The sequence below is a fragment of the Salmo salar genome, chromosome ssa13 (assembly GCF_905237065.1).
Source record: "Salmo salar chromosome ssa13, Ssal_v3.1, whole genome shotgun sequence".
NCBI classification, from domain to species: domain Eukaryota; kingdom Metazoa; phylum Chordata; class Actinopteri; order Salmoniformes; family Salmonidae; genus Salmo; species Salmo salar.
This window is the reverse complement of record NC_059454.1, coordinates 77,286,195-77,430,373: the sequence shown is the minus strand read 5'-3', so window position 1 is coordinate 77,430,373 and position 144,179 is coordinate 77,286,195. Positions and strand designations below refer to the sequence as shown.

Here is a 144,179-nt window from a genome sequence, read left to right as displayed (position 1 = left end):
CCCCGAGAGTAACGGGCAGGTGGAGGTGTCACCGGTCTTTTAGCCATCGTCGAGCCACTTCATTTTCCATTTGTTTTGTCTTGTTTTCCTACACACCTGGTTCTCATTTCCCTCATTAAGTGTTGTGTATTTAACCCTCTGTTCCCCCCATGTCTTTGTGTGGAATTGTTTGTTGTAAGTGCTTGTGCACATGTTTACTGGTGCCCGTCGGTTTTTGTACCCATGTTGGTTATTTCTTTATGCCGTTGGTTTCGAAATTAAACTGCTCTGGCTATTACCTAGTTCTGCTCTCCTGCGTCTGACTTCACTGCCACCAGTTACGCACCCCTTTACACAGTCTTTTACCGTTTTCATTTTTGGAGTGGACACTGTTTGCAGAGTGCACAACCTATGCTACGCTTGTGAGTAACACGTTTTGGTTAATTTCATATGTGAGTTTTGTCAATTTAGTCATTGTCTTTTGTTTGGAGCAGTTAGGACGTGCACCTGATTACGCATTGAAGTAGGCCTATAGGCTACCTGGCCTGCAAGCAAATGTAGGCATATAAATGTGCACATTTGGGGATCTGATTGGCTTAATGCACAACCACTATTGAGCTGTGGAGCTTCTCAAAGTAATGTTTTCTTCTCCTCAAACAGCAAGCAAACTAAGTCTGTTTTTACATCCATTGAGAATGACAATAGTTCCTTAATGTATTTGAAAAATCTTTCCAGTTCTCTCCCTTTCGATAACTACTCAGCGTGAAAGGAAAAAAATGTCATGCTCTGATCCAGTGGAAACGTCATAAAATAGGCCGACCTGATTACTTCTATTCCCTTGCGTAAATAGCCTACAGCTGCGTCTGTCCCAAGCTCACCGGTGCGGGAAACTGAGGGCCCTAGAATATTTTATAAAATGTTGCAAGTTTGCTAGCTTAAGCTTCGGGCTGGACCCATTAAAGTTAACAGTTGATAAAATGTTTCAAGTTCGTTGCTGACAGACCACAGGGGGGGCAGTGCCCCTGTGACAACAATTTTGGACCCCCTTGTGGCCCCCCTAAATGTGGAGTATGAAATAATTTTTACATAAATAATTTTAGCTTTCGTTCTTTTTTTGCATCCGTTATTAGACAGTGGCAACGATGATGATTATGAACATGGTCTTTTGCCTGCTAATGCCTGCAATGCAGTGAAGAAAACGATATGACAACAATAACGTCTAATGTAACTGGCCCCTCTAACAGTACAACTGGCCCCAGCTTGGCCCCCCACCAGTTGAAATGGTCTAGAACCGCCACTGCCTGCAGGCTGCCATGTTTATATTTGTTGGCTTTACTGGGTATTTTTACATAGTTGGCAATGGCAATAGAAGTAACTTTTTTAATTTGCATCACTTTCATTTCGACTTGGATAGAATTTTGATAAACCACATGACAAATGATTGAGATACGAACACGTTATTATAAATTAAATGAAACTTTTCCACGAAAATGTGCATATGAAAACCACTAACTGGCACACAGATTGGTAGAATTGTTAAGATAAATTTGCATTCCAACTGAGAAAGGTTGCAGACTCCTCATGTAGCCTATTACCGGTAAGTTCGGGAGAGTAAAGGCAGAATCTTAAAAAGTGAGTAGGAGCAGGTGGAGGATGGTTGGGTCAGGCTAAGTTTTTTTTCTTCTGGTCATCTTGATCTTTGGCTCCCTCGAGTCATTTGTGTCATATTTCATCAAGCAGAGTGCTTAAAGCATCAGAGAACCTCAATGCATATATAGTTGATTTTATTCAAACACATAAGGTGTGTTTATATATGGAAAAATACACATTCAAATCAATCAAATAGTCGAAAGAATAGACGACTTTCGGTGGACCAAGATTTTCTTTTGTCGGGGACAGCCCTAAGTGTTACAAACATGTCAAACAAGAAATTATGAAACCAATAAGTGGGCATATAAATTCAAGCTAGTGTGCGTGGTTGCCACCTATTGCTTTCAAATTCAATTGGTGTCAGAAGACATTAAAATGACACCAAATTGAGGAATGTGATGCAGTTTAACATACTGTACATGCATAGAGTAAAAGAGCTTGGCAATGGGGTAAACAATCAAAGTATTATTGGCCATGGTCAGTTTGGGTCATCTCTATGAGAGCACAGCATGTCAGTCAGTCTGTCCATGAGGCTGTGTGTGTGTGTGTGTGTGTGTGTGCGCATGTGTATGAGTCTCTGTATTTTGGTCAAAGCATCCAGCACATGCCTTGAAGTTTCCTTCCCTTGCAGCCCTCAACAGCTGGGAGAGAGACTTACCCTTTGTTTACGAGCATGGTTCCTTCTCTTGAAAAACAGAATCAGCCTCTTCCTCATCACTTGATTACTGGGAGAGAGAGAAAAACGGTTTGTTCAGTGAGGTGTGCGCCGATCTAGGTCCTATAGGGACTAGAGGTCAACCGATTAAATCGGAATGGCCGATTAATTAGGGCAGATTTCAAGTCTTCATAACAATCGGTAATCGGCATTTTTGGACGCCGATTGCATTGCACTCCACGAGAATACTGCGTGGCAGGCTGACCATCTGTTACGCAAGTGCAGCAAGGAGCCAAGCTAAGTTGCTAGCTAGCATTAAAAACTTATCTTATAAAAAAACAATCCATCTTAACATAATCACTAGTTAACTACACATGGTTGATGATATTACTAGGTTAACTAGCTTGTCCTGCGTTGCATATAATTGATGCGGTGCCTGTTAATTTCTCATCAAATCACAGCCTACTTCGCCAAACGGGAGATGACGTAACAAGCGCATTCGTGAAAAATAGCACTGTCGTTGCACCAATGTGTACCTAACCATAAACATCAATGCCTTTCTTAAAATCAATACACAAGTATATATTTTTAAACCTGCATATTTAGATAAAAGAAATTCATGTTAGCAGGCAATATTAACTAGGGAAATTGTGTCACTTTTCTTGCATTCTGTGCAAGCAGAGTCAGGGTATATGCAGCAGTTTGGGCCGCCTGGCTCGTTGCGAACTGTGTGAAGACCATTTCTTCCTAATTTGCCAGAATTGTACATAATTATGACATAACATTGAAGGTTGTGCAATGTAAAAGCAATATTTAGACTTATGGATGCCACCATTTAGATAAAATACAGAACGGTTCCGTATTTCACTGAAAGAATAAACGTTTTGTTTTTGAAATGATCGTTTCAGGATTTGACCATATTAATGACCGAAGGCTCGTATTTCTGTGTTTATTACATTATAATTAAGTCTATGATTTGATATTTGATAGAGCAGTCTGACTAAGCGGTGGTAGGCAGCAGCAGGCTCATAAGCATTCATTTAAACAGCACTTTCCAGCGTTTACCAGCAGCTCTTTGCAATGTTTGAAGCACAGCGCTGTTTATGACTTCAAGCCTATCAACTCCCAAGATTAGGCTGGCAATACTGAAATGCTTATAAGAACATCCAAAAGTCAAAGGTATATGAAATACAAATGGTATAGAGAGAAATAACTACAACCTAAAACTTCTTAACTGGGAATATTGAAGACTCACTCATGTTGAAAGGAACGACCAGCTTTCATATGTTCTCATGTTCTGAGCAAGGAACTTAAACGTTAGCTTTTTTACATGGCACATATTGCACTTTTACTTTCTTCTCCAACACTTTGTTTTTGCATTATTTAAACCAAATTGAACACGTTTCATTATTTACTTGAGACTAAATAGATTTTTATTGATGTATTATATTAAGTTCAAATAAGTGTTCATTCAGTATTGTTGTAATTGTTATTATTACAAATATATAAAAAGCGTCTGGTTAATCGGTATCGGCTTTTTTTGGTCCTCCAGTAATCGGCATTGGCGTTAAAAATCATAATTGGCCAACCTCTAATAGGGACACTACTATTGCTGTTTACACTACAACAACAAAATTATCCTGTAGGAAATACCATGGAAGCACTAAACAGTTAGACAAGATAATATGTGCACAACACATGCCTATTTAACTCTACATAAAGAAAACGCATAACAATCTGCCTTCCACCTCTCCATTAATATGAGGAATTAGAGAAGGGTCCTGTATCAACAACAACCCCTAGGGCCTCCCGAGTGGCACAGCGGTCTAAGGAACTGCATCACAGTGCTAGAGGCGTCATTACAGATCCGGGTTTGATCCCGGGCTGTGACGTAGCCGGCCGCGACCGGGAGGCCCATGAGGCAGCGCACAATTGGCCCATTGTCGTCCGGGTTAGGGGAGGGTTTGGACAGCTGGTATGTCCTTGTCCCATCGCGCTCTAGCGACTTCTTGTGCTTTACGGTGTTTCCTCCGACACATTGGTGTGGCTGGCTTCCAGGTTAAGCGAGCAGTGTGTCAAGAAGCAGTGCGGCTTGGTGGGGTCATGTTTCGGAGGACGCATGACTCTCGACAAAATTAACTACCAATTGGATATCACAAAATTGGGTAGAAAAAGGGGTAAAAAGTTCCAAAAAAAGAAATCAAATAAACAACAACCCCTATCTATCATTGGTCAACACGATAATCTACCGAGTTTGCAGAGTGGTTATTTTGATATTTTATTTAATTGCTATCTGAGAAAAATAAAAGCAGTGTGATAGGTGACTAACTTGGGCAATATGTGTACAACAAGCACATTACACACACACCTGGACTCTCAATGCCTTGACCCTGAGAGTCAGTACAGTACATTTTATATTTACACTTTAGTCATTCAGCAGACGCTCTTATCCAAAGCAACTTACAGGAGCAATTAGATTTAAGTGCCTTGCTCAAGGGCACGTCTACAGATTTTTTACATAGTTGGCCGGGGATTTGAACCAGCAACCTTTCAGTTACTGGCCCAACGCTCTTAACTGCTAGACTACTTGCCGCCGCCAGTCAGTGGTGTAAAGTATTTAAGTAAAAATTATTTAAATTACTACTCAAGTAGTTTTGGGGGGGTTTTGACTACTTTTACTTCACTACATTCCTTAAAATACTGTACTTTTTTTACACCATACATTTTCCTTGACACCTAAAAGTACTCGTTACATTTTGAATGCTTAGTAGGACAGGAAAATAGTCAAATTCACACACTTATCAACCAAACATCCCTGGTCATCCCTACTGCCTCTGATCTGGCGGACTCACTAAACACAATTCATTTGTAAATGATATCTGAATGTTGGAGTGTGCCCCTGGCGGTCCGTAAATTTTAAAAACAAGAAAATGTTGTCATCTGGTTTGCTTAATACAAGGAATTAGAAATGATTTATATACTTTTAGTTTTGATACATAAGCATATTTTAGCAATTACATTTACGTTTAAGTACATTTCAAACCAAATACTTTTACTCAAGTAGAATTGTACTGGGTGACTTTTACCTTAATAGAAAATTACTCAAGTAAAACTATTTCAAGTATGATAGCTGGGTATTATCTCCACCATAAAAGACCACAACCCGAGGCCAGTTTCTCACGTTACAGGGTGATAAGAACTTTAGACCCAGACAGCCTGGCCTTCAACCCTACCAGCCAAGCCCCAACGTTGGGCCAGTAACCGAAAGGTTGCGAGATCAAATCTCTGAGCTGACAAGGTATAAATCTGTTGTTCTGCCCCTGAACAAGGCAGTTAACCCACTGTTCTTAGGCCGCCATTGTAAATAAGAATTTGTTCTTAACGGACTTGCCTAGTTAAATAAAAGGTTACTTTTTTTTTTTTTTAACTAGATATATGTTCCCTTCAGACTGGCGGATCCTCTTTCTCACTGGTGTCAATAGAGCAAACACAGAATTGAGACAGCTAACATTGCAGCTAACATTGCAGACAACACTAAAGCATTAGGTCAGGTTAGAGGTCAAAGGTTCACACACAAACATGGGTTTCCATTAGGAAAATGTGGCGCCAGACATTTGAACAACAGCATTTAAAATTTACCGTATATTTAATACATTTGCGTAACCTGATTAGGGCGTGCACCCACGGTGCTCAGAATGACAGAAATCACATTTAGATTATGGTAATTCATCTCACCAGAACATGCAACTCGAGGATGCAACGGTTTGAGTCCTTCTTACCTAATTCTGACGTGCAATTTGAAGATGTTAGAATAACTGTCCACATTTACTTTTCCTCAGCCAACAAGACAAGTAACGAACAGTAAAATCACTAGCCTATGTCAATTTACTATCCTCCATAGTAGACAAGTTTACCTATTCTATTGGTCTTGTTCTGTGCGAGAAAGAAATAGCCTATTGTGGGACGATAGATCACAAATTCGTACAACTGTTCCAAAAACCATAAACGTTAAAATAGCAAATCAGGCTGATGCAACATATCAGAATGTTTAGCTTAAAATGTTGATAAACTATTATTTCTTCACATTATAAGTGCAGCAATGCGCACAAGGCAGTAGGCGGAAAACACTTGTCAAAAGCGCATGGCACGTGCGTGGGGTTTCATGAGCCAATTTTAAATGGATATTTTCATCTCTAAGAAAGAGGGGAGACAAAGATACAACAACTAGCATGGGTTGCTAATATGACTAGGATTGTGCCTTTCGCTACTGGACAATGAAAGAAAGTTGAAAAACAATAGAACATGATAGAAATAGGCTAATTAAGTAGCCTATATGTTTTAAAAATGCATAGTGTCTCCAGCTCAATGCAAAGTGGTGTGTGACGCACAGCAACCTGCCTAGTTGCCTATGCACTTGAATAGCGAATGGAAGCCAGCATCAATTACCAGTTGAGAAACAGTAGCACTTTTTAAAACGCGATTGCATTTAGAATTGTTGTGCAACAATTAGGCTTCTGAAAGCACATATTTCACTCCAGCAGCAACGAACGAGCCATTTGATGAGCTGTAGCAGCAGCTCTCACGCTACATCGACTGGTATTCGCAATGGGATTTTTTTCCTTATCCCGGACAATTGGCCGGCGCCAATTTTATTTATCGACTTTCCATAATTATTTTTTGGGGGGGTAAAAGCCGGCTATCTGAAACCCTGACACACATGCTTCTATATATACTGTACACACAAGAAACAAAAGTGCATACTCACGTCTTTATGTTGTCATGGTATACTTTAGTATCAGACGGCTGGTTATAAAGGGGCTAAGAAAAAAAGGGGGGGAAAGAAATCAGTCTATAAGTATAAGTAATTAGCTACAAGCATTGTAATAGCTCAATTCATTGCTACTATATGCAGTTTTCGAAGCACCTTAACACCGCATTTGGAAAGTATTCAGACCCCTTCACTTCTACCACTGTCAAGTTACAGCCTTATTCTAAAACGGATTAAATTGTTTATCCCCTTTAATCTACACACAATGGCCCTTAATCACAAAGTAAAAATAAAAACTGAAATAAAATATTTATATAAGAATTCAGACCCTTTACTCAGTACTTTGTTGAAGCACCTTCGCCAGCGATTACAGCCTCGAGTATTCCTGGGTATGACGCTACAAGCTTGGCACACCTGTATTTGGGGAGTTTCTCCCATTCTTCTCTGCAGATCCTGTTGGATTGGGAGCGTCACTGCACAGCTATTTTCAGGTGTCTCCAGAGATGTTAGATCGGGTTCAAGTACAGGCTCTGGCTGGGCCACTCAAGGACATTCAGAGACTTGTCCCAAAGCCACTCCTGCGTTGTCCTGACTGTGTGCATAGGGTAGTTGTCCTGTTGGAAAGTGAACCTTTGCCCCAATTTAAAGTCCTGAGCTCTCTGGAGCAGGTTTTCATCTGTACTGCTTAGTTCATCTTTCTCTCAATCCTGACTGGTCTCCCAGTCTCTGCCGCCTAAAAACATCCCCACAGCATGATCCTGCCACCACTTGTTTCTCATGGTCTAAGTGTCCTTTCGGCAAACTCCAAGAGGGCTTCACGTGCCTTGTACTGGAGGAGTGGCAGCCGTCTGGCCACTCTACCAAAAAGTCCTTATTGGTGGAGTGCTGTAGAAATGGGAGAACATTCCAGAAGGACAGCCATCTCCACAGGGGAACTCTGTAGATCTGTCAAAGTGACCATCGGGTTCTTGGTCACTTCCATGACCAAGGTGCAATCTTGTCTGGGAGCGCTAAGGACAATTCCTTCGAACTCATGGATTGGTTTTTGCTCGGTCAACTGTGGGACCTTATATAGACAGGTGTGTGCCTTTCCAAATCATGTCCAATCAATTGAATTTACATCATGTGGACTACAATCAAGTTGTAGAAACATCACAAGGATGATCAATGGAAACAGGATGCACCTGAGCTCAATTTCGAGTCTCATAGCAAAGGGTCTGAATACTTACGTAAATAAGGTATTTGTTTTATATATTTTTATAAATTAGCAAACATTTCTAAAAAACTATTTTCACCTTGTCATTATGAGGTATTGTGTGTAGATTGATGAGGGGAAAAATTGTTTCATCTATTTTAAAAATGAGGCTGTAACGTAACAAAATGTGGAAAAAGTGAAGGGGTCTGAATACTTTCCGAATGCACTGCATCTAGGAAACAATCATTCAGAATACCCTCAACCACCTACCAGTTCAACCTTGGGACCAAGACCTTCAAATATCTTATGGGCCTCTTCAGCTTTTTTCTGCAAAAAAAAAAATAAATAAAAAAAAAGACAATATAATCATAGTTAGTATAGAACAAAATAAAATAAACCTTTTACTCAAAGTAGTAGTCCTTAGTGACTGAACACACAATGTGGGCTGCAAGCTCTGTGGTTCCATTTGTTCAATCACAGCTGCAAAACCTATTGACAGCGTAGGACAATAACTATTTGGACACACTAATTTTCTAAATATATATTTTTCCCCTCAACCATGCACAATTGTATGAAAAAAAATTACAATAATTTTTTCCTCAGCACACACACAAACATGAAAAAGCGGCATGTATGCATGCATGCATGTACAGTTGAAGTCGGAAGTTTACATACACCTTAGCCAAATACATTTAAAATCAGTTTCACAATTCCTGAAATTTAATCCTAGTAAAAATTCCCTGTCTTAGGTCAGTTAGGATCACCACTTTATTTTAAGAATGTGAAATGTCAGAATAATAGTATAGAGAATGATTTATTTCAGCTTTGATTTCTTTCATCACATTCCCAGTGGGTCAGAAGTTTACATACACTCAATTAGTATTTGATAGCATTGCCTTTAAATTGTTTGACTTGGGTCAAAAGTTTTGGGTAGCCTTCCACAAGCTTCCCACAATAAGTTGGGTGAAATTTGGCCAATTCCTCCTGACAGAGCTGGTGTAACCGAGTCAGGTTTGTTGGCTTCTTTGCTCGCACACGTTTTTTTCAGTTCTGCCCATAAATTTTCTATAGGATTGAGGTCAGGGCTTTGTGATGGCCACTCCAATACCTTGACTTTGTTGTCCTTAAGCCATTTTGCCACAACTTTGGAAGTATACTTGGGGTCATTGTCCATTTGGAAGACCCATTTGTGACCAAGCTTTAACTTCCTGACTGATGTCTTGAGATGTTGCTTCAATATATCCACATAATTTTCCTGCCTCATGATGCCATCTATTTGTGAAGTACACCAGTCCCTACTGCAGCAAAGCACCCCCACAACATGAAACGGCAACCCCTGTGCTTCACAGTTGGATGGTGTTCTTCAGCTTGCAAGCCTCCCCCTTTTTCCTCCAAACATATTGGTCATTATGGCCAAACAGTTCTATTTTTGTTTCATCAGACCAAAGAACATTTCTCCAAAAAGTACAATCTTTGTCCCCATGTGCAATTGCAAACCATAGTCTGGCTTTTTTATGGCGGTTTTGGAGAAGTGGCTTCTTCCTTGCTGAGCGGCCTTTCAGGTTATGTCGATTATAGGACTCGTTTTACTGTGGCTATAGATACTTTTGTACCCGTTTCCTCCAGCATCTTCACAAGGTCCTTTGCTGTTGTTCTGGGATTGATTTGCACTTTTCGCACCAAAGTATGTTCATCTCTAGGAGACAGAACGCCTCCTTCCTGAGCGGTATGACAGCTGCGTGGTCCCATGGTGTTTATGCTTGCGTACTATTGTTTGTACAGATGAACGTGGTACCTTCAGGCATTTGGAAATTGCTCCCAAGGATGAACTAGACTTGTGGAGGTCTACAATTGTTTTTCTGAGATCTTGGCTGATTTCTTTTTTGATTTTCCCATGATGTCAAGCAAAGAGGCACTGAGTTTGAAGGTAGGCCTTGAAATACATCCACAGGTACACCTCCAATTGACTCAAATGATGTCAATTAGCCTATCAGAAGCTTCTAAAGCCATGACATCATTTTCTGGAATTTTCCAAGCTGTTCAAAGGCACAGTCAACTTAGTGTATGTAAACTTCTGACCCACTGGAATTGTGATACAGTGAATTATAAGTTAAATAATCTGTCTGTAAACAATTGTTGGAAAAATGACTTGCGTCATGCACAAAGTAGATGTACTAACAGACTTGCCAAAACTATAGTTTGTTAACAAGAATTTTGTGGAGTGATTGTAAAATAAGTTAATGACTCCAACCTAAGTGTACGTAAACGTCCGACTTCAACTGTATGCATGTATGCATGTATACAAAGTAGGGATCTGTGGGAAAAAAGAAATCCAGTTCTGTCTCCCTAAGTATCTGAAGTCTGAAAATACAGCGTCTCTTTTCCAGGCAGCACTGTGTGGTGAATCTGCCTGCCCAAAAGAGGAAAGCCAACGGAGATCATTGCCAGGCAAGGTTATTACATTGACACTTTAGTCATTCAGCAAACGCTCTTATCCAAAGCGACATACAGGAGCAATTAGGGTGAAGTGCCCTGCTCAAGGGCACATCAACATATATTCCACCTAATCGGCTCTGGGATTCAAACCAGCAACCTTTCGGTTACTGGCCCAAAGATCTTAACCGCTAGGCTACCTGGCGCCCAACAAGAGTTTCAATAAGAAGCTCAAACAGATGAAGGAGAGCGACCAAATAAAAGGCTCTGGTGCACGTTATCGTCCATGTATTTCTAAACTATTTTACACAACTAATAGTAATGTGTCCGTCTGGATTCTTTTGTGTTTAAGCTTTTGTCCAAATTATGCATGAAAAATGTATAAACTGCAGTTGTTTGAATAGGAGACAAAGACAAAATTATCTTCTGGTATAGAATAATTAATAGACCTTGGCACTAGCGACAGATCTCTTGTATCTACTCCGTAAAAAAAATTCATAAAAAATAAATTATACAAAAAAAATATATAAAATATACTGCTCAAAAAAATAAAGGGACCACTTAAACAACACAATGTAACTCCAAGTCAATCACACTTCTGTGAAATCAAACTGTCCACTTAGGAAGCAACACTGATTGACAATACATTTCACATGCTGTTGTGCAGCATGTGAAATGTAGCAAGGGACAACAGGTGGAAATTATAGGCAATTAGCAAGACATCCCCAATAAAGGAGTGGTTCTGCAGGTGGACCACAGACCACTTCTCAGTTCCTATGCTTCCTGGCTGATGTTTTGGTCACTTTTGAATGCTGCCGGTGCTTTCACTCTAGTGGTAGCATGAGACGGAGTCTACAACCCACACAAGTGGCTCAGGTAGTGCAGCTCATCCAGGATGGCACATCAATGCGAGCTGTGGCAAGAAGGTTTGCTGTGTCTGTCAGCGTAGTGTCCAGAGCATGGAGGCGCTACCAGGAGACAGGCCAGTACATCAGGAGACGTGGAGGAGGCCGTAGGAGGGCAACAACCCAGCAGCAGGACCGCTACCTCCGCCTTTGTGCAAGGAGGAGCAGGAGGAGCACTGCCAGAGCCCTGCAAAATGACCTCCAGCAGGCCACAAATGTGCATGTGTCTGCTCAAACGGTCAGAAACAGACTCCATGAGGGTGGTATGAGGGCCCGACGTCCACAGGTGGGGGTTGTGCTTACAGCCCAACACCGTGCAGGACGTTTGGCATTTACCAGAGAACACCAAGATTGGCAAATTCGCCACTGGCACCCTGTGCTTTTCACAGATGAAAGCAGGTTCACACCGAGCACATGTGACAGACGTGACAGAGTCTGGAGACGCCGTGGAGAACGTTCTGCTGCCTGCAACATCCTCCAGCATGACCGGTTTGGCGGTGGGTCAGTCATGGTGTGGGGTGGCATTTCTTTGGGGGGCCGCACAGCCCTCCATGTGCTCGCCAGAGGTAGCCTGACTGCCATTAGGTACCGAGATGAGATCCTCAGACCCCTTGTGAGACCATATGATAGTGCGGTTGGCCCTGGGTTCCTCCTAATGCAAGACAATGCTAGACCTCATGTGGCTGGAGTGTGTCAGCAGTTCCTGCAAGAGGAAGGCATTGATGCTATGGACTGGCCCGCCCGTTCCCCAGACCTGAATCCAATTGAGCACATCTGGGACATCATGTCTCACTCCATCTACCAACGCCACGTTGCACCACAGACTGTCCAGGAGTTGGCAGATGCTTTAGTCCAGGTCTGGGAGGAGATCCCTCAGGAGACCATCCGCCACCTCATCAGGAGCATGCCCAGGCGTTGTAGGGAGGTCATACAGGCACGTGGAGGCCACACACACTACTGAGCCTCATTTTGACTTGTTTTAAGGACATTACATCAAAGTTGGATCAGCCTGTAGTGTGGTTTTCCACTTTAATTTTGAGTGTGACTCCTCCATGGGTTGATAAATTGGATTTCCAATGATTATTTTTGTGTGATTTTGTTGTCAGCACATTCAACTACGTAAAGAAAAAAGTATTTAATAAGATTATTTCATTCATTCAGATCTAGGATGTGTTATTTTAGTGTTCCCTTTATTTTTTTGAGCAGTATATATATATATATATCTTTTCATAAAAACTCTGCCCAGAGACTGCTGTGGCATATAACCAAGGCCACAGGGGGAATGTTCTACGTGGCTCTGCTCTCAGTCTGGGCTGAGGAGAGGCTTTCCCGCTAAAAGGGTTAATGGCTAGCTGAAAAGGATGCAGGCGGTCTTGTGAGAATGCAGACATGAACTAGTTACCCACACACACACAGTCCCACCTTCCCCTTTCCCTCTGCTAAAACACACATACACTACTGTTCAAAAGTTTGGGGTCACTTAGAAATGTCCTCGTCTTTGAAAGAAAAGCAAATGTTTTGTCCCTTAAAATAACATAAACTATATATATATATATACACACACACACATACATACACATATTCCATTCCTTATCTTAGACTTGTGTGTATTAGTTAGTTGTTGTGTGATTGTTAGATTACATTTTAGATATTGCTGCACTGTCAGAAGTAGAAGCACAAGCATTTCGCTACACTCGCAATAACGTCTGCTAACAATGTGTATGTGATCAAAACAATTTGATTAGATAAAAGTACAGTGTGGTTAGCACCAGGCAATATAGAGTTAATTCTAATTGATCTTTTAGGGCAAAATTCCAAATGCCTGTATAGCAAGGGAGTTAATGACCGCTTGTTCTCATGTTATGTTTTTGGCCTGGTCTCCTTCACTCCTTCTGTGCCCCACCCAACAACAAAATATGAAAGATAGCTTCCTCTGAAAATAATCAGTTTCATCTCACTATTTTATGATGGACCAAACCTCAAATGCATCGGTCATATGGACACCAAAACACATTGTCATTATTTTCCTATAATAGAGAACTTAACCTTTATAACGATACCCTTATGTCTCAATTCAAAAAATTGAGCGCAGAGCAGACCCTACTAAAATAAGAGTATCAGAAAACATTGATATGGAAAATGTATGCTCAGTTTGTTGCGCACGGCATTGCGGTACCACGTACCCCTAGCAGCATTTTATCCACAGAGTTGAGTGCTAGCTGTCCCGTCTGTGTTTTATAAATTGCAATGAGCATAAAAACAAAATACACTTTTGTATCAGTAATTGGCAACTCGTTCTCATTATGAGAAATAAGCTTCTTCTTATCCAGGTAGGCCACTTGATTTGAACATCTAAAAACAAAGTGGACCGGCTAGCTTGCTGTTCAAACAGGTGGAGACAGACAGGAAGGTCTGTTCTAACAGTTAAAACTGTTCTACCTTGTTAGCTAGCAAATAGATTCAAGTTGGCTAGACTTGAAATATAAAGATTAGTTGGCTACTCACTAGCACGTGGGCTTGTGCTTGAGAGATTAACTTTTTGAGACCCAGGTCTCATAAACAGTCATTATTAGTGGATATGCATTGTGCATGGTTCTGGTTAAATTTGTAACAAAAAGGGCCATTTCAGAGTGAATATTGTAAAAAGGCAGACTAAACTATTTTGAGAAAATAATTTAATTATTAGTGTGTCTTACGGTTGTGAAACACTTATATTTATCCTAGGTATAATTTTAAAAGCCCTGAAATCATTAGATTTTTGCTGACTGTTCGAAATGCAGTATTGACCTTTAATTGAGAAGCAAAACTTAGAGAAAACAATCAAAGAAATTGTGAATCGCTCATAAATTTGAAAACATCAGGATTGGATCACCCAGCCCTAAGCATGGTAAGACCACCAGACACATTGAAAGAGCTGTCTTGTGTAGTAGTGGCAGGTGTAGAAGAGGTGAGTGAGTACAGTAGGAGTACAGTAGGTGTACAGGATTCCCGGTAACCCCACCCTGTTCTCGTCATATATGATCTGGACGATGCTGCGGTGTTTGTTGTGTTCCTGTGGTATGGGGGGAGGGGTCACCGGCTTTTCTGGCTCCACTGGCTTCGCCGCTTCCTCCTCCAGTTGTTGCTATAAGACAACACATAACAGTTAACAAATGAGTGTGCGCACGCACACACACACAACAATTATATGGGAAACTTCCTCTCCTCCATAAATCATACAGTTAAAGAATAAGACATGGGTTTCATGCTGCGAGTTTTCAAACAAAAATGTTCATGTTTTCTAATTCCACCTCTATACAGCTCATGGTGGTGGCTGGGCAGGAGAACAAGGCTCCATTTTAACTCAACGGTGCTAATCTGATTCCAGTCTCTGATATGCGAGGCTCATGCTTGTTTTATTTTTTATTTTAAGAGCTCTGTAATTTAACTGATATGCTGGTCTCTACACTTTCTGAGACTCACCCTGCTGACTGATAGTTGAACTTGTATGTGTGTGTGTGTGTGTGTGTGTGTGTTAGTTGAACTGGTGTCCATGTGTTTACATGCTAAAGGTTATGTAAACAACTAGGTTACAAAAGGCCACCCGAGATTAGGAGCTCCTGGAATACCTTGAATAAATAAATAATTCCCAGGAAATCCTGGGAAAAGCCTTAGGAAAACACAAAAATTGACTTTCTCCCAAAGCCAGGCGCAGTTCACATTCCTGTCTAACGAGTAGGGATTCCAAAAAGATAGCAACTGTTTTTTGCTCTCCAACTCAAATCCCCACAAAAAAGCGAGTTAATTATCCCTTCACCAGGTCAGGAAGAGAGCTTGATATTGTGAATAATCCCATAGCCCCAGATATTCACCGTCTTCTGGGAGCAAGTAATTCAAAGCAGACATAGGTGTGCAACAAGCTAGCTGACCTGTACTCCCGTGGAAAGCAACTTAAGAGACCCAGAGATTTGCCTTCAAACGCAGCAGTGAAGGCAGGGGGGCAACCTGTAGCGCTGCCTGGAGGAGAGTGGTCCTTGCTGGGACGACTACCTAACCTGTAGGCTTAGCTGGAGGCCCTTTCACCCTACCTGGCTCACTTACACAATGGACTGGCTCAGTTCCACCTCCTTGTCACGGAGACAAGAGGCTTTTAACTTGTTTATAACATATTAGAGGGTATGAATGAGTGACAAAAATAGATTTGTTTGGTTCAATCAACATTCAATTAGATGTAATGTTGCTGCAATTGGTTGAAGGGTAGTGTTAAGATCTACTCCAATATTATGTTAATTGCTAGAAAATATTTCCTATCGACACAAATCACAGAATATTAATCTTTCCAACAGGTCTGGGGCAGCCATGTAGTGGGTCACGTCACAAGTGGCCTAACCCACCTGCTTCTTCTTCAGCTTGAAGATCTGCTGCTCCACTTTAGCGATTTCTCTGTCCACACGGTCCATGCTCTGGATCAGTTCCTCCTTGGACAGTTTGGAGGGCGAGCCGTCCTGCTCCTCCCCCACACGGTGCAGCCCTCCTGGGGACTGGGACTCGGCTTTCATGCCACTGAACTGGGTCTCCTGGAACATAGACAGCGAAAGTGAGTCCACTGCAGTCAATGAAGGTTCAATAGATTGTACATGTTTGAGACTGCAGTCTGACTGCAATGTGGTCACAGAATCACTCAGTCGGACTGTACAGAATCAACTTGTATCCCATATAAATATTCATTGTGTGATCAAGATTAGCCCTTCTGTACCTCGCCTTGCACAAAGTGATGCCCTCAAACATACTGAAAGTCACTGGGGGTTTTAATACATTGCTTTAGCAATAGTTCTCCATGTCTTTATTAGAACTAGGTAGATAGGCGACGCCCACCTTCTTGACCTCCCCTCCAGAGGCTCTGAGGCTGTCCTGGACCTGGTGGGACTGCAGGGGCAGAACGATGCCTCCGGACAGGGCATTATGGGAAAAGTGGGCCTCAGAGACGGTCTCCATGCGAGGCCGCTTGGCTTCCAGGGCCTCGTGTCCATCGGTCTGCTGCTGGGAGGTGACACTGTGGAACTGTTGCTCATAGCCATGACGTCTCTCTGGAGGCCTGGGGTGGTGGGGACGATACCAGTATTGCAATTCTCGATAGTAACGTGGCAAGGAAACAAACCACAGATTTACACAACTGTTCAAAAGTTTGGGGTCACTAAGAAATGTCCTTCTTTTTGCAAATTTGGTAATTTTTTATGTGGAAATTTTTTGTCCATTAAAATAACATCAAATTGATTAGAAATACAGTGTAGACATTGTTAATGTTCTAAATGACTATTGTAGCTGTAAATGGCAGATTTTTTATGGAATATCTACATAGGCGTTCAGAGGCCCATTATCAGCAACCATCACTCCTGTGTTCCAATGGCACGTTGTGTTAGCTAATCCAAGTACAAGCTAATCATTTTAAAAAGGCTAATTGATCATTTGAAAACCCTTTTGAAATTATGTTAGCACAGCTGAAAACTGTTGTCCTGATTAAAGAAGCAATACAACTGGCCTTCTTTAGACTAGTTGAGTATCTGGAGCATCGGCATTTGTGGGTTCGATTACAGGCTCAAAATGGCCAGAAACAAAAAACTTTCTTCTGAAACTCATCAGTCTAATCTTGTTCTGAGAAATGAAGGCTATTCCATGTGAGAAATTGCCAGGACACTGAAGATCTGGTACAACGCTGTGTACTACTCCCTTCACAGAACAGCGCAAACTGGCTCTAACCAGAATAGAAAGAGGAATGGGAGGCCCCGGTGCACAACTGAGTAAGAGGACAAGTACATTAGATTGTCTAGTTTGAGAAACAGACGCCTCACAAGTCCTCAACTGGCAGCTTCATTAAATAGTACCCGCAAAACACCAGTCTCAAGGTCAACAGTGACGAGGCGACTCCGGGATGCTGGCCTAGGCAGAGTTGCAAAGAAAAATCATATCTCAGACTGGCCAATAAAAATAAAAGATTAAGATGGGCAAAAGAACACTGGACAGAGGAACTCTGCTTATGGTAAAGAAAAGAAAATGTTCTGACAACAGCTCTGGTGGACATTCCAGCAGTCAGCATGCCAATTGCACACCCCCTCAACTTGAGACATCTGTGGGATTGTGTTGCGTGACAAAACTGCACAATGATCATGCTGTTTGCTCAGCTTCTTGATATGCCACACCTGTCAGGTGGATGGATTATATTGGCAAAGGAGAAATGCTCACTAACAGGGATGTAAACAAATTTGTGCACAAAATTTGCAAGAAATAAGCTTTTTGTGTATATGGAACATTTCTGGAATCTTTTATTTCAGCTCATGAAACACTTTACATGTGGCGTTATATTTTTGTTCATGGTAAATGCATGGCTCTGGAGTGTACTAGGGCTATGACGATACCAATATTGCGATATTTTTTTCCATGGCAAAAATGAAAATACAAAGCAGAGCAAACTCTTTGGTCCTTTAAAAACCTGCTGATGTGAAATATTGTGTGCTATAGCTTGGAAAATAAATACATACATAATTATATGTGACTCTGGATGACAACATAATGCTGCTAAAATGATTATTTATTAGATGTATTACTACCAGTACGCTACTGGTCATTGATTATTGCAACATCGTTTTAGAGAATTTGAGACCAACCACCCGGACAGCTGATGAAATTGAGGAGTATTTCTATCTGTAATAAAGGCCTTTTGTGGGGGAAAACTCATTTTGATTGGCTGGGGCTGGCTCCCCAGTGGGTGGGCCATGCTCCCAAGTGAGCGAGCCTATGCCCAGTTGTGCGAAATCCAGAGATTAGGGGCAAATGAATTTACTGAAATTGACTTGATTTCCTTATATGAACTGTAAGTCAGTCAAATCGTTTAAATTTATAATTTTGTCAAGTGTAGATTGGAGGTGGCTGTTGGTATGGTTACGTACCTCTCAGTTCCAGGGTGGAATTCAGAAAGCAAGGAAGGCCTTCGCCGACCCTGCTGGTCCTGCAGGTGACCTCGGTAGTCCGGGACGGTGAACTCCTACACACACACACACACACACACACACACGGTCATGACATGGGAAGCTATCCATAATAACATGGTGGGTGACAGCCAGTCTGGGCACAGTCAACAGGGCAGGTCTGCACAGCCTGATGATAACACATGGCAAGTCAAAGCAAGAACACATCTCACCAAAACAAAGCTTTTGCCAAAACATTTTTTTCCCTTTTATGTTTAAGATAAAAACGACTTGTAGGTCCCTATACTTTCCATAATGCAAAAACAAAACAGGCAGCATTGCAGAATACAGCATGTTAGAATGCAAGGTAATGCATTTGCTGTATGTTAGGGATAAGGCATTTTTTCTCTTTGATCTGTTGTGAAGAGAACAGTAAAGCTATCGGTGTCCTTGCACCAGAGGCATATTCAGGCAGAGACATATGTCTATGATACATCGACACTATCAAAGGGGAAACCACTCTACTTGATTATTAACGATGTAAATAAAAAAACTATTTGTACAGTCGCCTCATTGGCTGCATTTACACAGGCAGCCCAATTCTGATCTTATTTCCACTAATTGCTTTTTGACCAATCAGATCAGCTCTGAAAAAGATCTGATGTGGTTGGTCAAAAGACCAATTAGTGGGGAAAAAGTATCAGCATTGGGCTGCCAGTATAAATGCTGCCAATGAGGCGACTGTATTGTACAAATAGCTAGAGAAGCACCAAGACACTTCAGAGGTTATGGTGGAGCTTCACTGCAGTTATTGGCACAACTACTTCATCAAGCACCTTAGTACCTTGGTCAAACGTGACACTAACATCTATTTAATCTATCACACTAGAAAACAAAAATCGTCTTCTATCAGGGCATGAAATGCTATCAGCACACTGTGACCTACAAACAAAACTAGACATGTCAATGCACTTAACAGAAAGTTGAGGCTTACCTAGAGGAAAACAACAACCCTCATTTTGTCCATAGACGGTTTGTAAATAACCAGAAATGTGCCATTGACTGCATTCGGTGTAAGTCAGGGTCTGAGAATTTTGTAATCAAATCCTAACAAACATGAAATGACCTTCGTGGATTGTGTGTTTTGGGATAACTTTTGTGTTGCCTCAACTGCAATGAAAACCTTGGGTCCGTCTCTCTCAAACTTTATCAGACCAACTGCTAATTAATCTCAAAACCGTTATCACTGGCAAATTAAATTCAAAACATAGTTTTACTGTACTCTCCAATTTCCCAACCCCAACACTTAGGCCTACACGCATACGGCGAGTTAATTTCCAGGTAAAACTATCAAGCATTGATGATTATGTTATAATGATTATGCGCAGGCCAGCTGGCTGGAGTGTTTATTGACATATTCAAGCTCTCCCTATCCCAGTCTGCCGTCTCCACTTACTTCAAAACGTCCACCATTGTTCCTGTACCCAAGAAAGCAAAGGTAACTGAACTAAATTGACTATCGCAGCGTAGCACTCACTTCAGTCATCATGAAGTCCTTTGAGGGACTAGTTTAGGATCATATCACCTCCACCTTACCTGACACCCTAGACCCACTTCAATGTGCATACCGCCCCTATAGATCCACAGACGATGCAATCGCCATCGCACTGCACACTGCCCTATCCCATCTGGACAAGAGAAATACATATGTAAGAATGCTGTTCATTGACTACAGCTCAGCCTTCAACACCATAGTACCGTACAAGCTCATGATTAAGCTCGGAGCCCTGGGTCTGAAGCACACCCTGTGCAACTGGGTCCTGGTCTTCCTGACGAGCCGCCCCCCCAGGTGGTGAAAGTAGGAAATAACACCTCCACTTCGCTGATCCTCAACACAGGGGCCCCACAAGGGTGCGTGCTCAGCCCCCTCATGTACTCCCTGTTCACCCATGACTGCGTGGACAAGAACGCCTCCACCTTAAATCAAGTTTGCAGACCATACAACAGTAATAGGCCTGATTATCAACAATGACGAGACAGCCTATAGGGAGGTGAGTGGTGCCAGGAAAATAACCTCTCCCTCAACAATTCAGCTTGTCCCATAAGACCCTCACAAACTCTTACAGAAGCACCATTGAGAGCATCCTGTCGGGCTGCATCACCGCCTGGTACGGCAACTGCACCGCCAGCAACCACTGGGCTCTCCAGGACACCTACAGCACCCGATGTCACAGCACGGCCAAAAAGATAATTGAGAATATCAAACACCCAAACCACGGCCTGTTCACTCCGCTATCATCCAGAAGGCGAGGTCAGTAAAGGTGCATCAAAGCTGGGACCGAGAGACTGAAAAACAGCTTCTATCTCAAGGCAATCATAATGACAAAGCAAAAACAGTTTAGAAATGTTTGCAAATGTATTAAAAATAAAAATCTTAAATATGACATTTACATAAGTATTTAGACCCTTTACTCTGTACTTTGTTGTAGCACCTCTGGCAGTGATTACAGCCTCGAGTCTTCTTGGGTGTGACGCTACAAGCTTGGAACACCTGTATTTGGGGAGTTTCTCCCATTCTTCTCTGCAGATCCTCTCAAGCTCTGTCAGGTTGGATGGGGAGCATCGCTGCACAACTATTTTCAGCTCTCTCCAGAGATGTTAGATTGGGTTGAAGTCTGGCCTCTGGCTAGGCCACTCAAGGTCATTCAGAGACTTGTTCCAAAGCCACTCCAGTGTTTTTCTTGGCTGTGTGCTTAGGGTCGTTGTCCTGTTGGAAGGTGAACCTTGGCCCAAGTCTGAGGTCCTGAACACTCTGGAGCAGGTTTTCATCAAAGATCTCTCTGTACTTTACTCCATTCCATTCATCTTGCCCTCGATCCTGACTAGTCTCCCAGTCCCAGCCACTGAAAACATCACCACAGCACGATGATGCCACCCCCATCCTTCACCAAAGGAATGGTGCCAGGTTTCCTCCAGACGTGACGCTTGGCATTCAGGCCAAAGAGTTCAATCTTGGTTTCATCAGACCAGAGAATCTTTTTTCTCATGGTCTGAGAGTCCTTTAGGTGCCTTTTGGCAAACTCCAAGCGGGCGGTCATGTGCTTTTTATTGAGGAGTGCCTTCCGCCTGACCACTCTACCATAAAGGCCTGATTGGTGGAGTGCTGCAGAGATGGTTGTCCTTCTGGGTGGTTCTCCCATCTCCACAGAGGAACTCCAGGGCTCTGTCAGGGTGACCGTCGGGTTCTTGGTCACCTCCCTGACCAAGGCCCTTCTCCCCCGATTGCTCAGTTTGGCTGGGCGGACAGCTCTAGGAAGAGTCTTGGTGGTTCCAAACTTCTTCCATTTAAGAATGAAGGAGGCCTCTGTGTTCTTGGTGACCTTCAATGCTGCAGACATTTTTTGGTACCCTTCCCCAGATTAGTGCCTCGACCTCATGGCTTGGTTTTTGCTCTGACATGCACTGTCAATGCACTGTCAACTGTGGGACCTTATATAGACAGGTGTGTGCCTTTCCAAATCATGTCCAATCAATTGAATTTACCACAGGTAGACTTCAAACAAGTTATAGAAACATCAAGAATGATCAATGGAAACAGGATGCACCTAAACTAAAATGTCAAGTCTCATAGCAAAGGGTCTGAATACTTATTTAAATAAAAAGGCATGTTTTTTGTTCAATACATTTGCAAAAAAATATCTAAACGTTTTTTGCTTTGTCATTATGGGGTATTGTGTTTAGATTGATGAGGGGGATTTTTTTTAATCCATTTTAGAACAAGGCTGTAATGTAACAAAATGTGGAAAAAGTCAAGGGGTCTGAATACTTTCTGAATGAGGATTTATAAAGTCAGGCACATTTAACAGTTAGGCTATTGATTATAGACCTAATTAAGTTAGTGTTTCCTCTCTCCTCACTTTTCTTAGATAATAAGGCAAGGGCTGTTTTCTCATCTCCTCATTCTGTCTCCATGCATTGTTCTCAACACCAATATGCTGGTTAACTTTGCTATTATGCACATAGCAACATGGTCTAGGAAAAGGCGCCAATTCAACAGCACAGTGATGTGTTTCTGAACCGTAGACAGCGACCACTATCCAACATGGGAGAAAGCACATTTGTTATAAAATGTTTTTTTTAAATGATTCTTAAATAATATAACCAGATACAATTTCAGTAGCACATGTCTGAGAATGATGGACGGTGCCCTCACAACTGCCTCCACAATCCACTCAGAGAGGCACGAATCAGACAGGTGTCTTGTACCCCATGATGTTTTTTTTTTGCTACTGCCTATCGACCAAACAATCGACTAAAATGGGCTCAGCCCTAATCTATATTTGTTAGGCTTGGGTGATATACTATTTCTACGTATACCGGGGGCTGCGTGCTACGCCACTGCTTACAACTATAAGAAATCTAAGATGTGTCACAAATTATATCCAGCTCAGGGCTTCAGCAATGTATTTGGTTTGCTAACTTGCTAGCTAAGTGACTAGATGTCAATATCAAGTTTCTTGGTTACTAGCCCGACTACCAGTCTCTTTAGCGAACATTCCACTCCTTGTCGTTGCCAAAAAGACAGGCCCTCATTAATGAGTTGGAGGAGAACAGAGGAGTTGATCCTGATTCAATAACCATCACAGCTATCCTCCAATCACAACTATTATCCAAATATTGGAACGGTATGACTTTTCTGTTCTCTATACAGAACACGTCGGTATCTGGTTGCTAAGAAAAAAATGTTTGTCCAGACGAAACCAGTCTGTTAAAAGTTGCTAGTTTACGTGTAAATTCTCAAACTAAATACATACTGCAATTCCAAAGCCTCAAAACACAACTTGCCTAGCAAACAACTAAATGTTTGTTTTTGACTAATCCATGCTGTCGTGGAAAATGTTAATGTCATTCCCAACAACCAATACGCAACTCCACCGTAAATCCAGCTGCATAATAAACATTGAGATTACAGAAAGGCCAGTCTCTTTGGCAATGACATGGAGTGGAAAGTTAGCTAAAAGACAGGTACCCAGACTAGAGAATTAATTTATTAATTGCCATTTTAAAAATTAAAAAATTGCACTCCAAAAAACAAAAACCTACAGACGCACATAAACAATTACTACATCTCATCTGCCCGGACCCACATGCTCACATCCCCATCCCTAGTGCCTACATTATTTTTGGCCACATGGTATTAAAATTGTACCAAATTTGATATCCTCGGTCAATAATGCTATTTCAATAACAAATCATTACCGATTTTTCCCATTGTGTCAATTTATGGCGGATTGATTGACTTCCAAGTTTCTTGTATATGTTTTTTCATGACTAAAAGAGAATCATCCAGCCCATTTGGTATGGTCAGTACACCCCCATATGCCATGTCTTGAAATATGTAGACAGACATATTTCTAGCTCCACTCACAACTTCTGGACTTTATAGCATTCCCAGAAAGCATGGACTGCTGAGTCATTAGTTTTACACTTGAAACATAACTCTGCCGTTGTGTACACTAATTCCAGTAGAAACTAATGTATAGAATTTATTATACAAAATTCACAAATTCTACAGCACTTTCGTTAACTGTAATTTCATTAGTTATGCTCCAACTTTTCCTCCATCTTGTGCCAACATCAGTTATTTTTTAAGTCTTAGTTCCAATAGTTTATATTTTTTTTCTAAGAGATGTTCAGTTGAATATGCTCTCTGCAACATTTTGTATATCTTCCTATCATATGAAAATAATTTGACTCAAATAAGATTCCCTCAAGGTTACCCTCAATGTCCAAAATATTTAAAAATGAAATTGTGATATGTAACTTAAGTTGCACGTATTTGAAACTATCTACAATGGCCAGTTCAAAATTACTTTTTAATTCTGTCATGGAAATAAATGTATTTCCTGTTAAAAAAGTAATTTACGGTTTCAATGCCTTTAGTTTTCCATGTGGACCAATTTCAAAATTTAAAAAAAAATCTGAATGTGAATTCTGAAAACCTATCCAGGGATTGTTCCATAAGGTTGTGTTTTTAGGGAGTGATGTTGGTTCTTCTAGAATACATTAGTTAACATTCTCTCAATTGTAAATATTTCCAGAAATGTCCCGTGTCTCCCACATCATATTTTTGTACAAAATCTGAGTATGACATTAAAACATCATTGTACAGATCACCTACAGTATGAATTCCTTTCATTAGCCACTGTTTCCAGTACACAGACTTCTTACCTATCCATAGCCTTGGATTCTGCCACAATGATGAGTATCCTTGTTTCAGATGTGAAATTCCACACAATTTGTGTACTGTTCTCCACACCTCTTTTGAGTGTAAAACAATTGGGTTCAAAGTTAACAGACCATGTGACCGAGTATCAACAGGAGTAAAAGGATAATTTAGTTCCTGTTCTATTGTTATCCAATCCAAGCCAGCATCCCCTTTGCCCCAATGTTTCGCCAATTTAGCCATTTCAAATGATAAATTGTACAATTTGACATCTGGTAAAGCCAAGCCTCCTACATCCCTTGGTGAGCACATAGGATTAATATCTAAACTGAGTATACTTACAGTGCCTTGCAAAAGTATTCATCCCCCTTGACGTTTTTTCCTCATGAGATTTAAGAGCCTGCTCATATTATCAGTTGAGGTCCTGTTCTTAATAAATCCAACTTGGTCACTATGTATAATATTAGGTAGTGCCTTCTCTAAGTGTATCGCAAGGGTCTTAGTAAGAATCTTACAGTCCACATTAAGGAGGCTGATGGCTCTAAAATTCCCCAGGTTCTGTAGTATCTCTATCCTTTTTAGGAATCAGCAATATCAAAGTCTCATTAAAAAGGTGTCCGGAAAAGAGCATTTTTAAATGCCTCCTGGTAAACCACTGTCAATACAGGTACAGTAATGTCAATATACTTGTTGTAGAATATTCTATAGGAAGGCCATCCAGACAAGGTGATTTCCCTGCTTTCATAGATAAAATGGCAGCTCTAACCTCCTCTTCTGTTATAGTAGTCCAGTTCCTCTACCTGGCTATCTTTAGGCTGAACAGGAGGATGTATATAAATTGTCATAAAAAAAAAAAAAACATTCAAAACACACTGTTTATCTCTTTGGATGAGGACACCATCTTATTCCCTTCTTAATTGCTGGAATTACATAAGATGTGTTCTGCATTTTTTTGTTGTCTTGTTAGTAGCTATTATTTTCCCTCTAATATATGCTTTTGAAACCTCTATCTTTTCAGTTGAGACTATGTTGATCTAAAAACAAAAAGGATCTAAGATCATCTACTAGTGATTGGCTAAATATCCAATCTTGTAATAGCAGGGTGTGGAGTCTAAATCTACCCTTCACATTGTCAGAGTTTATAGAAACATGAAACTCTACTATAGCATGATCTGTGAGGGCAATGGGCCCAATCTTGGAATCAATCACATTATTAATCTTGAAATTAGATATCAAGAATAAATATATTCTGGAGTCTGTCTTATGACAGTGGGAGAAAAAAGTATATTATCTATCATTAGGATGACTAATCTCCATATGTCTGTAAGGCCCATATCTTCTGCAAGCATATGTATTGGAAGTCTATCCTTTGGTGTGGAGTTACCTGTAAATTTACTTCTATCAATAATATTGTCCATCACTTGGTTAAAAAGTCTCCAGCAAGGACGATCTGCCCCTCCATATTTCCCAGTATAACCTTAACCTCGTGAATTTTTTAATATTTTTTAAATAATAATACAAATCAAATCTGGGTCCTCCTTATTGGGAGATGAGAGTTGAAGTCGGAAGTTTACATCAACGTAAGTTTGAGTCATTAAAACTCGTTTTTCAACCAGTCCACAAATTTCTTGTTAACAAACTATAGTTTTGGCAAGTCAGTTAGGACATCTACTTTGTGCATTGTTTACAGACAGATTATTTCACTTAATCACAATTCCAGTGGGTCAGAAGTTTACATACACCAACTTGACTGTGCCTTTAAACAGCTTGGAAAACTCCAGAAAATTATGTCATGGATTTAGAAGCTTCTGATTGACTCATGATATCAATTAGCCTACTGGAGGTGTACCTGTGGATGCATTTCAAGTCCTACCATCAAACTCAGTGCCTCTTTGCTTGACTTCATGGGAAATAAATCAAAATTAATCAGCAAAGACCTCAGAAAAAAAATGTAGACCTCCACAAGCCTTGGGAGCAATTTCCAAACGCCTGAAGGTACCACGTTCATCTGTACCAACAATAGTACGCAAGTATGAACACCATGGGACCATGCACCCATCATACCGCTCAGGAAGGAGACGCGTTCTGTCTCCTAGAGATGAACGTACTTTGGTGCGAAAAAATGCAAATCATTCCCAGAACAAAGGACCTTGTGAAGATGCTGGAGGATACAGGTACAAAAGTATCTATATCCACAGTAGAGTTAGTCCTATATCGACATAACCTGAAAGGCCACTCAGCAAGGAAGAAGCCACTGCTCCAAAACCGCCATAAAAAAAGCCAGACAACGGTTTGCAACTGCACATGGGGACAAAGATCATACTTTTTGGAGAAATGTCCTCTGGTCTGATGAAACAAAAATAGAACTGTTTGGCCATAATGACCATCGTTATGTTTGGAGGAAAAAGGGGGAGGCTTGCAAGCCGAAGAACACCATCCCAACCATGAAGCACGGGGGTGGCAGCATCATGTTGTGGGGGTGCTTGCTGCAGGAGGGACTGGTGCACTTTACAAATAGATGGCATCATGAGGGAGGAAAATGATGTGGATATATTGAAGCAACATCTCAAGACATCAGTCAGGAAGTTAAAGCTTGGTCGCAAATGGGTCTTCCAAATTAACAATGACCCCAAGCATACTTCCAAACTTGTGGCAAAATGGCTTAAGGACAACAAAGTCAAGGTATTGGAGTGGCCATCACAAAGCTCCGACCTCAATCCCATAGAAAATTTGTCGGCAGAACTGAAAAACCGTGTGCGAGCAAGGGGGCCTACAAACCTGACTCAGTTACACCAGCTCTGTCAGGAGGAATGGGCCAAAATTCACCCAACTTATTATGGGAAGCTTGTGGAAGGCTACCCAAAACATTTGACCCAAGTTAAACAATTTAAAGGCAATGCTACCAAATACTAACTGAGTGTATGTACACTTCTGACCCACTGGGAATGTGATGAAAGAAATAAAAGCTGAAATAAATCACACTCTACTATTATTCTGACATTTCACATTCTTAAAATAAAGTGGTGATCCTAACTGACCTAAGACAAGAAATTTTTACTAGGATTAAATGTCAGCAATTGTGAAAAACTGAGTTCAAATGTATTTGGCTATGGTGTATGTAAACTTCCGACTACAACTGTATATGTTGCATAATACTACCATAATCCTATTTATAAAAGAGCCTCAATGCAGATAAACCTGCCAAACTTTATGTTGCTTCAACATTACAAAATGTATTTTTCTTATCAGAATAAATCACCCCATTTTGTTTGGAATTAAATGAGCTATGATAAACTTTTGCAACCAGGCCTCCTCTTTCAGTGCCTCTATCTGTAATTCCTGTATTAACACAAAATCCGCCTGTTTTGATTTTAAATATCAAAATCTCTTTTCTCTTCACTTGGTTACCACAAACATTTCTGTTCCAAGAGATTATGTTTCCATAACCATATTTGCTCTGAGTAGTTACAGCCTGTGAGCGTGAAGTGTCCCATATAACACCCATGACAACTCTAATGAACATCATTACATAAAACATTTCACAATATATGCTCCAGCGGTACAATAAAAGTGTAAATAAACATAGAAAACCAATCCCAAATAAAACAAAGCAACTTGGAACGTAACGTTGCTTCTAAATGAGTCAATCATTGAAGAAATGTTTTCGATGCTGCAGAAGATAACTTGCGGTCTCAACTCAAAATTCTTTATCGTCCGTGAGGTGCTTGAAATGCTAAATTAGCAACACCCCACAGAGTCCCGCAAACACATAAGCTACCTTCACTTATACTGTAAACGGCATACAATTCAACTTGTATTTGACCTTTTCTCGTCTTCTTTATCTAGGCTAAACACCTTGCTCTAGCAAGAATCTCTCTGCCTCCACGTTGTCCTTGAAAATTATTTGCATTCCCTTCCAAGTAAACAGCAGTGTCGCTGGGAATGCCAGTGTGTGCCTGACGTTCTTCTTGAGGAGTTGTTTCTTCGCAGTTGCAAACTGCTTCCTCTTCATGGCCAGTTCCTTGGACAGGCTCGGGAAGAAAAAAAACAAATGCCGGCTGCCTTCCCAATGAACGCCACCCTTATCTTTCGCCACTTTAAGTACCTTGTCTCGGGCTGTATAGTAGGAAGCGGATGAAAACTGTTCTTGGGGGCCCATTCTCATCAGGCATGGTTAAGCTGCGATGGGTTCGGTTCAATTTCGAATTTGTGCCTGTCGACAAATCCAAATCCTTCTGCAATGATTTTCTGCACACACGAGATTAGTCTACCGCCGGCCTCATGCCCCTCTTTCAAATGAACCAATCTCACTGTTAATGAGTTCTTCGACACGATTCCACAATATGACCAACTTTTTCTTGTGATTCTCATTACCCTTCTCCAGATGGGAGATGGCCTCCACTGTCGAAATCCGTCCCTCTGCCCAATCCATCCTCTCTTGTATCACATCAACTTTTTTCCTTGAGCTCGGTAGTTGTTTTTATCATGGAGACGTCGGATGCAACATCAACAAAATCATGTTCATCTTTCCCATTTGCTCAAATAGATCCTTCAGATTTATCGATTTCTCTGGGTTTACGTGTTGATCCATGTCTTGGTGGGGGATTCGGGAGGATTTACTGTTTGTTTGCTAGTCGATGTGGCCTTCTGAATACTGCGTGTTAGGCTTGAATACGTTTTTAGTATGTGTCGACATTCCAATAACACCACTTTAGCGGGATGTTTCAAAATGTAAATTCTTTATATTAAACTGTCAACATATTAAGACATATGAAACTGTATGCCATTGAATTTCAGTATTTACATGCGGGTATTAGGAGCGCTCTAAAGTGCTGTCATCAAATTTGATCTGATCTTCATCTAGGTCACAACAATAGACAAACATAGTGTGCTTAAACTAATAATAGAAATGATTGTATTTTTCTTGTCTATAATGAATACATCATTTAAACATTCACAGTGTAGGTTGGAAAAAGTATGTGAACCCCTAGGCTAATGACTTCTCCAAAAGCTAATTGGAGTCAGGAGTCTGCTAACCTAGAGTCCAATCGATGAGACAAGATTGGAGATGTTGGTTAGAGCTGCCTTGCCTGATAAAAACACTCACAAAATTTGAGTTTGCTATTTACAAGAAGCATTGCCTGATGTGAACCATGTCTCGAACAAAAGAGAACTCAGAATACCTAAGATTAAGAATTGTTGAATTGCATAAAGCTGGAAAGGGTTACAAAAGGATTTCTAAAAGCCTTGATGTTCATCAGTCCACAGTAAGACAAATTGTCTATAAAATTTGTAAAGTTCAGTACTTTTGCTACTTTCCTTAGAAGTGGCCATCCTGCAAAGATGACTGCAAGAACACAGCGCAGAATACTCAATGAGGTTAAGAAGAATCCTATAGTGTCAGCTAAAGACTTACAGAAATCGCTGGAACACACTAACATCTCTGTTGACGAGTCTACGATACGTAAAAGGACTGACTTTGTGTTAGCTAGCCAACGTTTAATTACTTCTGCGTTATGAAAGGAACTAGACACGGACACGAATGATCCATTGGTAGTTTGTTGTAACCAAGTATTGGTGCTAAGCGTGTGTTAACCTCTATGGGCAACAGCCACCTGAATTCAGTGGCGCGATTTTTGAATCGTTTGAAATACTATTACTTCAATTTCTCAAACATATGACTATTTTACAGCTATTTAAAGACAAGACTCTCCTTAATCTAACCACACTGTCCGATTTAAAAAAATCTTTACAACGAAAGCAAAACATTAGATTATGTCAGGAGAGTGCCCAGCCAGAAATAATCAGACACCCATTTTTCAAGCTAGCATATAATGTCACAAAAACCCAAACCACAGCTAAATGCAGCACTAACCTTTTATGATCTTCATCAGATGACACACCTAGGACATTATGTTATACAATACATGCATGTCTGTTCAATGAAGTTCATATTTATATCAAAAAACAGCTTTTTACATTAGCATGTGACGTTCAGAAAAAGCATACCCCCCGCAAACTTCCGGGGAATTTACTAACAGTTTGCTAAATTACTCACGATAAACGTTCACAAAAAGCATAACAATTATTTTAAGAATTATAGATACATTACTCCTCTATGCACTCGATATGTCCGATTTTAAAATAGCTTTTCGGATGAAACACATTTTGCAATATTCTAAGTACATAGCCCAGCCATCACGGCTAGCTATTTAGACACCCGGCAAGATTAGTCTTCACCAAAATCCTATTTCCTATAAGAAAAATGTTCTTACCTTTCCTGTTCTTCGTCAGAATGCACTCCCAGGACTTCTACTTCAATAACAAATGTAGGTTTGGTCCCAAATAATCCATCGTTATATCCAAATATCCTCTGTTTTGTTCGTGCGTTCTAGACACTATACGAATGGTAAATAACGGTCGCACGGTCGCACGCATGGCGTGACAAAAAATGTCTAAATATTCCATTACCGTACTTCGAAGCATGTCAACCGCTGTTTAAAACCAATTTTTATGCCATTTATCTCGTAGAAAAGCGATAATATTCCGACCGGGAATCTGCAATAAGCTAAACAGCCGAATGAAATTTCTCCACGGGGGCGAATCGTGCACGCGCCTCATTCAATGGTCCTCTGATCGGCCACTTGGATAAGGCGATAATCTATTTCAGCCAGAGGCTGCCTCGTCATCGTTCAGGTTTTTCCCGGGTTCTGAGAGCCTATTGGAGCCCTGGGAATTGTCACGTCACAGCTAAGATCCTTACTCTTCAATAAACAGATGCAAGACGCACGACTCCTTGTCAGACAGGCCACTTCCTGCATGAAACCTTGTCAGGTTTCTGCCTGCCATAGGAGTTCTGTTATACTCACAGACACCATTCAAACAGTTTTAGAAACTTTAGGGTGTTTTCTATCCAAACCTGAACAATAATATGCATATTCTAGCTTCTGAGTTGGTGTAGGAGGCAGTTAAAAATGGGCACATATTTTTTCCAAAATTCTCAATACTGCCCCCTAGCCCAAACAGGTTAATGGATGCTAGAATGCTAGTTAGCTACGGCGTCATAGGATACGGTGCACTGGGTGGGTTTCACAGAAGAATACTGTACCTAGTTATCTAGCTGAATAAACTAAGTTTGAGCCTATTCCTGGAAACATTGAACCACTGTAGTTTACATCAATTATAATTTCTAAGTGGAAGTTGGAATAGTTATATTTGAGTGTTTCAGTGAATGGTTAGTGAGGGAGGCCCTGCTCTCTCGCTTCCCCAGTTGTTTAGTTAATTTTCTTTACAATCTCCTTTGCATTAGCGTAGCCTCTCCTGTAGCCTGTCAACTATGTGTCTGTCTATCCCTGTTCTCTCCTCTCTGCACAGGCCACACAAACGCTTCACACCGCATGACCGCTGCCACTCTAACCTGGTGGTCCCAGCACGCACGACTCACGTGGAGTTCCAGGTCTCCGGCAGCCTCTGGAACTGCCGGTCTGTGGCCAACAAGGCAGAGTTCATCTCAGCCTATGCTACCCTCCAGTCCCTCGACTTCTTGGCGCTGACGGAAACATGGATTACCACAGAAAACACTGCTACTCCTACTGCTCTCTCCTCGTCTGACCACATGTTCTCGCATACCCCGAGAGCATCTGGTCAGCGGGATGGCGGGAATGGAATCCTCATCTCTCCCAAGTGGACATTCTCTCTTTCTCCCCTGACCGATCTGTCTATCTCCTCCTTTGAATTCCATGCTGTCACAATCACTAGCCCATTCAAGCTTAACATCCTTATCATTTATCGCCCTCCAGGTTCCCTTGGAGAGTTCATCAATGAGCTTGACGCCTTGATAAGTTCCTTTCCTGAGGATGGCTCACCCCTCAATTCTGGGTGACTTTAACCTCCCTACGTCTACCTTTGATTCATTTCTCTCTGCCTCCTTCTTTCCACTCCTCTTTTGGCCTCACCCTCTCACCGTCCCCCCTACTCACAAAGCAGGCAATACGCTTGACCTCATCTTCACTAGATGCTGTTCTTCTACCAATCTCACTGCAACTCCCCTCCAAGTCTCCGACCACTACCTTGTATCCTTTTCCCTCTCCTCCAACACTACTCACTCTGCCCCTACTCAGATGGTATTGCGCCGTCGCAACCGTCGCTCTCTCTCTCCTGCTACTCTCTCCTCTTCCATCCTATCATCTCTTCCCTCTGCTCAATCCTTCTCCAACCAATCTCCTGATTCTGCCTCCTGCAACCCTCCTCTCCTCCCTTTCTGCATCCTTTGACTCTCTATGTCCCCTATCCTCCCGGCCGGCTCAGTCCTCCCCTCCTGCTCCGTGGCTTGACGACTCATTGCGAGCTCACAGAACAGGGCTCCGGGCAGCCGAGCGGAAATGGAGGAAAACTAGCCTCCCTGCGGACCTGGCATCTTTTCACTCCCTCCTCTCCACATTTTCTTCCACCGTTTCTGCTGCTAAAGCCACTTTCTACCACTGTAAATTCCAAGCATCTGCCTCTAACCCTAGGAAGCTCTTTACCACCTTCTCCTCCCTCCTGAATCCTCCTCCCCCTCCCTCCTGAATCCTCCTCCCCCTCCCCCCTTCTCCCTCTCTGCGGACAACTTTGTCAACCATTTTGAAAAGAAGGTTGACGACATCCGATCATCGTTTGTTAACCTGTTAGGGCTAGGGGGCAGTATTGACACAGCCTTTGTCTGTTTACCTAAACGCAGATTCCCGGTCGGAATATTATCGCTTTTTTTATGAGAAAAATGGCATAAAAATTGATTTTAAACAGCGGTTGACATGCTTCGAAGTACGGTAATGGAATATTTAGAATTTTTTTGTCACGAATTGCGCCATGCTCGCCACCCTTATTTACCCTTTAGGATAGTGTCTTGAACGCACAAACAAAACGCCGCTTTTTGGATATAACGATGGATTATTTTGGACCAAACCAACATTTGTTATTGAAGTAGAAGTCCTGGGAGTGCATTCTGACGAAGACAACAAAGGTAATAACATTTTTCTTATAGTAAATCTGACTTTGATGAGTGCTAAACTTGCTGGGTGTCTAAATAGCTAGCCCTGTGATGCCGGGCCATCTACTGAGAATATTGCAAAATGTGCTTTCACCGAAAAGCTATTTTAAAATCGGACATATCGAGTGCATAGAGGAGTTCTGTATCTATAATTCTTAAAATAATTGTTATGCTTTTTGTGAACGTTTATCGTGAGTAATTTAGTAAATTCACCGGCAGTGTTCGGTGGGAATGCTAGTCACATGCTAATGTAAAAAGCTGGTTTTTGATATAAATATGAACTTGATTGAACAAAACATGCATGTATTGTATAACATAATGTCCTAGGATTGTCATCTGATGAAGATCATCAAAGGTTAGTGCTACATTTAGCTGTGGTTTGGGTTTATGTGACATTATATGCTAGCTTGAAAAATGGGTGTCTGATTATTTCTGGCTGGGTACTCTGCTGACATAATCTAATGTTTTGCTTTCGTTGTAAAGCCTTTTTGAAATCGGACAGTGTGGTTAGATTAACGAGAGTCTTGTCTTTAAAATGGTGTAAAATAGTTATATTTTTGAAAAATTGAAGTAATAGCATTTCTAAGGTATTTGAATAACGCGCCACAGGATTCCACTGGCTGTTGAGTAGGTGGGACGATTTCGTCCCACATACCCTAGAGAGGTTTTAAGCATACTTAAGATTGAAAATCACTAAAAAAATATATCTATGCCTTCATTTCCTAAAAATATAGACTCGTAACTTTCCCACCTAGCCCATAGAGGTTAAGTCAAACGATACCGCTGGTCCTGCTCACATTGCCCTAGCCTATGCTTTGACCTCTTTCTCCCCTCTCTCTCCAGATGAAATCTTGCGACTTGTGACGGCCAGCCGCCCAACAACCTGCCCGCTTGACCATATCCCCTACTCTCTTCTCCAGACCATTTCCGGAGACCTTCTCCCTTACCTCACCTCGCTCATCAACTCATCCTTGACCGCTGGCTACGTCCCTTCCGTCTTCAAGAGAGCGAGAGTTGCACCCCTTCTCAAAAAACCTACACTCGATCCCTCCGATGTCAACAACTACAGACCAGTATCCCTTCTTTCTTTCCTCTCCAAAACTCGAGCGTGCCGTCCTTGGCCAGCTCTCTTGCTATCTCTCTCAGAATGACCTTCTTGATCCAAATCAGTCAGGTTTCAAGACTGGTCATTCAAATGAGACTGCTCTTCTCTGTGTCACGGAGGCTCTCCGCACTGCTAAAGCTAACTCTCTCTCCTCTGCTCTCATCCTTCTAGACCTATCTGCTGCCTTTGATACTGTGAACCATCAGATCCTCCTCCGAGTTGGGCATCTCCGGCGCGGCTCACTCTTGGATTGCGTCCTACCTGACAGGTCGCTCCTACCAGGTGGCATGGCGAGAATCCGTCTCCGCACCACGTGTTCTCACCACTGGTGTCCCCCAGGGCTCAGTTCTAGGCCCTCTCCTATTCTCGCAATACACCAAGTCACTTGATTCTGTCATATCCTCACATGGTCTCTCCTATCATTGCTACGCAGACGACACACAATTAATCTTCTCCTTTCCCCCTTCTGATAACCAGGTGGCGAATCGCATCTCTGCATGTCTGGCAGACATATCAGTGTGGATGACGGATCACCACCTCAAGCTGAACCTCGGCAAGACGGAGCTGCTCTTCCTCCCGACGAAGGACTGCCCGTTCCATGATCTCGCCATCACGGTTGACAACTCCATTGTGTCCTCCTCCCAGAGTGCTAAGAGCCTTGGCGTGACCCTGGACAACACCCTGTCGTTCTCCACTAACATCATGGCGGTGACCCGATCCTGTAGGTTCATGCTCTACAACATTCGCAGAGTACGACCCTGCTTCACACAGGAAGCGGCGCTGTTGGCGGGGCTCCCTGCCTGTACCATCAAACCCCTACAACTCATCCAGAACGCCGCAGCCCGTCTGGTGTTCAACCTTCCCAAGTTCTCTCACGTCACCCCGCTCCTCCGCACACTCCACTGGCTTCCAGTTGAAGCTCGCATCTGCTACAAGACCATGGTGCTTGCCTACGGAGCTGTGAGGGGAACGGCACCTCCGTACCTTCAGGCTCTGATCAGTCCCTACACCCAAAGGAGGGCACTGCGTTCATCCACCTCTGGCCTGCTCGCCTCCCTACCTCTGCGGAAGCACAGTTCCCGCTCAGCCCAGTCAAAACTGTTCGCTGCTCTGGCACCCCAATGGTGGAACAAGCTCCCTCACGACGCCAGGACAGCGGAGTCAATCACCACCTTCCGGAGACACCTGAAACCCCACCTCTTTAAGGAATACCTGGGATAGGATTAAGTAATCGTTCTAACCCCCCCCCACCCTCCCCCCAAATAAGATATAGATGTACTATTGTAAAGTGGTTGTCCCACTGGATATCATAAGGTGAATGCACCAATTCGTAAGTCGCTCTGGATAAGAGCGTCTGCTAAATGACGTAAATGTAAACAAGAATGGTGTTCATGGGAGGACACCACGGAAGAAGCCACTGCTGTCCAAAAAACAACAACATTGCACCTGGATTTTCCACAGCACTACTGGCAAAATATCCTGTGGACAGATGAAACTACAGTTGAGTCGTTTGGAAGGAACACACAACACTATGTGTGGAGGAAAAAAGGGCACAGCACACCAACATCAAAACCTCATCCCAACTGTAAAGTATAGTGGAGGGAGCATCATGGTTTGGGGCTGCTTTGCTGCCTCAGGGCCTGGACAGCTTGCAATTGTCGACGGAAAAATGAATTCCCAAATTTATCAAGACATTTTGCAGGAGAATGTTAGGCTATATGTCCGCCAATTGAAGCTCAACTGAAGTTGGGTGATGCAATAGGACAACGACCCAAAACACAAAAGTAAATCAACAAATGGCTTCAACACAAGAAAATACACCTTCTGGAATGGCCCAGTCCGAGTCCTGACCTCAACCCGATTGAGATGCTGTGGCATGACCTCAAGAGAGCAATTCACACCAGACACCCCAAGAAATATATATATAAAATAAAAATTGCCCGCGTGTCAAATTCAGCCCACGGGTCGCCAGTTGGGGAACCTTGTAATAGTTAATAATTTGCATGAAGAGAGAGAAAGTAATTCTTGCTGGTAGTAGGTGTTAAGAAAAACATAGCAAAAGATACAGTGCGAGAGAGTTATGATGTTACTTCATGCACGGTTTCTTACCTGTTGGTGACGTGTGGTGCTGAAGGTGTACTGGACAGAGTGTGGTGGGTAGCGGCTCTGCTCGCTGCTGAAGCTCCCCTGGGTAGGGGGGTAGCCCGAGCTACTGGACATCCTGGCTCAGGGTTGAGCCGGGCGGGCTTTTGCTGCACTGATCAGGGGCTCAGGTTGAGCATGGCTGGAGACCCAAACCACCTGAGGAAGGACAGATGATGATTTCATATGTGTCCATCTTTTCTCACACAAGGAAAGGAAGGACACCCCAGGTGAGTCAGTGCTTGAGGCATTGTGGCAGCTGCAATATTTCTGTCTGAAGGGTAAGCTGAGCTGCATCTCAACTCCAAATGGGGGAGGATGGATTATTGTGCACCATATTAGTAGTTTTGTCAGTGTCAGTCAGTAGATTGGTAATGGATTAGGTGAAGTATTATCGTTGACCAATATTAGTCTCCTCAGTCATACTCGGTTTCCCTCTGTTAAATCGTTGAAGCCACTCCCCCCAAAAATAAACATTTTATAAAAATAAACAGAAATGCCTTGTTTACATAAGTATTCAGGCCCCTTGCTATGAGACTCAAAATTGAGCTCAGGTGCATCCTATTTCATTGATTATCCTTGAGATGTTTCTACAACTTGGAATCCACCTTTTACAAGTTTAATTGGACATGATTTGGAAAGGCACACACACACACCTTTCTATTTTAAAGGTCCCACATCATGGCAAAAACCATGCCATGATGTTAAAGGAATTGTCCGTAGAGCACTGAGACAGGATTGTGTCGAAGGCACAGATCTGGGGAAGGGTAACAACAAAGTCTGGAACCTCCAAGTCTCTTCCTAGAGCTGGCCGCCCGGCCAAACTGAGCAATCGGAGAAGGGCCTTGGTCAGGGCCATGACCAAGAACCCGATGGCCCAAGCAGCGATTACAGCCACGAATCTTCTTGGGTATGACACTACAAGCTCGACACACCTGTATTTGGGGAGTTTCTCCCTTTCTTCTCTGCGGATCCTCTCAAGCTATGTCAGCTTGGATGGGGAGTGTTGCTGCACAGCTATTTTCAGGTCTCAAGAGATGTTTGATCAGGTTTAAGTCCAGGCTCTGGCTGGGCCACTCAAGGACATTCAGAGACATGTCCCGAAGCCAATCCTGTGTGGTCTTGACTGTGTGCTTAAGGTGGTTCTCCTGTTGGAAGGTGAACCATCGCCCCAGTGAGGCCCCGAGAGCCCTGGTGCAGGTTTTCATCAATGATCCCTGTTCCTTGCTCTATTCATCTTTGCCTCGATCGTGACTAGTCTCCCAGTCCCTGCTGCTGAAAAACATCCCCACAACATGATTCTGCCACCACCATGCTTCACCGTAGGGAAAGTGCCAGGTTTCCTCCAGAAGTGATGCTTGGCATTCAGGCCAAAGAGTTCAATCTTGTTTTCATCAGACCAGAGAATCTTGTTTCTCATGGTCAGAGAGTCTTTAGGTGCCTTTTGGCAAACTCCAAGAGGGCTGTCATGTGCCTTTTACCGATGAGGGGCTTCCGTCTGGCCACTCTACCATAAAAGGCCTCTGTCAGAGTGACCGTCGTGTTCTAGGTTACGTCCCTGACCAAGGCCCTTCTCCCCCGACTGCTCAGTTTGGCCGGGCGGCCAGCTCTAGGAAGAGTCTTGGTGGTACCAAACTTCTTCCATTTAAGAATGACGGAAGCCACTGAGTTCTTGGGTACATTCAATGCTACATAAATGTTTTGTTACCCATCCACACATACTTTTGCCTCAGCACAATCCAGTCTCGGAGCTCTACGGATAATTCCTTCAACCTCATGGCTTGGTTTTTGATCTGATATCTACGGTCAACTGTGGGACCTTATATAGACAGGTGTGTGCCTTTCCAAATCATGTCCAATCAATTGAATTTACTACATGGACTCCAAGTTGTAGAAACATCTCAAAGACGATCAATGGAAACAGGATGCACCGGAGCTCAATTTCGAGTCCCATAGCAAAGGGTCTCAACTTATATCAATAAGGTATTTCTGTTATAAAACGTTGTCAGTGTAAAAACTTAAAACAACTAAAACCATAAAGTATGTAGAATAGATAATGGACCGATGTAGAGTACCAGTCAAAGGTTTGGACACACCTACTCATTCTAGGGTTTCTTTACTTTTACTATTTTCTACATTGATATCAAGGATCTGGATAGATTCTGTATGGAAGGATGGTCTAACACCCTCCCAATGTGTTCTACAATCTCATAAAACATTTAAGAAAAAAGGCTCACTAGCAAGGTGAGGTCTTGAAAACAGGGGTGCCAATCATTTTGACCCCCCATCTTTGAGACAAACAAAAAACGTGTTAAACGAAATCTATTCCTCTGAGAAATTGTATTAGCCTAGTATAAAATACACACATTTTAAATTGGCATACAATATAGCTCAGTTTAAAATAAAGTCTATTTTGCTCATCTTTATCAAGGGTGCAAATTATTTTGGACCTGACTGTATATACTGTCTGCCAGAAATGTATGTATTCAATACTGTAAGTCGCTCTGGATAAGAGCGTCTGCTAAATGACTCAAATGTAAATGTAGTATGCAGCATAGATCAGCGGTTCCAACCTTTTCCATTCCGAGGACCACCAAATCATTGTCAAAAGCGTGAGGACCACCAGAGTCGCAGATTTTTTGAACATAAAATATCTTGACAGTCAAATTGAGAGTAAATTTTTATCAGGGAATGTTACAGATTAAGACACCAACACCAGTAGAAATCCACTTTTCAAGCAGAAAGACGATGGCCAGATGTTACCCAATGCAACATCACAAATAGAGGTCGACCGATTAATCGGAATAGCCGATTTCAAGTTTTCATAACAATCGGTCATCTGTATTTTTGGACACCGATTGTGGACGATTTTTTTTTATTTTTTTTTTTTAACACCTTTATTTAACTAGGCAGATCAGTTAAGAACACATTCTTATTTTCAATGATGGCCTAGGAACGGTGGGTTAACTGCCTTGTTCAGGGGCAGAACGACAGATTTTTACCTTGTCAGCTCGGGGATTCGTTTTTGCAACCTTCCGGTTACTAGTCCAACGCTCTAACCACCTGCCTTACATTGCACTCCACAAGGAGCCTGCGTGGCAGGCTGACTACCTGTTACGCGAGGGCAGCAAGAAGCCAAGGTAAGTTGCTAGCTAGCATTAAACTTATCTTATAAAAAAACAATCCATCTTAACATAATCACTAGTTAACTACACATGGTTGATGATATTACTAGTTTATCTAGCTTGTCCTGCGTTGCATATAATTGATGCGGTGCCTGTTAATTTCTCATCGAATCACTGCCTACTTCGCCAAACGGGTGATGATTTAGCAAGCGCATTCGCGAAAAAAGCACTGTCGTTGCACCAATGTGTACCTAACCATAAACATCAATGCCTTTCTTTAAAATCAATACACAAGTATATATTTTGAAACCTGCATATTTAGTTAATATTGCCTGCTAATGTGAATTTCTTTTAACTAGGGAAATTGTGTCACTTCTCTTGCGTTCCGTGCAAGCAGTCAGGGTATATGCAGCAGTTTGGGCTGCCTGGCTCGTTGCGAACTGTGTGAAGTCCATTTATTCCTAACAAAGACCGTAATTAATTTGCCAGAATTGTACATAATTATGACATAACATTGAAGGTTGTACAATGTAACAGCAATATTTAGACTTAGGTATGCCACCCGTTAGATAAAATACGGAACGGTTCTGTATTTCACTGAAAGAAAAAAACGTTTTGTTTTCGAAATGATAGTTTCCGGATTCGACCATATTAATGACCAAAGGTTCGTATTTCTGTGTGTTTTTATGTTATAATTAAGTCTCTGATTTGATATTTAATAGAGCATTCTGACTGAGCGATGATAAGCAGCAGCACGTTCGTAAGCATTCATTCAAACAGCACTTTCGTGTGTTTGCCAGCAGCTCTTCGCTGTGCTTCAAGCATTGAGCTGTTTATGACTTCAAGTCTATCAACTCCCGAGATTAGGCTGGTGTAACCGATGTGAAATGGCTAGCTAGTTAGCGGGGTGCGCGCTAATAGTGTTTCAAACGTCACTCGCTCTGAGACTTGGAGTAGTTGTTCCCCTTGCTCTGCAAGGGCCGCGGCTTTTGTGGAGCGATGAGTAACGATGCTTCGAGGGTGGCTGTTGTCGATGTGTTCCTGGTTCGTGCCCAGGTAGGGGTGAGGAGAGGGACGGAAGCTATACTGTTACACTGACAATAGTAAAGTTAAAAATATATAGTTCTGTGTATTGATTTTAAGAAAGGCATTGCTGTTTATGGTTTGGTACAGTCGTGCAACGATTGTGATTTTTTCGCAAATGCACTTTTGTTAAATCATCCCCCGTTTGGCGAAGTTGGCTGTTGCTTATACCCTGACTCTGTTGCAGAGGTGACACATTTTCCCTAGTTATAAGAAATTCATGTTAGCAGGCAATATTAACTAAATATGCAGGTTTAAAAATATATACTTGTGTATTAATTTTAAGAAAGACATTGATGTTTATGGTTAGGTACACGTTGGAGCAACGACAGTCCTTTTTCGCGAATGCGCACCGCATCGATTATATGCAACGCATGACAGGCTAGATAAACTAGTAATATCATCAACCATGTGTAGTTAACTAGTGATTATGATGGATTGATTGTTTTTTATAAAAAAGTTTTATGCTAGCTAGCAACTTACCTTGGCTTCTTACTGCATTCGCGTAACAGGCAGGCTCCTCGTGGAGTGCAATGTAAAGCAGGTGGTTAGAGCGTTGGACTAGTTAACCGGAAGGTTGCGAGATTGAATCCCCAAGCTGACAAGGTAAAAATCTGTCGTTCTGCCCCTGAACAAGGCAGTTAACCCACTGTTCCTAGGCCGTCATTGAAAATAAGAATGAGTTCTTAACTGACTTGCCTAGTTAAAAAATATTATGTATAAAAAAATACTAATATTCGGCAAATCGGTGGCCAAAAATACCGATTGTTATGAAAACTTGAAATCGGCCCTAATTAAAATCGGCCATTCCGATTAATCGGTCGCCCTCTAATAAGAACATCCAATTGTCAAAGGTATATGAAATACAAATAGAATAGAGAGAAATAGTCCTATAATTCCTACAACCTAAAACTTCTTACCTGGGAATATTGAAGACTCATGTTAAAAAGAACCACCAGCTTTCATATGTTCTGAGCAAGGAACTTAAACGTTAGCTTTTTTACATGGCACATATTGCACTTTTACTTTCTTCTCCAACACCTTTGTTTTTGCATTATTTAAACCAAATTAAACATGTTTCATTATTTATTTGAGGCTAAATTGATTTTATTGATGTATTATATTAACTTAAAATAAGTTAATTCAGTATTGTTGTAATTGTCATTATGACAAATAAAATTTGGCCGATTTAATCTGTATCGGCCTTTTTTGGTCCTCCAATAATCGGTACCGGCGTTGAAAAATCATAAAAATCGGTCGACCTCTAATCACAACCACCATAAAAAAATACTGAATGAGTCTCTTCCACTTCCCTCATTCATATCAATAAGTCATCATTTTAGTAAAAGTATGATATATTTGGGGTTGAAATAACAAAACAAAACTTTGTCTCATGCAAATTTGTGCCAATGCCAGCCTTTACCTATGCAATGGCATGTAAATTACTTTTAGCCTATGTTTTTTTGTTTCAGGACTAGGTTTTATTTGAATGGTACCGTACCACCCACCAGCATGGCATTGTTTATTATTCATAAACACCTGCAGAGTTTGCTAGTTGTGACTGTGCTGAGCAAAATAATAGATCATCTTTGGATACAGCAAAGATGGTGTATAAATTACGATAGTTCACTCAGACCATTTACCGTTGAAAATAATTTGTTGGTTCCGGTCTACTTAACGGGGTGGCTCTCCCATAGACACTAATGCAATAGCAGCTGGGGCTGGTCTACTTAGTTCATTGACCTTCTTCTGTCTCTGGCTCAATGGCTGGCTTAGCCATGGTGAAAATTAAAAGTGGTGCAAACTTATGTTTTTGCGCCTCCACTTTTTTTTCCCAGCAAAATGTCATCGTCCATTGGATAATTTCTCAAGTTTCACTTATTTTTGTGCTAGTCTAAAAATAAAAAACGGTAGAATTGCGTGATACGATTGCATTTTAGATGTCGATTAAGGCATGTGGAATGCAATTTATCTTACCATTTCTACCAATCTGAGTGTAAGTTATGGTTTTCATACGCACATTTTCATTTCATTTATAACGTCTTTGTGACACAAAATCATTGTCATGTTGTTAATCAAAATTCTACAAACCTAAAAAGTAACTTCTATTGACAACTATGTAAAAATTACATACATAAAGCCAACAAATCTAAACATTGCATCCTGCAGGTAGAAAATATCCTGATAAAAATAGATATCCTATAAATCACATTGGCTATGCATGGCCTGTCTGCAACAAACTTGTAACAAATATTAACTTGGGTCCAGCCTGAAGCTGGTGTTAGCAAACTTCCAACAACTTACAAAATATTCTGGGCCATCAGAGTTTCCTGCGCCAGTGAGCTCGGAACAGACACAGCTGTAGGCTATTTGCACAAGGGATAACAAGTAATCAGGTAGGCCTATTTTATGAAGTTTCCACTGGATCAAAGCATGACGTTTTTCCCTTTCACGCTGAGTGGTTATCAAAATTGGGAGAGCTGGAAAGATTTTTCAAATACATTAAGGAACTATTGTCATTCTCAATGGATGTAAAAACAGACTTAGTTTGCTTGCTGTTTGAGGAGAAGAAAACATTACTTTGAGAAGCTCCACAGCTCAATAGTGGTTGTGCATTAAGCCAATCAGATCCCCAAATGTGCACATTTATATGCCTACATTTGCGCTCAGGCCAGGTAGCCTACAGGCCTACTTCTATGAGTAAATCAGGTGTGTCCTTACTCAACATTGACAGGAGCATTCCAAACAAAAAGACAAGGACTAAATTGAAAAAACACAAAAAGGCAATGAAATAAACAAAAACTTGTTTCACACAAGTGAAGCATAGGTTGTGCACTCTGCAAGTAGTGTCCAGTCTGACAATGAGAATGGTAAACGACTAATAATAATAAATAATATTGAATATATTAACAGAAATTACAAACAAACATTGTAGATTAGAAATTATAGGAATTAACAGCAAATGTACTTCAGTTGAAGTCGGAAGGTTACATACACTTAGGTTGGAATCATTAAAACTCGTTTTTCAACCACTCCACAGACTTCTTGTTAACGAACTATAGTTTTGGCAAGTCGGTTAGGACATCTACTTTGTACATGACAAGTCATTTTTCCATCAATTGTTTAAAGACAGATTATTTCACTTAATCACAATTCCAGTGGGTCAGAAGTTAACATACACTAAGTTGACTGTGCCTTTAAAGAGCTTGGAAAATTCCAGAAAATGATGTCATGGCTTTAGAAGCTTCTGATAGGCTAATTGACATCATTTGAGTCAATTGGAGGTGTACCTGTGGATGTATTTCAAGGCCTACCTTCAAACTCAGTGCCTCTTTGCTTGACATCATGGGAAAATCAAAAGAAATCAGCCAAGACCTCAAAGAAAGAAAATTGTAGACCTCCACAAGTCTGGATCATCCTTGAGAGCAATTTCCAAATGCCTGAAGGTACCACATTCATCTGTACAAACAATAGTACGCAAGCATAAACACCGTGGGACCACGCAGCCGTCATACCGCTCAGGAAGGAGGCGTTCTGTCTCACAGAGATGAACGTACTTTGGTGCGAAAAGTGCAAATCAATCCCAGAACAACAGCAAAGGACCTTGTGAAGATGCTGGAGGAAACAGGTACAAAAGTATCTATATCCACAGTAAAACGAGTCCTATAATCGACATAACCTGAAAGGCCGCTCAGCAAGGAAGAAGCCACTGCTCCAAAACCACCATAAAAAAAGCCAGACTACGGTTTGCAACTGCACATGGGGACAAAGATCATACTTTTTGGAGAAATGTCCTCTGGTCTGATGAAACTAAAATAGAACTGTTTGGCCATAATGACCATCGTTATGTTTGGAGTAAAAAGGGGGAGGCTTGCAAGCCGAAGAACACCATCCCAACCGTGAAGCACGGGGGTGGCAGCATCATGTTGTGGGGGTGCTTTGCTGCAGGAGGGACTGGTGCACTTCACAAAATAGATGGCATCATGAGAGAGGGAAATGATGTGGATATATTGAAGCAACATCAAGACATCAATCAGGAAGTTATAGCTTGGTCACAAATGGGTCTTCCAAATGGACAATGACCCCAAGCATACTTCCAAAGTTGCTGCAAAATGGCTTAAGGTCAACAAAGTCAAGGTATTGGAGTGGCCATCACAAAGCCCTGACCACAATCCTATAGAAAATGTGTGGGCAGAACTGAAAAAGCGTGTGCAAGAAAGGAGGCCTACAAACTTGACTCAGTTACACCAGCTCAATGGGCCAAAATTCACCCAACTTATTGTGGGAAGCTTGTGGAAGGCTACCCGAAACATTTGACCCAACAATTTAAAGGCAATGCTACCAGAAGGATTACTTAATCCTATCCCAGGTATTCCTTAAAGAGGTAGGGTTTCAGGTGTCTCCGGAAGGTGGTGATTGACTCCGCTGTCCTGGCGTCGTGAGGGAGCTTGTTCCACCATTGGGGTGCCAGAGCAGCGAACAGTTTTGACTGGGCTGAGCGGGAACTGTGCTTCCGCAGAGGTAGGGAGGCGAGCAGGCCAGAGGTGGATGAACACAGTGCCCTTCTTTGGGTGTAGGGACTGATCAGAGCCTGAAGGTACGGAGGTGCCGTTCCCCTCACAGCTCCGTAGGCAAGCACCATGGTCTTGTAGCAGATGCGAGCTTAACCACACTCCCTTTTCTTGGACTGTGCCATCCCCGCCGCATCCGCAATGGATTAGTTCACTGAGATAGGAGCGAATAAAATAGGTGTCTTGTGTGCCATTAAAAAGATTTGCTACTGCTCTACAAAAACAAGTAAAACTTGGTCAACCAATAGCCTGTCGGACAAACAATCGATTAATTGGGGTCAGCACTTTCATTAGCTAGCTAAGGTTAGCATGCTAGCTAGTTACACTGGCAGCTGGCAGTCAGTGCCCTATGTGTTTCTCTGCTACATGTGGAAATCACAACGTTCCCACACCCAATTTCTGAATAGGTTTTAGCAGCCTGCGTCAATCTTCAATTTGTAACCTAAACAATAATTTCCACTTCAGGACAGGAATTACTTGGAATAGGTGTGGCAACTTCTGAGGTGGGCCTTTAAAGGCTTATTATTAATATTATAAACAATATGCACTTATGTCAAATGTATTACAATACCAGTAATACTGCCAACTTACATTATTGTGAGAAGAAAGAAAATGCGAACAAAAATTTCACTGACCACCTGCAGTACCCCTGTGGACCACAGGTTGACAATCACTGGCATAGACAAGCATCCATCAATGGCCTATATCTGTCTGGAAGGGCGGGTAGCAGTTTTGTAGGAGGCTGCTGCAAGGGTCGAGCCCAACGTAAGTATTAACAGAGGGGCTCTCTGGAGCAAACCTCATTGTGGAGGGCAAACTTCCTCGTCCAATAAAAAGAGCACACTACAAACAAAACATTTTGAACTGCAATGTTTTAATGTACACTACCGTTCAAAAGTTTGGGGTCAGTTAGAAATGTCCTTGGTTTTAAAAGAAAAGCTAATGTCCTTGTCCATTAAAATAACATAAAATTTATCTGAAATACAGTGTAGACATTGTTAAAACCTGTTAGGGCTAGGGGGCAGTATTGACACGGCTGGATAAAAAACGTACCCGATTTAATCTGGTTAGTACTCCTGCCCAGTAACTAGAATATGCATATAATTATTGGCTTTGGATAGAAAACACCCTAAAGTTTCTAAAACTGTTTGAATGGTGTCTGTGAGTATAACAGAACTCCTATGGCAGGCCAAAACCTGAGAAGATTTCAAGCAGGAAGTGGCCTGTCTGAGAAGTAGTGTTTCATCTTGGCTCTTTTTATTGAAGACTCAGGATCTGTGCAATAACGTGACACTTCCTACGGCTTCCATAGGGTCTCAGAGCCCGGAAAAAAGTTGAACGATATCGAGGCAGGCTCTGGCTGAAACACATTATCGCTTTTGGCAAGTGGCCACTCAGAGTACTATGGGCTTAGGCGCGTGCCCGCTTCGACCGAATGCTTTCTTTTCCTTTGTCTGTTTACCTAAAAGAAGATTCCCGGTCGGAATATTATGGCTTTTTTATGAGAAAAACGGCATAAAAATTGATTTTAAACAGCGGTTGACATGCGTCGAAGTACGGTAATGGAATATTTAGAATTCTTTTGTCATGAATTGCGCCATGCTCGCCACCCTTATTTACCCTTTAGGATAGTGTCTAGAACGCACTAACAAAACGCCGCTGTTTGGATATAACGATGGATTATTTTGGACCAAACCAACATTTGTTATTGAAGTAGAAGTCCTGGGAGTGCATTCTGACGAAGACAACAAAGGTAATAACATTTTTCTTATAGTAAATCTGACTTTGATGAGTGCTAAACTTGCTGGGTGTCTAAATAGCCCGGCATCACAGGGCTAGCTGTCTACTGAGAATATTGCAAAATGTGCTTTCACCGAAAAGCTATTTTAAAATCGGACATATCGAGTGCATAGACGAGTTCTGTATCTATAATTCTTAAAATAATTGTTATGCTTTTTGTGAACGTTTATCGTGAGTAATTTAGTAAATTCACCGGCAGTGTTCGGTGGGAATGCTAGTCACATGCTAATGTAAAAAGCTGGTTTTTGGTATAAATATGAACTTGATTGAACAAAACATGCATGTATTGTATAACATAATGTCCTAGGGTTGTCATCTGATGAAGATCATCAAAGGTTAGTGCTACATTTAGCTGTGGTTTGGGTTTATGTGACATTATATGCTAGCTTGAAAAATGGGTGTCTGATTATTTCTGGCTGGGTACTCTGCTGACATAATCTAATGTTTTGCTTTCGTTCTAAAGCCTTTTTGAAATCGGACAGTGTGGTTAGATTAACGAGAGTCTTATCTTTAAAATGGTGTAAAATAGTCATATTTTTGAAAAATTGAAGTAATATCATATCTAAGGTATTTGAATAACGCGCCACAGGATTCAACTGGCTGTTGAGTAGGTGGGACGCAAGCGTCCCACCTAGCCCATAGAGGTTAATGGGCAAAAGAACAGACACTGGACAGGCCAGCATCCCGGAGTCGCCCCTTTACTGTTGAGACTGGTGTTTTGCGGGTACTATTTAATGAAGCTGCCAGTTGAGGCCATGCGAGGTGTCTGTTTCTCAAACTAGACACTAATGTACTTGCTCAGTTGTGCACCGGGGCCTCCCACTCCTCTTTCTATTCTGGTTAGAGGCAGTTTGCACTGTTCTGTGAAGGGAGTAGTACACAGCATTGTACGAGAGCTTCAGTTTCTGGAATAGCCTTCATTTCTCAGAACAAGAATAGGTTGACGAGTTTCAGAATAAAGTTATTTGTTTCTGGACATTTTGTGCCTGTTATCGAACCCACAAATACTGATGCTCCAAATACTCAATTTGTCTAAAGAAGGCCAGTTTTATTGCTTCTTTAATCAGCACAACAGTTTTCAGCTGTGCTAACATAATTGCAAAGGGGTTGTCTAATGATCAATTAGCCTTTTAAAATGAGAAACTTGGATTAGCTAACACAACGTGCCATTGGAACACAGGAGTGATGGTTGCTGATAATGGGCCTCTGAACGCCTATGTAGATATTCCATTAAAAAAATCTGCCATTTACAGCTACAATAGTCATTTAGAACATTAACAATGTCTACACTGTATTTCTGATCAATTTGATGTTATTTAAATCGACAAAAGTGCTTTTCTTTAAAAAACAAGGACATTTCTAAGTGACCCCAAACTTTTGAACGGTAGTGTAATTTAGAAAAACTGCTTACACCGAAGGTCCCCATCTTCCTTTTCAGAGTTACACTAATGCAGATGGCAGCCTGTACAGATTCAGTTTGAGAGGGAAAGTCTGAATGTTTATCTGATGCACACCCTGTCCTCTGAAATCTAGGATTTGTCAAAAACATCTGTTACACAGGTGTCATCCAGACAGACATGGCGAAGACAAGAATGACAAGGCACATTTTGTTGTCAGGATTAATCTGTCAGACAAATCCTGAACTGCTGTGCATCTCTAATGTCATGCTACTTCCTCCCCCCCAAAAAAGGTGATTCTTGAAGGGAACCAAATCGCCACAGTTGCTCTCCAAAGCTGCAGTTGCCTTTGAGCTTTTCCTTCAAATGCATAAACAATAAATTGGCATAAAATATCCTGCTTAAACACTGAATTCATACTTGAAATGACACACTACGTAGATTATGATGAAACAGGGAGCCTCAAATCCACCCCTCTCATGATTGTGAACCATCTCTGATACAACTTGGATATAGGCTACAGAAAACAAAATGCACTAGCGGCATGCACAAGGTGGCAGCTTCCTCAGTGAGTTTTTGATGCTTGTTCTACATGCCCACAAGGATGGCACAATAATTATCTTCCATCAGGCTATGCCATCTTCCTGCCAAGAATTTAGCAACAGATAAAACCTAAGGCAATGTAACATCACAACCACCAATAAGAATATTGAATGAGTCTCTTCCACTTCCCTCATTGCTATCATTTTTTACATAAAATGTAACGATCGATAAAATAGTAAAACTGACAACCAATGAGGACATATTATAGGAGACGAAACAGGTCACGTGTGCACTTCATAAATAAACTGGATGATCTGAGTCTGCATCTTTAGGCCAGCTGACTTTAGAGGACTTGGTTCACATTCTATTCAATACTGAGTCGCTCATCAATACAGAACATAATATCTAATACGACTCTTATTATCGTTTAGTACCAGTTTGTTGACAGACAGGACCAGATGTTGAATTGTAGTTGCAAGGAAAAAAACGTATTGTTCAGGCTGAATAAATAACAAGTACTGATTGCAACAAACCACTCTGAATATGATATTAGAGCAATGTATTGACTAAACATGGTGTCTCCGTGAAAGATTCAAATAGTTACTTTTGGGTTTGTTGGTGATGCTGGTTATACAGATGTTTACAATAACTAGCTAGTTTGTAATCATGTTAGCGAGCTAACTTACATGGCATGACTGCCTAGCTAGCTAGTTTGCGCATAACGTTTACGTTACTAGCTAGAAGTATAACCTTTACATCATCTCTGAAAATCAATTATTAACTAAGATTGTCTAAAACGAATGATCTAGTTAATATTCAACACAAGATTACAGCTGCAAACATTAGTAGCAACTTGGCATAGGAAATGCTCGCTGCAGTCTAATGCTTCGTCTCTGCCTGGTGCTTTTTGCCTTGTTAGCTTACATGCTAGCTAGCTTGCAATATCGATAGCTTGTTGCTGAATTTAAGGATATGTGCGTTTCATTTTAGTTGAAATGAACGAATTAACGGTAGCCTTCATTTGGCATAAATATGTAAATGCAGCATACTTGAACCCGTTATGAAGTACATAAAAACATCACATACCGTAAAACGACATTATGTTGTTGGCTACAATATTTCACCTATGAATTCTCAACCAAGCCGCCATCTTGCAAAGGGTAATTCGCACCCTCTAGTACAGTACGCTAAAGTGGCAGCTAAGCGTAACCCAAAGTTCTGCTATATTTTCAAAACATGTAACTTCTGTGCACATATAAAGAGATAGGTACTCACCTCACATTCGGAAAAATACCCTGTAAGAAGTGAAATGGGGTCTTATAGGGCAGATGCTTGTAAATCCGCTGTTGACAGACTGTGGAAGAGTGTTGTAGACAGAAGGCTGCACCACAGAGTTTGGCTGCACCACATTTGATTTGTCTAGTATCGATGTCCTGGCAGGATTGTGTAAATTCTTACATTTAAAAAAAATACAGGACTTTCATGAAGCATATTTTTTGTGTGTGTTAAAGATATTTTAAAATAGGGATTAGCATTCAAATCATCGTTTTCCAAACTACGTGATTTTTTTCAAAGTATTTATTTTTATTATACCAAGGAGGATAATGTTGTGTAACGTTCAAACCATCCCCACAGGCGAACCAAAGTTCCATCGTGGCTCCCTCCTGAGACAAAAACTGCTTGTTGAACCCCCAAAATACAAGTAATAATGTGTCCACAGTTTAGATAAAACAAAAAACATGATTTGAATAAGATACATTATCGGTTGGTTGTTTCACGTTACCTTACATGCACCTTTAACGGAGTTGTCAACAAACGGATGCATCCAACAGAAATGCTTACAACAGAAAAGGGGAAACTTTCAGATGCCTATTTAACGTTATCATTAGAACATTTCTGAATTTCATATCAAATGGATATTCGTTTATTTACGGCAATTTTCTGTGAGTTTTTTGTAGATAGATATGATATATGGTCAGGGTATTAAAATGTGACGTTCCAGAAACAGGAAATACAGCAAAATATGTTACTTTTGTAGCGGAACCTTTGATACAGGAAACTTTGTGAAAATACGGAATGTTTATAACAACGGTAAAATAAATTTAAAAAAATGTATATTTTACTTACACTTTTTGGAGCAATTGTGTCCTACTTCTTTTGGATACAATGCATTTACTATCGGCAGAATTCAGCAAAGTCACGTAAACATTTGTTGCGATTTATGTTATGTAGAGACAAACAAATCAAATCGTCTCAAACAAGCGATTTAACTGGCGATGTTCGAGCACTCTTTTTAACGGCTCATCCAGATGATGAATGCATGTTCTTTGCACCAGCAATTTTGAGACTCGTGGAACTAAATGCCTCTGTTCATTTATTGTGTTTATCTCAAGGTGGGTTTACAATGAATAACAGATTTTGCTTTTCATTGGTCATTTGCGTAGCCTATGTATTCCGTCCTACAACCAGGGCTAGTTTTACATAATTTTCCATGGAAAATAGTAGCCGATTAAACTAACATATTTACGATGGAGGAGCTGCGACTGTTGTGGGCGGACTGGAACTCCGACGTCACATAAGTTATATTTATTAAAACAATACTGATTTCATCACCCAAAGAATAGCCCGCAATTACACACGACATTGTGGAGTTGAGTTTAGTCGTCTAGGAAAATAGCAATACGCTGCAGCACCAACATGTCTGTATAGCTAGGTCTCCCAATTTCTATTCTGATCATTTGTTCAAAAACAATGGTTTGTTCAGCACTATTATTTAATTCATGCTTGACACAAGAAAAGAGACACGGCTTACTAGAGCCAAGTATTGTAATAGTTATAAAACGAAGTGTTAATTACTTCTTTATGTTTTATAGCCATGTGGCAATTCCTTTACATGACAACATATAAAGTAATTACTTTTCGCCAAATAATCATTTAGGCAATTACTACAATCAAGGGTTCCAGCGTCGCGAAGAGCTTCTAGACAGCTGTGCCGTTTTGGGAATACCAGCCTCCCAAGTCACTATACACGACTGCAAGTAAGTAGTCTCTGTCAGCAAGGCCAGCAAGTAAGCAATCTTCAGCACAATTATCATTCTGCAGCAGAACATACAGGCCAACCAATCCCACACATTCCTTTTAAAAACAGCCAGATGTGGCTTACTACTACACCTGTTAGGTGCTGTTAGGTTGTTCCAGTAGCAATGATGCCCTTAAAATGTATTTTCTTTAACTATTGATGGCATGGATATACATTACCCATGTTGTGTTTGGGATGTTGGTTTAGAAAGGAATCTGCTGTTTTAAATAAGAAGTGCCTGCTTAGCATAAAATCGTATACTAAACAGAAATATAAACGCAACATGTAAGGTGTTGGTTTCATGAGCAGGAAATAAAAGATACCAGACATTTTCCATACACACAAAAGCGTATTTCTCTAACATTGTGCACAAACATTGTTTACATCTCTGTTAGTGAGCACTTCTCCTTTGCCAAGATAATCCATCCACCTAACAGGTGTGGCATATAAAGAAGCTGATTAAACAGCATGATCATTACACAGGTTCACCTGGGGACAATAAAATGGCACTCTAAAATGTGCAGTTTTGTCACACAACACAATGCCACAGATGTCTCAAGTTTTGAGGGAGCGTGCAATTGGCATGCTGACTGCAGAAATGTCCACCAGAGCTTTGTCCAGAGAATTTAATGTTAATTTCTCTACCATAAGCCGCCTCCAAAGTCATATTACAACGTTTGGCAGTACGTCCAGCGGGCCTCACAATCGCAGACCACGTGAAACCACAACAGCTCAGGATCTCCAAATCCAGCTTCTTCACCTGCGGGATCGTCTGAGACCAGCCACGCAGACAGCTGATAAAACTGGGTTTGCACAACTGAAGAATTTATGCACAAACTGTCAAAAACCGTCTCAGGGAAACTCATATGTGCTTGTCATCCTCACCAGGGACTTGACTGTATTTCTGAGTCGTAACCAACTTCAGTGAGCAATTGCTCACCTTCGATGGCCACTGGCACGCTGGAGAAGTGTGCTCTTTACGGATGAATCCCAGTTATGCAGATGGCAGCGTGTATGGCAGTATGTGGGCGAGCAGGTTTGCTGACTTCAGCGTTGTGAACAGAGTGCCCCATGGTTGCGGTGGGTTTAGGGTATGGGAAGGAAAAAGCTTAGGACAAAGAACACAATTGCATTTTATCGATGGCAATTTCAATGCACAGAGATACCGTGACGAGATCCTGAGGCCCATTGTCGTGCTATTCATCTGCCGCCGTCACCACCTCATGTTTCAGCATGATAATACTCAGCCCACGTTGCAAGGATCTGTACACAATTCCAGGAAGCTGAAAATGTCCCAGTTCTTCCATGGCCTGCATACTCACCAGACGTATCACCCATTGAGCATGTTTGGGATGCTCTGGATCAACAGTGTTCCAGTTTCTGCCAATATCCAGAAATTTCGCACAGCCATTAAAGGAGGAGTGGGACAACATTCTACAAGCCACAATCAACTCTATGCGAAGGAGATGTGTCGCTGTATGAGGCAAATGTTGGTCACACCAGATACTGTGATTTTCTGATCCACGCCCTACCTTTTTTTTTTTTTTTTAAAGGTGTCTGTGACCAACAGATGCATATCTATATTCCCTGTCGTGAAATCCATAGATTAGGGCCTAATTAATTAATTTAAATTAACTGATTTCCTTATATGAACTCTAACTCAGTAAAATCTTTGAAATTGTTTCATGTTGTGTTTTATATTTTTGTTCAGTGTAGTTAGACCGGTTAGCTGACAACACCACTAAAACAATGTACACGCTTCAATGGGGCAAAAGGCTGTGTGTTGTGATTCGGGGCGGCAGGTAGCCTAGAATGTTAGAGCGTTGGACTAGTAACCGAAAGGTTGCAAGATCGAATCCCCGAGCTGACAAGGTTAAAATCTGTCATTCTGCCCCTGAACAAGGCAGTTAACCCACTGTTCCTAGGCCGTCATTGAAAATAAGAATTTGTTCTTAACTGACTTGCCCAGTTAAATAAAGGTAAGCAACAATGACAAGAAGCTGCTAGTTTTATCTTGTTTTTCATACCATGTCTTGTAGAGGTGTATCGGTACAGTTATGGGACCTCGGTTCTGTCCAACTATTGCCTATGCGCACGTTGTAATGAAAATTTGAATCTTAATTGGCACATTTCAAACTGTTATTTTTGTGATGCGCAGCTAGGAACTGCTTCTGTACGATGGGAAGTGGTGGGGTCGACAAACGAAGAGGATCCTCCATCGTTTAAATTTCCAGTTTGGGAACATTTTGGCTTCCCAGTAGATTACAACAGTGATTGACAGAGAGTTAACAGTACTATGTAGCCACTGCTCAACGAGAATAGTCTATGCAGCTGCCAACACCTCAAACGTGTTGACACATTTACGGCGGAATCAACCCAGTATTCCTAGCACCGGAGCAAGACGGAAACGCAAAAAAGTGCGCGATCCACATTACGAACTTTGCCCTCTCAGCACCCATTTCGGCAAACGGGTAGTACCCTCTCTATATAGGCAAACTAAATCTGAAGTTGTCAATGCACCCTGTGTTGCGTTTAGGCTACTACAGATGGATGGACCTTCAGGGTTTACAGAGAGGTACTTAGTGGCAGCCCATCACATTATTCCTGAGTGGGAGATGAGAAGTAATGTGCTACAGACACGCCCCCTTTATGAGCGTCACACAATTGCGCATCTTCTCTTTGTAAAAAAGCATAGCAATGTCTGAGCCATGTTTCTATATTGATTTCACATGCGTATTGCACTTTTATTTTAGTGTTGTTCAGTAATCATGCATCTTCATTTAAGAAAATACAAAAGGTTGTTATTCCTGATTTGTGCTCTCATCAGGCATTATATGATCATGGAATACCATCAGGAATACCAACACTTTGTATTTTCTTAAATAAACAAAAATGACTACATTAACTTTTGCCATTTAATTTTCCCGCTGTACCGAAACCGAACCCAACCGTGACCCCAAAACCACAATACGTACCCAACCGTGGGGTTGGTGAACTGTTACACCCCTAATGTTTTGAGGTGTTTTGACTGATGTCACGTCTATGCTAATGTGGCAAGAATTCGCTAGCCAACTAACCAACAACTGTAATGATGTATTTGAGAGACAAGTACTCATTGTGCAAATGTATTTATGTTTTCAATAAACATTGGAGACTAAATATAGTTTATATCTTGTCAACAATCTAAGCCAACCCTGTGTTTTTTGCCCCATTGTTGCGCACACGCCAATTTTGTTGCTAAACAACCAACCCGTCTATAAGAAACCTTGTCAGAACAGTCAACCGATGGTCAATTTATTAAGCCTAACCCATAATGTGATTTTTGAAATGATGGGCTGATGGTGAAAACAAACATGAAGAAGCAGTGTGTGGTGCGGTGCACTACCTCCAGCCAGCCCAGGACCCTGAACCCAGCATGCCTGCCCATTAGCAGCACATCAAGCTGAAGCAGTGTCTGTCAGAACAAACAGTGAACCAGCCACAAATCAAATTCCTCCTTTCTTACCACGACAGAGCCTAGTCAGCCTGGCCTGATGTATTGGCCTACTCTGTCATTAGGGGCCATAAACTATTAGGCCCCAGAGGCATTGAGAGGTCGGCCCCTGTTGGACATGCTCTCTCTCTGCCCTCTGAAATCTTACCAGGCCTGCAATGTGATATGAGAATATTAGGACTTATGTTGTGAATGACTTAGACCTAAGTGACAAACAAAGTTTACTGTTTAGTGCTCATTAAAAGTCAGTGCTTCTTGATATGAAAATGTCATGAGGATTTGAGATGTAGTCGCTGCTATATTCTTATCAATTATGTCATATACAGTGCATTTGGAGAATTTTCAGATCCCTTGATTTTTTTCCACATTGTGTTACGTTACAGCCTTATTCTAAAATTGATTAAATAGTTTTATCCCTCTCATCAACCTACATACAATACCCCATAATGACAAAGCAAAAACAGCTTTTTAGACATTTTTGCAAATTTCTAAAAACTGAAATATCACATTTACATAAGCATTCAGACCCTTTACTCAGTATATTGTTGAAGCACATTTGGCAGCTATTACAGCCTAGAGTCTTCTTGGGTATGACGCTGCAAGCTTGGCACACCTGTATTTGGGGAGTTTCTCCCATTCTTCTCTGTGGATCCTCTCAAGCTCTGTCAGGTTGGATGGGGAGCGTCACTGCACAGCTATTTCCAGGTCACTCCAGAGATGTTTGATCGGGTTCAAGTCCAGGCTCTGGCTGGGCCAGTCAAGGACATTCAGAGACCTATCCCACTCCTGCATTGTTTTGGCTGTGTGGTTAAGGTCGTTGTCCTGTTGGATGGTGAACCTTCGCCCCACTCTGAGGTCCTGAGTGCTCTGGAGCAGGTTTTCATCAAGGATCTCTCTGTACTTTGCTCTGTTCATCTTTCCCTCAATCCTGACTAGTCTCCCAGTCCCAGTCTGGCCACTCTACCATAAAGGTCTGATTGGAAGAGTGCTGCAGCGATGGTTGTCCTTCTGGAAGAGATTCCCATCTCCACAGAGGAACTTTGGAGCCCTGTCAGAGTGACCATCGGGTTATTGGTCACCTCCCTGACCAGAACCCTGATTGCTCAGTTTGGCCAGGCGGCCAGCTCTAGGCAGAATATTGGTGGTTCCAAACTTCTTCCATTTAAGAATGAGGGAGGCCACTGTGTTCTTGGGGACCTTCGATGCTGCAGAAATTTTTTGGTACCCTTCCCCAGATCTGTGCATCGACACAATCCTGTCTCTGAGCTCTACGGACAATTCCTTCGACCTCATAACTTGTTTTTTCTTCTGACATACACTGTTAACTGTGTGACCTTACAGTATATAGACAGATGTGTGCCTTTCCAAATCATGTCCAATCAATTGAATTTACCACCGGTGGACTCCAAGTTTTAGAAACATCTCAAAGACGGTCAATGGAAACAGGATGAACCTGTTATAAATGTGCAAAAAATTGATAAAAACCTGTTTCGTTTGACATTATGGGGTAATGTATGTAGATTGATGAGGATAACGTAACAATGTCGAAAAAGTCAAGGGATCTGAATACTTTCCGAATCCTTTCCGAATGCACTGTATATTAAAGCTCATATTAACTCATGAATTAGCTTTATAACTTTGAAGTACTAATTACTCTGTGCTAATCAATGTACGCCTCCCATTGTATATCAGAAGGAATCCCCTTTCTCTTACTAGAATAGAAAATTGCTATTGTCTGTAGACCTTTAACCAGAATACTTTTTTAGCTAGTAGACTGACTAGCTGCGCATATCCAGACATGCATCCAAAGGTGGCGTAGCTGATAAGTTTTTTACCTCAGATAAATAGTGTTTACTGGTCATTTTGTCCAGTAATTGGTAGACGAGGAGTTCATTGGACAAATCCTCTGGTGGTTCAGAGAAAATGAGAACATCAATGGCGTCATGGCTGGGGTTCAGCGGGATGGATAAGAAGGCTGTGTATTTTTACTTAAAATAAAAAAAAGCCTCCATCATCCTCCTAGTAAAGGAGGCCATGGCTGTATCCCTAATGGCACCATATTCCCTATTTAGTGCACTACTTTTGACCAGAGCCCATACAGCTCTGGTCAAACCTCAAAGTAGTTCACAGTATAGGGAATAGGGTGCCATTTGGGACGTAACCCATGGCTGGTATTGGTCCAGAGTCCAGACCACCCCTGGGCTCAGCACATACCACTGGACACCCCCTTTCAGACACAAACAAGAGGGCCTGGCCAGGTCTTAGCTTCATTGGTTTGAGTCTGCATAGATTATTCACTGTGATGGAAATACTTCCTGGAAACTTGGAAAGGGAAAAATCCCATTGTAGATAATGTTGCGTATAGCTGTGAGAGGGATTTTAATTCTGATTGCTAGATAATTTTAAACTAGGAGTATTTGTGTTGAAATGAAATTTGACCCCTATCCCTCATGACTTTGAACTGTCTTTTTCAGATATGTACTGTACTGCTCTGTAAAATCTTCTGTGTTTTTTGCTATTTCATGTTTTTATGAGTATTGTTGATGTGTCTGCAAGGTTTACAATCCTCTGGAACAGACCGCTGGCTATAATCACTGAATTCTCAGCCCAGACAGAGTCAGCGGGTAGGGGTTGTGTTCAAATGTGCTCACATTACAGGAAAAAAGTGGAGGGTGGAAATAAATAGTAGGAGACCTTTCTGTGGACAAACCCCAGTGGCTGTACCAGGAAATTGTGGAGGTTCTCAGAACAGAACAGGTCTGTCTGCCGCTTGAGATTATGCACCGCAGTTCACCAGGACAGGAGTGGCATGCGAGCTCGACCTGGAACTGGCAGTATTAAGATGGCAGCATGCCCAGATTGTCTGCCCCGCAGTACATTGTTGACATTTCATAACCTCACTACCTCCCTTCCCATTTTATCATTTTGACGGGTAGGCCGTCATTGTAAGTAATGATTTGTTCTTAACTTACTTGCCTAGTTAAATAAAGGTTAAATAAAAAAAGGTTGTGCACACAGATGGATGGATCAACTTTGATCTGAATCAGGATGTAAGTGCATGTGTGGTGGTGTGCGCTACACCCCTTATGCTATGACCCTCACCTTGTACTAGTGGCTGACAGCCCACTCTCCTTCCTGTGTTTTTGGTGTTTGCCTAAAAGACACCCCCTAAACTACTCTGTAAGACCCCTACCCCACCTTCTCTTGCTCTCTCTCACACATTTTTCACTTGCCCTCTTCCCCCTCTCTCTATCACACACTATTTTTTTCTCTCTCTCTCCCCCCTCCCTTGTCTGCTGAAGCCAACTGCTAAGGACCATGGAGTGGATTTTGGAACGGCTCTGAGCCCTTCACATTTCAGCCTCCCAATCTAGGTCACTGATCTGTTTTCCTTTTTTCTGTCTGTAAATGTTTGGCCACAGCTTGGCTACAGTGCATTATCAGTATCTTGAGACAAGTGTGTGCAAATGTACATGTACTTCCTCTGGGTCGTCTCAGTTGTCATGTTGATGTGAACTAATAAAGTGAGATGTCATTCCCGAGGAGCTGGTCTGTTAGCTGACTAACACAGAGAGGTGGAACACTGGTGTCATGGAGGGAGTCTACACACTGCAGTGCCCTGCCCTAAATTAACCCTACTACGTGCGTGTGTGCATTTGTGCACCTCAGATTCAGTATGAGGTGACTGTTGGATTAGTAACTACCGTCCAACCAGTGATGCCATCACTAATGCTTTAGGCCCAGTGCCACACCTCCAACCCCCATCCTTCCCATAACACTGAGTTCACACATTCACCATAAACTAGAGTTTCATCATTGTCTTTATACTCTACCTCTTACTTGTTTAGTCTGATTATTGTAACATTTTGCTCTGTTGTAGGCTTTATTCAATGGAGTAGCTCCTCCTTTTAGTGTTCTTGTTGTTGTTTTATTGCCTCAGTGCGAACAGTGGTTAACACTGGATATTAGGGTACATGCCATAAAGGCCAATTCTCCTTTTGCAGGCAGCCATGAAATGGGAAGCCTTTTGCCAAGGTGAAAAATAGCTCATGCATCTGAATCAGAATTGTTCATCTTTATCAACCAAGAGTGTCCTGTTTGTTTGACATGTGTGGACATTGATAACATATCTACAAAGTTTAGGAAAAATTCATAAATGCATTATCCCCAAAAAATCTTATAATTTTCCCCTGTTCTCTCTCTCTTGCTTTCTCCTCCCTCCCCCCAGTCAGACATTGTTCTCCCTCTCTTCTAGTCAGTCGTTCAGTGGTACTGTGATATGATCAGATGATGTCTGGCTGACTGACTGGCTGGCCCTCATCCTCGTCAGACCTTAATGAATAGGACAGCTGTGTTGACAGTCTCTGGACTGGGCCCCAGTGCATTCATGGGGCATGGCTTTTGTTGATCTGAGCCCGATCCGCTGCGCTGCCTCTCCACTTGCACTGGCGCGACCTCCATTCACTCTGCCCGCTCCCTGCACAACGTGTGAGAGAGAGAGCTTGTTGGTCCCAGCAGAAGTTCATCCACTCCCACACAACCCATTATTCATTGGCCTGGAGCACACTGTACTGTAGTCTTCCCTCTGACTGACTACAGCAGTGACTCTATACATGCATCCCAAATTGTACCCTATTCCCAATAAAGTGCACTACTTTTGACAAGATACCTATGGGCCTTGGTCAAAAGTAGTGCACTTTTGAGACACAGCCCAACTCAGTCTTCTAACTTCTGCAGAGGTGACTAACTTCAGTGGCCTGCCTCATCACAGCCTCATTTGCCCTTGAGGCGTCCCTCCACCAAGTAGATACCGTATTTCCTAAGGAGGATGAACCTGACCTTTATAGTTCAGTAGGATATAAACTTTCAAGTGTCCTAGCCAACTTGTTGTTTTGGTATCCAGTAAGAGTTAAGAGAGTGCAGGAGTCATGTCAGAGTAGAGTCGGAGCATCATCCTCCCCCACTGTGTTTAATTATACATCGATCTGGTGGTAAAAATAGCTCTGGCTGATTTACTGGCTGCTGGCAGGGCAGAGCTGAGGACTAAGAGAAACGCACACACACACACATACACGCACTGAGGACTGACAGAGAATCTTGTGTTGAGTGGTGCCAACCTCTCACTGTGTTCCCATGTCAGCCACTCAACACACTGTCCTGGACAACTGTTAATGCAATCACAGTCACCACGTATGGGGGAGAATATTAGTCCAAAATAGTCTGTTGATGGTTGAAACACTCCATCGTCTTAAGGGCACACTCTATTTTGGACGGGGGAGATAAAGTGATATGATAGAGCTTATACTAAATAATGTGTGTGTATATTGAGAGAATGTTTTTGCATAGCAGCCCTTATCTGACCGAACACTGTTGCTAGAGCTATTTTAAGCTTAAATACATGTAGGCCTATAAGAGTACAAATAAACATTGTAGACATATTGAAAGTAAAATCACAGCCTATCAACCCCTCTGTAAAAAGATCAAATGTAACAAAACACATGGGCCTATTGTGTAACAGTCAATTTAGAATATGCTAGACTTCCCACAGTTCCGAAGTCAATTAAATATTGCAGTGTTTTCTTTTACATTAAACACAAAATGTCTTATGTAAGTGTGCCGTGAAGGAGTTAACCAACCAGCGGTGTGTCTCAGCGTTTTCCCAGCATGCCCTATAAACCTGACAGTGGGGACAGGAGCCTGAGCTTGCCTGGCAGTATCCTAGGCCTCTGGCAGGCCCATGTGACCAGACTAAACAAGGAAAGTGCTGTCTGTCTGTCAGTCTGTCCTACAGCATAGCACTGCCCCTCTTGTCTACTGGGCCAAAGTTCAACCACTGCATCCAGATGCCTGCAAGCAATTAGACATCCACATGCAAAGCTGCAGGAGGGGGGCTAGGAACAGGGAGGTTACTCTAGGGCGTTTGGCACTGTTGCCATAGCGAAGCTCACTGCTGCCTGCATCCCGCTTTGAGGAAAGGTCAGGTAGATCATCTGTCTTTTGTACATTTTTCTTCAATTTTTTTCCTCTCCTTGTCCTCTTTTGCTTAGCTACGGTTGCCAGGGTAAAAACTGAATCTTCTTTTCTTTTCAACCAGGCTTGTGGAAGAAGAACAGTAAGTTACAGTTGCACTTCAAAGCTAAATTTGACAACAAATGAACAATAGCTGTTTGCTGTGAAGGGTATGTGAGGTTTAAAGTTGATGTGTTTTGGTGTTGTTTACATGTCTTGTTAACGGAGATGAAGTTGGGAAGCCGAATATTCTTGTTTAACGTCTCACGCCTTTGCAACCAGAGAAAATGTCTCATTTTGTGTCACGCTTTACTTTTTCTACATTGTGGAGGGCAGACTACTTCAACCCTAATACCGCCCCCGTAATACAGCACCCTTCATGCCTGACCCCCATAGCCCTGGCAGGCGTTTGATTTGTGACCTGATCCATCAGTCCCTCCACAGGCACAACTGTCCTGACCCATTGTTATAAACCAAGGGGGAGGTGGGACGACCTCTATTCACCCTCTACCCCATCACCTCCGCCACCCACCCCATCTCAAAATGTACAAGACATCAGGTCATTGCTCTCTGTCCAGTGTCTACCCTTTTCTTTCTCCCCCGTTTCTCTCATTCATCTGCTTCCCTGACGTTGAGCTGAGGTGTTGTTTTTTTAACCAAGTACGTCAAATGTCATCATGCGTTCTATTAGCCCTATGCATCCATTTTGCAACAGTCAAACCTCCTATTCTTATTGTTGGTCAGATCAACATGTAACTAGCAGAGAAATGGTTAATCTCTGTGTGAGAGCGAGAGCACTGTACTGCTTTAGCCAGCCTTCCTAATGAAGCCCTCAGGACTTTGTTTTCATCTGAACTGCCCCGACCCGAGTGTGTCTGAATCACTCTCAACATGCTCCACTGCCTCGCTCTCTCTCTCTCTCTCTCTCTCTCTCTCTCTCTCTCTCTCTCTCTCTCTCTCTCTCTCTCTTGAATGTTTGATGTCTCTAGAGGGAAAGAGAGGCAGGAGAGAGGGAATGAAAGAGGAAATGAGAGCAAGCAAGAGAGAATGAAAGAGGGAGTGAGAGAGGAGAAGAGTGTGAGAGAGAGAGAGAGAGGCGAAGAAAACTGTGAAAGTGATCAGCATGAGTGACCCCCCCATAGATAGTTGGTGTGTTGAGTGATCAGGTTGTCTGATGGACAGACTAGAGTAGCTCAGGAAGGTGTGGAATGCACACCTGGATCCAAATAGTATTTGAAATCATTTAAATACTATGACTGTTTGATTAAGTCTGCCTCCAGTATGAGATGGGTGGGGTTTGCACTTTTTTGGGCTATTCCATTGGTTTCATTGTGCCAGGAAAACTAAATCACAGATAACGTATTTGAAAGATGTTGAATACTTTCTGAACCCAAGGGTGTGTGTGATATATGGTCTTTGTTCTCCCTAGGCTGTAGATTCAGTTGAACAGGATACTAAGGCCCCACTGACCCCTAACGGCTAGCTACAGTGTACCCTGCCTGGCATACATTCTAAAAGAAAGAGAACCTTTTCAATGGTTGGGTCCAGTGTTCTCAGTGTGTGAACCTTGTGCATTGTAAGAAGTAGGCTACATATCCTAAATGCAGCAGTGTGGTTTTTCAATCTAAAACTGGCCCACCATTTTGTTGAGTTGAAGTCAGGCTACTGTTTTGGTTGGTTGGTGTGCTACAGTAGTCTAGCCAGTTAGAGAAGGATGACGTACCTGCATAGGCCTCAGCCAGTTTTATCAATGTCCCAAATGGCACCCTATTCCCTATATCGTTTACTACTTTCAACCAGAGCCCCACTGTAACTCGTTGGGGCGGCAGGTAGCCTAGTGGTTAGAGCATTAGGCCAGTAACCAGAAGGTTGCTAGATCGAATCCCCGAGCTGACAAGGTAAAAAGCTGTCGTTCTGCCCCTGAACAAGGCAGTTAACTCACTGTTCCTAGGCTGCCATTGTAAATAAAAATTTGTTCTTAACTGACTTGCCTAGTTAAATAAACTCTAACGTATGCCGCTCTTCATCTTTCAGAGAACTGCCAGACGATCCCAACGTAGAATGGAGCATCTCAATGGCCTCCTCTCTAATCCTGAAGCACATCAGAGCCCACTCCATCAACCTGGTATGATGACCAACTCATCACTGAATCTCACTATCATTTATCAAGTAGCCAATTCTATACAGTACTGTATCTGGTTGATTTAATGACTTTTTTCTCCTGTGAGTGTTTTTCTAACAAAGCCATCCTGAAAATGCAAGATTATTTGTATAGGCAGTTTTGGCACCACAGTCTTCTGGCCATTGTCAATAGTCTTTTGTATCTGCATATGTCTCTCACAGGCTTCCCTAGCTCGACTGATAATGAACTGAAAGAGGGTCATGTCTTCCTTCCTTTGTATTTAGGAGAATATGGTTGTGGTGGTTGGAGCTCAGGTCACTGTCGGCATGTTTACTCCCAGATTTCAATCAACGTTCCAGGAAATTTACCAAAAGGAATTTGGAAATTGAGATCTTAACTCATTTTTTTTTTTTCTTGTCCGTCCGCAACATTAGTATTCTGACAAAAGCTGAACCCAGTCTGTCTGCTTTCTCAGATAAATAATTAAGCAGGAGAGTGCACAGCAGGATGCTAGCAATTTCCCTCAAATCCAAACGGTTCAGTGTAGGTTATTCTACTGATCTGTTTTTTATTTTGATCAGACTACCAAACAGTTGGATGGATATTTCTTCCACATGCGCTGAGTACAACAGGTGTAGACCTTACTGTGAAATGCTTACTTACAAGCCCTTAACCAACAATGCAGTTTTCAAAAGTAAGTAAGAACATTTTGCTAAATAAACAAAAGGAAAAATAGTAACACAATAAAATAACAATAGCGAGGCTAAGTATTCAGACCCCTTGACTTTTTCCGCATTTTGTTACGTTAAATAGTTTTTTCCCTAATCAATCTACACACAATAACTCCATAATGACAAAGCAAAAACAGTTTTTTTTACATTTTTGCAAATGTATAAAAAATAAACTGAAATATTACATTTACATAAGTATTCAGACCCTTTACTCAGTACTTTGTTGAAGCACTTTTGGCAGCGATTACAGCCACGAGTCTTCTTGGGTATGACGCTATAAGCTTGGCACACCTGTATTTGGAGAGTTTCTCCCATTCTTCTCTGCAGATCCTCTCAAGCATTGTCAGGTTGGATGGGGAGCGTTGCTGCACAGCTATTTTCTGGTCTCTCCAGAGAGATGCCGCTGAAAAACATCCCCACAGCATGTTGCTGCCACCATGCTTCACCGTAGGGATGGTGCCAGGTTTCCTCCAGACGTGACGCTTGGGCTTCAGGCCAAAGAGTTCAATCTTGGTTTCATCAGACCAGAGAATCTTGTTTCTCATAGTCTGAGCGTCCTTAGGTGCCTTTTTGGCAAACTCAAAGCAGCCTGTCATCTGCCTTTTACTGAGGAGTGGCTTCCATCTGGTCACTCTACCATAAAGGCCTGATTGGTAGAGTGCTGCAGAGATGTTTGTCCTTCTGGATGGTTCTCCCATCTCCACAGAGGAATTTTAGAGCTCTGTCAGAGTGACCTTCAGGTTCTTGGTCACTTCCCTGACCAAGGCCCTTCTCCTCCGATTGCTCAGTTTGGCCGGGCGGCCAGCTCTAGGAAGAGTTTTTGTGGTTCCAAACTTCTTCCATTTAAGAATGATGGAGGCCACTGTGTTCTTGGGGACCTTCAAAGCTGCAGACATTTTTTTGTTCCCTGTCTCGGAACTCTGCGGACAATTCCTTCGACCTCATGACTTGGTTTTTGCTCTGACATGCACTGTCAACTGTGAGACCTTATATAGACAGGTGTGTGCCTTTCCAAATCATGTCAAATCAATTGAATTTACCACAGGTAGACTCCAATCAAGTTGTAGAAACATCTCAGTGATGATCAATGTAAACAGGATGCACCCAAGCTCAATTCCGAGTCTCATAGTAGGAAGCAACACTGATTGACAATACATTTCACATGCTGTTGTGCAAATGGAATAGACAACAGGTGGAAATTATAGGCAATAAGCAAGACACCCCCAATAAAGGAGTGGTTCTGCAGGTGGAGACCACAGACCACTTCTCAGTTCAAATGCTTCCTGGCTGATGTTTTGGTCACTTTTGAATGCTGCCGGTGCTTTCACTCTAGTGGTAGCATGAGACGGAGTCTACAACCCACACAAGTGGCTCAGGTAGTGCAGCTCATCCAGGATGGCACATCAATGCGAGCTGTGGCAAGAAGGTTTGCTGTGTCTGTCAGCGTAGTGTCCAGAGCATGGAGGCGCTACCAGGAGACAGGCCAGTACATCAGGAGACGTGGAGGAGGCCGTAGGAGGGCAACAACCCAGCAGCAGGACCGCTACCTCCATCTTTGTGCAAGGAGGAGCAGGAGGAGCAGTGCCAGAGCCCTGCAAAATGACCTCCAGCTGGCCACAAATGTGCATGTGTCTGCTCAAACGGTCAGAAACAGACTCCATGAGGGTGTTATGAGGGCCCGACGTCCACAGGTGGGGGTTGTGCTTACAGCCCAACACCGTGCAGGACGTTTGGCATTTGCCAGAGAACACCAAGATTGGCAAATTCGCCACTGGCGCCCTGTGCTCTTCACAGATGAAAGCAGGTTCACACTGAGCACATGTGACAGACGTGACAGAGTCTGGAGACGCCGTGGAGAACGTTCTGCTGCCTGCAACATCCTCCAGCATGACCGGTTTGGCGGTGGGTCAGTCATGGTGTGGGGTGGCATTTATTTGGGGGGCCACACAGCCCTCCATGTGCTAGCCAGAGGTAGCCTGACTGCCATTAGGTACCGAGATGAGATCCTCAGACCCCTTGTGAGACCATATGCTGGTGCGGTTGGCCCTGGGTTCCTCCTAATGCAAGACAATGCTAGACCTCATGTGGCTGGAGTGTGTCAGCAGTTCCTGCAAGAGGAAGGCATTGATGCTATGGACTGGCCCGCCCATTCCCCAGACCTGAATCCAATTGAGCACATCTGGGACATCATGTCTTGCTCCATCCACCTACGTCACGTTGCACCACAGACTGTCCAGGAGTTGGCGGATGCTTTAGTCCAGGTCTGGGAGGAGATCCCTCAGGAGACCATCCGCCACCTCATCAGGAGCATGCCCAGGCGTTGTAGGGAGGTCATACAGGAACGTGGAGGCCCCACACACTACTGAGCCTCATTATGACTTGTTTTAAGGACATTACATCAACGTTGGATCAGCCTGTAGTGTGGTTTTCCACTTTAATTTTGAGTGTGACTCCAAATCCAGACCTCCATGGGTTGATAAATTGGATTTCCATTGATTATTTTTGTGTGATTTTGTTGTCAGCACATTCAACTATGTAAAGAAAAAAGTATTTAATAATATTATTTATTTCATTCAGATCTAGGATGTGTTGTTTAAGTGTTCCCTTTATTTTTTTGAGCAGTGTATATTTTTTGTTGTTGTTGTTATGGGGTATTGTGTGTAGATTGATTAGAAATAAACATGTTCTAATATTTTTTAGAGTAAGTCTGTAACGTAACAAATTGTGGAAAACATCAAGGGGTCTGAATACTTTCTGAAGGCACTGTACAAGGGTTACCAGTACAGAGTAAATGTGCAGGGGTACAGGTTAGTTGAGGTAATATGTACGTGTGTGTGTGTTGGAGTGTCAGTGTAGTGTAGTATGTGTGAGTGTATGGTTTGAGTCCAGTAAGTGTACATTGAGCATGTGCAAGAGAGTCAGTGCAAAATAATAAGAATGAAATAAGGGGATCAATGTAAATAGTCCGGGAACTGTTCGGCAGTCATATGGCTTGGGGGTAGAAGCTGTTAAGGAACCTTTTGGTCCCAGACTTGGAGCTCCGGTACCGCTTGCCGTGGGGTAGCAGAGAGAACAGTCTATGACTTGGGTGGCTGGAGTCTTTGACAATTATTTGGGCTTTCCTCTGACACCACCTGGTGCACACTCTTAGAAAAAAAGATGCTATCTAGAACCAGAAAGGGTTCCTGTCCCCATAGCAGAAACCTTTGAAGAACTTATTTTGGTTCCATGTAGAACCCTTTTGGTTCCAGGTAGAACCCTTTCCACAGGGAGTTCTACATGCAATCCAAAAGGGTTCTACCAGGAACCAAAACGGGTTCTACCTGGTACCAAAAATGGTTCTCGTATGGGGACAGTCGCAGAACTTTTGGAGGATCTGAGGACCCAAGCCAAATCTTTTCAGCTTCCTGAAGGGAAGGTCTCATCGTCGTCGGTGATCCGGCCTATCACCACTGTGTCGTTGGCAAACTTAATGATGGTGTTGGAGTCGCGCGTGGCCACACAGTCGTGGGTGAACAAAGAGTACAGGAGGGGCTAAGCACGCACCACTGAGGGGCCCCTGTGTTGAAGGTCAGCGTGGCGGATGTGTTGTTGCCTACCCTCACCACCTGGGGTGCGGCCCATCAGGAAGTCCAAGGTTCTAGTTAAAGAGGGAGTCCCAGGGTCTTTAGCTTAGTGATGAGCTTGGAGGGCACTATGGCGTTGAACACTGAGCTGTGGTCAATGAACAACATTCTCACGTAGGTGTTCCCTTTGTCCAGGTGGGAAAGGGCAGTGTGGAGTGCAGTAGAGATTGCGTCATCTGTGCATCTGTTGGGGCGGTATGTTAGTTGGAGTGGATCCAGGGTGTCTGGGATGATGGTGTTGATGTGAGCCATGATCAGCCTTTCAAAGCATTTCATGGCTACAGATGTGAGTGCTACGGGGCGGTAGTCATTTAGGCAGGTTACTTTGGCGTTCTTGGGCACGGGCACTATGGTGGTCTGCTTGAAACATGTAGGTATTACAGACTGGGTCAGGGAGAGGTTGAACATGTCAGTTAAGACACTTGCCAGCTGTTAAGGATTATGCACAAAGATAAACTAAATCATAAAAGAGACTACAGAAATATAAAGTATTCCACCTTTCCCATAATATAACCTATTCCTATTGGTTTACTGTTGCTACAGTTTTTAGCATTTAAGTCTAAGCCTAGAACAAGCAAAAAAAGAGTTTAAAGCAGATATCCTTGGAACCCATTTTTATTATCTGTTTGGTTTGGCAACAACTAATATTTCCAGAAACTGGTGTTTGTACGTGTAATCATTTTTTGCCTCCTCCAAGTCAACTCTGGCAGATGTAAAATGTTCCTCAGGCCAGTAAATTGCAAGAGCTGACCGTGCTCTGGGTTAGAAGGTGTGTGGTGTCCACCTTTATGTTAGGTTTCAGGGGCACAATCATGGTACATTTATCCTCTGCCTCACTCAAAAACTGCTGTGTCTTTAGTCAAGTTGTTTTTCTTTCCCTTTGACCTGCTTGCTCCCCCTTTTCTCTTTCCCCATCTTCCCTTGGTTCTCTGGTGAACAGACATGCAGGCAGAAAAAGGCTCTTAAATATCAGTTGTCTCCTGCCAAGCTGCATTCTGCTGTCAGTGTGAGTCCCAGATTGCACCCTATTCTAGCGCACGTCTTTTGACCAGGGCCCTGAACTATATAGGGAATAGAGTGCCATTTGGGAAGCAGGCAGAGACACCCACATTCAAGACACGCCTCCATTAACCAGACAGAGAGAACGTGCATCTCTTTATTTTACATGTAGCCAACATTTCACAGTGATATTTGATACTTTATGCCATAACATAAAATAACTATCTTCAAATGAATATTGTTGTTGTTTCAGGTGCTGACCTTCGATGGAAGGGGAGTGAGTGGCCATAGCAATCACACTGCCATCTACAAGGCTGTCAGGTACGAACGAGACTATGTCCTTTAAACACTGTCCATCATTGTAAGGCTGACGTGTGTGTGTGTGTGTGTGTGTGTGTGTGTGTGTGTGTGTGTGTGTGTGTGTGTGTGTGTGTGTGTGTGTGTGTGTGTCATTTTAGATTGTATTGTATTTTAATATGCCGTTTTTGATTTGTTTGTGGAAAGCACATGTCGTCCCAAGGAATGTACTCTAGGAAACCCATATTGTCCACAGATCCAGGACCTGGACAAGAAACCAGCCTTGTAGGCTACATTCCTATACTCCATTTTTATAAAACATACATACACCACATGCTAAAGATCCCAACCTCCCCACTCCCCTACAAACAAACAAGCAAACAAACACACACAAGCATTCAAAAACACACACACACTGTTTTGCATGATTCCTCTGTTGCATAGTTGAGAGGTCGTCCAAACCCACACTCCACCAATGGATCTGCAGATGGCCCTGCTCTCAGAAACCCACAGGAAATCACGTCCTGAAGAAAGGAGGGTGGAGAACTAGATGAGAAGAGTAGGGAGGAGAGGAGGATCGCTCTGGTCTGGAGAACTGAATAGGACACCAGTCCAACAGTTGCATCAGACTGTTGTGAAATAAAATAAAATTAATGTTTTTGTATTTGGTCATATCACAGTCTCTCATGATAGACTGGAATAAATGTTACAAATCGAGGAGCTGGCCTGTGCGCACAAGATATTTGGTTCTGAGTTCCTTCCGAGATGATTGTGATATGTATCTACACTACAGTGTAGTACAGTGAGTGAACAGAACAGGTGTGTTCATTGACTAGTGCGCCTGCTTGGTCTCTTCCTCTCTGTGCTAAGCCTCCCTGGCCCAGACCTCATCTCTAGTAGGGGAGGAGGAGTGTGTTGTGTTGTCCAGATCATATCATCTGGGTTCAATTCTTGGGCCAACTCTTTTCTCTGTATACATAAATGATGTCGCTCTTGCTGCTGGTGAATCTCTGATCCACCTCTACGCAGACGACACCATTCTGTACACTTCTGGCCCTTCTTTGGACACTGTGTTAACAACCCTCCAGACGAGCTTCAATGCCATTCAACTCTCCTTCCGTGGTCTCCAACTGCTCCTAAACACAAGTAAAACTAAATGCATGCTCTTCAACCGATCGCTGCCTGCACCTGCCCGCCTGTCCAGCATCACTTCTCTGGACGGTTCTAACTTAGAATTTGTGGACAACTACAAATACCTAGGTGTCTGGTTAGACTGTAAACTCTCCTTCCAGACTCACATCAATCATCTCCAATCCAAAGTGAAATCTCGAATTGGCTTCCTATTTCGCAACAAAGCATCCTTCACTCATGCTGCCAAACATACCCTCGTAAAACTGACCATCCTACCAATCCTCGACTTCGGCGATGTCATTTACAAAATAGCTTCCAATACCCTACTCAACAAGCTGGATGCAGTCTATCACAGTGCCATCCGTTTTGTCACCAAAGCCCCATATACTACCCACCACTGCGACCTGTACGCTCTCGTTGGCTGGCCTTCGCTTCATAATCGTCGCCAAACACATTGGCTCCAGGTCATCTACAAGACCCTGCTAGGTAAAGTCCCCCTTATCTCCGCTCACTGGTCACCATAGCAGCACCCACCTGTAGCACGCGCTCCAGCAGGTATATCTCTCTGGTCACCCCTAAAGCCAACTCCTCCTTTGGTCGTCTCTCCTTCCAGTTCTCTGCTGCCAATGACTGGAACGAACTACAAAAATCTCTGAAACTGGAAACACTTATCTCCCTCACTAGCTTTAAGCACCAGCTGTCAGAGCAGCTCACAGATCACTGCACCTGTACATAGCCCATCTATAATTTAGCCCAAACTACTACCTCTTCCCCTACTGTATTTATTTATTTTATTTATTTTGCTCCTTTGCACCATATTATTTATATTTTATCTCTGAATTTTCTTCAAACTACAAATCTACCATTCCAGTGTTTTTCTTGCTATACTTTATTTACTTTGCCACCATGGCATTTTTTTGCCTTTACCTCCCTTATCTCACATCATTTGCTCACATTGTATATAATCTTATTTTTTTTCCTTTTTTTTTCTACTGCATCATTGATTGTATGTTGTTTTACTCCATGTGTAACTCTGTGTTTTTGTATGTTGTCGAACTGCTTTGCTTTATCTTGGCCAGGTCGCAATTGTAAATGAGAACTTGTTCTCAACTTGCCTACCTGGTTAAATAAAGGTGAAATAAATAAAAAAATATCTCATGATTCCCATTAGACTTAAATTCACAAGTGATGCGCACCATTTTATATAAAAAAAAATTGTGCAAGTGAATGTATAAAGCCATCAGTGTTTTGTTACCTTGGTTTAAGTCTCCAGTGAGAGCTTGTACTGAACACTATCGAGGAGAAGTGAAATGTCCTCTAGCTTTCAGAACGTGATGAGAGGAGAGGGAGAGTTACTGTAGCGAGTGTGGAATGTGACATGGAAGATCCAGAGACCATAATCCACTCATAAGTTATCATGAACCACATGACAATTCATTAGAACACATCAACAAATTTTTGCTGCTACTATTACTGTCTCAACATCATCAACAACTATTCCCTATTGCATATTATCCTATTCCTAACATTTGACAGGCTACTTTGCTGCCTTGCCGCTTCCCCTTGTGAACGCTTAAGATGTTGACCTTTTAGCCAGAGAAACTGAACCGTTGGGTCTAAAATGGTTGGAAGGACCATACTTTGTCCTGATAATGTTGTGTATGGTTCACACCCACAAACCTTTTCACTGTCCTGAACGTTGGCAGTGTAATTAGTTCACTTTCCAAATTGTACGTAACTATTTGTCTCAGAGGAAAACCTTGGGAAAAAGCAAGACGGTCTATCTGTAGGATTTTCTTGCAAGTTAAAGTTTGTGTGTGCTTAGGCCTCCAATAACTACTGTGTTGATGTTGTTTTTTTGCTTGTCTCTACCAACAGCTACCTGGCTTCCATTGGCAACATACCAGATGGCGAGTATTTAACCTTTACATTTTTATTTGACCAAGCACTTCTCAAATACCTATATTCGGATAATCATTATCAGCATGGTAAGGTATTTAGCCTATTATAAACTATACACCTAAAAACATTTGCATCAATTACCTGACATGATGGTAAATGGAGTACAAACTGGTACACTTATAAACTCAGGACAAGAGAGAAGTTATCCTAAAGCAGTGTAGTTGGAACTGGAGTCTTGGCAAAGACCGCCATCTAGTGTTGAAATTTGTGTGTCACTTGCACTTCTCAGTCAGCTCGAGGCATTAGGAACACAACAAACTATCACCCAGTGCTTTAACTGAAAGTCACTCCTATTTATCACGGTCACCATTTGTTCCTTTCTCCCGGCTGGATGTGAATCTATTCCCATTAACAACACCCTTCCTCCTCTGTTAGACTTATTTCCTCCAACTCATCATGGCTTTGGCCTTTGTAAGATAGTGGAGCCACATCCTCACAGCTCTTCCTAAAGTGTTGCACCCCTCAGGCCAGGCCAGGGTCAAACTTTTAAACCCCTCTTAATGTAGCAGCTTGGCAGATCTCTCTCACTCTCCATCATCTGTCATGTTTTTCTCCCTAGTTAACTCCCTCTGCCTCCCTCCCTCCCTAAACTCTGCTCTAAACCTTCCTCTTACATAATATTCAAACCCTTGACCCCTGCTGTCTATATTGGTATTTTATCAGGATCCCCATTAGCTGTTGCAAAAGCAGCAGTTACTCTTCCTGGGGTCCACACAAAACATGAAACATAATACAGAATGACATAATACAGAACATCAATAGGCAAGAACAGCTCAAAGACAGAACTACATCATTTTTTTTTAAAGGCACACGTAGCCTACATATCAATGCATACACACAAACTATCTAGGTCAAATAAGGGAGAGGCGTTGTACCGCGAGGTGTTGCTTTATCTGTTTTTTGAAACCAGGTTTGCTGTTTATTTTAGCAATATGAGATGGAAGGACGTTTCATGCAATTAGGGCTCTATATAATACTGTATGCTTTCTTGAATTTGTTCTGGATTTGGGGACTGTGAAAAGACCCCTGGTGGCATGTCTGGTGGGATAACTGTGTGTGTCAGAGCTGTGTGTAATTTGACTATGCAAAAATGTGGGATTTTCAATACAATGTTTCTTATAAAAAGAAGAAGGGATGCAGTCAGTCTCTCCTCAACTCTTAGCCAAGAGAGAATGGCATGTATAGTATTTATATCAACCCTCTGTTTACAATTAAGAGCAAAATCTTGATATTGTAAATGAAGAAGGTACTGTTATACTAGATAATGATATTACTGTGCCACATCATGGCTCACACTAGAAAATATTGCATGTTTTAAGTGACGTTATGAGACCTTTTGAGTGGCACTGTCTTGATCAAAAGGAGGAAACAAACAAGACCATTTAACACTGTACCCTGTCCTCCTTTCCCATGATCTAGAGCAGACGAGAGAGAACACCTTTCTATTACAGTAGGATGTGAGATCAACCTGTTGGTTAGATTTCAGCCAGGACCATTTTATCCAGTGATGAGCATTGTTGAGAGAGGGATGGTTACTATCGCAATAGTTGATTAGCTGTAAACATGCCACACCAAGACCTTACTGTACATGAGTGTGCTATCACATTGGTACTCTGCATTCAGTGGCTCAGTTGGTAGAGCATGGTGTTTGCAACGCCAGCATGGTGTTTGCAACGCCAGCATGGTGTGTGCAACACCAGGGTTGTGGGTTCGATTCCCACGGGGGGCCAGTACAAAAAAAAAATGTTTGAAATGTATGTATTCACTACTGTAAGTTGCTCTGGATAAGAGCATCTGCTAAATGACTAAAATGGAAAATGTAAAGATAAACCTCAATGTGATTCTAAAGCCTGTTCACACAGTTTCATACTATAATCCCCTCTCATTTTCACCAGCTTACCCAAAGCCTCTTTTGCCCAATGAACCATTTACTGTAGATATCCAAGTCTCCCAAAAACATGGGGGCAATATGACTGTACAAACCCACAGTAACTCTTTGCTAGTAGCTCAATTTGCTGTCTGGTCATATTTTCCTCCACTCGAAATATGGCTTGTCTTTCCATATCTTTGTCTCCAAGACATCAACACACTAATTATACTACATTTATGTCATGTAACCCTGTAAATTATCTCTGTTTTTCATTGACATTCTGGGTGAGATGTAAATTGCACAAAAGGTACACTAACTAGGCTAGGATTCTCCATTCTCCCACAGACTGCAGTCTCCTCTCTCTGTCGACCATTGGTGTTCTCAGGAAGTACCTCTCCTTCCTGGAGCTGCCTATCAGCTGGCTCCTCCCATCAGATCTCTGCTGCGTCATAGGCTCAAAGGGCTACGTTCAAGCTAAGGTGAGCCTGTCATCAGCCTATACTATCAGGCTTGAAATAGACAAATGTTATGGCAGTTCCACTAACATCTCTTCCCCTATTATTATGGGACAAACGTCATTAATACATGTAATAGCCTAGTAGATGTATAGTTAGGGTAAGGCATGTATAAAAACAGCATTGGGATTTACATCCGCAAGTGTATAAGACAATCCCTAAGCTTTGTGTACACACAGTGAAAGTCCTCGCACTCTCTTTCTCTATGAAAGTGAAATTAAGTCTCAACACCTGAATTGACTGGTACTGGCACTGTGTACATAGATCAATATTTATAGTTAAATATGGTATATCAGCGTTAGAGAAAATTGTCATACATCAGACATACAGATTGATTTGAACTTCTGGGGAAATTCATGTTTTTACCATGCATCAATATTTATAGGGAAATACATTACAGTACCAGTCAATTCACTTTTATTGAGAAAAAGCGAGGACTTAGGGATCACCTTATACACTTGCGGATGTAAATCCCAATGCTATTTTTACACATGCCTCACTCTGTCTGTAATGACTGACGTCCAGCGAGGAGTGTCTGACAATTTTCTCTAACGTTGATAGATCTTTCTCTAGTCTAATAGACTCCTCCTCTCTTTATTCACCAGAGGGCCATGCTCTGTCACCGTACTCAGCTCCTGTGGTTTCGTTACCTCTACATTTGGTTTTCACGCTACATGATTATCAACACATTCCAAGTTATTGATCAAGGACCGAAGAATCTGAAGATCTATTAGTCAAAAATGAGGTTCCTGATTAATCTTCTGAGAACACTGTTACTTGGGTTTGTTAATCTTACTGTAATCAGTTTGCGCATCTTTTTATATGTTTTGCCTCATCTGACATATTGATCTCATAGCACTGATATATTCAGACATACCTATTGCTACCTATTGATTGAATGTAGATATTATATTTTTCTAACTTTTTGTTGTTGAAGGAAATACATTATTAAAGTTTCTCTTCCACTCATTGCCAACATTGTTAGTTGGGAACAGTTTACTTATGATCGTTAATACACTATTCTCAGTTTACTGTAAAAATGTTGACATATACTGACACTGTAAATGAATAGTGAATTTGCCAAATTTAAGCAAAATATGAATACATAGACATTGATTGTAACCAAACAGGGTAGGTTTGGTCCTTTTTATTTTTGGAAATGATGTACAAAAGTTAGAAGAAATGTTCAAATTGTTAATGAACCAATAAAGTTAATTTGATTTAGAAGAAAAATGTGTCTCAGTTATAATACAATAAAGGACTGTGTTTGATCTCAGCTACAGTTGAAGTCAGAAGTTTACATATACTTAGGTTGATGTCATTAAAACTCATTTTTCAACCACTCCACAAATTTCTTGTTAACAAACTATTGTTTTTGCAAGTCGATTAGGACATCTACTTTGTGCATGACACAAGTAATTTTTCCAACAATTGTTTACAGACAATTATTTCACTTATAATTCACTGTATCACAATTCCAGTGGGTCAGAAGTTTACATACACAAAGTTGACTGTGCCTTTAAACAGCTTGGAAAATTCCAGAAAATGTCATCATGTCTTTAGAAGCTTCTGATAGGCTAATTGACATAATTTGAGTCAATTGGAGGTGTACCTGGGGATGTATTTCAAGGCCTACCTTCAAACTCAGTGTCTCTGCTTGACATGGGAACATCAAAAGAAATCAGCCAAGAGCTCAGAAAAAAATGTGTAGACCTCCACAAGTCTGGTTCATCCTTGGGAGCAATTTCCAAATGCCTGAAGGTACCACGTTCATCTGTACAAACAATAGTACGCAAGTATAAACACCATGGGACCACGTAGCTGTCATACCGCTCAGGAAGGAGATGCGTTCTGTCTCCTAGAGATGAATGTACTTTTGTGCGAAAAGTGCAAATCATTCCCAGAACAACAGCAAAGGACCTTGTGAAGATGCTGGTGGGAACAGGTACAAAAGTATCTATATCCACAGTAAAACGAGTCCTATATCGACCATCGTTATGTTTGGAGGAAAAAGGGGAGGCTTGCAAGCCAAAGAACACCATCCCAACCGTGAAGCACGGGGGTGGCAGCATCATGTTGTGGGGGTACTTTGCTGCAGGAGGGACTGGTGCACATCACAAAGTAGATGGCATCATGAGGCAGGAAAATTATGTGGATTTTTTTAAGCAACATCTCAAGACATCAGTCAGGAAGTTAAAGCTTGGTCGCAAATGGGTCTTCCAAAAAAACAATGATCCCAAAGGTACTTCCAACGTTGCTGCAAAATGGCTTAAGGACAACAAAGTCAAGGTATTGGAGTGGCCATCACAAAGCCCTGACCTCAATCCTATAGAAAATGTGTTGGCAGAACTGAAAAAGGGTGTGGGAGCAAGTTGGACTACGAACCTGACTCAGTTACACCAGCTCTGTCAGGAGGAATGGGCCAAAATTCACCCAACTTATTGTGGGAAGCTTGTGGAAGGCTACCTGAAAAGTTTGACCCAAGTTAAACAATTTAAAGGCAATGCTACCAAATACTAATTGAGTGTATGTAAACTTCTGACCCACGGAATGTGATGAAAGAAATAAAAGCTGAAATAAATCATTCTCTCTACTATTATTCTGACATTTCACATTCTTAAAATAAAGTGGTGATCCTAACTGACTTAAAACAGGGAATTTTTACTAGGATTAAATGTCAGGAATTGTGAAAAACTGAGTTTAAATGTATTTGGCTAAGGTGTATGTAAACTTCCGACTTCAACTGTATGTGTTTCTGCTACAGGCTTGGACAAGTCTCTGATATTCGGGTGGTTCTTCATGGTCTCCTCATACTTCTGTCCACAGAACTTCTCTACTGTCACACTGCGTACAGTACCTGGGTCCAAACAGTGAGGAGCTATGCCTGGGGTGGGAACAACACACAAACAAACCTTTTGGTTCAGTTTCATGCATGCGAGACACTCTAACCCATTGCTATCGTCACCGTTTTACCACAAACAACAATACAAGGCATGTTTCAGGTTTACATAATAAGCAAAGGTAAACATGACTGCTACTGTGTTTCTTACTGGTTGTCCTTACCATATCCATCTGGATTGGAACGTGGGGTGAAGAAACTCTGGACTCCACAGGTACTACAAAATGTGTGCTTGCCAATGTGTGTATTAAATGTATATGTGTTAATATTCTCCAAACCCTGAAACAAGAAATTAACCAAATTAACATTCAAACTGACCAATCTGGTAGAGCTATTACCAAACTTCCCCCTGTAAAAATGTTGTATTACCTGTAAAAGCGTAAACTGATTTTCTGGCACAATGAAATGATGGTTTTGCTTCTTGGTGCAGATGCTACAGCTAGATAAAGAAACCAGAATTAGTCATATTGTGATGAACATAGTAAGTTATAATTCCGTAATAGAAATATGATTGTAAAAGAATCAAGACAGTTCATCTACAGAGATTTTGTCATTTGGGCAGGAAGTAAGTAAACATTGTCTGAGCCAAAACAGCCCATAGTTTCTTTTATTTTTGCTCATTCTCAAACCTGTATCTCCAATTCTCCATCACTATAAATTGGGGCCCCAGATTTGCATTGTTTTCCTTTCTGTTATCCTCCTAAAACCCAGCAATTCATTTTTTCCTCTCTAGTGGACATCAGTTCTTGGTCCGTAAGCCACTGTATTAAGAACTGTTGTCCCTTTGAGAGGACATTCTGGGCTTTTCAATGATATCACGTGTGGGGGTGTGACCTTGACAACCCTATCTTCCTAGTTTTTAAAAACAATTGCACATTTTATGGACATTTCAAAATAAGTGTAATTATGAATTGTAATTTTTGTTGAGTTGGAAATTCACATTGTTTCTAGAAAATGAATATCTCAGGAATAGTGAAGTGAGTCGTCAGGACTGTGTAATCATTTTTCACATTAAATAAGAGCTTAATAAGAAATATCCTGTAGTGGACACCCGGATGACACAACTATGTATTTCACCTACTGTACCATGTACATTTTTTCATATTTATGTCCTAATGACCACTACAGAGGGTAATTTTGCACTTACAATAAAATATTTATATTTTTAGACATTTTTTTATTTCTTTTTTCAACCCAAGCCCTAATGTAAAAATTAAAATAATCCCAAACATTTTTTTTCCAGGTCTCAGGATTATATCCTGCCGTTTCTATTGCTGTAGCAGTGAACTGTATCTGTAATGGATCACTGTTGAAATGTTGCAGATCATACTCGCAGTCAAAAACCAGAAGGTCTGGGGAACTCCAGACTTCGAATCTGACAGCCCCACAATGGCATCCGCCTGTGTGCTTCACTCGTCCCACCCTGTGTGAAGCAACACAACAAATTTAGACTGTTCATGGCATAACTTCAATAAGAGGTTAATTCTGTTCATAGATAGACAAGACATTTTGCTACACACCGTTTTTCCATTGCAACGTTTAATCAAATTGAAAACGAATTCCAGTGTATTCCATTAAATATTTTTGAAATCGATGATCAGGAATGTCAGCAAGTTAAAATCCCTCAAGCACTACTGTAGTTTGTCGGTTGATATTGCGAGAGAAAGTCCCTTATTGCCTGTGAGCAATATGAGATGGCTCTAAATATGGCTCTGCATTACATTGCCAACTTCTGCTGGAACCATGTCCGACTCCACTCTCACCATGCTGAATCATGCTTTCCCAAAATATTGAAACTCTTCTCTTCATTCTTGTCACCAGAGGGCCATGCTCTTGTCACCGTAGGCCCATTCAACTACTGTGGTTTCACTGCCTCTATCAAAGAGTACCAATAATACAAATATTTTGCATAATGAACACTTGAAATGAATTGTGAACTTGCAGAAAGAAATACACAGACGCTTAGAGATTGGTTGTGACCAAACAGAGTACTAGGTTTGGTCTTTTTATTTCAGATTTTTTGGGGAAAGTTGATTTGTTTTAAGAAACAGTTGGCTCAGTAATACAATAGGGGCCTGTTTGTTTCTATCTCAGCTGTGTGTGTCTGCTACAGGCTTGGACCTATGGCTTGGACATGCCTTTGATAGTCTGGTGGTTCTGCATGCTCTCCTCCCACTTCTTTCCACAGAACTTCTCCACTGTCACACTGCGTACAGTACCTGGGTCCAGACAGTGAGGAGCTATGCCTGGGGAAAACAAACACACACATACACAAACCAGTCTGTTGTCTTTCATGCATGGGACACATTCCAACAGCCCATCCTCCTTGTTTAACCACAAATAATACATGGCACGTCAGCATAAAGAAAAAACCAACATGCATGATTGATACTGGTCGTCCTTACCATATCCATCAGGATTGGAGCGTGGGGTGTAGAAACTCTGGACTCCACAGATCCTACAGAATGTGTGCTTGGCAGCGTGTGTATTGAATGTATATGTGGTCAGATGATCCCAACCCTGTAAAACAAGAAAATCAACTAAGTTAAACATTCATTAATTGCAGCATTCACTAGCAATTAACCTGAACCATATATAAATACATTTTGAGTGAATCTGTTAGAAACCTCTATACATTGTCCTACCTGTAAAAGGGTAAACTGATTTTTTGGCACAATGAAATGATGGTTCTGCTTCTTGGTGCAAATACTACAACTAGATAATGAAACATGAGTGAGTCATTTTGTCATACTCCATTTTCTCCCATTCATTACAAAGTGTGATGATATTATGTCCAGTTAATAACAATATAACAAACTAGTCATGTCAGTTCCCCATCTTTGTGATTTGAGCCGTTTTTTCTCATTATCAGTCAGACCTGTACCACTGGGCACAGACGTCAGTTCAACTTCTAGTTGTTATTTACATTTGGTTGAGTTGTCAACTACCGTGAATGCAACGTGAAATCAACCAAAAAGGTCACCCTTTCATTGGATTTAGGTTTAAAGCTTGGGTGACGAAATTCTCTTAGTTTTATGACATTTTGCAAATCCACTTGCCGCGTTCACATGCTAGTCGGAACTAGGACATGTCCAACTTGCTATTAGTTGAACATGGCATGTGTTAACTACAACCAGTTAGCAAGTCGGACATTTCAGTTTCCTAGTTCCGAATAGCACGTAAACAAGGCAACTCAGTTTTCAACATTGATTCAACGTCAACACATTGAATTATGTGGTTGCAATGACCTGGAAACAATGTTGATTTAAACCGTTTTTGCTCAGTGGGGTATCTATTCCATATATAATAAAAGGAAGGCCTATATGTCCAGTGTTTATTAAACCATTCTGTAGTGGATCAATATGAAAAGATTACATTATTTTTGTGTTAGGTATGTCAAGTATTAGGCTACTGGAATGTGATAAGGAACCGGCATACTCGCAATCGAAAACAAGAAGGTCTGGGGAATTCCAGATTTCGAATCTGATAGCCCCACAATGGCATGAGCCTGTGTGCTTCACGTGATCCATTCCCAGTCCCACCCTGTGTAAAGACAACACAACCTATTTAGACTGTTCGTGAGGCATTACTTCATGATTCTTTTCAAAACTGACAGAGGCTTTTTTTCGGGGTATACGCACCGTTTTCTCGTGCAACGTTTCAATGGAATGGAAAGCGAATTCCAGTGTATTGTATTCCGTAAAATATTCCACCAACCATGATAGTGACGCGTCGTTTAACAAGGTTATGCCGCGTTCAAAACAACTGGGAACTCAGAGAAATACTAGATCAAATCATGACCTCGGTGATCTTCAGGTCGGAAAGTCAGAGCTCTAGAAAGAGGCCGGAGTTCCCGAGTTGGAATTCTGCGTTGGATGACCGGTCAAATCGTTTTTCCCAGTAGGAGCTCGTTTTTACCGAGTTCCCAGTTGTTTTAAACGCACTGAAGTTGGAGGTCAAAGATTTCCGAGTTACCAGTTCCGAGCTTCCAGTTTTGAACGCGGCATTATTGCGAAACAACTTCACTTGCTTACGTGGAATCACGTCGAGTCTGCCAGTGTTGCCACCTTCTGTAACCATGTCCCTCCCACATTACATGCTGAATCATGCTGTCCCAAAACACTGATACTGTATCCAAAGCTCATTAGTAGCTTGGTAACAGTTGACAGACAAACACTCAAACAAACAAGTTTAATTTAATTATATTTTATGCTATTCACCACAACATTTGATTGGATTATCTCATGAATAAAGAACAATACATTTCTAATTAATAGGGATGATTACATAATTGAGAAGAGGGTTATAATAATTTTATCCAAAAAGGGCTGTGGTTACTATAGTACACAATAAACGTATATCCACGTCTGTCTGTTGTGAGATCCCTAGTCAATCGCTTCTCATATTTTGTAAAACAATCATTTACATGAAGCAGTTCTTTACATACAGTACTCAACATAGACTTATGGAACATGTTTTGCATGAAAAGTTGTCCTCCCTCCCATAATTACAAACAGCCAGACTGGGTTGCAAAGTACAGCAGGCTTGCACAAACACATTCCAGTTAAGCTCAACGAGTCTTGAGGAAAGAGTGACGTGGCGATCACGCGTTGGGATTGAGTCACATGAAGAACCAACAGTCCACAGTGCTGCTGTGTATCCGTATGAGAATACTGTGACTGACCTAAATGACAGACCAGACAAACCAAACCACTTCTTACCCTCAATATACAGTTGTCCAGTTATTGATTCCCTGGAAGGCAGAAGAATATCAAACTTGGCCCTCAGCCGCTCAAAACACTGACTGTTCACATTAAATGAAAATGCTTTAATTTGATAATGTCACAAATATTATAACTTAACATGTACTGTATATTCTAGCTCAAGTGTCTGGACGGTGCTCTGTATGGACATGTCACAGACATGTCACCTTCATACTGCCAAATCAGTGTGCCTAAAAAGAACTGATGATAACTGCTTGGTCATTATGACACCAGTCTGTGCCTCTTCTTGAAATAAAACAGAAGGACTATAGCGTTTAACCTTTAGTTAACTTGGCAAGTCAGTTAAGAACAAATTCTTTACAATGACGGCCTACCAAAAGGCAAAAGGCCTCCTGCGGGGACGGGGACTGGGACAAAAATTTTTAATTATAGGACAAAACACACATCACGACAAGAGAGACACCACAACACTACATAAAGAGAGACCTAAGACAACAACACAGCATGGCAGCAACACATGACAACACAGCATGGTAGCAACACAAGATGACAAGAACATGGTAGCAACACAACATGGCAGCAGCACAACATGGTAGCAGCACAAAACATGATACAAACATTATTGGGTACAGACAACAACACAAAGGCAAGAAGGTAGAGACAACAATACATCATGTCAGTAAGAGTGTCCATGATTGAGTCTTTGAATTAGGAGATAAAACTGTCCAGTTTTAGTGTTTTTTGCAGCTCGTTCCAGTCGCTATTTGTAGCGAACTGAAAAGAGGAGTGACCCAGGGATGTGTGTGCTTTGGGGACCATTAACAGAATGTGACTGGCAGAATGGATGTTCTATGTGGAGGATGAGGGCTGCAGTAGATATCTCAGATAGGGGGGAGTGAGGCCTAAGAGGATTTTATAATAAGCATCAACCAGTGGGTCTTGCGACGGGTATACAGGGATTACCCATTTACAGAGGAGTATAGAGTGCAGGGATGTGTCCTATAAGGAGCATTGGTGGCAAATCTGATGGCCGAATGGTAAAGAACATCTAGCCGCTACAGGAACAACATCTGTTAAATAATGTATTAAAAGAAAAGTCTGTGATGGTTATGGAAAATAATTCACAAACTCCATCAAGAGTGTAATTTCAATCCAAACCAGATTGCTATTGGGTCAGGATGGTAAAGGTTACAACTGGATTGATATGTATCTCACCCTGAATCAGGAGTCAAAGGAGTTGTTCAAAGATGAAACAATGTAATTCATTTTGATGAGTGACACAGTATATTGTTTTTTTGTACATTTATTTGACAGCACTTACTTGTGTTGTCTTACCAAGAAACCTGTATTTACCATGAGGGTTGTTCAGCCAGTTTGTACAATGATATGACTAGCCTATCCATTACAATCCTGAAGTTGGTTACTCTGAAAATACTTATTCCCTTCAAACCTGAACTTTTCTTTTTTACTCATTCTGCTTTGTCTCTAAATATCTCATTCATTTCTCTAGGTAGCGCTCTGCAGAGCTGGAAAGGTAGAGAGCCGTACTGGCAGTTAGTCCATGAGCCAGGGCCCAGGAGGGTTGGTTGGGCTCACTTGGGCTGACAATGTCTCATAGTGATTTTCTTGAAGGTCTACAGTATGTCCCTAAGAGTTGGAAAATGTGTTATACCAGTGCAGCAATGTGTTATCAGTCTTTCTTCCATCCCTCTATCCCATACATTTTTCCCATAGGGATTTTACCCTATGACAAACAATGTCAGTATACCCTTTAATCAAAAAAGGAAACCCTGATACATTTTAATCTTTGTTTGCAAGTGGTTCTGAAAGGTCATGAGATTACCTTTCAAATTATATATAATATCACCAATTTTGAAAGTACCAGCTACAACTATTGTTAGAAAATAGCCCATATTGTGCCATTGACATTAGAATGTTGGAAGCTTAGCCATAGAATCCCATGTAGTGGGGAAGCTATGTTTTTGGATTGTAACTTTAGTGATAGAGGCACCGCATTTCACACACATAGCTAGAACAGGGTTTGCCTCTTGGTGCCCATCACAAGATTCATGTATTAATCCCACAGAAGCCTTTTTCCAATATGGCCGCTAAACAACTCAATGGTTGGATCGATTTCGCATGACCATACCTGTATGAAATATAATTGAATAATTTCTGAATATGTTTCAATCCTTAATTGCAATACTTAATCTTCAAACATGTAAAATGGATTTATACATGTTAATAGTCATGGATGTGGGCTGATTAAAATGATAAACAATGTTATCCTTTAACTCCTTTCATTATAAGGGCTATAAACCTGTCCCGTACATTCAATTACAATGTAGTAAAATTAAATGTTGAACCTGTTGAGGCCAATTATATAACTTTTAGTATTCTAGTAACAGACCAATCTGCTATGGGCCCATAGTAAGAATACATCTTAATTAAGACTAGCTATGTGTAATAGTTTGCTGCTCTCATCATCAAGATATTTGTTTAAAACCTATTGGCATCCTTATGGAGTTTCTAGTCCTCTGTTTTATGAAATCCGTTAACAGGATCAAATCAAATCAAATTGTATTAGTCACATGCGCCGAATACAACAGGTGTAGTGAAATGCTTACCGAATACAACCTTACAGTGAAATGCTTACTTACGACCCCCTAACCAACAACGCAGTTTCAAAAAAATACAGATAAGAATAAGAGATAAAAGTAAAAAGTAATTAAAGAGCAGCAGTAAAAATAACAAAAGCGAGACTATATACAGGGGGGTACCGATACCGGTTAGTTGAGGTAATATGTACATGTAGGTAGAGTTATTAAAGTGACTATGCATTGCAAATAGTCTGGGTAGCCATTTGACTAGATGTTCAGGAGTCTTATGGCTTGGGGGTAGAAGCTGTTTAGAAGCCTCTTGGACCTAGACTTGGCACTCCGGTACCGCTTGCCGTGCGGTAGCAGAGAGAACAGTCTATGACTAGGGTGGCTGGAGTCTTTGACAATTTTTAGGGCCTTCCTCTGACACCGCCTGGTATAGAGGTCCTGGATGGCAGGAAGCTGGCCCCAGTGATGTACTGGGCCGTTTGCACTACCCTCTGTAGTGCCTTGCGGTCGGAGGCCGAGCAGTTGCCATGACAGGCAGTGATGCAACCAGTCAGGATGCTCTAGATGGTGCAGCTGTAGAACCTTTTGAGGATCTGAGGACCCATGCCAAATCTTTTCAGTCTCCTGAGGGGGAATAGGTTTTGTCGTGCCCTCTTCACGACTGTCTTGGTGTGCTTGGACCATGTTAGTTTGTTGGTGATGTGGACACCAAGGAACTTGAAGCTATTGTATTGTAATTATTGCTATTGTAATTAATATTGCAATTATTGACCATGACATTTTCAGAAATCAGCAATTCAGACAACTTTTTGGGCACATTACCACAATTCTGTGAATCATTTAACATCTTTATATCCGTCACACATTCATACTACAATTATATTTCATACAGGTATGGTCATGCAAAATTGATCCAATGAGACCCCATTGAGTTCTTAAAAGGCTTCTGTGGGGTTAATACGTGAATCCTGTGATGGCCCTGTATCTACAAATCATTTTCAAACCTTGTTCTAGCTGTCTGTGTGAAATATGGTGCCTCTATCACTAAAGTTACAATCCAAAAACATAGCTGCCCCACTATATGGAATTCTATGGCTAAGCTTCCAATATTCTCTTGTCAATGGCACAATATGGGCTATTTTGAAACAATAGTTGTAGCTGGTGTTTTCTTAGTTGGCTTTATTATATATAATTTGAAAGGTAATTTCACGACCTTTCAGAACCACTTGTCAAACAAATATAAAAATGTATCAGTTTCCTTTTTTAAGCGATTTATACAGGTCATTCTGACATGTACCCTCAAGGGTTTGTTGACCTGAACATTCCAAAAAAGGTGTCTGATGGATAGCTGTGAATCTAAGCTTTTCAATGATATATGATTAAAGGGTATATGTGAGCAATAACTTTGTATACTGACATTGTTTGTCATAGGGTAAAATCCCTATAGGAAAAATGAATGGGATGGAGGGATGAAAACAAAGCACACACATCCCTGGGTCGCTCCTCTTTTCAGTTCGCTGCAGCTAGCGACTGGAACGAGCTGCAAAAAACACTCAAACCGGACAGGTTTATCTCCATTTCTTCATTCAAAGACTCATTCATGGACACTCTTACTGACAGTTGTGGCTGCTTCGCGTGATGTATTGTTGTCTCTACCTTCTTGCCTTTGTGTTGTTGTCTGTGTCCAATAATGTTTGTACCATGTTTTGTGCTGCTACCATGTTGTGCGCTGCCATGTTGTGTTGCTACCATGTTGTTGTCATGTTGTGTTGCTACCGTGCTGTGTTGTCATGAGTTGCTGCCATGTTGTTGTCTTAGGTCTCTCTTTATGTAGTGTTGTGGTGTCTCTCTTGTCGTGATGTGTGTTTTGTCCTATATATATATATTTTTGTCCCAGTCCCCATCACCGCAGGAGGCTTTTTGCCTTTTGGTAGGAGTCATTGTAAATAAGAATTTGTTCTTAACTGACTTGCCAAGTTAACTAAAGGTTAAATAAAAAAATGTATGAAAGAAAAAGCTACCATTGCTGCACTGCTATCACACATTTTCCAACTCTAGGGACATAGACCTTCAAGAAAATCACTATGAAACATTGTAGGCCCAAGTGAGCCCGACTGCCCAAATTTGGGGGTCTGGCTCATGGACTAAGTAGTGTCAGTTTTTTCAGTTTTTTTCTGGCCTACTTTACATGTGCAGACAAAGCAGCTGGTAGCATATGTTGGGAAACACGTGGAGGCTGGACCTCATGCTGCACGTTTCTGCTCTATATTAAGAAGTATGTTGGATGAAAAGGTCTGCTACTGGTGGCTTTTTTACGATTGGGAAATGTCATGACATTTGCTCTTTATGTATTATGTTTACAGAAACAAATGTGAACAACTGACAAATAATTGTATTTGACAGGTTGTGCCATATAGCTTTAATGAAGGGATTGTCTTGGTATTGATACAGTATGAGTAGGCCTATATCAATAGGAGGATATGAGACAGACAGTACATATTGTCTAAAAAGTTTCCATTGTTTCATTAATAATCCCCCAACACTGAACAAGCCAAATAATAATTTGAGTCTCAAACTGTTTTTACAGTTGATCGGAAATGACACAAAACATTTTTTAACATCATATCAGTGTTGTTGGGAAAGTTCATGGTACAGTCAGACAAGTTTGAAAACGTTCACATTCCAACGCAGCGATACATTAGCATCCACCAATCGTTATTCAGACAAACAAGCGTCCAATCACAGATTCGGAGGATGGGTTCTTCACGAAGATCGTTCCAGCAATTTCTAGAGACATCTCAGCACACAGCAGATAAATGTGACTCCGCCGCGAGTAATGTTTTTAAATCACCTTGTCCTAATCGAGAAATGGTATATGTGTTATAATATGTATATTTATTGCAATCGAAATTGATTAATGCAATGTAAATCGTAAATGTACAGGTTACAGAACGGACTATGTTTTCAATAGCGGATGGATATTGTCACATGACGCTTTTCTACGTCACAACGTTTTCTTTGTATAAATACAGCGCTCCCTCAATGAAATATATTTAACCCAGAAGCAAGAAGAAATTACAAACTATTTCTTGAAATCTTCTTTGCGGTCAATCGTAAGTACACTGATTTGATATGTCTAAGTTTAACGTTTTAAAAAAATTACATATAGTATTTTGTTAGCTAACTACTGGGCTGGATTTACTTGCTTTAAAAAATATATATTTTGTGAGGGAAGAGCGAAACACCTTTGTTCAACACCATTCCAGTAACGTTAGACTGTCAGGTCGAATTGTAACGTTACTGGAATGGTGTTGAACAACTTTGTTTCGCTCTTTCCTCACAATATTTAATTTGTGCCTTACTCATTTAAAAAAAGCCTCAATTGTACAAGTGAAATATTTCTCAAACTCCCTGGAAGTTTGTTAGCCGTAGCGACGATTATTTTTCTCCCCCATTTTTATGCTGCTTCGCTAGCCAGCTGAACAAAGGGCACACTAGTTAGAGGGGGGAAAATGGCGCCGGTACGGAATCCAAACGATAACGTTACGCCACAGAGAACAGACAGATTTCACCGGATGTATAAATGTGAAGCATTCAAGCCCAGTTGGAGAAGATGTATTTTGGCCGACATTTTACACTTCCTCATCGACGAAACATTTTATCTTTAAGTTCTGTTCCAAAAAATAAATTCTGTTATGAACAGAGTTGACTACGTTTTTTTCAATAGACTTTACCGTTTTAAAGTAAAAAAAATCAGGTTTAGGAGTGCAAAGGAGAATTGAGTTACTAAACGGATATATGCTAGAACACCTAATAGGGTCTAGCTAGCGCATGCTTGGCTCTGCCCACTTGACTAATTTGTCCCACTTGGAAACTACAGGCTGTGGTATATCTTGGTTTAATTATAATAAAATATTTGGTTACACAGTCCAACAAATTTGAGCTATGTATGCTTTTGGGCCGATTTGAGCTTGCATAATTGCAAATGCATTAAATTAAAAGTGATTGGCATCAGACTAACAGGTTTGATGTGTTACTTCACTGCAGTAATATTTTCACTTTGCGTTAACAATGGACATTAGTATTGAGTGGTACACTAATTCAGTAGGGACATAATTTGGATTATTGTTATGATTAATTGATTTCACTATTTTCAGGTGCAAAGATGCAGATCTTCGTGAAGACCCTGACAGGCAAGACCATCACCCTCGAGGTTGAGCCAAGCGACACCATTGAGAATGTGAAGGCCAAGATCCAGGACAAGGAGGGCATCCCGCCAGACCAGCAGAGGCTGATCTTCGCCGGCAAGCAGCTGGAAGATGGCCGCACCCTCTCAGACTACAACATCCAGAAAGAATCCACCCTCCATCTTGTGCTGCGTCTCAGGGGAGGTATGCAGATCTTCGTCAAGACCCTGACAGGCAAGACCATCACCCTCGAGGTTGAGCCAAGCGACACCATTGAGAATGTGAAGGCCAAGATCCAGGACAAGGAGGGCATCCCGCCAGACCAGCAGAGGCTGATCTTCGCCGGCAAGCAGCTGGAAGATGGCCGCACCCTCTCAGACTACAACATCCAGAAAGAATCCACCCTCCATCTTGTGCTGCGTCTCAGGGGAGGTATGCAGATCTTTGTCAAGACCCTGACAGGCAAGACCATCACCCTCGAGGTTGAGCCAAGCGACACCATTGAGAATGTGAAGGCCAAGATCCAGGACAAGGAGGGCATCCCGCCAGACCAGCAGAGGCTGATCTTCGCCGGCAAGCAGCTGGAAGATGGCCGCACCCTCTCAGACTACAACATCCAGAAAGAATCCACCCTCCATCTTGTGCTGCGTCTCAGGGGAGGTATGCAGATCTTCGTCAAGACCCTGACAGGCAAGACCATCACCCTCGAGGTTGAGCCAAGCGACACCATTGAGAATGTGAAGGCCAAGATCCAGGACAAGGAGGGCATCCCGCCAGACCAGCAGAGGCTGATCTTCGCCGGCAAGCAGCTGGAAGATGGCCGCACCCTCTCAGACTACAACATCCAGAAAGAATCCACCCTCCATCTTGTGCTGCGTCTCAGGGGAGGTATGCAGATCTTCGTCAAGACCCTGACAGGCAAGACCATCACCCTCGAGGTTGAGCCAAGCGACACCATTGAGAATGTGAAGGCCAAGATTCAGGACAAGGAGGGCATCCCGCCAGACCAGCAGAGGCTGATCTTCGCCGGCAAGCAGCTGGAAGATGGCCGCACCCTCTCAGATTACAACATCCAGAAAGAATCCACCCTCCATCTTGTGCTGCGTCTCAGGGGAGGTATGCAGATCTTCGTCAAGACCCTGACAGGCAAGACCATCACCCTCGAGGTTGAGCCAAGTGACACCATTGAGAATGTGAAGGCCAAGATCCAGGACAAGGAGGGCATCCCGCCAGACCAGCAGAGGCTGATCTTCGCCGGCAAGCAGCTGGAAGATGGCCGCACCCTCTCAGACTACAACATCCAGAAAGAATCCACCCTCCATCTTGTGCTGCGACTCAGGGGAGGTATGCAGATCTTCGTCAAGACCCTGACAGGCAAGACCATCACCCTCGAGGTTGAGCCAAGTGACACCATTGAGAATGTGAAGGCCAAGATCCAGGACAAGGAGGGCATCCCGCCAGACCAGCAGAGGCTGATCTTCGCCGGCAAGCAGCTGGAAGATGGCCGCACCCTCTCAGACTACAACATCCAGAAAGAATCCACCCTCCATCTTGTGCTGCGTCTCAGGGGAGGTATGCAGATCTTCGTCAAGACCCTGACAGGCAAGACCATCACCCTCGAGGTTGAGCCAAGTGACACCATTGAGAATGTGAAGGCCAAGATCCAGGACAAGGAGGGCATCCCGCCAGACCAGCAGAGGCTGATCTTCGCCGGCAAGCAGCTGGAAGATGGCCGCACCCTCTCAGACTACAACATCCAGAAAGAATCCACCCTCCATCTTGTGCTGCGACTCAGGGGAGGACCTTAAGTTTCCCTTGCTTTTTAAAAAAGTTACTGATTATAGTTTTTTATTCTTGAAGCCATAAAGGCACAATAAAGGTATTTCATTTATTTTGTCTTCAGTTTCCTTTCATAGCTTTGAATGTTCTTATACAACAATGCAACATGTATATCTTAAATTGATTGCATCAGGTGTCTTTCATGATGTATTAGAAACATTGTATTGTCACACTTGTAATGAAACAATTTTATTGAACCTTTTTATATGACTTGTACCCACGCATGTTGGGTACAGGAGCACATCACTGTTAATACTTGCCAATGCCTTTTGTAGCAGATCACAGTGAGGACAAGTTAACTTAGTGGAGAAAAACATTTTTATGACTCTGCTGAGGTATTACTTTCACATGGTTTAAAGCTGGAGATTCAAGTGCTTCGATGGGTTTCATTGTTTAAAAAAAAAAAAGACAATTGATAGCTTACTCGGCCCACCAAAGGCAATATGTGGCTAATTACTACAAGATTCTGAAGAGGCAGCTGGTCTACACGATGTGGCTGGGAATGTAACTGCCATTCCTAGCCTCCCATTTCCAAAATTGTCCTCTACAATGGCAAGACGGGTCACTTTGGGGTAGTATGCATCAGTAATTTTGACTAACGCTGTTTCAAGTGAGAATTGGGCAAAAAGGATTTTGTGGGTCCAGTTAGCTGCATAGCTAAAAAAGAACAGCTGCTGAAAACTACTTAGATTTTAATTAAGTTCAACTACCACCAAGCTACTGCAAAATGTAGTTCAATTACCAGTTACACAATGTAAAAAGGAAGCATCGGCAGTTTTGTACCTGAATTCCTATTAATGAGCTTTTGCCGCCCCCTGTTGACAAAAGCTAAAAACAAAATAGCAGCAAAACCAAAGCTGTACGGAAAAAGTTTTCAGCCCACTGATCGTTGAACAAGTAAAGTTAATAAATTACTCAAGCGAAAGTCACCCAGTAAAATACTAGAGTAAAAGTATCAATTTAAATGTACTCAAGTAGCCTAACAATGGTGGGAAAAGGACTCAATTGCCATACTTGAGTAAAAGTAAATGCTATACATATAATGCAGCACGATTGCATTTTTATTTTATTTTCTGACAGCGAGGGGCACACTCAGCCTACTTGCCGTCTCTGTTCAGCTATTACTGTACATTTCACTCCTTGCAACTTATGTCACTTTACCAGCAATCACATTCTAACAGGCATTCTGACATATTTCATTGTAAACAAGCGTTGGGCGTGGGCTAGGAACATAGGGTGTGGGGAGAACAAAGCATTCCCGTTTATTGTATTTTTACCACCAGCCTATGTGATCACATCACACCAAAGAATCTTACGACATTCAAACTTCCCGCCAGTTCATTGTGAACACTAGCCTATTTTTTATCCAGCAAGCAAGAGCAAGGTGCTTCTTTCCTCGAAAATATATATTTTTTTTTTACTGAAAGGCCAGTGGAGAAGCTAGCGGAAGGGAACAGTGAAGACTGTAAATTCAAATTTTGTTCATAGGCTGGGGCTATTAATCCACCATTCGTATGCTAGCCTATATATTAGGCCTAGCCAATTTGTGAATTTAGGCGACCAACACCTGTGCTGGAAGTAGTTCGTCCCATGAGGGTGCTGGATTTTTTTTTCTTCTGCGCTGCAGACATCTACAGTGCCTCTGGAAAGTATTCAGTCCCCTTGACTTTTTTTCACATTTTGTTACGTTACAGCCTTCTAAAATTGATTAAATAAAAACAATCCTCAGCAATCTACACACAATACCCCATAATGACAAAGTGAAAACAGTAAAGACAAAACAGAACATAATGACAAAACAAAAAAACAGAAATACTTTATTTATATAGGTATTCAGACCCTTTGCTATGGGACTCGAAATTGAGCTCAGATGCATCCTGTTTCCATTGATCATCCTTGAGATGTTTCTACAACTTAATTGGAGTCCACCTGTGGTAAATTCAATTGATTGGACATGATTTGGAAAGGCACACACCTGTCTATATAAGGTCTCACAGTTGACAGTGCATGTCAGAGCAAAAACCAAGGCATGAGATCGAAGGAATTGTCCATAGAACACCGAGACAGGATTGTGTCGAGGAAGGGTACCAAAAAATGTCTGCAAGCATTGTAGGTCCCCAAGAGCACAGTGGCCTCCATCATCCTTAAATGGAAGAATATTGGAACCACCGAGTCTCTTCCAAGAGCTGGCACTCGGCCAAACTGAGCAATCGGGAGAGGAGGGCCTTGGTCAGGGAAGTGACCAAGAACCCGATGGTCACTGACAGAGCTCCAGAGTTCCTCTGTGGAGATGGGAGAACCTTCCAGCAGGACAAACATCTCTGCAACACTCCATCAATCAGGCCTTTATGGTAGTGTGGCCAGACAGAAGCTACTCCTCAGTAAAAGACACATGACAGCCAGCTTGGAGTTTGCCAAAAGGCATCTAAAGACTCTCAGACCATGAGAAACAAGGTTCTCTGGTCTGATGAAACCAAGATTCAACTATTGGCCTGAATACCAAGCGTCACATCTGGAGGAAACCTGGCACCATCCATACGGTGAAACTATATGACATAGAATACTGTGTAAAATAGCTAAAAGGCTATAAAGTAACATTAACTGTAAAGCTATCAGTCCCTAGTGGAAACATTTACAACTGCAACTAAGTTATCTTTTTAATATATTTTACCTCAGACAATCAGCTAATGAAGTTGCTAGCTAGCAAGTTAACATAAACTAGCGCTAACTGGGATAGTCATTGTTTAAATGACAGGTAGAAACGCATAACATTACAAAAATAAAATATATATCAGTGTTTCTAAACAAGTGGATTATTTATCTTAAGGTTTTCCTACTTGTATATTTAAAAAATTAAATAAAATTATAGATCTAACTTCATTGGAATATATCTACAACTTTTTCACGTTTTAATTTTTTAAAATCAATTTACCACAAAATCGATATGTTCAAATATCTCCAAAAGTTGTGATGACACATCTGTTTTGTCACCAAAGCCCCATATACCACCCACCACTGCGACCTGTATGCTCTTGTCGGCTGGCCCTCACTACATATTCGTCGCCAGACCCACTGGCTCCAGGTCATCTATAAGTCTTTGCTAGGTAAAGCTCTGCCTTGTCTCAGCTCACTGGTCACCATAACAACACTGACCCTTAGCACGCACTCCAGCAGGTATATCTCACTGGTCATCCCCAAAGCCAACACCTCATTTGCCGCCTTTCCTTCCAGTTCTCTGCTGCCAATGGCTGGAACGAATTGCCAAAATCGCTGAAGTTGGACTTATATCTCCCTCACCAACTTTAAGCATCAGCTATCTGAGCAGCTTACCGATCGCTGTACACAGCCCATCTGTAAATAGCCCATCCAACTACCTACCTCATCCCCATATTGTTTTTATTTACTTTTTTTCTCTTTTGCACACCAGTATTTCTACTTGCACATCATCTGCACATCTATCACTCCAGTGTTAATTTGCTAAATTGTAATTACTTCGCTACTATGGCCTAGTTATTGCCGTATGTCCTTACTCAATTTGCACACATTGTATATAGATTTTTCTATTGTATTATTGACTGTACTTTTGTTTATCCCACATGTAACTCTGTGTTGTTGCTTATTGTCGCACTGCTTTGCTTTATCTTGGCCAGATCGCAGTTGTAAATGAGAATTTGTTCTCAACTGGCCTACCTGGTTAAATAAAGGTGAAATAAAACATTTAAAAACACAGAGGACATTTTTTGTTGAGCAAGAGCAGTGGCAGCCAGGGAAAGTGTTGGGAAAATAATTTGGTGACATCTTGTGGTCTTAATGTGCATTACAAGTCATTGAAATTACTTGGAAACAACGTTGATTCAACCAGTGTGTTCCCAGTGGGTTCTCACAAGGGAATGGCCATAGCAGGTTGTAAAGGTATTGTTTAATATTGTTCTTCAAATTATATATGGAAAATATTAATATTGTTTCCAACTCCCAATCAGCAACTGCATACTGAACGTTGAGACTGCTGGAAGGCCAGTCTCTTTGGCAAATGACAGAAGTGGAAAGGAATGGAATGTTAGCTAAAAAGACTTGTCCAAAACTAGCACACTCCAACACTCAGACACAATTTACAAATGCAGTATTTGTGTTTAGTGAGTCAGCCACATTAGAGGTAATGCGTTATATTAATAGGTTTGGAATTGGAACATATTCAAATCAAGTCAAATCAAACTTCATTTGTCACATGCGCTGAATACAAGTGTAGACCTTACCATGAAATGCTTACTTACAAGCCCTTAACCAACAGTGCAGTTCAAGAGTTAAGAAAATATTTACCAAATAAACTAAAGTAAAAAATAAAAAGTAACACAATAACATAACGAGGCTATATACAGGGGGTACCGGTACCGAGTCAGTGTGCAGGGGTACAGGTTAGTAGAGGTAATTTGTACATGTAGGTAGGGGTGAAGTGACCATGCATAGATAATAAACAGCGAGTAGCAGCAGTGTACAAAACAAATGGGGGTGTCAATGTAAATAGTCCGGTGGCATTTTGGTTAATTGTTCAGCAGTCTTATGGCTTGGGGGTAGAAGCTGTTAAGGAGCCTTTTGGTCCTAGACTTGGTGCTCCGGTACCGCTTGCCGTGCGGTAGCAGAGCAAACAGTCTATGACTGGGGTGACTGGAGTCTCTGACAATTTTATGGGCTTTCCTCTGACACCTTCTATTATATAGGTCCTGGATGGCAGGAAACTTGGCCCCAGTGATGTACTGGGCCGTACGCACTACCCTCTGTAGTGACTTACGGTCAGATACCGAGCAGTTGCCATACCAGGCGGTGATGCAACCGGTCAGGATTGCTGTCCTGCCTGAGCATTCTAAATGTAATGAGTAGCCTACTTTTGGATGTCAGGAAAACTGTATGGTAAAAAGTATATATTTTCTTTAGGAATGTACACTCTTAGAAAAAGGGTTCCAAAAGTGTTCTTCGGATGAAGAACCCTTTTAGGTTCTAGATAGCACCCTTTTTCTAAGAGTGTAGTGGAGTAAAAGTAAAGATACCCCCAAAAACTACTTTAGTAGTACTTAAAAGTATTTTTACTTTGTCACTTTACACCAGACTAGGCTATGTGGTGTTTTTTGAAATACACTACATGACCTAGAGTATGTGGATACCTGTTCGTCGAACATCTCATTCCAAAATCATGGGCATTAATATGGAGTTGGTCCCCCTTTTGCTACTTTAACAGACTCCACTGTTCTGGGAAGGCTTTCCACTAGATGTTGGAGCATTGCTGCGGGGACTTGCATCCATTCAGTCACAAAAGCATTAGTGAAGTCGAGCACTGATGTTGGGTGATTAGGCCTGTCTCGCAGTCGGTGTTCCAATTCATCCCAAAAGTGTTCCATGCGGTTGAGGTCAGGGCTCTGTGCAGGCCAGTCAAGTTCTTCCACACCTATCTCGACAAACCATGTCTGTATGGACCTTGCTTTGTGCACGGGGGCATTGTCATGTGGAAACAGGTAAGGGCCTGCCATGAAAAACAGCCCCAGCGTCACACCCTGATCTGTTTCACCTGTCCTTGTGATTGTCTCCACCCCCCTTCAGGTGTCGCCTATCTTCCCCATTATCCCCTGTGTATATATTCCTGAATTCTCTGCTTGTCCATTGCCATTTTGTCTTGTTTGTCAAGTCAACCAGCTTTAGTTTCTCAGCGCCTGGTTTTTCCCCAGTCTCTCTTTTCTCGTCCTCCTGGTTTTGACCCTTGCCTGTCCTGACTCCAAGCCCGCCTGTCTGACCACTCTGCCTGTCCCTGAGCCTGCCTACAGTACCTTTGCCCCCTGCTGGATTTTTGACCTCTGCTTAACCTGAGCCTGCCTGCCGTCCGGTACCGTTGCCTCACCTCTGGTTACTGACCCCTGCCTGCCTTGACCTGTATATTGCCTGACCCTATTGGATCATGAAATTATTGTTTATTCAACACGGTCTGCATCTGGGTCTTACCTTAAACCTGATACCCAGACCATTACTCTGCAAGCTTTATACCACTCCAGCTGACGTTTGGCATTGTGCATGGTGATCTTAGGCTTGTGTGCGGCTGCTCGGAAATGGAAACCCACTTCATGAAGCTCCCTACAGACAGTTCTTGTAGCTGATGTTGCTTCCAGAGGCAGTTTGGAACTCGGTAGTGAGTGTTGCAACCGATGACATACGATTTTATGCATTACGTGCTTTAGCACTCGGTGGTTCTGTTCTGTGAGCTTGTGTGGCCTACCACTTCGCGGCTGAGCCGTTGTTGCTCTTAGACGTTTCCACTTCACAATAACAGCACTTACAGTTGACTGGGAAGAAATTTGATGAACTGACTTGTCGGAAAGGTGGCATCCCATGACGGTGCCACATTTAAAGTCACTGAGCTCTTCAGTACGGGCCATACTACTGCTAATGTTTGTCTATGGAGATTGCATGGCTGTGTGCTCAATTTTTTTACACCTGTCAGCCATGGGTGTGGCTGAAATAGCCAAATCCAGTAATTTGAAGAGGTGTCCACATAATTTTGGCCATGTAGTGTAGGACTGTATTATCTTACACTTGAATCTGAAATGGGATTGCCTAAACTTCCATTCCCCTCATAAAACAGGATTACTACCACACAGAAATTAGCTGACACAAGCAGCCTGTATAAAAGCTTTTCAACATATGCAGTGACCTTTCCAGCTAAAGTAATCAATACAGTGTTGGCAACCTGAGGAGGAGCCCACATAGTACATACATACTACAGAATGAGAATTGAACTCCCTAAATGTCTGTAGTACACTCATGAACTGAACATGACCTTAGAATTGTTGCCCACAGAGAGTGAGAAGAGCAGCCTGTGACCCCTAACATCTCCAATGGTCTACAGTATCTTTCAAACCCAGTCTGTGGAAGTAGTTGATTCTGAATTTAGTCTGGGACTGTCTGGGAGATTTACCATAGTATTTTGTGTGAGAAATATTGTTGTGAAAAGGATTATAGCCTATAAATAAAATGTGACTGATTGAGATGGGATGGTACTGCAATTCAGGTGACCAAGTCCAGCAGTCTGCAATATCATATTACACACACACACACACACACACACACACACACACACACACACACACACGGGCTAGGCCTAATGAGCACAATGTTTTTGTATTAATTAGACCTAACACCATATTGCTTGTTAGAATGTACATAATTTAGGTTATTACCCAGACTGAGCCCACCCTGTCCTGGCCCACATTTCAATCCAAGGTGTGAGGAAATAACTCTCACAACCCCACTCCACTCTAACCAGTGTCGGGTAACCTACCCAGGATCTATTTTTACTTTTGCTCTTATTAGCTACTCCATTTAACAATTGTATTTTACCAGCCCAGACCAGCAGAGTGCTGCTCTTGCTAATATTTGATAGCTTGTACGAATTAATGTTGTTTTATTCTATACCTAGAGATATTCTACATGCTCATTGACAGAAATAAAGTGCATTAAAACAGCACGGTTTTAGTGATGAAGTCTAGAGATAGTAGAGGGTGAGGGTCATGTTTGAGATAGGCAGTCATGAAATATATTCATTCCTAGAATAACCTGTTAATGATTAGCTGATCTGAGATCAGACCTAGGAATTATAATTATAAATTATTATTGCAGAAAAAGCAGAAACTTAAACAGCTTTCATGGTAGGTTATCCTAGGGCTAGGTCATTGGAATGGCAGTAGCCTCTTATAAATGGACTAATGATAGCCCATGCAATTGCCACTGACTTCAGTGCTGTCAGTCTCACACGCGCAGTCACCCGGCTGTCGAAGTCTGGTGACAGGAACATGGGCGAATTGACTTGGAGAATCTTTTTCCTCGGTTTCCTTAATTTTAAAACAGAAAAATATGTAATCGCCGAAAACAGAAAATTGGGAATCTCATTTAGAGTTTTTCAGATCTGTGTGCTGCTATACGTGATCGGGTGAGGTGCATGTTTTATTGTATTTTATTGCATGCTCGCGACGTAAAAATAATGTATTAAATCATGTACTAAAAGTGTCAATCATTATTTAGATACAAAGTCGCAACTACAGTTGATTTAATTGTACATTTTGGGTGTCTTTGAGGTCGTTCAAACTGTCATCATGGAACAGGAGTAAAAATGTTTTTATTTAAATACAAGTCAGTTAAGAAAAAATTATAATTTACAATTATAGCCTACACCGGCCAAACCCCGAACGACGCTGGGCCAATTTTGCGCCGCCCTATGAGACTCCCAATCACGGCCGGTTGTAATACAGCCTGGATTCGAACCAGGGTGTCTGTAGTGAAGACTCTAGCACTGAGACACAGTGTCTTAGACCGCTGAGCCACTGACAGACGATTTTTAAGTTATCTTTTTCAGAGTCATGGCACGAGTTCTGTAAGAGCTATTGAAGATTGATGTACAAAAAAAAAAGAAGGAAAACAACTTTCAACAAAAAAAGCAGTGGGTTTTTGTCGATCCTCCCCAATTAAGAATATATCATTTTCATAGTCATGGTAAGAGCTATTGAAAATTTAAAGCAAAAAAATAAAAAAGGGCATGGATTTTTGTCCATCCTCCCCATTCAGAATATCTCATTTTCAGTCTTACACAAAGTGTGTAAGAGCTATTGAAGATTGAATGCTACAAGCTCATGTCACACCTGTATTTGGGGAGTTTCTCCTATTCCTCTCTGCAGACGCTCCTCAAGCTCTCTCAAGTTGGATGGGGAGTGTTGCTACACAGTTATTTTCAGGTCTCTCTAGAGATGTTTGATTAAGTTCAAGTCTGGGCTCTGGCTGGGCCACTCAAGGACATTCAGAGACTTGTCTCAAAGCCGCTCCTGTGTTAACTTGGCTGTGTGCTTAGGGTCGTTGTCCTGTTGGAAGGTAAACCATCGCCCCAGTCTGAGGTCCTGAGCGCTCTGGAGCAGGTTTTCATCAAAGATCTCTCTGTACTTTGCTCCATTCATCTTTCCCTTGATCCTGACTAGTCTCCCAGTGTCTGCCGCTGAAAAACATCCCCACAGCATGATGCTGCCACCACCATGCTTCACCGTAGGAATGGTGCCAGGTCATCTCCAGACGTGATGCTTGGCATTCAGGCCAAATAGTTAAATCTTGGTTTCATTAGACCAGAAAATCTTGTTTCTCATGGTCGGAGAGTCTTTTACGTGACTTTTGGCAAACTCCAAGAGGGCTGTCATGTACTTGTTACTGAGGAGTGGCTTCCGTCTGGCCACACTGCCATAAAGGCCTGATTGGTGCAGAGATGATTGTTCTTCTGGAAGGTTCTCCCATCTCCAAAGAGGAACTCTGGAGCTCTGACAGATTGACCATCGGGTTCTTGGTCACCTCCCTGACCAAGGCCCTTCTCCCCCCATTGCTCAGATTGGCCGGGCGGCCAGCTCTAGGAAGAGTCTTGGTGGTTCCAAACTTCTTGAGTTCTTGGAGACCTTCAATGCTGCAGAAATTTTTTGGTACCCTTCCCAAAATCTGTGCCTCAACACAATCCTGTCTTGGAGCTTTATGGGCAATTCCTTTGACCTCGTGGCTTGGTTTTTGCTCTGACATGCACTGTCAACGGTGGGACCTTATATAGACAGGTGTGTGCCTTTCCAAATCATGTCCAATCAGTTTTTTATTTGTAATAAATGTAACCTTTATTTAACTTTTTATTTCATCCATTTTATAATAAGGCTGTAACATAACAAAATGTGGAAAAAGTGAAAGGGTCTGAGTACATTCCGGATGCACTATGTTCATCGATACAATTTTATACAAATATCAAAATAATTGCAATTTGGGTAAATGGAAATTGTTCATAGTAAAGATGAGGTATTGTCTGCATATCCATTGTTCTTTCGAAGGCCAACCCTACCATTGGCGTGCTTGGCCGAAAAGCATTTGTTTTTTCATGTCATCTGACCATAGCACCGCCTGGAGTTTGCAAAATGACATTGGCACAGTGCCGATTTTAGCATGTCAGCAAAGCCATTTCACAACACAACACTAAACATTACAGGAATTGTACTATAACGGTGACAAACGGTGCCCACAAACTGTTAGGGCCTACATAAAGCTGTCCCAACAGCAGAGCTTTCTTTTCAGCACCATGGAGTAAAATAAATCCTTACCACTGCCACACCTGGCTGTCAGCGGAGCCTTATCTGGCAGTGAAACAGTTAATTCAGCCTCATTTCAGCCTCTAAAAGCATCCAAGATGGCGTAGCAGTCAGACGTCTTTTGTCTTCGTCTTGTCAGGTCCCGTGTATATATCTTTTTATATATTTTTTCTTCGCTTATATTTTTTATCTTTTTCTTAACCTCAACTTCAACATACTCTCCTGCAATCCGCCCTCACCCAATGTGGTATGGATCTGCTATTTTCTTTACTTCAGAACCGGAACCCCCAACAGAAGCTGGCCAACTAACTAGCTACTAGCTACTAGTCAGCTAACCACTGCTAGCGGACATCAGCTAACCTTTAGCCCAGGCAACTCTTGCCAGTCTACACAGCGCGATTCAAACCAGACTATATCGGACTTATTTTTTTCCATATCTCCGGATTCCTACCGCAAGCTCTGAACCTTTTCACCTGGATCATCGCAGCTAGCTAGCTGCTATCCGAGTGGCCACTCCTGGCTAACGTCTCTGTCCCGAAGCAAGCACCAATTAGCCTGGAGCTAGCCAATGCTAGGCCCATATCCCGGCTAGCTGAAGAGGTCCATCAGCCACTCCTTGGGCTACAATACCTATTTTGCCAATTGGCCTAGACCCCTTTAACCTCTTACATCTAGATGTTCCGCTAGCGGAACACCTCCAATATCCAATGATAGGGCGTGGCGCGAATGACAAATTCCTCAAAAATCCCCAAACTTCCATTTTTCAAACATATGACTATTTTACACCATTTTAAAGACAAGACTCTCCTTTATCTAACCAAATTGTCCGATTTCAAAAAGGCTTTACAACGATAGCAAAACATTAGATTATGTTAGGAGAGTACCCAGACAGAAATAATCACACACCCATTTTTCAAGCTAACATATAATGTCACAAAAACCAAAACCACAGCTAAATGCAGCACTAACCTTTGATGATCTTCCTCAGATGACGCAGATGATGATCTTCCTCAGATGACGCTCCAATATTCTGAGTAGATAGCCCGGCCTTCATGGCTAGCTATTTTGACACCCACCAAGTTTGGCACTCACCAAACTCAGATTTACTATAAGAAAAATGTTTTGTTCAATCAAGTTCATATTTATGTCAAAAACCAGCTTTTTACATTAGCATGTGACGTTCAGAACTAGCATACCCACCGAAACTTCCGGTGAATTTACTAAATTACTCACGATAAACGTTTACAAAAAACACAACAATTATTTTAAGAATTATAGATACAGACCTCCTTTATGCAATCGCGGTGTCAGATTTTAAAATAGCTTTTCGGTGAAAGCACATTTTGCAATATTCTGAGTAGATAGCCCGGCCATCATGGCTAGCTATTTTGACACCCACCAAGTTTGGCACTCACCAAACTCAGATTTACTATAAGAAAAATTGGATTACCTTTGCTGTTCTTCGTCAGAATGCACTCCCAGGACTTCTAGTTTACACCCAATGTTGTTTTGGTTCCAAATAATCCATAGTTATATCCAAATAGCGGCATTTTGTTCTTGCGTTCAAGACACTATCTGAAGGGTGACGCGCCGGCGCATATCGTGACAAAAAATGTCAAAATATTCCATTACCGTACTTCGAAGCATGTCAAACGCTGTTTAAAATAAATTTGTATGCGATTTTTCTCGTAAAATAGCAATAATATTCCGACCGGGAGACGTCGTTTTCGTTCAAAGACTGAAAATGTAAAATGGACTCTTCACGTGCAGGCGCGCACCCGTTTCATTGTTCTCAGATCGACCACTATCCAAATGCGCTACTGTTTTTCGCCAAGAGGACTGCAGAGTCATCATTCCCCGTTCTGGTGCCTTCTGAGAGCCTATGGGAGCCTTAGAAAATGTCACGTTACAGCAGAGATCCTCTATTTTCCATAAAGAGGCCAAGAAGGCCAAGAAGGCCAAGAAATGGTCAGAGAGGGCACTTCCTGTATGCAATCTTCTCAGGTTTTGGCCTGCCATATGAGTTCTGTTATACTCACAGACACCATTCAAACAGTTTTAGACACTTTAGGGTGTTTTCTATCCAAATCAAACAATTATATGCATATTCTAGTTTCTGGGCAGGAGTAATAACCAGATTAAATTGGGTACGTTTTTTTATCCGGTCGTGAAAATACTGCCCCCTATCCTAAACAGGTTAACTGCGGAGCCCCGCCGACCCATCATGACTGGACTACCAACGTAATCTGCCCGAGGGGTTTTTTCAACAGGCACCCCCATCGCGACGTCCCCTGAATAGCCCATCTGCTAGCCGCAGCCCGCCAGCTGTCTAGAGCATATCGGACTGTTAGCTCAAGAGGCCCATCTGACAATTTCTTGGGCCACTATAACTATTTTGCCAATTGGCCTGGACCCTTTTACTACACGGAGCCCTGCTGATCCATCACGGCTGGTCGGCCGACGTAACTGCACGAGGGGGCTACAACAGACTTCTTCCGTCGCGACGTCCCTCTAAGGCCCTTCTGCTAGCTTGCTAACCCTGACCCGCTAGCTGTCTGAATCACCGTGTCTCCAGCCTGCTTAGCTACTCACTGGACCACAATGATCACTCGGCTACGCATGCCTCTCCCTAATGTCAATATGCCTTGTCCATTGCTGTTTTGGTTTGTGATTATTGTCTTATTTCACTGTAGAGCCTCTAGCAGTGCTCAATATGCCTTAGCTAACCCTTTAGTTCCACCCCCCACACATGCGGTGACCTCACCTGGTTTAAATTATGTTTCTAGAGACAATATCTCTCTCATCGTCACTCAATGCCTAGGTTTACCTCCACTGTATTCACATCCTACCATACCTTTATCTGTACATTATGCCTTGAAACTATTCTACCGTGCCCAGAAACCTGCTCCTTTTACTCTCTGACGACTAGTTCTTATAGCCTTTAGCCGTACCCTTATACTACTCCTCCTCTGTTCCTCTGGTGATGTAGAGGTTAATCCAGGCCCTGCAGTGCCTAGCTCCACTCCCATTCCCCAGGCGCTCTCATTTGTTGACTTCTGTAACCATAAAAGCCTTGGTTTCATGCATGTTAACATCAGAAGCCTCCTGCCTAAGTTTGTTTTATTCACTGCTTTAGCACACTCTGCCAACCCAGATGTCCTAGCCGTGTCTGAATCTTGGCTTAGGAAGACCACCAAAACCCCTGAAATTTCCATCCCTAACTACAACATTTTCCAACAAGATAGAACTGCCAAAGGGGGCGGAGTTGCAATCTACTGCAGAGATAGCCTGCAGAGTTCTGTCTTGCTATCCAGGTCTGTGCCCAAACAATTTAAAAAATCCACCTTTCCAGAAACAAGTCTCTCACCGTTGCCGCTTGCTATAGATGACCTTCTGCCCCCAGCTGTGCCCTGGACACCATATGTGAATTGATTGCCCCCCATCTATCTTCAGAGCTCGTGCTGTTAGGTGACCTAAACTGGGACATGCTTAACACCCCGGCCATCCTACTAGCTAAGCTTGATTCCCTCAATCTCACACAAATGATCAACGAACCGATCAGATACAACCCCAAATCCGTAAACACGGGCACCCTCATAGATATCATCCTAACCAACCTGCCCTCCAAATACACCTCTGCTGTCTTCAACCAGGATCTCAGCGATCACTGTCTCATTGCCTGCGTCCGTAATGGGTCTGCGGTCAAACAACCACCCCTCATCACTGTCAAACGCTCCTTAAAACACTTCAGCGAGCAGGCCTTTCTAATCGACCTGGCCCGGATATCCTGGAAGGATATTGACCTCATTCCGTCAGTAGAGGATGCCTGGTTATTCTTTAAAAGTGCTTTCGTCAACATCTTAAATAAGCATGCCCCATTCAAAAATGTAGAACCAAGAACAGATATAGCCCTTGGTTCACTCCAGACCTGACTGCCCTTGACCAGCACAAAAACATCCTGTGGTGTACTGCATTAGCATCGAATAGCCCTTGCGATATGCAACTTTTCAGGGAAGTTAGGAACCAATATACACAGGCAGTTAGGAAAGCAAAGGCTAGCTTTTTCATACAGAAATTTGCATCCTGTAGCACAAACTCCAAAAAGTTCTGGGACACTGTAAAGTCCATGGAGAATAAGAGCACCTCCTCCCAGCTGTCCACTGCAGAGGCTAGGAAACACTGTCACCACCGATAAATCCATGATAACTGAGAATTTCAATAAGCATTTCTCTACGGCTGGCCATGATTTTCACCTGGCTACCCCTACCCTGGTCAACAGCCCTGCACCCCCCACAGCAACAAGCCTCCCCCATTTCTCCTTCACCCAAATCCAGATAGCTGATGTTCTGAAAGAGCTGCAAATTCTGGACCCCTACAAATCAGAAGGGCTAGACAATCTGGACCCTCTCTTTCTAAAATTATCAGATGAAATTGTTGCAACCCCTATTACTAGCCTGTTCAACCTCTTTCGTATCGTCTGAGATTCCCAAAGATTGGAAAGCTGCTGCGGTCATCCCCTCTTCAAAGGGGGAGACATTCTTGACCCAAACTGCTACAGACCTATATCTATCCTACCCTGCCTTTCTAAGGCCCTCGAAAGCCAAGTTAACAAACAGATCACCGACCATTTCGAATCCCACCGTACCTTCTCCGCTATGCAATCTGGTTTCCGAGCTGGTCATGGGTGCACCTCAGCCACGCGCAAGGCCCTAAACGATATCATAACCGCCATCGATAAGAGACAATACTGTGCAGCTGTATTCATCGACCTGGCCAAGGCTTTCGACTCTGTCAATTCCCACATTCTTATCGGCAGACTCAACAGCCTTGGTTTCTCAAATTACTGCCTCGCCTGGTTCACCAACTACTTCTCAGACAGAGTTCAGTGTGTCAAATCGGAGGGCCTGTTGTCTGGACCTCTGGCAGTCTCAATGGGTTTGCCACAGGGTTCAATTCTCGGGCCGACTCTCTTCTATGTATACGTCAATGATGTTGCTCTTGCTGCTGGTGATTCTCTGATCCACCTCTACGCAGACGACACCGTTCTGTATACTTCTGGCCCTTCTTTGGACACTGTGTTAACTAACCTCCAGACGAGCTTCAATGCCATACAGCTCTCCTTCCGTGGCCTCCAACTGCTCTTAAATGCAAGTAAAACTAAATGCATGCTCTTCAACCGATCGCTGCCCGCACCTGCCCGCCCGTCTAGCATCACTACTCTGGACGGTTCTGACTTAGAATATGTGGACAATTACAAATACCTAGGTGTCTGGTTAGACTGTAAACTCTCCTTCCAGTCTCACATTAAGCATCTCCAATCCAAAATTAAATCTAGAATTGGCTTCCTATTTCGCAACAATGCATCCTTCACTCATGCTGCCAAACATACCCTCGTAAAACTGACTATCCTACCGATCCTTGACTTCGGCGATGTCATTTATAAAATAACACTCTACTCAGCAAATTGGATGCAGTCTATCACAGTGCCATCCGTTTTGTCACCAAAGCCCCATATACCACCCACCACTGCGACCTGTATGCTCTCGTTGGCTGGCCCTCGCATCATATTCGTCGCCAAACCCACTGACCCCAGGTCATCTATAAGTCTTTGCTCGGTAAAGCCCCGCCTTATCTCAGCTCACTGGTCACCATAGCAGCACCCACCCGTAGCACGTGCTCCAGCAGGTATTTTTCACTGGTCACCCCCAAAGCCAATTCCTCCTTTGGCCGCCTTTCCTTCCAGTTCTCTGCTGCCAATGACTGGAACGAACTGCAAAAATCACTGAAGCTGGAGACTCATATCTCCCTCACTAACTTTAAGCACCAGCTGTCAGAGCAGCTCACAGATCACTGCTCCTGTACATAGCCCATCTGTAAATAGCCCTTCCAACTACCTCATCCCCATACTGTTATTAATTTATTTTGCTCCTTTGCACCCCAGTATCTCTACTTGCACATTCATCTTCTGCACATCTATGACTCCAGTGTTTTATTGCCTATTTATTGCCTTACCTCCCTTATCCTACCTCATTTTCACACACTGTATATAGACTTTTTTTACATTTATTTTATTTATTATTACTATTATTATGATTTTTATAGATTTTTCTATTGTATTATTGACTGTATGTTTGTTTATTCCATGTGTAACTCTGTGTTGCTCTTTGTGTCGCACTGCTTTGCTTTATCTTGGCCAGGTCGCAGTTGTAAATGAGAATTTGTTCTCAACTAGCCTACTTGGTTAAATAAAGGTGAAATAAAAACTTTTTTTTTTTTTACTGCCTTTTTAAAAAACATAGCTGATATGGGTGACTTGCTTTAAGTAACCAATGTGGTTTCTACTGACAATTTAGATGTACAAACTATGGCATAAGGGAATGAGGAGCAGGTAAGAGGCAATCCGTAATTTCGATTAAGACATTAATGAGCAAGCTAAGATGGATGCAGTCAATATAACTATTGGTTTCAAATGTACAGCGACAGAATTCAGAACTTTGGGCTGTTCTTACAGTACTCTCCCTGTACACCAAGTAGGAACCGTAGGATAAATAAAGGGGGCATATAAGCAGACAATGAAAGCTCTTACAATATTCGATGATGTCATTTCTCTAAAACAGGCTATAGGCTACATGTGCACTACCAAGTCAGAACAGTAGGCTAAGTTATGAGGGGGAAAGGGACCAAGTTATTAGGGTGAGGCACATGGGCAACTTACTATACAACATACACTTAGTATTACTTTCTTAGCTACAGTATACATATCTCCCTGGCATATTACATAATTTATGCAGCAACATACAAGATGTTTTTGAAATCACCTTGTTGTGCTGTGCTCACTTGAACAGAAAGGTGGGGCGGCGGTCTTTCTTGTGGGCAAATTTTGTTATCAAACTTTGTCATCAAAGTCTGGCATTCTTTGGATTTCTGGTGCTTTCAAGACAACTGGGAACTCGGGAAAAAAAAAAAAAAAAAAGGTTGAATCATGATGTCAGTGATCTCTAGAAAGAGGCCAGAGTTCCCGACTTCGAACTCCGAGTTGGATTACTGGATTATTTTCCCTTTCGGAGCTCGTTTTCTTTCAAGTTCCCGGTTGTCTTGAACTCACTGAAGTCTGAGATTTTCAATTTCCGAGTTTCCAGTTGTTTTGAGCACGGCAGAAGTCATGCTGGATTGACAGCATAGCCAATGTATTCAACATTTTCTGGCCCGTGGTGTTGCATGTGAATGTTTATCCTTTAAAGCTTGGAATAGAGACCCCAGACTTGGGCCACACACCCTCTCCACTGAATAGCAGGCTAGTGATTGCTTTGCAACACTTGCAGTTAGCCACTGATTCCTTCCTAACCACTCATTGTTGAATTAGCAATTTCAAACTTGTTGTGTAATGTTTATGTCCAATGGCTGATGAGTACCGATATGTTTTATCTATAATTTCTCTTCATATGACAAGGTTTGAAAAGGATTTGCCAGTAGATTATCGACTTGATTCATGACGATGACTGCTTGTCTAGCTTGCTAGCTAAGATTTTGAAAGTATGATGTTGACATGTCCAATCAAAGCTACGGTAGATATAACGTGATTTGACATAATTTTATCCGTGGCCAATGACCATGAGCCTTTTTGGATGGGCACTTCTAATGTAAATCTATGGCAGCACCCAAGGGGCTTGAATTTTCAAGCTCTACCCGTAGATTTTGCCATGACGAAGTGTCCCCATGAGTGACAGAACACTGAGCCAATCACGGCGCAACTAGAGAACATTATCAACCCCTATGCTCTGTATTTTCTGCTGGCTGCCCCACCACTACAGAAAGCACTGAGCTAGGCTGAAACACCTGCATTTTGGAGCTGCCTTACTTAAGAAAGCAAAAAGAGACCATGTTTGTATGCGGCTTTATTGCCTCAAATTATTTTTTTATTACATTGTTTGCAAACAGATTTGTTTTCTTTTGCTAAACAGGTGGGGCTCAAAACTCCCTAAATGACGGGCCGCCACTGCATTGGCACTTTGGTTGGAAGCAGTGCTATGGTCATATGACACGAAAATAGAGGTCTTTGGCCACGCTTACCAGTGGTGGGTTTTTGCACACAACATTTTGCAATGGCCATCTCAGTCTCCCCAGCTAGCTTATTTGGTTCCTTGGAAGTTGTCAGAAGGTCCGTTTTCGGTTTCCCATTGGTTCTGGTAAAACCAGTAAAAGTCAACGTTTTCCTGGGAGGCTTAGGTTAACTGTTTTGAACAGATAGGACACATAAATTCATTTGCTTAGGCACTAATTATGCAAATATGTTTTATTATTTATATGTTTTATTCTTTTTTATTGTGGCACAGCATCAGTGAGATTTGAACCTATGATCTTCTGTTTTCTATCCATGGCCACTGCACCACCAGGATGGAGCAAGCATGCCATCTTTTGTTTAACTCATACAAAGCTGTTCATTTCAGTCTATTCAAAGGAAACAATCACTCATTAAGATCAAGTGTGGCCAATTAGTGTTTTTCTTTTGTTAATGTATTTTTAAGGAACTCATTCCGGCTTTCAACTGGCTCTTGAAAGTTGTAATAGTAGATTGCACTTGGTGCAATTTCGAAATTGGGTAGTGCATCATCAGTTTTCCTCATGTAATGTCAGTCATTGCATACCGGATCAGCTAGTCCATGTCAGCTAATGTTTTTTAAAGTGGGTTTTTTAGCCCATAGATTTTGTTGTAGTGTTTAAGTCACTCAAATATCCCATGAATACACGTTAGACATGGCAAAATGTATAGAATTGCAAATGCAAGAAAATTAGCTTTGAAACTGCAAAATTGTCTCTGCCCCCAAAACAAAATGTGTAGAATTGCAGGAAATAAACTTTAAATGTGATGATTCACCATTCTGAATGGGGGGGCTGAGTGAAAAAGTTTTGGAACCCCTGAGATAGAGTTTTGTTGACGCTGTTAGCAGGTGATGTTATTCTTTAATAACACAGACCCCAAAGCAAATCAGGGGGAGGAAAATAGGTTTATTCAAATAGGACAAATCATGATTGGAAGTAGATGGTCGTTCTCCCCTATCCTCAGTTCTCCCCTCTCCAGTGATCCTTTAAAACATTTTTATTAAACCTTTATTTAACCAGGAAAAGCCCATTGAGACCCAGAGTCTCTTTTTCAAGGGAGACCTGGCCAAGAAGGCAGCCGCAATCAATACATTACAGAATTAAAACATACAACAATACAATACAACAACATGATCCAGCCTTAAAAAAAGCATTTACACTCTGTAACAGTCTCCCATCAAAATGTTAAATTCATTCAGTGGCACTAACATATCTAGATGAAGCATGGATTGTAGATTATTCCATGCGTCTGGTGCACAAGAAGAGAAGGCAGTCTTGCCTAATACTGTAAATGTCCTGTGGACTTCAAGTAGCAACAACCTAGCAGACCGGGTATGGTAATTGCTGGTGGTGAAGGAGACCAGACTACAGAGGTAAAGAGTGAGTTTACCCAAAAGGGCTTTGTAGATGAACACATACAAATGTATCTTTCTGCGCATATATATTGAGGTCCAACCTACTATTTGGTACAATGTGCAATGATGGGTGAGTGACTTGGTATTTGTAATAAAGCGCAAGGATGCATGATAAACAGAATCCAGTCTCTGGAAGACGGAGGAGGCTGCATGCATATACAACAAGTCACCATAATCAATTACAGAGAGAAAGGTAGCCTGAACAAGCTTCTTTCTAGCCATTCTCTCCTGTGGTTGTTTCCTGTGATTATCTCCACAGAACAAAGGGACAGGATCTAGTTTTATAACCCAGCCCTAGCCTGTGGTTGACCAATTAGAAGTCCTTGCTCTATGACTGGGCCAATGGCCAAATAACAAGTATCCTATTTCAGGCTCAATGTGTAGACAAATTCCTCCCATGTCTCTGACCCATTAATACATAATTCTCTATTGCAGAAAAACCACTATTTCCATTGATCGTTAATTCTATTGACTTCTCATCCTCTTGACCTCTCGTACTCTGTCTCTGCATTGTGTATTTATCTTTAAAATATTCTTATAATGCTGAGAAAGGGGGATACCTAGTCAGTTGTCCAACTGAATGTATTCAACTGAACTGTGTTTTCCACATTTAACCTAACCCCTCTGAATCAGAGAGGTGCGGGGGGCTGCCTTAATCAACATCCACATCTTCGGTGCCTGGGGAACAGTAGGTTAACTGCCTTGCCCAGGGGCAGAATGACCGATTTTTACCTTGTCAGCTCGGGGATTCAATCCAGCATCCTTCCGGTTACTGGCCCAATGCTCTAGCCACTAGGCTAGAACAGAATGTTTATGTTTTTAAATAACATTCTTAGGATGTTCTTTGAACGTTACTAATGTTTTATTGTGGTTTTTATGGAACATTTTCATAATGTTCTGAGAACATGACTTTAAATAGAACCATGAGGAAACCTGCAGAAAAGGTTATGCGGAAGTACTGAAGTTCCCACAGAAGAACGTTGTTTCTTAATGTTCTCTGAATGTTCTGGGAACGTGACTTTAAATAGAACCATGAGGAAAACTGCGGAAAACATTACCTACTGGGCACAGATGTCAATTCATCGTCTATTTCACGTTGGTACAATGTAATTTCATTGAAATTACGTGGATGTAACGTTGATTGAATGAGTCTGTTCCCAGCAGGTATGCCGAAGTGCTGAAATTCCCACATTGTTTCTTAACGTTCTCTGAATATTCAGAGAAAATTACTTTAATAGAACCATGAGGAAACCTACAGAAAACGGTATGCTGAAGTACTGAAATTCCCAAAGAAGAACGTTGTTTCTTAACGTTCTTGGAACATTCTGAGAACTTGACTTTAAATCGAACCATGAGGTAACCTGTAGGAAACACTATTCTGTAGTACTGAAATTCCCACAGAAGAACGTTGTTTCTTAACATTCTCTGAATGTTCTGAGAACATGACTTTAAATAGAAACATGAGGAAACCAACAGAAAACCTTATGCTAAAGTAATGAAATTGTGGAAAGGTTGTATGCAAAATAACCCTGGGACAACCACGATCTCGCCATGCTCTAAGAAACATATGGTTTCAGAATGTTATGGACTAGTTGGGTCTGGACTTGAACCCCATTGTGTTTGAATTGAAGAGGACAGTCCATAAGGCTTAAGCGCAGACAAAGAATTTCAAGGATCTGGACATATTCTGTATGGAGGAATGGTCTAAGACCCCTCCCAATGTGTTCTCCAATCTCATAAAACATTTTAGAAAAAGGCTCAGTGTCGTTATCCTCGCAAGGGCCCTGCTGGAGTATTTAAACAAATTCCCTTTCTCTGAGCAATTGTATTAGTATAAAATAATATATTTATATATATATATATTTTATCATACAATATAGACAGTGTTATAGAGTGCACTTGACATTTCTATGTCTTTTGACTCAGCACATGAATGAACGCTTTAATATATCCAGGGCACAAGTCCCATACTGTAATTTGTTCAAAGTTTGTTCAAATACCATCAATGTAATTTCTATATGTGACTGACAACGGCTCAACATTTTCAAATGTGACCGAGAGTTAGAACGATTTAAAAATATATTTTTTTAAAGTTGAGGCTTAGACTAAATGTAAGAAATCAACCAATCAATCAATCAATCAATAACCGGTGCATTTAAATTCTCAGGTGGGTCTTAGTGTATAAGAAGGGGTACCAATCGAGGGAAGAGACCGTCCAAAGCTCTGTCATCACCAAGCTGAAAGGAGTGGTCATGACCAACAACACAGAATCTGGACTTTACCTATGGGGGGCTGAGGATTATGTCATACCTCCAACGGTGAGATCCGGGAACATTTGGGGAGGTTTTATGTACACAGGTAAAGCTGGCGCAGTACACAGCTTTACTGCTAGATGATTCATTCAAGTCTAATTGAGTTGAAGCTGAAGCTCAACAGTGATACAGGAAGTCATTGATTGTATATTTCAAGTACAACGAGTCACATTTTTATGGGGTCTCACCATTAACTCACTTTCATCAGTTTTCAATCAGACCCAAATAGTTTTTTAAATAACAGGACACCACATGCAGATTTATATCACATCAACAGAGACAGTATATCTGGCCATGGCATGAGAATAGTGCGCTTTTAGAAACACTAGCATAAGCATGTTTGTCAGCTATTTTGAACATCTATTTGGTACAGTTTTAGAATATGATAAGTTGACATGTATTTAGAGTGCTCTTCAATTATTTTTAAGAACATGTCTGATGTCTTTAAATAATGTTTATTTTGTAAGGTCATGGAAAAGGCAATGATTGGGGTCATTGGACATTATACTTTACAGGCTATAGAGCAATAGGACAATCACACCTTTCGCTATATACATTTTAGCTATAAACTACTGAGTCTTTTTTCCTCAAGAGACAAACCATTTCATCTGCCCTGTTAAATAAAAGAGAGAGGGTTGTTCCCCAAGTCTAATTGCTATAATTCTCTTAACCTTTAGCGACTCAATGATAAACAGATTAAATAGAAAGGTCTGCTCTTGTCCACATGGTGAGCCCAGTCAGCCACCACTGGATCTCCTTCATTTTGTAAGGCTATATTAATATGGAGTGTGAAGCTGTGCTATTTACATTTAAGCTTACGGCATTAAAAGCTTTGATAAATGAATATGTATTTAGGGCTTTGATTTTGTACAGTTAATACACAGTCCCCTAACTAACCTGACCGAGGAAAGTATAGTGTCCAACATTTTAGCTTGTTGTTGATTTTCAGGGTGAACAAGTCTTCTTCATTGTTACAAACTACCTTGAGACCCCAAATCAGAGGCTTGGGTTCTGTGCTGAGGTGAGTGAAAAGCAATATTGTACTACCATAATCGAGATAAAAATCTTGTTAATTGACTTTATTTTGAAAGATCCCCCAATTCTGAGATAGAGATTGGATGACTGTGCAGCTGAGATAGAAATACTTTAATGATCCAATCAAGCAAAGAAATTAAACTCCGCATTGATGATGCAAGTATTCTCACCATATATGGCAAAGTAAACAGAAAATCGACTGGTAATTTGGGGCGGATGTCAGAATCCAAACAGCCTATAGCAACAGTTTTTCCCCCAGAGAGAGATTGCTTGACCTTGACATTGTCTTCCAATACTTGCTTATTTGATATTATAGTAGGTTTTCGGTGCCATTATGATGATTTTCAGAAAAGTTATGAAAAATATATTAATTATATTTAATAATGATAAAAATGTTCATAGTATGAAGGGGGCAATGTGTCACTGTTCACTGGTCCAATAACATTGTGTATTCCTAAATTGCTTTAGCATTCAAATGATACTCCCTATTGTGTTCACCATGCTATTGTATGTTGCCGTCGTCTCTAGGCTCTTCAATACACAGCTTTGAATACAGGTTTGCATTTGTAACTACAGCAACGTGTCCTTTTTTCTCCAGAGCCCTAAGGTGCCAGATGGACAATGTGTAAACAATGAGGATTGTGCCGAGGGTGAGGTGGTAATAGCTGGCAATGGTAAGGACTAATATGGTCGACTGGGGCAGTCTATCTCATTTCAATTTCAATTTCCAAGATAACATTTATTTACAGATTAACACTGGTTTTGGTCACATTTCTCATAAATGCACATGTACACCACAAATTCTTGGGAAGTGTATGAGAATCACCAGGGTTGGAATTGGACAAGTGTCTCTCTTAAAAAATTCCTTGATATTGACATTTAAAAAAATCTATTTTGCATGTTAAAATTATTCAACTCTGGGATCTCCTACATGTTACCATTCCCCATAATTTCCACCCAGAGAATTATGTCTTTCCAGGATGTTGACAGGGATCTTTGCTTTTCCCTGCAGGGGTAAAGACTGGACTGTGTTTAAACTCTACAGGGACCTGTGAGATACATGGCTGGTGTCCCGTCGAGACGGGCCGGAAACCCTCGTGAGAATTCATCCTCTTTTGCTGTGAAAATAATGAAATACTCACTTTTGCACTCCACTACAGATTGAGGATCTTAATTGGAGCCAATTTGCTACAGCAGGAATATAATCCTGCAGCAACAGGACATGTGAATTATTATGTGGATTATAACTAATGGGCATTTTTGTAGGGGTTGATACATCTTTTGTTAGGGCAAATCAAGTCTGAAATTTCAAAGTAGAAATGATGAACTTTGGAAGCCTTTTTAAAACTCAAATACACTACAAGTTTGCATTTCCTGCTTTGGAGGAAAATTCTCAGCAACAAAAGATTAAGATCCTACATCTGTACATTATGAACTTCAGTATGAAGTACCTTGTCCTGATTATCTACCATTATGTAGCAGTCACTCTGGTTGAACACTTTTCCCCTTCATTTCCAGGGAGGCTTTATTAAGCAAGGCAGAAAACTTCACAATTTACATCAAGAACTTTGTCAGGTTTCCGAAGTTTGAATTCTCCAAGTAAGTGGTTATGAGTGGTGCTAAGTGGTGCTTGTTCATACAGACCTCAAAGTAGTCCCTAGAGACTGTCTGTCTCTACAGACACAGTCAGTGTCAGTGACATAGATCAGTAAGTATGTGTGAGTAGGGCAGTGGGGGATACATGTCCTAGCACTGCTCTGAATAGCTATGAGGGTGCACAGTCCCTTCTATTTATATACCCCCAAAGCCATATAGCCCAGGGCCGTGTGTGTGTGTGTGTGTGTGTGTGTGTGTGTGTGTGTCTGTGTGTCTGTTGTGTGTGTGTGTGTGTGTGTGTGTGTGTGTGTGTGTGTGTGTGTGTGTGTGTGTGTGTGTGTGTGTGTGTGTGTGTGTGTGTGTGTGTGTGGTGATCTGAGATGTCCTTGACAGCAGAGCAGGCCCAGCCCTGGACAGGTGTTAGAACAGATCTGGTTGGCTCACTGGGCTCTCATGCCAATAAGGCTGTTGTAGAAGGTTTAATCAGCTAGAACATTGGTATTGTCTTTCCAAGCCTAACCTGGAAATTACAGAGACGTCAGACCTCTGCCAATTGATCATTTCAGTTGTGTGTATTGAATGGAAAATGTCTAAACTATGAAGTTATTGATCTGTAAAGTTATTTGATATGATATGTAGCTCTGTGCTATTCCTTATCTAAGTAAGGGTCAAAGAGAAAGCTTGTTATTTGAAGCTGATAAGATAACTTCACTGCTCAGTTTATTATGTTTTAGGACTATGACCTTTTGGGATTTAGACAAGAAAAAGTATGATACTGAACTACTAAGCACATAGCTAAAAGCTACATGTCCTGTTCTGTGTTCTTTCCCCTCAGGTCAAATGTTCTGGACACCGGTAATGACTCCTATCTAAAGAGATGTTCCTATGACAACATCCTCCAACCCTACTGCCCCATCTTTCGTCTAGGAGACCTGGTCAGCAGGACTGGACACGACTTTCAGGACATGGCTGTAGTGGTACATATTTACAATCTTTTGGTTTTGAAATGTACACTTTATTTAACCAAGTAGTCCCATTGAGGTTAGGTGACCTTTTTCCCTGGCAGAGGGAGACCTGGCATAGAGGGGCAGCAATGTTGTATAAAAACGAAGGTTTATCAGCATACAGTACGTTGCTACCCAGGAAAGACACTCAATACAATGCATTAAACAGTCAGTAATCAGGGTTGGGTTTCTAGTTTAACAGTGAGTCTGAATTATGCTTTTCAGGCCTTCGTCATGCTATCCAAGCAGTGTGGGAGGGATGTAGGTCTCTCTTCCTCCAGTCCATTTCATAATGATACTTGCTTTCAGGCAGTTAGGTAATTACCATTATTTTGAGGACATTTAATTTGACTTTTGCCATGTAGGCTGCGGTCATTAGGCATGAAATTGAAATGAACAACAACTATGGTTGCATAATAACAACATTATGAAACATAACAGTTGTTAGATTTCTATTAAATGGCTTGACACAGAGCCCTGTATAAAGTGCCCTCACCTCAACTTTGAACGTTACTAATGTTTTATTGTGGTTTTTATGGAACATACAAAAATTATAAAAAGTAACACAATAACATAACAATAACGAGGCTATATACTGGGGGTACCAGTACCGAGTCAGTGTGCGAGGGGACAGTTTGGTTGAGGTAATTTGTACATGTAGGTAGGTGTGAAATGACTATGCATAGATAATAAACGGTGAGTTGCAGTAGTGTACAAAACGAAATTGGTGGGGGGTGTCAATGTAATAATTGTCAACAGTCTTCTGGCTTGGGGGTAGAAGCTGTTAAGGAGCCTGTTGGTCTGAGACTTGGCACTCCGGTACCGCTTGCTGTGCGGTAGCAGAGAAAACAGTCTATCACTTGGGTGACTGGAGTCTCTGACAATTGTATGGGCTTTCCTCTGACACCGCCTATTATATAGGTTCTGGCAAGAATCTTGGCCCTAGTGATTTTTTACATTTTACATTTACGTCATTTAGCAGACGCTCTTATCCAGAGCGACTTACAAATTGGTGCATTCACCTTATGATATCCAGTGGAACAACCACTTTACAATAGTACATCTACATCTTTTGTTTTGTTTTGGGGGGGGGGTTAGAAGGATTACTATATCCTATCCCAGGTATTCCTTAAAGAGGTGGGGTTTCAGGTGTCTCCGGAAGGTGGCGATTGACTCCGCTGTCCTGGCGTCGTGAGGGAGCTTGTTCCACCATTGGGGTGCCTTAGCAGCGAACAGTTTTGACTGGGCTGAGCGGGAACTGTGCTTCCGCAGAGGTAGGGGGGCCAGCAGGCCAGAGGTGGATGAACGCAGTGCCCTTGTTTGGGTGTAGGGCCTGATCAGAGCCTGAAGGTACGGAGGTGCCGTTCCCCTCACAGCTCCGTAGGCAAGCACCATGGTCTTGTAGCAGATGTGAGCTTCAACTGGAAGCCAGTGGAGTGTGCGGAGGAGCGGGGTGACGTGAGAGAACTTGGGAAGGTTGAACACCAGACGGGCTGCGGCGTTCTGGATGAGTTGTATGGGTTTAATGGCACATGCAGGGAGCCCCGCCAACAGGGAGTTGCAGTAATCCAGACGGGAGATGACAAGTGCCTGGATTAGGACACGCGCCGCTTCCTGTGTAAGGCAGGGTCGTACTCTGCGAATGTTGTATAGCATGAACCTACAGGATCGGGTCACCGCCTTGATGTTAGCGGAGAACAACAGGGTGTTGTCCAGGGTCACGCCGAGGCTCTTAGCACTCTGGGAGGAGGACACAATGGAGTTGTCCACCGTGATGGCGAGATCATGGAAAGGGCAGTCCTTCCCCGGGAGGAAGAGCAGCTCCGTCTTGCCGAGGTTCAGCTTGAGGTGGTGATCCATCATCCACACTGATATGTCTGCCAGACATGCAGAGATGCGATTCGCCACCTGGTTATCAGAAGGGGGAAAGGAGAAGATTAATTGTGTGTCGTCTGCGTAGCGATGATAGGAGAGACCATGTGAGGATATGACAGAGCCAAGTGACTTGGTGTATAGCGAGAATAGGAGAGGGCCTAGAACTGAGCCCTGGGGGACACCAGTGGTGAGAGCACGTGGTGCGGAGACGGATTCTCGCCACGCCACCTGGTAGGAGCGACCTGTCAGGTAGGACGCAATCCAAGAGTGAGCCGCGCCGGAGATACCCAACTCGGAGAGGGTGGAGAGGAGGATCTGATGGCTCACAGTATCAAAGGCAGCAGATAGGTCTAGAAGGATGAGAGCAGAGGAGAGAGAGTTAGCTTTAGCAGTGCGGAGAGCCTCCGTGACACAGAGAAGAGCAGTCTCAGTTGAATGACCAGCCTTGAAACCTGACTGATTTGGATCGAGAAGGTCATTCTGAGAGAGATAGCAGGAGAGCTGGCCAAGGACGGCACGTTCAAGAGTTTTAGAGAGAAAAGAAAGAAGGGATACTGGTCTGTAGTTGTTGACATCGGAGGGATCGAGTGCAGGTTTTTTGAGAAGGGGTGCAACTCTCGCTCTCTTGAAGACGGAAGGGACGTAGCCAGCGGTCAAGGATGAGTTGATGAGCGAGGTGAGGTAAGGGAGAAGGTCTCCAGAAATGGTGATGTACTGGGCCGTACGCACGACCCTTTGTAGCGCCTTACAGTCAGATGCCGAGCAGTTGCCATACCAGGCGGTGATGCAACCGGTCAGGATGCTCTCAATGGTGCAGCTGTAGAACTTTTTGAGGATCTGGGGACCCATGCCAAATCTTTTCAGTCTCCTGAGGGGGAAAAGGTTTTGTCGTGTCCTCTTCACGACTGTCTTGGTGTGTTTGGACCATGATAGTTCATTGGTGATGTGGACACCAAGGAACTTGAAACTCTCGACCCGCTCCACTACAGCCCATTTGATGTTATAATGGGGGCCTGTTCGGCCCGCCTTTTCCTGTGGTCCTCGATCAGCTCCTTTGTCTTGCTCACATTGAGGGAGAGGTTGTTGTCCTGGCACCACACTGACAGTTCTCTGACCTCCTCCCTATAGGCTGTCTCATCGTTGTCGGTGATCAGGCCTACCACTGTTGTGTTGTCAGCAAACTTAATGAAGGTGTTAGAGTTGTGTTTAGCCACGCAGTCGTGGGTGAACAGGGAGTACAGGAGTGGACTAAGGACAAACCCATGAGGGGCCCCAGTGTTGAGGATCAGCGTGGCAGACGTGTTGCCTACCCTTACCACCTGGGGGCGGCCCGTCAGGAAGTCCAGGATTCAGTTGCAGAGGGATGTGTTTAGTCCTAGGGTCCTTAGCTTAGTGATGAGCTTCGTGGGCACTATGGTGTTGAACGCTGAGCTGTAGTCAATTAACAGCATTCTCACATAAGTGTTCCTTCTGTCCAGGTGTGAAAGGGCAGTGTGGAGTGCAATTGAGATTGCGTCATCTGTGGATTTGTTGGGGCGATATGCAAATTGGAGTGGGTCTAGGGTATCCGGGAGGATGCTGTTGATGTTTATTCATTTTATTTTTTATTTCACCTTTATTTAACCAGGTAAGCTAGTTGAGAACAAGTTCTCATTTACAACTGCAACCTGGCCAAGATAAAGCAAAGCAGTGCGACACAAACAACAACACAGAGTTACACATGGAATAAACAAGTGTACAGTAAATAATACAATAGAAAAAAAGAAAGTCTATATACAGTGTGTGCAAATGGTGAGGGGAGGTAAGGCAATAAATAGGCCATAGTAGCGAAGTAATTACAATTTAGCAGATTAACACTGGAGTGATAGATGAGCAGATGATGATGTGCAAGTAGAGATACTGGTGTGCAAAAGAGCAGAAAAGTAAATAAAAACAATATGGGGATGAGGTAGGTAGGTTGGGTGGGCTATTTACAGATGGACTATGTACAGCTGCGGCGATCGGTTAGCTGCTCAGATAGCTGATGTTTAAAGTTGTTGAGGGAAATATAAGTCTCCGAACTTCAGCGATTTTTGCAATTCGTTCCAGTCACTGGCAGCAGAGAACTGGAAGGAAAAGCGGCCAAAGTAGGTGTTGGCTTTGGGGATGACCAGTGAGATATACCTGCTGGATCGCGTGCTACGGGTGGGTGTTGTTATGGTGACCAGTGAGCTGAGATAAGGCGGAGCTTTACCTAGCATAGACTTATAGATGACCTGGAGCCAGAGGGTCTGGCGACAAATATGTAGTGAGGGCCAGCCGACTAGAGCATACAGGTCGCAGTGGTGGGTGGTATAAGGGGCTTTGGTAACAAAATGGATGCCACTGTGATAGACTGCATCCAGTTTGCTGAGTAGAGTATTGGAAGCTATTTTGTAGATGACATCGCCGAAGTCGAGGATTGGTAGGATAGTCAGTTTTACTAGGGTAAGTTTGGCGGCGTGAGTGAGTGAAGGAGGCTTTGTTGCGAAATAGAAAGCCGATGCTAGATTTGATTTTGGATTGGAGATGTTTAATATGAGTCTGGAAGGAGAGTTTACAGTCTAGCCAGACACCTATGTATTTGTAGTTGTCCACATATTCTAGGTCAGAACCGTCCAGAGTAGTGATGCTAGTCGGGTGGGCGGGTGTGGGAAGCGATCGGTTGAAAAGCATGCATTTGGTTTTACTAGCGTTTATGAGCAGTTGGAGGCCATGGAAGGAGTGCTGTATGGCATTGAAGCTCGTTTGGAGGTTAGTTAACACAGTGTCCAAAGAAGGGCCAGAAATATACAGAACGGTGTCGTCTTCGTAGAGGTTGATCAGGGAATCACCCGCAGCAAGAGTGACATTGTTGATATAGTGAAGATATAGTAATATAGTGAAGTCAGTGAAGACACTTGCCAGTTGGTCCATGCATGCTTTGAATACACGTCCTGGTAATCCATCTGGCCCTGCGGCTTTGTGAATGTTGACCTGTTTAAAGGTCTTGTTCACATCAGCTACCGAGAGCGTTATCACACATCCAGAACAGCAGGTGCTCTCGTGCATGCTTCAGTGTTGCTTGCCTCGAATCGAGCATAAAAGGCATTTAGCTCGTCTGGTAGGCTCGTGTTACTGGGCAGCTCGCGTCTGGGTTTCCCTTTGTAGTCCGTAATAGTTTTCAACCCCTACCACATCCGACGAGCGTCAGAGCCAGTGTAGTAGATTTCAATCTTAATCCTGTATTGACGCTTTGCTTGTTTGATGGTTCGTCTGAGGGCATAGCGGGATTTATTATAAGCGTCCAGATTAGTGTCCCGCTCTTTGAAAGCGGCAGAACTAGCCTTTAGCTCGATGCGGATGTTGCCTGTAATCCATGGCTTCTGGTTGGGATATGTACGTACGGTCACTGTGGGGACGACGTCGTCGATGCACTTATTGATGAAGCCGATGACTGAGGTGCTATACTCCTCAAAACCATTGGATGAATCCCGGAGCATATTCCAGTCTGTGCTAGCAAAACAGTCCTGTAGCGTAGCATCCGCGTCATCTGACCACTTCCGTATTGAGCGAGTCATTGATACTTCCTGCTTTAGTTTTTGCTTGTAAGCAGGAATCAGGAGGATAGAATTATGGCAAAGATGATCAGCAATGTGTTTGCTACTGTGTGATTGTTAGAGTTGCCAGTTTGTACTTGAGGTTTTAACATTTTAAAGTACAGTATAATTATGTTCCTAGTTGTTAATGTTTAATGAGGAGTTGATGGAAATGCGACCACAGTTCATAGTCAAGGTTAAGAAAGTACATCTTGAATAGCACTGCAATAGAGTCATCCTTCATATTTAGAGCAACATTAATCTCTCTCTCTCTCTCTCTCTCTCTGTCTCTATCTCTAACTCTCTCTGTCTGTCTCTTTCTATCTCTAACCCTCTCTCTTTCTCTCAGGGTGGGTCAGTTGGAATTCTGATTGAGTGGAACTGTGATTTGGATAAGGACTACTCACAGTGTAACCCAAAGTACAGCTTTACTCGTTTGGATATCAACTTAAACAGCACTGTCACGTCAGGCTACAACTTCAGGTACATCTTGAAATGCAGTAATAAGCAGATTGTACTTCAAGCAGATATAATAATCCATGCCCTCATTCTGAAAAGGTATTAGCTTCAACTAATAAGGCTTGAGCTCTCTCCAACTACTGCATTTAATCTCAGATCTATCTCTACCAGGCAGTTGTTGACATTTCTGTTCCAAACAGCTGATTTGTTTGTATTCCAGATATGCCCGGTATTACAAAGACGAAGCTGGAGAGAGCTTCCGGACTTTATATAAAGTCTATGGGATTCGCTTTGATATCATGGTGAATGGACGGGTATGACAGTCATTCTTGCTACACTTACTTGAATGTGTTGATAGTATTCATATTACAGTTTGTCAGATTAAATGTTCTTTATTGTGTTTTTCAGGCTGGAAAATTCAACATCATTCCCACAGTAATAGCTATTGGGTCTGGGTTAGCTATTATGGGCATGGTAAGTAATTTAATATATGTGTGTATTCATTTGTTTCCAATAGACATACTGGTCCCCCAAAATATATTACTCTGTGATTCTATGTCATGTAGCATGGCCAGATTGGATGTTATCAAATTATTTTGATATATTACATTTACATTTACATTTAAGTCATTTAGCAGACGCTCTTATCCAGAGCGACTTACAAATTGGTGCATTCACCTTATGATATCCAGTGGAACAACCACTTTACAATAGTGCATCTAAATCTTTTAAAGGGGGGGGGTTAGAAGGATTACTTTATCCTATCCTAGGTATTCCTTAAAGAGGTGGGGTTTCAGGTGTCTCCGGAAGGTAGTGATTGACTCCGCTGTCCTGGCGTCGTGAGGGAGCTTGTTCCACCATTGGGGTGCCAGAGCAGCGAACAGTTTTGACTGGGCTGAGCGGGAACTGTGCTTCCTCAGAGGTAGGGAGGCGAGCAGGCCAGAGGTGGATGAACGCAGTGCCCTTGTTTGGGTGTAGGGCCTGATCAGAGCCTGAAGGTACGGAGGTGCCGTTCCCACTCACAGCTCCGTAGGCAAGCACCATGGTCTTGTAGCGGATGCGAGCTTCAACTGGAAGCCAGTGGAGAGAGCAGGGGAGCGGGGTGACGTGAGAGAACTTGGGAAGGTTGAACACCAGACGGGCTGCGGCGTTCTGGATGAGTTGTAGGGGTTTAATGGCACAGGCAGGGAGCCCAGCCAACAGCGAGTTGCAGTAATCCAGACGGGAGATGACAAGTGCCTGGATTAGGACCTGCGCCGCTTCCTGTGTGAGGCAGGGTCGTACTCTGCGAATGTTGTAGAGCATGAACCTACAGGATCGGGTCACCGCCTTGATGTTAGTGGAGAACGACAGGGTGTTGTCCAGGGTCACCACAAGAGAGCGATCCCCGATCATTGTTCAATGAAATAGTAATCTTCTTAATTCCAAAGCGATCTCTAGCCCCTATCCCCTTGCTTAGGCACTCCTGTAGATCTGAAACAATTGGGTAGGTCTAAGCAATATGCAGTGTTGGGGAGTAATGAACTACATGTAATTCAACTAGTAATTTAACTACATTTTGCAGTAGCTTGGTGGTCGTTGAACTAAATCAAAGATTGTCTATTATATTGACAAGATATTCGGTGACCGCTCTAACAATGGAAATACTCCACAAAGATGGAAGTTATGCGGGAGGACGAGAGATCAGGTGGGACCATTCTAGCCAATGAGAGGGCAGATATGTGTGAACAACAGGCCATAGAGCTAGATAGAGGACTCATCTTTGCATCTGTGCCATTATAGCGTGACAGCATGGGCGTTTATTATGTTGTTAAAATATACTTTCAGAGTAGCTTCCCCAACACTGGCAAGATGACTACATTTTCTTTTGCCTATCTAATTCTGTCAGATCTACAGGAGTACCTTGGGTGTATAGGGGTTCATTTGGGATTCAGAAACCCTCTGCCCCCTTGTATAAGGTTTTAGTGCCCTATTTTAGTCATATTATTTATCAGAGAAGACAGCTATTTGAAGTCTGCTGTTTACATTTAGATGCACTATTGTAAAGTGGTTGTTCCACTGGATATTATAAGGTGAATGCACCAATTTGTAAGTCGCTCTGGATAAGAGCGTCTGCTAAATGACTTAAATGTAAATGTAAATGTACATTCACAGGACATTTAGTGTTTTTTTGTTTTTGCTATGGCCTAAAAGGTTACCTCAAGCTTTATTGGGGTTTTTGGTTTTATTTATATCATACTGATTACTGTGATCTATTGTATGTCTTGACCTAAACCTGGGCTTTGTGTTTGTTTTTCGTTTCAGGGAAAATTTGTGTGCGATATGATATTTATTTACATGATGAGCACGAGTTCCTACTTCCGAGACAGGAAATTTGAGATTCTCAAGTAAGACACTATGACATGGTATTGCTACTAAATACAGAATTTACACTTTGTAGTTTAATCAATTAAAGTATGTATTTGAAGTCTGGGATTGCTTGCTGTGTAAAACATCCCTTTAACAGGAAAGAACGGATTAAGAAGCACAAAGAGAGTGCGAAGACAGTGGTGAACCGAGACACAAGAAAACACAGGACACATGCTGGGGAACAACATGAGCTCACCACACTCTCTACGAAAAAAGAGGAGAAACCAGAGCCCACCACTCAGGACGCGGAGAAACAGGACCTTAAAACTGGGGAGAAAAAGGAGGTTCATATTCTCTCTCCGCGAACTGTGGGGCAACGGTATAATACTCACCCTCCACGACACTAACCAATTAATTCAGAGTGAGACACATTTTTATTTACCCTTTATTAACACAGGTTGGCCGATTGAGGTCAGAAGACTTGTTTTTCAAGAAAGACGTGAGACAAAGAAAGAGGTGCTGCTATCGTCAAGACGGCTAGACTGGGTCCTCTAGCAGGTGGAAAGGGAAACGAGGGTGGGTGAGGTGGTGATCCTGATGCCCACCCTCCTTCTTCTCTACCAGCGGAGGTTGCTGATGCTGACACTTGGCTCTGGTTTTCCAATGTCTCAGGAGTGATGTGTGTGCTGATTGGAAATGATGGTGACTGATAGGCTAGCAAAGAGAAATGACAATGCTCTCCTCTCCTTACACTTTACTGGTGCAATGACAATGCAGACGCTCTAAGAAGCGAGATATTTATCAAAGAGAAAAAGCACCATTACATTTCTGTAGTGTCATATTTATTTGTTTAAGATGGAAGCATAATGCATCTGGTGTCAATTAGGCCGTGCAATCAAACCATGGTAGAGGACTGAACTAGGTTATGCTGGCTGTGGTGTTTCTTCACACCTAAAGAGACAGCTTGTAGTATAATTAAATCCTTGTGAGTCATATTATGCAATTCCACATATCGCGAGATTAGGCCTACAATTGCTTTCTCACGTCATTGGAAAATACACTGAGTGTGAGGTTGTCTATCATAAATACTATGCATTTAATGTGATTACTTGTAATTTCCATCATGTATTGACTGGAGACTTATTTGTGAAGGAATGTAACTGTTTTTCTGAGTGATTTGTGATGTTTTATTTGTGCTTCCCATGACTTGTGTTTTTGTATATAAAAAAAAGAAGACAAAGTACATATCTATGTTGTACTATACAGGGCACATTTGAAAAAAAGAGACCTAGGTCTCAATATGTCTTCCCTGTTAAAAAAAAGGTCAAATAAAATATAAATGTCCTGTGACTAAAGGAGTGGTTTGTAATGTATTGCCTTGATATTCAAACATTTTTGTATTGGTAATGCATCAGGCACATCACCCTGTAGCCCACTACCTATCACTATGTTTATAACCTAGATATGCTTACTATAAAATGTGTCAACTGCTAGATGAGAACTTGGAAAATTCAGTTATCCTATAGATGCAATAGAGAAGAGAAACAATAACATACTGCAGCAGTTCACAGTTCAGTGCATGAGAGAAATATTTTATTAGTATACAAATAGAGTTACTGACTTAGACATACACTACATGACCAAACTTATGTGGACACCTGCTCATCCAACATCTCATTCCAAAATCATGGGCATTAATATGGAGTTGGTCCCCCCTTTGCTTCTATAACAGCCTCCACTCTTCTGGGAAGGCTTTCCACTAGACGTTGGAACATTGCTGCGAGGACCTGCTTTCATTCAGCCACAAGAGCATTAGTAAGGTCAGGCACCGATGTTGGGTGATTAGATCTGACTTGCAGTCGGCATTCATCCCAAAGGTGTTCGATTTGGTTGAGGTCAGGGCTCTGTGCAGGGCAGTCAAATTAAATCCACACCAATCTCAACAAACCATTTCTGTTTGGACCGTGCACAGGGGCATTGTCAAGCTGAAACAGGAAAGGGCCTTTCCCAAACTGTTGCCACAAAGTTCAAAGCACAGAATCGTTAAGATTTCCCTTCACTGGAACTAAGGGGCCTAGCACGAACCCCAAAAAACAGCTTCAGACTACTATTACTCCTCCACCAAACTTTACAGTTGGCACTATGCTTGTGTGCAGCTGCTCAGCCATGGAAACCCATTTCATGAAGCTCCCGACGAACAGTTCGTGCTGATGTTGCTTCCGGAGGCAGTCTGAAACTCTGTAGTGAGTGTTGCAACTGAGGGCAGACAACTTTTACATGCTACAGCACTCGGCGGTCCTATTCTGTGAGCTTGTGTGGCCTACCACTTCACAGCTGAGCTGTTGTTGCTCCTAGATGTTTCCACTTCACAATAAGAGCACTTACAGTTGACCGGGGCAGCTCTAGCAAGGCAGAAATTTGACGAACTGACTGTTGGAAAGGACGCATCCTATGACGGTGCCACGTTTAAAGTCACTGAGCTCTTCAGTAAGGATATTCTACTGTCAATGTTTGTCTATGGAGATTCCATGGCTGTGTGCTCAGTTGTATACACCTGTCAGCAACGGTGTGGCTGAAATAGCCAAATCCACTAATTTGAAGGGGTGTCCACATACTTTTGTATATATAGTGTACTTCACATAGCTGTATAAACAGTTAATCTAACATCTTTCATCAATCACCTATATCTACAAACAGTGTGTGGGCAGTTAAACTATTCATTTCTCTGACATTAGGGTTAAAACCAAAATCATTCTGGTCAACTATATTAGTACACATGCACCATTCCGTAGAGGAAGGTCCAGAACAGGACGTAGGTAAAAAGACCTCCAACGAGCCCTCCTGTGAAGAGCATCCTCCGAGACTTGAAGCACTTGTTCCACCTGCGACTGGCCTTGAGGATTAGAAGAAGGGAGAGGAGAAACGAGGCGAGGAAATAGAAGATAAATCCGTACAGTCCTGTGAGACCAAGGATGCCCGCTGTTGCCCCAGACAGAGCCGACACAGACGTCCGACAGTAGTCCAGCATGGCGGCGTTGCCCCTCACAGCAACCTCGCTGATGAACTGTGGTCCCTCTCGCTTTGCTACGATGACTGAGGACATGTCTGCACTTGATTTGATTTCCAACGATGACAGCTGCTGCAAAAAAATGCATTATTGATTACATGTTGCCTAATACATTCATGATCTTGAACAAATTGTGAGTCATTTGTCAATCTAGCCTATTTTGATACTAACGAAAGCTAGCTAAATTGACATCTGGACTGCAGCTAGCGGGTAACTCACCAGATGAAAAAATAATATACAGTGCTTCGTTTACTTCACAAAAACATCAAATGGACATCGTTTGTGATACGTACTATTCCTACACAATTTATTTACTAGCTGCTGGAATGTAATTACAGAAAAAAAGCAAATTCAACCTAGCTAGCACAGCAGATGGGACCCGTCATTCTGAATCGGCCATTTTCTTGTTAAATGCATTCTGGGACATTTGTTTTTGTATCAACTGCTCGCTTTTTATGAAGTCAGTGGATGAATATGTTCATTTATCTACTTTTAATCACCCATATAATTTATTTAATGAAATTACTTTCACATTTTGTGATATTTTTAAGGTGTATTTGTTGTGACCTATGACCTTTGTAATGAACTTTGGTCTCTACGGTGTCTGTCTGAGATCAAAATAGTAGAGCACTGTTTATTAACACTGCGCTCTGGATAAAACGGACAGATATTAATTGGCTAAGGAGCCTAATACTATCCGGGGAGCAACCATGGCGAAATATGTGCTCGGCATAGACATAGGAACTACTTCAATCAAGGTCGTGTTACTTGATATTAACTCAAAAACAGTAACGGATAGCTTCTCTTTGCCAACCAAGGCATATATCGTCAGCGACGAAACGCATGTATGTGACAGGTGACAGGCACCTCTCTCTGAATCACCGTACATAATGAGCTTTCACTCTTTCAAGTGTACAGCCTTTTAAGCCTTTCAAACTGGTGTGCATTTTATCTCAAATTGTGCATAATCCTGTTGATTTATAGACCTCTTCTTAACTATATATTATATGATTGGTTTTCCTTTGCAGGCCAAAGAGCAGGACTCTGTACAAATCATAACGACTCTGAATGAGTGCATTGCCTCTCTGCCCATAGACAAGCTCCAGAATGTCAGTAGAATTGGGGTGTCTGGACAAATGCATGGGGTTGTGTTCTGGAAAGCACAAACAGGTAAACCCATAAAGTGTGTCACCCACTATTATGTGGTATACATTTTTTATGTAGAAATCACCACACTCTTTATTCAAACAAGTCCTGTACTGTCTACCCTCAGGCTGTGATTGGTCAGGTGGAGACAGCCGTCACCTCTTCAGCCCTAGAGACACCAGTCATCTAATCACCTGGCAGGATGGGCGTTGCAACAGTGATTTCCTGTCTACTCTTCCAAACCCAGACTCACATCTCAGCATAGCCACAGGCTTTGGTTGTGCCACTATTTTCTGGTACATGAAACACAGGTACATAGGCCTATAATATCATGCCTACATGACTGATTTTGAGGAATAGGTTTACTTCATATACAGCCAGTCGACTCCTGATAAGTACACATGTAGGATAGGTTTATGTCTATTACACCCAGTTTACACTTATCCTATGTGCTCTTATCAGGAGTTTACTCTATAGACTATTAGATTCAGAAAGCTTGTCATTATTATTTTCACTGTGTGTTTGAATGCAGGCCGGGGTTCCTGTCTGACTTCATGGTGGCTGGAACCATCCATGACTATCTGGTGTCCATGCTGTGTGGCTTGGAGAGCTGTGTCATGACTGGCCAGAATGCAGCCAGCTGGGGCTACTTCAACACTGCCACCAACCAGTGGAACATAGACATGTGAGCACAATATCCTGGCCTTCTTCCTTTTCTAGCACCAATTCTATGCTTTTTAGTACAAAATATGTTATTACTAACATACTACATACTGAACATAATATGAATGCATTTGTTGTGTTATGTTGTGTTGTGTGTTAGCTAACATGTACAGGTAACTGCCAAAATAGAGGAAACACCAGCATAAAGTGTCTTAATAGGGCGTTGGGCCACCACGAGCCAGAACAGATTCAATGCACCTTGTCATAGATTCTAAGTGTCTGGAACTCTATTGGAGAGGACACCATTCTTCTACGACAAATCCATAATTTTCTGTTTTGTTGATGGTGGTGGAAAACCTTGTCTTAGGTGCCGCTCCAGAATCTCCCATAAGTGTTCAATTGGGTTTTTGTTTTCATGTTCATCAAACCATTCAGTGACCACTCATGCCCCGTGGATGGGGGCATTGTCATTGTATGGGGTCATAGCCATGGTAGCCAAAATAATGGCCTGCCCAGCATTTTATTTAACTAGGCAAGTCAGTTAAAAACAAATTCTTATTTACAATGACCGCCTACCCCGGCCAAACCCGGACGACGCTGGGCCAATTGTGCGCCGCCCTATGGGACTCCCAATCACGGCCGGTTGTGATACAGCCTGGAATCGAACCAGGGTCTGTAGTGACGCCTCTAGCACTGAGATGCAGTGCCTTAGACCGCTGCGCCACTCGGGAGGCGCGGGGTCACATGACCATAAGCATGATGGGACGTTAATTGCTTAAAGGCCCAGTGCAATAAAAAACTAGATTTTTCTGTGTTTTGTATATACTTCCACACTATGATGTTGGAAGAATACTGTGAAATTGTGAAAATTATGATAATGCCCTTTTAGTGTAAGAGCTGTTTGTTTGCTGGGATGGAGTTTTGGCCTGCCTGGTGACATCACCATGCGGTAAATTAGTCAATAGAACAAAAAGAAAGACAGTTCTAAACCTCTCTTAGCAGCTAGTTTTCAGTTTCCCCTCCCCACTCAGACCACTCCCAAAATTGTTGCTTGAGAAATTGCTCTTGCTAAGAAGTAATTTTTGGTTTCTTTTTGACCATTTTGATTGAAAACAATCACAGGAAATTATTTATTGTTACCTAGAAATGATTTGATATTGAGATAAAAACGTCTGCATAGGGACTTTAATCAACTCAATAACCACATCTGTGTGAAAGCACCTGCTTTCAATATACTTTGTATCCCTCATTTACTCAAGTGTTTCCGTTATTTTGGCAGTTACCTGTATCTTTGTGTGTATGTGTGCGTGTGTGTGCATGCTCTAGTCTGAAGGATGCTGGCTTTCCTGTGCACCTGCTCCCTGAGTGTGTGCCGTCTGGCTGCATGGCTGGTCAGACGTGTTGTGAGTGGCATGGCGTCCCTGCCAGCACACCAGTAGGGGCAGCCCTGGGGGACTTCCAGTGTTCTGTCTACTCCAGCATGACTGACAGGACGGATGCAGGTGAAGAGGGGCAGTTTGACCTTTGAATGTCAATAGTATTGCTGAATGAGGATTGAATAGATATAAGCTATATATGGCAACAGCTCCACCTTAAACGTTCCGATAGGCTAGGAGGGAAATTCTGAATTCTGTGCTTACACCTTGTCACGTCCTGACCAGTATAAGGGTTATTTGTTATTGTAGTTTGGTCAGGACGTGGCAGAGGGTATTTGTTTTATGTGGTTCGGGGTGGTGGTTTATTTAGTAGGGCGTTTGATTTATTATTTCCGGGTTTTTGGGTAATGTTCTATGTTTGTATTTCTATGTGGTCTCTGGTCTTTTGTATTTCTATGTCTGGTTTATTGGGCTTGGACTCTCAATTGGAGGCAGGTGTTTTCTCGTTGCCTCTGATTGGGAGTCCTATATATGGGTATGTGTTTGGTTTAGTGTGTGTGTGGGAGATTGTTTCTTGTTTTGTGTGTGTGAGCATGACAAGACTGTTTTGTTGTTCGTGCGTTTCGTTTTGTTGTTTTGGTGTTCTTTTTATTTAAAATAAAATACAATATGAGCATCCACATTCCTGCTGCGTTTTGGTCCTCCATTCCCGACGACAACCGTTACAGAATCTCCCACCACAAATGGACCAAGCAGCGGAGTAAGGAGCAAGGGGAATTCAATATGGACTGGCGGGAGAAATGGACGTGGGAGCAGATTCTGGCCAGAGAGGGTCCATGGAGGAAGTCTAGTGAGGACCGGGAACGCTACCGGGGGACACGACTGGCGTTTAAGCCCGAGAGGCAGCCCCAAGAATATTTTTTTGGGGGGGCACATGGGTAGTTTGGCTGGGCGAGGAGTGAGCCCCAGGCCAAATCCCCGTACCTTTTCTGGGCAACCAGTGAATGGACAGGTCCCGTGCTTCGGGGTAATGGGTACTGTGGCGAGGCCAAGTATTTTTAGGCCGGTACGCGCAATACCAGCGCCCCGCAATTGCCAGGGGGAAGTGGGCATCCAGCCAGTAAGAGCGATGCCAGTTCTGCGCTCGAGTCCGCCAGTATGCCTCTACGGTCCAGTGCGTCAGCCCTGTCCAACTCGTCCTGTTCCCGCTCCCCGCACTAGCCCTGAGGTGCATGTTCCCAGGCTGATACCTCCAGTACCAGCACCACGCATCAGGCTTCCAGTGCGTCAACCCAGTCCGACTCGGCCTGTTCCCGCTCCCCGCACTAGCCCTGAGGTGCGTGTTCCCAGGCTGGTACCTCCAGTACCAGCACCACGCATCAGGCTTCCAGTGCGTCAACCCAGTCCGACTCGGCCTGTTCCCGCTCCCCGCACTAGCCCTGAGGTGCGTGTCCCCAGACTGGCACATCCAGTACCACGCATCAGACTTCCAGTGCGTCAGCCCAGCCTCGAGAGTTCGGCAACAGTGTGCAGTCCAGAGTATCCGGCAACAGTGTGCAGTCCAGAGTATCCGGCAACAGTGTGCAGTCCAGAGTATCCGGCAACAGTGTGCAGTCCAGAGTATCCGGCAACAGTGTGCAGTCCAGAGTATCCGGCAACAGTGTCTAGTCCGGAACCGAGGGAGTCTGCCTGCGACCCGGAACCGAGGGGGTCTGCCTGCGACCCGGAACCGAGGGGGTCGGCCTGCGACCCGGGACCGAGGGAATCTACCTGTGACCCAGAACCGGGTGAGTCTGCCTATGACCCGGAACCAAGGGACCCGGAACTGAGTAAGTCTATTGACGATCCGGAACTAAATATAAGTAACTGTGTTTCAAATGAGTCTGCCTACAGTGTGGAACGGAAGAGGTCTGCCTACGATCCGGAACGAGGGGAGTCTGCCTACGGCCCGAAACTGATCAAGTCTGTCTGCATTCTGGAGGACAGTAGGCCGGAGCCTGAACCACCACCTGTATAGGTGGGTTGGGGAGGGGGGGGTGTAGCACAAGTGCCGTCGGTGACGGCAGCCACCCTCCCTTCCCTCCCTTTAGTTTAGGGGGATTTTTTTTTTTTATTTATTTATGAGGTGCATCCGGGGTCTGCACCTTTAGGGGGGGGTACTGTCACGTCCTGACCAGTATAAGGGTTATTTGTTATTGTAGTTTAGTCAGGACGTGGCAGAGGGTATTTGTTTTATGTGGTTCGGGGTGGTGGTTTATTTAGTAGGGCGTTTGATTTATTATTTCCGGGTTTTTGGGTAATGTTCTATGTGGTCTCTGGTCTTTTGTATTTCTATGTCTGGTTTATTGGGCTTGGACTCTCAATTGGAGGCAGGTGTTTTCTCGTTGCCTCTGATTGGGAGTCCTATATATGGGTATGTGTTTGGTTTAGTGTTTGTGGGAGATTGTTTCTTGTTTTGCATGTGTGAGCCTGACAAGACTGTTTTGTTGTTCGTGCGTTTTCGTTTTGTTGTTTTGGTGTTCTTTTTATTTAAAATACAAGATGAGCATCCACATTCCTGCTGCGTTTTGGTCCTCCATTCCCGACGACAACCGTTACACACCTATCCATCTTTCAGATCTACTTTAGTGCCTAAATGCTAATGATAGGAACTAGGGGTTGATTAAGCATTCACTTTTGAAATTAAACTTTATCATTGATTATAATAAGGTAACCGTTTCTGTGCCTCTTTGCAGTTCTCAATATAAGCACCTCAGCCCAGCTGACCTATGCCATGCCACTTGACTTCACTCCGCCAAATATCCCTGATCCCACCTCTTCCATCTCCTACGTCCCTTACTTTGATGGCTCTTACTTGGCGGTGGCAGCATCGCTCAACGGAGGGAACGTGATGGCCACTCTTGTAGGCATGCTGAGTGGCTGGATGAACGAACTAGGTAAATGAATCCATAAACTTTCACCTACTGTCATTGACTTAGTCATAAACCCTGTACGTTTGTGTCACTTTCAGAAGGCATGTTAAGTCCATGAGAGCTACTTAGTCATTACACCTATTTCATCTTTTTACCTAATAGAGGTGGAAGTGAGCGACTCCAGCTTGTATGAGAAGCTGATCAGATGTGCTCTTGGCGTGGACAGTAGTGACCTGAGGGTTAGTCCTACCATCCTGGGGGAAAGACATGACCCGCTCAGCCTGGGCCAGGTGTCCAACATACACCCTTCCAACCTCTCCCTGGGCCACATGACCAGAGCGGTGTGCCGTGGTGTTCTGGACAATATCACCTCCATGATGCACCCTGTCTTCCTGCTGGAGGCCGGAGTGCAAAGGATAAAGGGCAGTGGGAGTGCCTTATCCCGTAACGCAGTACTCAGACAGGAAGCAGAAAGGGCGTTTCCTCTGCCTGTGGAATACGGACAGGATGTGGACTCAGCTGTGGGTGTGGCGATAGTCTTTCATGACAGAATGTGAGTTATGATTCACACAGAGGGACTATTTGTTTACTTGCATATTTGAATAATTGAATTGTATTTTTTCTGAATGACTAACAGTGACTATTACGATCAACATCATGCTTATTTTACATTCCATTGATATCCTCAGACATGTTTATTAATGAATTCTATTGGAAACTCATTGTGCAACCTCCAATCAAAATGTCTCACATTTATAGTATGAACTAAAAGTTAAATTAGGCCTATAGTAAGTGGTAATTGGTCATGTATAGTTAACTACAGTAAAAAAAAAAAAGTACTTTATTCATGTTTGCATTAGTGCACTTGAAATTTCAACTAAAACATTGTTCTGCTACTGCTAGCTTACATATCAGTGTTATTAGTAATAATTACTTAGGTAAGATTTTAGTATTGATAATGATTACAACTGTTTTTACTTAATGATTCAATTATTATGTTATAATGGCATGTAAAATAAATCTTAAATCTTGTTGATGCCTCTAACTATATATCAGTCTATTCTCATCAGCAGAGGTTTTCTGACCACAATATTAGTCACAGGAACAGAGACTCACCAACAACAAAGCATGTTGGTAGATCTGAGAAAAGGCAGACTCTCGGGAAGCTCTGCAAAGTGGTTCTGAAAGAAAGAAGAACTGAATGTTATATGTTATATGAAAGGAGAAGTAAACCCCCTGTGATGAGACATTCAAAACAATAAGTAAGTAATGAATCATCTGATAATATGTAATTATGTACAATTACACTGAACAAAAATATAAATGCAACATGCAACAATTTCAATTTTTTTACTGAGGTACAGTTCATATAACAAAATCAGTCAATGGAAATACATTTATTAGGCCCTAATCTATGTATTTCAAATTACTGGGAATACAGATATGCAACTGTTGGTCACAGATACCTTAAAAAAAGGTAGGGCCATGGATCAGAAAACCAGTCAGTATCTGGTGTGACCAACATTTACCAACATGTTGGTAGATATTGGCGGGAACTGGAACACGCTGTCGTACACGTTGATCCAGAGCATCCTCAATGGTTGACATGTCTGGTGAGTACAGTATGCAGGCCATGGAAGAACTGGGACATTTTCAGCTTTGTGTACAGATCCTTGCGACATGGGACTGTGCATTATCTTGCTGAAACATGATATGATGGCAGTGGATGAATGGCACGACAATGGATCTCAGGATCTCATCATGGTGTCTTTGTGCATTACAATTACCATCAATAAAATTTAATTGTGTTTGTTGTCCGTAGCTTATGTCTGCCCATACCCTAACCCCACCACCATCATGAGGTTCTCATCAGAAAACCTCTCGTCCACACGACGCCATCTGTTCGGTGCAGTTGAAACGAGGATTCATCCGTGAAGAGCACACTTCTCCAGCGTGCCAGTGGCCATTGAAGGTGAGCATTTTCCCACTGAAGTCTACGCCGAACTGCAGTCAGGTCAAGACCCTGGTGAGGAGAACGAGCATACAGACAAGCTTCCCTGAGACGGTTTCTGACAGTTTGTGCAGAAATTCTTTGGTTTTTGGTCTCAGACGATCGCGCAGGTGAAGAAGCCGGATATGGAGGTCCTGGGTTGGTGTGGTTACATGTGGTCTGCGGTTGTGAGACCAGTTGGACATACTGCCAAATTCTCTAAAACGATGTTATGGTAGAGAAATGAACATTAAATTCTCTGGCAACAGTTCTGGTGGACATTCCTGCAGTCAGCATGTCAATTGCACGCTCCCTCAAAACTTGAGACATCTGTGGCACATTTTAGAGTGGCCTTTTATCGTCCGCAGCACAAGGTGCATCTGTGCAATGATCATACTGTTTAATCAGCTTCTTGATATGCAACACCTGTCAGGTGGATGGATTATTTTTTTCAAATAAGAAATGCTCATTAACTGGGATGTAAACAGAGAAATAAGCTTTTTGTGTGTATGGAAAATTTCTGGGATCTTTATTTAAGTTCATGAAACACTTGCTTTTATGTTGCGTTTATATTTTTTGGTTCAGTGTAGATGAATCATCTACTTTTGTGTTATTACATTGTTATGATGTATACAAAGTATTCAAGAAGATAGATGCCTGTGCCTCTAACTAACTAGACAGTACCATTAGGTCATATAGGGACATTAGAAAACCTCTGGTCAGTTGTGCAAAATGTTGTAGGCTACTAAATGTGTGAAGTAATGAGAAGGGGATGATATTTTAGCTAAGCATTTGCAACATAATGTTGTACAACAAGGGGCAAATCAGGACACCGAAATTAACTTTTGAAGCAGAGATTGTGAAATACCGAATTTGCTAATTTTACCTTGCCGTCCAACTTTGAGGATTTACTAATAATGTTGGTCCAACACCTTATCAACTATGGATGTGGTGTTCTATGTTTTTATCAATAGGGATACAGTATGTATACATATGGTGATTATGCATAAACAAGAGCCAATGGCTAAACTGATGTCCATTTACTTTTGAATATAATGTTAACAACATACCTTTACAATAAATCTGTTATTTGTCAACTTTCATAACAATTAGCTAAGATCCTTTGTGCATCTCCTGGTCACTATCATTGCTGTCGCAGCTGTGCACCAGAGGCTGGGTCAATAACACCAAGGGTCAGCCATCTAGCCTTTTAAGCTTTCAGAGCAGAGCTCTCTCTGGTGGTAATGTACTCTTATACTCTCTGATACTCCCTGCATGTGTGTATGAATCTCACTACTACTCACAGTTGTAGTGAGTAAGATTCACGCACCCTCTGTTTGTAGAGGTTGAATTGTCTTGTGGTTGTGGATTTAAGACCTTTATTTAATATAAAGAGGATATGATGGACAGAGACATAAGAGAAAATGTGATCCAACAGACCACTCAGTGAAATGCTCTTTATACTGGCACGGAAGGAATTAATTAATTTCTGTGTAAGTACACAGTTTGTTAGATCCCAGATGGTTTCATGTCCTTGTTTGAATGATTTGATCATACGTAGGTGTTGGTGATGGCTTGCATTTGCTTTGTTTATGTGAGAAGCTTTCAGTTCTATTGCTTTAACTGACTTGTAGGAGAGTTTAAAACTGTAAACATTCACTCCAGTCAACATGTTGTGCATGAGATCACTGAGAGAAACTACTGTGTAGGCTACCAGTAGACACCATGAAGATAACCAAATCACAATTTCTCACTGTTTGGCATTGCATGCGCATTATTAATTACACGTGTCTGAAACTGCAATTCTAAAATGTATTGTTTCCATGATGATACATGATGTCATTGTCTACAAGTCTAGTCGGTTTTAAACAAGGCCTGCACAGGAGGACAATTCAAATGTACACAGTTACAGACAGACTGTATCAGAGCAGATTAAAACAAGCACAACAACTAGATTACTTAGCCTGAGTTTCAGCTATATTGCGGTTAATGTGATGTCTATTAGACTGAGAAAAACAATAATGTTTTCAAGTGAGAACCATAGTATACATTGTGGTGAGGGAGATCTCATCGTTGACAAGCTACAGTTGGTAGAAGCTGTAGTTTTGTTTTTGTGTATCTTTTTATTAGTAGGTGTCACGTCCTGACCAGTAAAAGGGGCTATTTGTCATTGTAGTTTGGTCAGGGGTTGTTTGTTTTGTGTGTTTCGGTGTTTTTGGTTTATGTTCTATATTTTCTATGTGTATAACTAGTTTTCTGTTTCTATGTTGGGTTTTTGGCAATGACCTCCAATTAGAGGAAGCTGGTTGTCGTTGTCTCTAATTGGAGGCCATATTTAGTTGGGTTTGTTTTCACTTGTGTTTTGTGGGTGGTTATTTTCTGTATAGCCTGGGAGCCGTATGGAACTGTTATCGTCGTTTGTTTATTTTGTTTTGAGTGTTCTTTAATAAATTAAGAAGATGAGCACTTTACCCGCTGCGCCTTGGTCCAATTTTTACGACGCTTATGACAGAACCACCCACCAAAAAAGGACCAAGCAGCGGAAGAAGGAGCAGCAGGAGAGATATTTGGAGTCATGGATGTGGGAGGAGATCCTTGATGGCAAGGGTCCATAGAGCCAGGCTGGGGAGTACCAGCGCCCAAAGGAGGAACTGGAGGAAGCGAAGAGGGAACGACGGAGGTACGAGGCGTTGCATCCTCCATTTCAGGAGGTGGAGAGGCAGCCCCAAATTGTTTTTTTGGGGAGGGGGGCATACGGGGAGTTTGGCTAAGTCAGGGGGCACCCTGACCTAACTTCCCAGGCGTACAGGAGAGATCCGTGGATCAAACCGGAGCCAGTCAAGGAGTCAAGCGAGGAGTTTGATGCGAGATTCCGGAGAATGGTGCTGGCGGAAAGGGCACTACGAAGCTGGTCGGACAGAGGGGCGAGAAATGCATTACGGGGTAGTGCGCACTATCTCGCCCATCCGCACGCACAGTCCGGTGCGGTCGATACGGGCTCCGCATCGTTGCCGGGCTACAGTGACCATCCAACCAGGACGGGTTGTGCAGGCCGTGCGCTCCAGACCTCCAGTGCGCCTTCACAGCCCAGTACGTCCTGTTCCTGCTCCTCGCACTCGCCCTGAGGTGCGTGTTAATAGTCTGGCGCCTCCAAAGCCAGCCCCACGCATCAGGCCTCCAGTGCGCCTGCCCAGTCCGGGGCGTCCTGTTCCTGCTCTCCGCACTCGCCCTGAGGTGCGTGTTAATAGTCCGGCGCCTCCAAAGCCAGCCCCACGCATCAGGCCTCCAGTGCGCCTGCTCACCCCGGAGCCTCCAGCGCCGCTCCAGCTACCCGCACGAGCCTGAGGTGCGGTACTAGCCCGGCGCCTCCTAAGCCAGTCCCACGCATCAGGCCTCCAGTGCGCCTGCTCACCCCGGAGCCTCCAGCGACGCTCTTCAGCCCTGAGCCTCCAGCGACGCTCCTCAGCCCTGGGCCTCCAGCGACGCTCCTCAGCCCTGGGCCTCCAGCGACGCTCCTCAGCCTTGGGCCTCCAGCGACGCTCCTCCGCCCTGGGCCTCCAGCGACGCTCCTCCGCCCTGGGCCTCCAGCGACGCTCCTCAGCCCGGGGCTTCCAGCGACCTGACCAGTAAAAGGGGTTATTTGTCATTGTAGTTTGGTCAGGGCGTGGCAGGGGGTGTTTTGTTTTGTGTGTTTCGGTGTTTTTGGTTTATGTTCTATATTTTCTATGTGTATATCTAGTTCTCTATTTCTATGTTGGGTTTTTGGCAATGACCTCCAATTAGAGGAAGCTGGTTGTCGTTGTCTCTAATTGGAGGCCATATTTAGTTGGGTTTGTTTTCACTTGTGTTTTGTGGGTGGTTATTTTCTGTATAGCCTGGGAGCCTTATGGAACTGTTATCGTCGTTTGTTTATTTTGTTTTGAGTGTTCTTTAATAAATTAAGAAGATGAGCACTTTACCCGCTGCGCCTTGGTCCAATCCTTACGACGCCTATGACAGTAGGGAGGGGTTGGTAATCATATTTTTTTTTGTCTGAGAGGAAGCCATCTTGAGCCCTAATGGGTCCAGCAGCATTATGAGACAAGTAGATGTGGATCCGAAAAGTAGATCAAGTGACAGCAAAATGGCCACATCAATTATGCATACAGACATGATCTCATAGTGGATAAGAGTCTTTGTTCACATGCACACTGTTTAACACTGAGTGTGGTGCCATGCAAATGGACACGAGGGACACATTCGTTTTACAATAATGTATCAGCAGAAGAACAATATGTTGCTCAAAAAACAAGTGTGACTAATGTTGTGCATTATATGATTTGTTTTCAGAATGCTGTAGCCCCTAATAACGCAGTTATGCAGATTTGTCTCAATTATGTGGTTTAATCAAGGGTATCAACCTGAAATATTTGATGAGAATGAGATGGATCTAGATGTGCAGGGTTATAAATGGGGATGGACACTTGGTTGAATTATGGTCCTGACTTCTTTCTGTTCTTCCACATGTGATGTTCCCTTCATGGTGGGCAGAGAAGAACTTTACAGTTTCACTCTGAGTCATTGTCTACCCCTTCCTCTTTTCTAAGGCATGTTGAGGGAAATAATAACAAAACAAGTTGTTTTTCTATTACAGTTGTAATGGGGAAGTACTAATAAATAACCAGCTTTGTTAGCCATCTGGGGGTGAAACATCACATATCTTAAAGCTGGTGTATTCAGAGCTCAACTCTCCTACCATGTTTCAGAGGATCCATGAACATTTTACGGCACATTTTAGATAAATGTAAGAAATTATTTTTGGTCATATGTAAATTCAATGTCAAGTTATTAAAATGTGTATGACCAAACAATATTTGACCAGGTCAAAACTTAGGAAGATAACCAATTAGATTTGGTAAATCCTCTCAGGGGATTTATAGCATACTGAACATACTGTATTTACATGAATGTGATGTGTTATCATTGTATGGTCTCTTCCAGACCATCGGTGCGAGGAGTCATTATGAGCAAGGCAATGGACCTAGAGTACCCTACCTTCTCTCTGGAGACAGTGGACAGGAAGAATGATGAGAAGGCACAGAGCAGACAGGTGAAGAATCCTGACTGCCATGGAGGAGGAACTGGAGAATGCCATACCCAAGATCAGATTCAATCTCAACTTTGACAAGTGAGACGGCACGTTCACTGAACGTAATAACACATACTGTGCTGTATGGGGACAATTGGTGTTTATAGCCTTATTGTAGTAACACTAATAACAGTTTTAACACTGTTTGAGAGGACACAACTGTCTTTCTCAGGGGGAAGGTTTTGTTCATCAGAAGCTCATTTACAATATCATTAGAATAAGGCCTTTTGTTTTAAAGCCCTTTTGGGCATGACCATGTGTATTTTGTTTTCCAATTGAAAAATAAATGCTTTCCCAATACTAAAGTCTAACATGTTTCTTTGTAGGAAAATAAAAGGTTTGGAGGAGAACAAAGAGGAGGGGGCAGCTGTTTGAGGCCGTGTCCACTGGGAATGTCATGAAGCTTGAGGGTCTTGTTCAGTACTTGCATCAGTCCACGAAGAAGCTCTCCAACACTGAGTGTTAGGCACACTTTTATATTCTGTAGTATTGTATAATTTTTGCATTTTAGGGTATCATTGTACATTAGTACTTTACAGCTTCATGTCCACACCTCGGCTACACTATAGCCTTAACCCTAGCCATTACCCTAACCCTATCTTCATGTCCACATCCCAGTTCAACCCTAACCTCAACCCTAGCCCTAGAGTGGTTATAAATTGTACTTATAGCTGTAACCTTAGCCTTAACCCTATCCCTAACCCAAGTAAAGTGTAAGTACAATGAGTTATTACAATATTTGTTACACTGTGATTACACAGTTATAAGGGCCCTGTAATGTAACGCAGGTAGCCTAGCGGTTAAGAGTGTTGGGCCAGTAACTGAAAGTTCGCTGGTTCGAATCCCTGAACTGACTAGGTGAACAATCTGCCGGAGTGCCCCTGAGTAAGACACTTAACCTAATTGCTCCTGTAAATCGCTCTGGATAACAGCGAATGCTAAATGGCCAAAAAAATGAACGTAAATGGATAATATTTTTAGTCTGTGTATTCTTTTATACTCCATTCTTTCACCTCCTGCTCTCCTAGATCAATCGTATGGTAAAAACACCCTGCTGAAGGCTCTACTGAATCTGAGAGACGGCAGAAATAACGCAATTCAATTTCTCCTTGACATCTCAGAGAAGATGGGGGACATCAAATAATTCATAAATGTAGCATACACCAACAGCTTTTACAAAGGTGAACTTTCATATAACCAGAATTATCATTACTTGATGTTATTCATCTATTCTACACCATGTTTCTGACAACTCAGTTTTATGTACACAGCCCTCAACCAATGTAATATAAAAATACAGTAATGTTAGTGTATATGTAAGGCCATGCATTTTCTGACAGTCTATCCTTTCTATCTCTGTATCATTCAGGGCAAACAGCCCTTCATATTGCCATTGAGAGAAGGAGCACCTATTCTGTTCAGCTATTGATCAAGAAAGGAGCAGAAGTCCGTGCCAAAGCCTGTGGGAAATTCTTCCAGCCTCATGATCAACTCAGCTTCTACTGTAGTTTGGTGAGTGTGTCAGTATCACTGTGCCTTGAACAGTGCCCTCCTCTGGTAGGTTTGCAACAGACTTCCCTGCTTGTCAGACCTCTAGTCATTCCTCTGAGAGAATAATGATTCCCTTGTTTATGACAGGGAATTGTATGAAAGGGTTTTGTGAAACCTTACAGAAAGTGTGTTTGCATATCCAGAAAATACAATTGTCACTGTTGTGGTGGGTAGAGTGATGGAAAATACATTAAAGTGAGGGAAAATGTGTTTCCAGGTGAGCTGACTCTGCCCCTGGCTGTGTGCACAAACCAACCTGAGGTAGATTCCTTCCTGCTGGAGAACTCCTACCATTGGGTGGATGTGAGAGAGAGGGACTCCCTGGGTAACATGGTGCTGCATACCCTGGTGGTGGTGTCAACTGATAACACACCAGAGAACACGGACTTCATCACCTCCATGTACGACTACATCCTCACCACGGCTGCTCACCTGCACCCCAGGTGGAGGCTGGAAGACTTGGACAACAACCAGGGCCTGACGCCTATAAAACTGGCAAGATCGGGGTAAGGAAGGAGTCTGATATGGAGTAATGTTGTATGGTTGTTCGGCCCACTACTGTATGTAGACCTACTGGAGAACAGATCAACAGTTTGTTGTTTACAAATTAAGCCATCTGATCTTTCATGTAATATTTTGTTCATGTTAGTCATCAGAAGAAAATCCATTGTTCCTCCATATGTGTTTATGATAATGTGCTACATCCTTCCATTACGTGTTGGCCAATTGTTGTATTCTTCCTCTAGCTGTTTGAGAACATGATGCATCGTGAGTTCCATGAGAGGAAGACCAGACACCTGTCCCGTAAATTCACTGAGTGGGTGTACAGACCTG

At 42.3% G+C, this 144,179-nt stretch overlaps 6 protein-coding genes, 1 long non-coding RNA gene and 1 other non-coding gene across 25 annotated transcripts in view; 5 read left to right on the top strand and 3 right to left on the bottom strand.

The window, feature by feature from the left end:
• LOC106567980 (nuclear receptor corepressor 1) overlaps nucleotides 1-51,895 on the bottom strand; it is a 121,857-nt gene extending 69,962 nt beyond the window's left edge. For 5 of the 7 annotated variants that reach the window (XM_014137919.2, XM_014137922.2, XM_014137923.2 and 2 more), the window contains exons 1-9: nucleotides 50,822-50,983; nucleotides 36,995-37,186; nucleotides 18,509-18,603; nucleotides 16,440-16,659; nucleotides 15,959-16,141; nucleotides 14,587-14,709; nucleotides 8,518-8,574; nucleotides 7,050-7,102; nucleotides 2,288-2,354 (exon numbers count right to left, since the gene is read on the bottom strand). In XM_014137919.2, coding sequence (XP_013993394.2) covers nucleotides 2,288-2,354; nucleotides 7,050-7,102; nucleotides 8,518-8,574; nucleotides 14,587-14,709; nucleotides 15,959-16,141; nucleotides 16,440-16,659; nucleotides 18,509-18,603; nucleotides 36,995-37,105 — 909 coding nt within the window. In that variant the 5' untranslated portion in view covers nucleotides 37,106-37,186; nucleotides 50,822-50,983. Of the gene's footprint in view, nucleotides 1-2,287; nucleotides 2,355-7,049; nucleotides 7,103-8,517; nucleotides 8,575-14,586; nucleotides 14,710-15,958; nucleotides 16,142-16,439; nucleotides 16,660-18,508; nucleotides 18,604-36,994; nucleotides 37,187-50,632; nucleotides 50,705-50,821; nucleotides 50,984-51,673 lie in introns of those variants that run through there. The other 2 variants (XM_014137920.2, XM_014137921.2) reach the window with 2 other exon arrangements.
• Nucleotides 51,629-76,609, top strand: pigl (phosphatidylinositol glycan anchor biosynthesis, class L; the record flags this gene model as incomplete). The annotated part of the gene is given in 8 exon segments (NM_001141097.1): nucleotides 51,629-51,655; nucleotides 51,658-51,939; nucleotides 52,485-52,584; nucleotides 64,162-64,252; nucleotides 69,859-69,926; nucleotides 72,912-72,943; nucleotides 75,211-75,344; nucleotides 75,986-76,609. Coding segments are annotated over 7 exon segments (836 nt in total), but the record flags the coding sequence as incomplete, so codon positions are not given.
• Nucleotides 76,610-77,848: 1,239 nt separating this feature from the next.
• Nucleotides 77,849-82,353, bottom strand: LOC106568066 (uncharacterized). 2 transcript variants are annotated; one of them, XR_006758630.1, is made up of 8 exons: nucleotides 81,921-82,352; nucleotides 81,718-81,822; nucleotides 80,685-80,799; nucleotides 79,800-80,525; nucleotides 79,610-79,702; nucleotides 78,649-78,718; nucleotides 78,444-78,558; nucleotides 77,878-78,264 (listed from the first exon to the last, which is right to left on the bottom strand). It is a non-coding gene; the product is annotated as an uncharacterized lncRNA (long non-coding RNA). The 2 variants fall into 2 exon arrangements; XR_006758631.1 differs by lacking the exon at nucleotides 81,718-81,822 and having other exon boundaries at nucleotides 77,849-78,264; nucleotides 81,921-82,353.
• A 6,070-nt stretch (nucleotides 82,354-88,423) lies between these two features.
• Nucleotides 88,424-91,690, top strand: ubb (ubiquitin B). Of its 2 annotated transcripts, XM_045693565.1 has the most exons (3): nucleotides 88,681-88,725; nucleotides 89,770-89,825; nucleotides 90,282-91,690. In XM_045693565.1, the coding sequence occupies exons 2-3, from the start codon at nucleotides 89,778-89,780 to the stop codon at nucleotides 91,605-91,607; spliced, it is 1,374 nt and encodes a 457-aa protein (XP_045549521.1). In that variant the 5' UTR covers nucleotides 88,681-88,725; nucleotides 89,770-89,777; the 3' UTR covers nucleotides 91,608-91,690. The 2 variants fall into 2 exon arrangements, with proteins under 2 accessions (XP_013993406.2, XP_045549521.1); XM_014137931.2 differs by having other exon boundaries at nucleotides 88,424-88,725; nucleotides 89,770-91,690.
• A 7,639-nt stretch (nucleotides 91,691-99,329) lies between these two features.
• Nucleotides 99,330-126,862, top strand: LOC106567984 (purinergic receptor P2X, ligand-gated ion channel, 5). 2 transcript variants are annotated; one of them, XM_014137933.2, is made up of 13 exons: nucleotides 99,330-99,604; nucleotides 113,454-113,604; nucleotides 114,548-114,619; nucleotides 115,232-115,307; nucleotides 115,646-115,730; nucleotides 116,152-116,232; nucleotides 117,065-117,206; nucleotides 123,054-123,187; nucleotides 123,384-123,477; nucleotides 123,572-123,637; nucleotides 125,468-125,550; nucleotides 125,670-125,891; nucleotides 125,970-126,862. In XM_014137933.2, the coding sequence occupies exons 1-13, from the start codon at nucleotides 99,381-99,383 to the stop codon at nucleotides 125,980-125,982; spliced, it is 1,443 nt and encodes a 480-aa protein (XP_013993408.1). In that variant the 5' UTR covers nucleotides 99,330-99,380; the 3' UTR covers nucleotides 125,983-126,862. The 2 variants fall into 2 exon arrangements, with proteins under 2 accessions (XP_013993408.1, XP_013993407.1); XM_014137932.2 differs by having other exon boundaries at nucleotides 125,670-126,017.
• Nucleotides 126,863-127,083: 221 nt separating this feature from the next.
• LOC106567987 (ER membrane protein complex subunit 6) lies at nucleotides 127,084-129,011 on the bottom strand. 4 transcript variants are annotated; one of them, XM_014137936.2, is made up of 2 exons: nucleotides 128,799-129,011; nucleotides 127,084-128,651 (listed from the first exon to the last, which is right to left on the bottom strand). In XM_014137936.2, exon 2 carries the CDS (start codon nucleotides 128,613-128,615, stop codon nucleotides 128,280-128,282), a length of 336 nt encoding a protein of 111 aa, XP_013993411.1. In that variant the 5' UTR covers nucleotides 128,616-128,651; nucleotides 128,799-129,011; the 3' UTR covers nucleotides 127,084-128,279. The 4 variants fall into 4 exon arrangements, with proteins under 4 accessions (XP_013993411.1, XP_013993413.1, XP_013993415.1 ...); XM_014137938.2 differs by having other exon boundaries at nucleotides 128,936-129,007; XM_014137940.2 differs by having other exon boundaries at nucleotides 127,084-128,648; nucleotides 128,936-129,007.
• A 172-nt stretch (nucleotides 129,012-129,183) lies between these two features.
• On the top strand, nucleotides 129,184-135,708 carry shpk (sedoheptulokinase). Of its 6 annotated transcripts, none has more exons than XM_014137935.2 (7): nucleotides 129,184-129,424; nucleotides 129,675-129,749; nucleotides 129,853-130,036; nucleotides 130,258-130,410; nucleotides 131,715-131,890; nucleotides 134,500-134,700; nucleotides 134,839-135,708. In XM_014137935.2, the coding sequence occupies exons 2-7, from the start codon at nucleotides 129,716-129,718 to the stop codon at nucleotides 135,231-135,233; spliced, it is 1,143 nt and encodes a 380-aa protein (XP_013993410.1). In that variant the 5' UTR covers nucleotides 129,184-129,424; nucleotides 129,675-129,715; the 3' UTR covers nucleotides 135,234-135,708. The 6 variants fall into 6 exon arrangements, with proteins under 6 accessions (XP_013993410.1, XP_045549519.1, XP_045549518.1 ...); XM_045693563.1 differs by having other exon boundaries at nucleotides 129,832-130,036; XM_045693562.1 differs by having other exon boundaries at nucleotides 129,608-129,749; nucleotides 129,853-130,021.
• Nucleotides 135,709-140,602: 4,894 nt separating this feature from the next.
• On the top strand, nucleotides 140,603-141,834 carry LOC106568067 (transient receptor potential cation channel, subfamily V, member 1). The gene is made up of 2 exons (XR_006758629.1): nucleotides 140,603-141,449; nucleotides 141,647-141,834. It is a non-coding gene; the product is annotated as a transient receptor potential cation channel, subfamily V, member 1 (transcript).
• The last annotated feature ends 2,345 nt before the right edge of the window (nucleotides 141,835-144,179 follow it).

Coding starts and splice junctions, on each gene's coding strand:
- ubb (XM_014137931.2), top strand. CDS start 89,778: ATGCAGATCTTCGTGAAGACCCTGACAGGCAAGACCATCACCCTCGAG.
- LOC106567984 (XM_014137932.2), top strand. CDS start 99,381: ATGATAGCCCATGCAATTGCCACTGACTTCAGTGCTGTCAGTCTCACA. Junction 113,605..114,547: donor ATTATGTCATACCTCCAACG/GTGAGATCCGGG, acceptor GTTGATTTTCAG/GGTGAACAAGTCTTCTTCAT. Junction 114,620..115,231: donor GGCTTGGGTTCTGTGCTGAG/GTGAGTGAAAAG, acceptor TTTTTTCTCCAG/AGCCCTAAGGTGCCAGATGG.
- LOC106567987 (XM_014137936.2), bottom strand. CDS start 128,615: ATGTCCTCAGTCATCGTAGCAAAGCGAGAGGGACCACAGTTCATCAGC.
- shpk (XM_045693560.1), top strand. CDS start 129,290: ATGGCGAAATATGTGCTCGGCATAGACATAGGAACTACTTCAATCAAG. Junction 130,411..131,714: donor AACCAGTGGAACATAGACAT/GTGAGCACAATA, acceptor TGCATGCTCTAG/TCTGAAGGATGCTGGCTTTC. Junction 134,701..134,838: donor TGGCTGGATGAACGAACTAG/GTAAATGAATCC, acceptor TTTACCTAATAG/AGGTGGAAGTGAGCGACTCC.